The sequence below is a fragment of the Piliocolobus tephrosceles genome, chromosome 7 (assembly GCF_002776525.5).
Source record: "Piliocolobus tephrosceles isolate RC106 chromosome 7, ASM277652v3, whole genome shotgun sequence".
NCBI lineage: Eukaryota > Metazoa > Chordata > Mammalia > Primates > Cercopithecidae > Piliocolobus > Piliocolobus tephrosceles.
Genome location: NC_045440.1, coordinates 19,483,642 through 19,627,820, shown reverse-complemented (window position 1 = coordinate 19,627,820; position 144,179 = coordinate 19,483,642).

Here is a 144,179-nt window from a genome sequence, read left to right as displayed (position 1 = left end):
GAAATGCGAGTCTAAAATCAAAGGCACTTGGGAAGCAGATTCAGCAGGATGTGGTGACCAAGGGGTTGTGGCAGTTGTCCAAAGCTGGTTAGCCCTGATCATGAGCCATGCTGCAAACTCCCGTGAGGAGGAGAGAGTGATTGAGACCAGCTGCAGGAAGAGGTCAAGGAGAACTAACCTAGAGAGAGGCTGGCCCCAGTGGCCCAATTCACTAGATTCACAGAGACAGAGCAAACTTATGCCTGGCCCCTTGATATCTGAGGCCCCTTGATATCTGAGGCCCCTTGATATCTGAGGGGTCTTGTCTGAGATGGCAGGGTGAGACACAGGGTTTGAGCTTCTAGGGGATCCCAGGGAGGGGGTGATGACATCAGGACCCCAGCCTAATTCAGGGTTCCAGGCCTGACTTCAGTACTAGTGTAGAGCCCAGGATGTAGCCCATTGTTCAGACTGTCCCCAATTTCTGTTATTCAGGAAGGAGACTTGTCCACCTACTGCTTCTAAATGCACCCAAAGGCCAAGTTCACCCTAAAACCACCCAAACCACCTAGGTTTGTAGCCACAGAAAAATTCTACAGCCCGCATATAGGCAGAAGAGGGTCTCCCTCCCCCAAATGTCTTTGCAATGGCCTCTTTTTTGTTTGGGATACTGAGCTGAGCCTATCTTTGGAGTCACTGGTCATGTTGGGGTCATCTGGGCAGAACTGAAATGGAAAGGACTGACAGCAGACTGGCATAGGGCAAGAAGGAAGTGAGGGGGAGTGACTTTCCCTAGGACAGTTCTTGAATGGCAGAATTGGAACCATAGTCAACAACTTTTAACTTCTATTCTCATGTCTCTGTGTAATAGAACTATGGTCCTGGAGAATTTTCTTGTTTCCTCTTAGATCTTAGACCCCTGGGCCAGCAGTGGTTGCGCTGCCTGTACTTAATGTCAGACCCATGGCTGAAGCATATTTGCAGGTGGCCTTTGGTTTTTATGACTAGTTCCCAGAATGCTGGGCAAACTGAGTATGGAGTAGAGTAGTGGTTCTGGGAAAATATTCTGGAGCCAGACTGCCTGGGTTCAAATCCTATTACTGCCACCTACTAGCTATGTGTCCTTGGGCGAGTGATTGAGCTTGCCCGTACTTAAGTTTCGTCTTCTGTTAAGTGGGTAGAGTAAGCAGACATCCTCAGCATTTTGGTTAACACCTGTTTTCTTAGTATAATTATTGATGGTGTTCCCTTTTCCTCTCAAAAATGTATTGTTTTGGATGAAACATCATATGGTCACTCTAAATACAGGGTGAGAAGAGTACGTTCTGAGGTTATAAAAATTAAATATGTGAAAACTCTTAGTTTAGTGTTTGTTAATATATGTATAGGCATCTATTTATTATTAATGATACATTGGATATTGCATTAATTTTCCTAAGGCAATCATAGCAAATTAGTATGAATTAGGTTGGTGCAAAAAAAATTTAATGGCAAAAACTGTAATTACTTTTGGACCAACCTAATACAAACTAGAAGGCTTAAAACAACAGGAATGTATTCTCTTACAGTTCTGGAGGCTACAAGATGGAATCACAGTGTCAGGAAGGTTGCACTCCGTACAAAGACTCTACAGAAGAGTCTTCTAGCTTCTGCTGGCAGCTGCTGACCCCTGGCAATCCTTGGTTTGTGATAGCATCACTTTAATCTCAGTCCCTGCCTCCACTTGGCTTTTTTCCCTGTGTGTGTTTGTCTAAATGTTCCTCTCCTTATAAGGACACCAGTCATGGGATTAGTGGTTTCTCCTAATCCAGGATGACATCATTTTAAGTTGATTATGTCTCAAAGACCTTATTTCTACTTTTTTTTTTTTTTCCGAGATGGAGTCTCGTTCTGTTGCCAGGCTGGAGTGCAGTGGCACGATCTTGGCTCACTGCAACCTCCGACTCCCTGGTTCAAGCGATTTTCCTGCCTCGGCCTCCCGAGTAGCTGGGATTACAGGCATGCACCACCATGCCCAGCTAATTTTTGTACTTTTAGTAGAGACAGGGTTTCACCGTGTTGGTCAGGATGGTCTCAATTTCCTGACCTTGTAGTCTGCCCACCTCGGCCTCCCAAAGCGCTGGGATTACAGGCACGAGCCACTGCGCCCGGCCAACCTTATTTCTAAATAAGGCACATTTACAGGTTCCAAGTGGACACGAATTTTTAGGGAAATGTTATTTCAGTACACATAGATAATATATCTCATCTCTCAATTACATTTTGAGCTATTTGACTTTTATATTTAGCATGAAACTTGGTGTAGCATAGTAGGTAGTTGATGTTTGATAGATACAGTGTCGCAAAATGGTGGCCTTTGTGGGTTTATTGTGGAGGCAACAGCTGAGGGAAGGGAATTAGGGAAAACAGAGAAGCAGAAAAAAATATTTCTTCATATCTCTCCTGTGGCTCAGCAGAGAATCTAGTTTCTAGGAGGTGTCAATCTCATCACTTGCCTCACCCTTTGGCTAATCTTTAAAAAAAGTAAAAAGGAAAAAGCCTTCAAATCATTCTTAAAAAAAATTTCAACAATGCAAATCAACAACCACACACACAAAACCCAACAAAAAGACCCCTCAGCACATCAAGAAGATACTGATACCAAAAGCTGAAATAGCTTTTCCATAATGCAATGAAATATATTAAATTCAATAGACATCAAAGGAACTTCGGGAGCAATTGCTGAATTTCCGAAGTAAACAGGGCTTTCAAAAGAAACAAAAACAGCACTGGGATCTTGGGGGTGGGAATGCATTTTGAGGGGGCAAAGCATGGAATCCCCAGGCTCTTGATCAAAGGGTGAATTCTTTAAAAAGTAGTAATAAATGAAGACTTGAAAACTGTTTTTGATCCAAACTGCCCCAGGTATGGGTACTGACTGCAAATGACAAATCCATTTCCAAATAAAGGAGGCCAACAATTCTGTCTTCAGCCTTACATTTTGTAGGTTATTCAAAGGAAGGAAATAATTCCAGACAAAAGGGATCCAGATAAGTAAAATGCAGCCTCGTGAGGGCTGCAAAGCAGCAGAGGGCCTTTGTGTCTGGAATAGTTTAATGACAATTCTGGCATCCTCAATCTCGGAGACACTAACATTTTAAAATTGAAAGGTGGGGTGTGTGCGTGTGTGTGTGTGTGTGCATGTACTCATGTGTGTGCATACCTACTTGTGTGACTGGGTGTCTGGCAGAACAGACAGAGAGGTGCCCCCACTGGCAGAAAAGCTACAGCCCATATACTGTTCTATGGGATTCATTCCACCTTGTTAGGGACACTGAGTGGGTTTATGATGGAGTTCTCTGAAATCATCAGAGTATAGAATCCTGCAGGCTGGGGATCGCTGAACCTCCCTCTTAGGGTTCAGATGTACAAAATAGAGGTCGAAAAAGATAAAAAGTGACTTGTCCAATATTACATAGATTCATTAAATGGCATTCTTTTCCCAAAAGGTTACATTTGGAATTCAACCCCTTCCCTACTTATAGAGCTATTTGAGGAATAAGGGGATTTTCCTCAAGCAATGGTATATATCCAAGTCTCCCAGCATAATGGTTCCAAACCCTGCCTCATTATTAGAATCACCTGGGTGTTTTTAAAAACACAGATTCCTATTAAACATAAAGTTGCTCCGAACATTCATGAGCAGGCGTTTGTGTGCACAGGTGCTTTCATTTCTCTTGGGTAACCACCTAAAAATGCAGTGGCCAGTTCATATGATAGGTGCATGTTTACCTTTTTTGAGAGACTGTTGAACTGTTTTCCAAAGTGGCTGTGTCGTTTTATATTCCCAGCAGCAGTGGATGAGCATTCCAGTAGCTCCACATCCTCACCAACACTTGCAATGGTTGGTCTTTTAAAATTTTAGTCTTACACTTGTGGAGGGGATAGCTCATTGAAGTTTTAATCTGAATTTCTCCAGTGATGAATGGTGTTAAGCATCTTTTCATGTGATTATTTGCCACTGGTAAATCTTTTTGACTGAAGTGTTTGTTCAAGAATTTTCCGGATTTTTAGATTTTTTCCCTTATTATTAAGGTTTAAGAGTTTGAATGTGGATGTTCCTAGAAGCCTTATTTGGAATAGCCTCACATTGGAAACAACACAGATACTCACTCACAACTGAATGGCATATCCTTGGGATAGAATCTACTCAGCAATAGAAGGGGACATGAATACATGTGAGAACACACATGAATCTCAAGATAATTATGCTGACCAACAGAAGCCACATACTGCATGATTCCATATTCTATGTAACTATAGAAACGCATGTGGTATGATTCTATATTCTATATAAAAATGTAAACTAACTTACAGTGACATAAAGATCAGTGGTGGCCTGATGGTGTGGGAGATCCTGGGGCTGTGGGGGAGGAGAAGGACTACAAAGGGCCTTGATGACACTTTTGGGGTGATGGAGATATTTATGATCTTGGTTATGGTGATGGTTTTACCAGTGTATATGTATGTAAAGACATCAAATTTTTCCCTTTGAACATGTGTAGCTGGGCATAAAAAAAAAAAAAAAGATCTAGATTTGAATTTGACGGAAAATCAAAACCAAAACCACATAACCTCTCTGCATCTTAGTTTTCTGCATCTGTGCAAATGGAGTCATAACCTGAAATATCTTCCCAGTACTCTTGTGAGGCTTAAGCTAAGTAAGCAAATGGAAGTGCCTGGCCCAGAGTAGGTCTTGGTAAGTGGATATGCATTTAATTCGCATTTTCACAAGAATCCTCAAAAGAGAAGTTGTGGGCTCTGGGAGAACACCCCAGATGGGGCTCTGGAGCATGTGTGTGCACACACACGTGTCCAGGTGAGGCTGACTCTGACTAGCCAAGGTTTAGCGTGAAAGTCCCTGAAGACTTTGGGAAGTGAGATTAGCATTGCTAACATCCACATTTACTTCCTACATTCCCCGCCAAAAGGCCTTAAGAAAAAACACCAGCTCCCATGTGGGATTTCAGTGATTAATGTTTATCTCATTCTGCATCAGGGCTCCAGGCTGGAAGCCCGGGCTCCTTTCTGCCAGCCTTTATCATATTGTTACCTGGTTAACCAGCTTAGATCTTGCGGCCAAAACTGAAGGGAGGCAGCCCAAGTGGGCGTCTTTCTTTACTTCCCTGCCTCTTCTTCCTCCTTTGTAAGCTCTGTGGCTCGCTGCTCCATTGTCCGATGAGTTACAAAGGCTCTCCAGGTGCACAGCGAGCAGGAGTGTGACACGCGGGCACGCACACATGCGCTCGCACACATGCTCTGCTTCCAGCCGGGGCCAGGGTGATGAATTGTGGCATTTGAAAGTCTCCTTATCGCAGTGGTGCACATGGGCTGGGATGTGTGTGCCTGTGTGAGTGTCGGAAGGAAGCAGTGGGGAGCCTGGAATAAGAAAATAGAATTCCTGGCTCCCCTTGTCCCTGCCTCTTTGTCTAGATGAAATTTCAGATGTTGCTGGGTGTCTTGTCAGCAAGTCTTTTGCAAAATAAATGGAGGTAATATTTTTTAAAAAGCTGATTTGTTCAGTATTTAGCCCACCGAAAGAATGTACACAAACGTGAATGAAGACCTGCTCCCTCGTGTTGATGTGATGCCAAGAAGGAAGAAAGTAACCCTTTACTGAGTGCCTACTGTGTGCTAAGTTCTTCGTGGACATATGCTGGCATGAGTCTTGGCACCTTCTGTAGGAGGCAGTTACTAAATAAATGCCACCAGGCCTAAAGTGTGTTAAAAATTGGAGAGTTGCCTCTGTCCTCCTGTCTATCACAGATGGCCTGGTGTCAAGAAATGCACCTCCACCTATGAGGTGCTGGGTATCGTGGGCAGGAAACTGAAAAGCCATATCTTGAATTTAGAGAACACTGGGGCTTCCACGGCAAATCAAAGCACTTCTTTCCGTCTTTTTTTTTTTGGTTTTTAAATTATTTACTGTCTTCATTAAAGACACACTCTGCTTATTATTAGGCTGCAGGCGATACTAACAGAATTAAAAGAAACTAAAAAACTGCAGGCAATTAAATAACTAAGTCCTTTTGTCCTGGAAACAACTCTGAAAAAAAGGATCCATCATTTCTCCAAAGAGTAGGGCAGGGAACTGACGATTTTCCCCTCCTCCCCACCACTTGCCACCCACTTTTCTGTCTCTTTTTCGGGGAGTTGTGAATGAAGAGCATTAGTTCTTCTGGAACTTTCCATTCATGTTTCACATACTGCCGTACTGTCTTCCCAACTCACCCCAGTGACGACTGTACTGGGGAGGTCCAATGCATTTACTTCTTGTCAAAAGTGTTACCACCAGAGTGAGCGATTCTATAGGAAGCTTGAGGATGCTTTCCAGATAAGGGATCTTAGGCATGAACCATCACAGGCGGAGATAATTAATACACATTCAGTGCTTTATCCCTTACTCCATTTCTACCCCCATTGGTTCTTACAGTTTTTCTGTAACACATGTAGGTGTATTTGCCCCATTTTACAGATAAGAGAACCGCAGCTCATTTTGAGACATTTAAAAAAATGTGCTGAAGGTCGAACAGTAGTGAAACCAGAACCTTGATCTCAGGTCTTCTGACTGCTATACTCTTTTCTCAGTGCCTAGAGCAGCATATCTTCTGAGTCAGAACTCCAGGTATATGATTTGAGAAGACTGAGTATTATAATATTTGCATCAGAATCATTCTGGGAAATTAAAGGGTCCAGTCTTTGTAATTGCACAATATTGCTGGCGTGGATCCACCAAATGTGAGCCTTAGAACCTCGAGAATAAGAGATGAGGGCAGGACAAGCTCTGAGTTGACCTGCAGAGGGGTTGCGGAGGATACAAGTTCTTGAGACTTACGCCTCCTAAGACCTTTGCACCGTCCAAGCAAATGCTTGGACTATTTTCTCTCTGTGGTCACCAGATGGTCTCCAATGTGGACAAAGCCTGTAGGACTTAAAATAACAACAGTTTTAGATTTGGTTGCCCATTCACATGTGTGATTTGCTGTTAGCTACCTATTTTAAAGTTGTTGATGGTTACTGTTTTGCCTTGGGCAGCCTTGCCCCCAGTGACTGGCTGTCTTCCAGGGGACTGGCAGCCAAGGCAAAGGAAGAAAAAGGATTAAAAATTGAATCTCCCCTTTCCTATCTATTGACAAAGTCAATGCTATCTTCCCAGTTCATTGGGGTAATTGTCTTTGGTTCTTTAAGAAAGGCAATTTCATTAATTTTTTTTTTTTTTTGAGATAGGGTCTTGCTCTGTTGTCTAGGCTAGAGTGCAATGGCTTGATCATAGCTCACTGCAGCCTCATGGGAAGCTGGGACCACTGGCATGCACCACCACACCCAAGTAATTTTGATTTGTTTGTAGAGACAGGGTCTTGCTATGTTGCCCAGGGTGGTCTCAAAATTCTGGGCTCAGGCAATCCTCTTGCCTTGCCTCCCAAAGTGCTAGGATTATAAGCATGAGCCACTGTGTCCAGACAATTTCATTAATATTTAATGATAGCAATAGTATCAATAATATGAACAGAATCCTTTCCAAATGCATAGAGCTTGGGAGTTTGTAGAGCTCCCACTGAACAGCCACAGGCACCTCAACTTTAAGTTGTTCAACGTGAGCTGTTTTCTTTGCTGTTCCCTTCTGTCAGTGTTCCCTGACTCAGTATTGTCACCATCCCACATCCTGATGTTCAAGCCAGAAACCCTGGAATCACCTCAAATCCCATACCACTCTCCACATCCAGGCAATCTTCCAACAAAATCAGTTCTTTCTCCAGTTTTTTTTTGATTTACCTATGTTTCCCCATTTGCAATACCAATGCTTTATTCCAGGCCACTGTGGTGAATCTTGGTGGGAGAAAAGGCTCAGTGTTTCCCCATGGAAACTGAAAAGTCTAGACATGTATTCCTAGGACCCTGGGCAATTGGATATTCCCATTTGGGACTTAGAATTTGGAATAAGAGCTGCAAAGAAATGGGAACAGTTTGGAATTGACTGCAGTGGCTGCAGCAGCAGCGTCTTCATTCGCACAGTGAGGCAGGGGGCAGCCATAGGCTGGATAATATTCTAGCCAGCCGTGGTGTTGGCAACATCCTAAACCACCTGTCCCGTTGGGCAGCTGAAGCTGGGGTCTGGCCTCCTTACCTCCTTGGGTGCTGCCCATTTGCCTTGTCAATTCTGTGAGATGTCTAGCAGCTTTACAATGATTGCTTTTGTTTGATTTAACTGTGTTAGTTCCTGTTGATTGCAATCAAGGACCCTGACTAGGATGAGGTTCTGCATAGTAGGCCTCTATGCTATGCAAGACATTTCCTAGGATGCTGTATGGACAAAATCGAAGAACGTGCAGCCTCAGGGCCCTATGAACTCATGGGAGCATTTTAGAATTGTCTGGAATGTAGTTGGGCAAGGCTGATGTAGACTTTCCACTAATATGGTCTCACCTCCTTCAGGCTACTTAGAATCTGAGGAAAACTCAAAGGTAAAAGCATTTAAGGCACGTAGCGCAGAAGGAATTTTACTTGCAGAGAAAGTTTTTAAAGTATTGGGCACCAAATAAAAATTGCTATAAATATTTACAGGGAAAAGACAAAGCACAAGATTTTCGAGGTTATCAAGCTGACAGTCTGTTCTTGGTGGACAAACAACAATTTTCTCATACAAGTATCATGTTTCCCAAGATTATGACGAGTCTTCAGCTTTCAGCTTTGAAAATTCAGGGCACAGCTGTTCTTGTTAGGGAGTCGGTAATTTACAAGAAAGCTCAAGGTTTCCTTTATTTTTGAAACTAGAGCTAGACAGGGAGGCTCTGGGGCTTTTGTTCTTATGTTTGCTTGTAGAGTTGATGCTGGTTATGCGTGATAGTTCTGTTTTACAAAGTTGCCATGAACACTGAATTAGCCAATACTGACCCCACCGTTCCCAGGGGGAATACAGGGTTAGGTTCCTGACAACCTCTGATCATAACATTTTCATCAGTCAATCAATACAGGACCTTGTTTTATGTGTTTCTGTTTAGAGATACCATATTTAATTTGCATCATTGATTCATTAACATTGAATCGTGGCCAACACTATTATTCATAGCTGATTAAAGCCTATCTAACACACATGTTTTCTTTATAAGACACATCACAGCCTTCTTGTGCTTGGGAACTCTAGACAGTTATTCAGCACTACACTTGGGGACCATTTTAAATAGTGAGATCACCAACAAAGAGCAAGAAAATACAAAAGAAGTGGCACAATGGACCATGAAGAGGACACTTGTTTGCAGTATGGGAGCTGAAGCAAGAAGGCAGAGTGTTTGTTACCTTGTTGGAACTCCTCTGGGAACATGCATGTCAGCAACTCCAATTTTTTGCCACTCTGTGGATGTCCAAGTAGTGTGTTGAGCATTGGTTTTAGGATTATGAATCAATTCTAGGGTGTACAGAGTTGGTGAATAATGAAGACCAACTGTATGCATGCGTGCATGTATGCTATACATATGTATTTTGGCTTATCTGAGGGTACAAAGAACTTTCTATATCCCTTTATTGTGAGTTGAAAAAAGTAAAAATTAGTTCAGACTAGATGAGATGTGTATACTACTCTGTAGTGGCTGAAGGTCAAGGTGTCAATTTTGTTTCCATGTCAAGTCTCCTTAGACCCTACACATGAAAAAACAGCTATGCCTCTAGGGCAGTGGTTCTCAAAGTGGGGTCTAGGAGCTCTTGGTCTCCAAAACTCTTTCAGCTGGTCAATGAGGTCAAAACTATTTCAATAGTACTGAGATGTTACTTGACTTTTCCACTCTTGTTCTCTTATGAGTGCAGAGTGGGGATTTCCAGGGAATTCGGGACATATGATGATGCCATTGCTCTGCTAAACCAAAGTTTATCCCATCAATGTAAACGTGCAATTGAAGACCTCAATAATCTGTCTTGAGAACAGAATAATTTGTACTCCCTGCTGGAGGTTGGGGAAAGTCCTCTAGGGATCACTTATAAGATGGGTCTGTCCCTTGCTCACTCTTGGATGTGTCCAGACCTCCCCCTATTTGCCCACTCTGACTCCCGGGATTATGCAAGCTTTGCTCCTTGACCTCTGACCCCTCTGCATCGTGGGACCTCATGGTCCCTTGACCCCTGTTGGGACATGTATCCTGCTGGTTTGTTGCCTTTGGTTCTCTTCTCAGGCCTGGCTGCCATGGCTGTGGACACAGATAGCTGCCACTCCCAAAAGTCCTCTCCAGCTTCTGACATGTGGGTTGTCCAGGCCCCTCCCTGGTGGTGGCCACCTCGGGGTGCTGCTGCTTCCACAGACTTTTCACTAATTAGGCTGTGCTCTTTCCTCCCCCAACTCTTCCCTTGAACTCCCTCTTCCTATTTCCTCTTCTGTCTCTTCTTGTTCTCACTTGGTTTTATCCAAATAGGCAGCCCAGTGGATTTGTATCAATAAGAAGCAATCAGGGACAGCCTAATACTTGCAATCAATAGATAATTGCATCAGGGTGATTCCATTACCTCAGGCCTCCATGCACTGATTACCGCTGAGGCCTTGCCATTCCAGTAGCTGTATCTTGGCTGTGCTGCAGCTTTGGTGGAGGAGTGGGTAGGGGGCTGCTAGGTTGAGCCCTGGGGTACCTACCCCAGTCCTAGGCAGTTGTGGGGCCCATCAGGGTCCAGGATCAGGGTCAGGCACCAGGAAATCGGACACAGGAATGAAAGTCTGACGGGCTGACGAATGAGTCCAGAGGCAGCCTGGAGGCAGGCAGCAGGATCAATGGGGGTAGAGCCCTGAGAAGCACATTCTGGAGTGGCCTTCTTAGACAGAGGCAACTACCTTCATGGCCCTCATACCACTTTAGCTGATATTTAATTTGTATTGTGCTTTTCAGTGCAGACAGCACTTTCTCATACAGGACCTCACCCCAACCCTATGGGCTAAGTGTGACCATCCCTACTGTAACAGGCGAGAAAGTGGGATCCCAGAGGGGAGGCTGAGCTAAGGGCTCACCGTTACTCAACTTCCAAGCGGAGGAGCCACAACTCAAACTCGATATTGAATTTAAAGTTCTAATCCACAGTTGAGTTCAAGGTTTGGTGTGCTTTTTCTAACAGACCCAGAAAAACAAACCAACCCCACTGCCTTGGTACAGTACTTCTACACATATTGTTTCAGCTGTCCTATGAGAAGGGCAGTGTAGTATATTATAGTCATTTGACAGATAAGCAGAGTGAGGTTCGGATTAGGGTGACCAGTTGTCCTGGCTTGCCTGGGCCTAAGGGAGCGCTCCTGGAATTTTCAGTGCTGACCAGGAAAGTCCCGGGATGAGTGGCCACCTTAGTTCTGGTAAAGCTATGCTGACTTATTATAATGGCTGCTGATAGATTCCTTTCTCACAGCACTAAACTACTCCGGGTAACTGCCTGTGCACCCATTTTACCTCTTGTCTTTAAGACTAATATAATAACAAAAACAACAGCTATGATTTAGTGAGTGCTGATGGGGCACCATGGCATGTTACATAGTTGGTAATAATAGCCAGCACATTCTTAGCACATACTGTGTGCCAACCACTCTTCTAAGCACTTTACAAACATTAACTTGTTTAATCCTTTTTTTTGTTGTTTTTGAGATGGAGTCTCACTCTGTTTCTCAGGCTGGAGTGCAGTGGTGTGATCTCGGCTCACTGAAACCTCCACCTCCTGAGTTCAAGTGATTCTCCTGCCTCAGCCTCTCAAGTAGCTGGGATTACAGGCACTTGCCACCACGCCCAGGTAATTTTTTTTTTTTTTCTTTTTAGTAGAGACAGGGTTTCGCCTTTTTGGCCAGACTGGTTTTGAACTCCTGACCTCAAGTGATCCACCCACCTTGGCCTCCCAAAGTACTAGGATTACAGGTATGAACCTCACACCCAGCCCGATTTAATCCTTTTACAGAGGAGAGAACAGAAACAGAGAGAGGTTGAGTATTTTGTCCAAGATCATGCAGCCAGTGAGGGATGAAAACAGGACTCGAAGGTGGCCATCTGGCTTCTGAATACCCCCTCGTAACTGCTTGCCTCTGTAATCTTGGTCAAACGCTTAGACAACAGCAAATATTACCACTGTAATCTTTATGGAAAATAAAACTGAGGCAGAGAGTAAGCTCTTGTTAAATGAATGAATGAGTGAATGAATGAATGGGGAGTCCTATAACTTTCCTGAGATCACAAAGTGAATGACGCCTATTCCCCTGTATACAATGGGACACTAATCAGTAAAAGAAAGAAAATAATAGAGATGAAAGTCAAAAGCAGTGTGTTTTGGAGAATAAGCTTGACATAAAAGACAGCATTCTCTTTCATCGGAGTCCTTATTTATGAAGTTCAAGACTGGATCAAATCTATAGTGATAATTGTTCTTGCCTATGGAAGGTGGGGGTTGACTAAAAGGGGTCCCAAGGGAAATTTCTGGGGTGATGGAGATGTTCTATGTCTTTTTGTTTTGTTTTTTTTTTTTATTATATTTTAAGTTCTGGGATACATGTGCAGAATGTGTAGGTTTGTTACATAGGTATACGTGTGCCATGGTGTTTTGCTGCACCCATCAACCCATCATCTATATTAGGTACTTCTCCTACCGCTATCCCTCCCCTAGCCCCCAACCCGCTGACAGGCTCCAATGTGTGATGTTCCCCTCCCTGTGCCCATACGTTCTCATTGTTCAATTTCCACTTATGAGTAAGAACATGCAGTGTTTGGTTTTCTGTTTTTGTGTTAGTTTGCTGAGAATGAGGGTTTCCAGCTTCATCCAGGTCCCTGCAAAGGACATGAACTCATTCTTTTTTATGGTTGCATAGTATTCCATGGTGTATATCTGCCACATTTTCTTTATCAAGTCTATCATTGATGGACATTTGAGTTGGTTCCAAGTCTTTGCTATTGTGAATAGTGCTGCAATAAACATATGTGTTCATGTGTCTTTTTAGTAGAATGATTTACAATCCTTTGAGTATATACCCAGTAATGGGATCAGTGGGTCAAATGGTATTTTTAGGTTTATATTCTTGAGGAATCGCCACACTATCTTCCACAATGGTTGAACTAATTTACACTCCCACCAACAGTGTAAAAGTGTTCCTCTTTCTCCACATCCTCTCCAGCATCTATTATTTCCTGACTTTTTAATGATCACCATTTTAACTGGCATGAGATGGTATCTCATTGTGGTTTTGATTTGCATTTCTCTAATCACCAGTGATGATGAGCTTTTTTAAATATGTTTGTTGGCTGCATAAATGTCTTCTTTTGAGAGTGTCTATTCATATCCTCCGCCCACTTTTTGATGGGGTGGTTTTTTTTTCTTATAAATTTAAGTTCCTTATAGATTCTGGATATTAGCCCTTTGTCAGATGGATAGATTGCAAAAATTTTCTCCCATTCTGTAGGTTGCCTGTTCACTCTGATGATAGCTTCTTTTGCTATGCAGAAGCTCTTTAGTTTGATTAGATCCCATTTGTCAATTTTGGCTTTTGTTACAATTGCTTTTGGTGTTTTAGTCATGAAGTTTTTGCCCAAGCCTATTTCCTGAAGGGTATTGCCTAGGTTTTCTTCTAGGGTATTTATGATTTTAGGTGTTACATTTAAATCTTTAATCTATCTTGAGTTAATTTTTGTATAAGGTGTAAGGAAGGAGTCCAGTTTCAGTTTTCTGCATATGGCTAGCTAGTTTTCACAGCACAAATTATTAAATAGGGAATCCTTTCCCCATTGCTTGTTTTTGTCAGGTTCGTCAAAGATCAGATGGTTGTAGATGTATGGTGTTATTTCTGAGGCCTCTGTTCTGTTCCATTGGTCTATATATCTGTTTTGATACCAGTATCATGCTGTTTTGCTTATTGTAGCCTTCCGGTATGGTTTGAAGTCAGGTAGCATGATGCCTCCAACTTTGTTCTTTTTGCTTAGGATTGTCTTGGCTGTACAGGCTCTTTTTTGGTTCCATATGAAATTTAAAGTAGCTTTTTCTTAATTCTGTGAAGAAAGTCAATGGTAGCTTAATGGGAATAGCATTGAATATATAAATTACTTTGGGCAGTACAGCCATTTTCATGATACTGATTGTTCCTATCCATGAGCATGGAATGTTTCTCCATTTTTTTGTGTCCTGTCTTGTTTCCTTGAGCAGTAGTTTGTAGTTCTCCTTGAAGAGGTCCTTCGCATCTCTTGTAAGTTTGATTCCTAGATATTTTATTCTCTTTGTAGCAATTGTGAATAGGAGTTCGCTCATGGTTTGGCTCTCCATTATTGGTGTATAGGAATGCTTGTGATTTTTGCACATTGATTTTGTATCCTGAGACTTTGCTTAAGTTCCTTATCAGCTTAAGGAATTTTTGGGCTGATACAATGGGGTTTTCTAAATATACAATTATGTTACCTGCAAACAGAGATAATTTGACTTTCTCTCTTCCTATTTGAATATGCGTTATTTCTTTCTCTTGCCTGATTGCCCTGGACAGAACTTCCAATACTATGTTGAATAGAAGTGGTGAGAGAAGGCATCTTTGTCTTGTGCCAGTTTTCAAAGGGAATGCTTCCAGATTTTGCCCATTCAGTATGATATTGGCTGTGGGTTTGTCATAAATAACTCTTATTATTTTGAGATACGTTCTATCAATACCTAGTTTATTGAGTGTTTTTATTATGAAGCGGTGTTGAGTTTTGTCAAAGGCCTTTTATGCATCTATTGTGATAATCATGTGGTTTTTGCCATTGGTCCTGTTTATGTGATGGATTACGTTTATTGATTTGAGTATATTGAACCAGCCCTGCATCCCAGGGATGAAGCCGACTTGATCATGGTGGATAAGTTTTTTAATGTGCTGCTGCATTCAGTTTGCCAGTATTCTACTGAGGATTTTCGCATTGATGTTCATCAGGGATATTGGCCTGAAATTTTTTTTGTTGTTGTTTTGTCTCTGCCAGGTTTGGTATCACGATGATGCTGGCCTCATAAAGTGAATTAGGGAGGAGTTCCTCTTTTTTTGTTCGGAATAGTTTTAGAAAGAATGGTACCAGCTCCTCTTTGTACCTCTGGTAGAATTTGGCTGTGAATGCAGTTGGTCCAGGGCTTTTTTTCGTTGGTAGGCTATTAATTACTTCCTCAATTTCAGAACTTATTATTTGTCTATTCAGAGATTCCACTTCTTCCTGGTTTAGTCTTTGGAGGATGTTATGTGTCCAGGAATTTATCCATTTCTTCTAGATTTTCTATATTTGCATAGAGATGTTTATAGTATTCTCTGATGGTAGTTTGTATTTCTGTGGGATCAGTGGTGATATCCCCTTTATCATTTTTTATTGTGTCTATTTGATTATTCTCTCTTTTCTTTATTAGTCAGGCTAATGGTCTATCTATATTGTTAATCTTTTCAAAAAATGAACTCTTGAATTCACTGATTTTTCTGAAGGGTTTTTTGTGTCTCTATTTCCTTCATTTCTGGTCTGATCTTAGTTATTTCTTGTCTTCTGCTAGCTTTTAAATTTGTTTGCTCTTGCTTCTCTAGTTCTTTTAATTGTGATGTCAAGGTGTTAATTTGAGACCTTTTCTGCTGTCTCATGTGGGCATTTAGTGCTATAAATTTCCTTCTAAACACTGCTTTAGCTGTGTCCCAGAGATTCTGGTAAATAGTATATTTGTTCTCATTGGTTTCAAAAAAGTTATTTATTTCTGCCATAATTTTCTTATTTACCCAGTAGTCATTCAGGAGCAGGTTGTTCAGTTTCCATGTAGTTGTGTGGTTTTGAGTGAGTTTCTTAATCCTGAGTTCTAATTTGATTGCACTGTGGTCTGAGAGACTGTTATGATTTCCGTTCTGTTGCATTTGCTGAGGAGTGTTTTACTTCCAATTATGTGGTCAATTTTAGAATAAGTGCTATGTGGTGCTGAGAAGAATGTATATTCTGTTGATTTGGGGTGGAGAGTTCTGTAGCTGTCTATTAGGTCCACATGGTCCAGAGCTGAGTTCAAGTCCTGAATATCCTTGTTAATTTTCTGTCTTGTTGATCTGTCTAATATTGACAGTGGAGTTTTAAAGTCTCCCACTATAATTGTGTGGGAGTCTAAGTCTCTTTGTAGGTCTCTAAGGACTTGCTTTATGAATTTGCGTGCTCTTGTATTGGGTGCATATATATTTAGGATAGTTAGCTCTTCTAGTTGCATTGATCCCTTTACCATTACGTAATGCTCTTCTTTGTCTTTTTTTTTTTTATCTTTATTGGTTTAAAGTTTGTTTTATCAGAGACTAGGATTGCAACCCTGGTTTGTTGTTGTTGTTGTTTTGCTTTCTATTTGCTTGATAAATCCTCCTCTATCCCTATTTTGAGGCTTTGTGTGTCTTTGCACATGAGATGGGTCTCCTGAATACAGCACACTGAGGGGTCTTGACTCTTTATCCAATTTGCCAGTCTGTATCTTTTCATTGGGGCATTTAGCCCATTTACATTTAAGCTTATTATAGTTATGTGTGAATTTAATCCTGTCATTATAATGTTAGCTGGTTATTTTGCCTGTTAGTTGATACAGTTTCTTTATAGTGTCTATGGTCTTTACATTTTGGGATGTTTTTGCAGTGGCTGGTACCGGTTGTTCATTTCCATATTTAGTGCTTCCTTCAGGAGCTTTTGTAAGGCAGGCCTGGTGGTGACAAAATCTTAAGCATTTGCTTGTATGTAAAGGATTTTATTTCTCCTTTACTTATGAAGCTTACTTTGGCTGGATATGAAATTGAAAATTCTTTTATTTAAGAATGTTGAATATTGGCCCCTACCCTCTTCTGGCTTGTAGGGTTTCTGCAGAGAGATCTGCTGTTAGTCTGACGGGCTTCCCTTGTCAGTAACCTGAGCTTTCTCTCTGGACTCTGTCCGAGTCCTTAACAGTTTTTCCTTCTTTTCAACCTTGGTGGAGCTGATAATTATGTGTCTTGGGGCTGCTCTTCTTGGGGAGTATCTTTGTGGTGGTCTCTGTATTTCCTGAATTTGAATGTTGGCCTGTCTTGCTAGGTGGGGGAAGTTCTTCTGGATAATATCCTGAAGTATGTTTTCCAACTTGGTTCCATTCTCCCTGTCACTTTCAGGTACACCAATCAAATGTAGGTTTGGTCTTTTCCCATAGTCCCATATGAAAGTTCCTTTTCATGCTTTTTCTCTAACCTTGCTTTCACGCTTTATATCATTAAGTTGATCTTCAATCTCTGATATCCTTTCTTCCACTTGATTGATTCAGCCATTGATACTTGTGTATGTTGCATGGAAGTTCTTGTGCTGTGTTTTTCAGTTCCATCAGGTCATTTATGTTCTTCTCTAAACTGGTTATTCTAGTTAGCATTTTCTTTAACCTTTTATCAAGGTTCTTAGCTTCCTTGCATTGGGTTAGAACATGCTCCTTTAGCTTGGAGGAGTTTGTTATTACCCACTTTCTGAAGCCTACTTCTGTGAATTCATCAAACTCATTCTCCATCCAGTTTTGTTTTCTTGCTGTTGAGGAGTTGTGATCCTTTGGAGGGAAGAGGCGTTCTTGTTTTTGGAATTTTCAGCCTTTTTGCATGGATTTTTCCTCATCTTCATGGATTTATTTACTTTTGGTCTTTGATGTTGATGACCTTTGGATGAGGTTTTTGCATGGTCATCCTTTTTGTTGATGTTGATGCTATTGCTTTTTGTTTGTTACTTTTCCTTCTAACAGTCATGCCCCTCTTCTGCACGTCTGTTGGAGTTTGCTGGAGGTCCACTCCAGACCCTGTTTGACTGGGTATCACCAGTGGAGCATACAGAACAGCAAAGATTGCTGCCTGCTCCTTCCTCTGGAAGCTTCATCCCAGAGGAGCATCTGCCAGATGCCAGCCAGAGCTCCCTGCTGTGAGATGTTTCCCAGTCAGGAGGCATGGGCTTAAGGGACCCACTTGAGGAGGCTGTCTGTCCCATAGCAGAACTCAAGCACTGTGCTGGGAGATCCACTGCTCTCTTCAGAGCCGGCAGGCAGGGAAGTTTAAATCTGCTGAAGCTGAGCCCACAGGTGCTCTTTCTCTCAGATGCTCTTTCCCAGGGAGATGGGAGTTTTATCTATAAGCCCCTGCTGGGGCTGCTGCCTTCCTTTCAGAGATGCCCTGCCCAGAGTGGAGGAATCTACAGAGGCAGTCTGGTTACAGAGACTTTGTGGTGCTATGGTGGGCTCCACCCGGTCCGAACTTCCTGGCAGCCATGTTTACACTGTGAGGGGAAAACCGCCTACTCAAGCCTCAGTAATGGCAGATGCCCCTCACCCCACCAAACTCGAGTGTCCCAGATTGACTTCAGTCTGCTGTGCTGGCAGTGAGAATTTCAAGCCAGTGGGTCTTAGCTTGCTGGGCTCTGTGGGGCTGGGATCCACTGAGCTAGACCACTTGGCTTCCTGGCTTCAGGCCTCTTTTCAGGGGAGTGAATGGTTCTGTCTCACTGGCATTCCGGGCATCACTGGAATATGAAAAAAAAAAAAAAAATACTCCTGCAGCTAGCTCAGTGTCTGCCCAAATGGCCGCCCAGTTTTGTAGTTGAAACCTAGGGTCCTGGTTGTGTGGGCACCTCAGGGAATCTCCTGATCTGTGGGTTGTGGAGACCATGGGAAAAGTGTAGTATCTGGGCTGGATAGCACCGTCCCTCATGGCACAGTCCCTTGCGGCTTCCGTTGGCTAGGGGAGGGAGTTCTTCAACCCCTTGAGCTTCCCAGGTGAGGTGATGCCCCACCCTGCTTCTGCTCACCCTCTGTGGGCTGCACTCACTGTCTAACCAGTCCCAATCAGATGAACCAGGTACCTCCAGGTACCAATGCCTTCTGCATTGGTCTCACTGGGAGCTGCAGACTGGAGCTGTTCCTATTCAGCCATCTTGCCAGGAATATGGAGATGTTCTGTCTTGACTGGGCTGTTAGTCACATGGCTGTATCTATTTAGCAAAGCTTGTTGAATTGTATCTTTTAAGAACTATTCATCTTATATGTAAACTTTACCTCCAAAATGTATAAAGCACAAAAGGATAGATGAAATAGAAGAGACATGATTCTCAAGTAGAGGTGTCTGTCCCCAAAGCCTGACTTCTGCCTACTGTTTGGATGGAAAGCACCTCTGTGTCCAGCTAGTCACAGGTGGTGGCTAGGTGAGCTGCGAGCATTAGGCAAATGTTCACAGGTAGGGGAGCCATCGAAGCGGGAGCCAGTTGAGCTGGTTCACCTGAGCCCCTGACCTGGTCCATGCTGAACTAGCCCCACAAGTGAGGATGAATTAGATGCAGCTACCACCTAGAGCAGTTTTCAGTCTGGGGATGCTGTCAATACAAGAGAAGTGGACCACAGGGAACAGCTTCAGTTGATACAGGACTCCAGTCCTTGAATAAGGTATGAGGTGGGGTGCATAACCCACAAAGGAAAAAGGGGATCCTAGTTTCGGAGGAACAGGGGTCCTAGGGACATCAGAAATACAGAGTCCTAGCTGGAGGGAATAAGGATGGAATTCAACTATTGCATGCAGAGTAGAAGGTAGGAATGTGGTTTCCAGTGGAAGCCAGAAGAATAGGAACCACACTTGGGCCCACAGTGAGAGCTGGGTTGTCGGAAAGTCTGACTTCAGCTGAGTCTCCAGAGCACAGAGCCAGCATGGTGTAGTGTGGTCCTATTGCCTGCTAGTGTGTGACCTTGGGCTGGTTACTCAACGTCTCTGCTCCTCAGTGTCCTCCAGTGGAAATAATGGCAGTGCATACCTCAGCACGGTGTTCTGAGGATTAATTTATTTTATATGTCAAGCAGTTAGACCAGTGTCAGCCTCACGGTTGTTGTTATGTTATCACAAGTGTTGTTAAGTTAAGACCCTTTAACTGACACTAACTGAAGACCTAGTTGACTGCTAGCCCTGGTCAGGGGTCCATTTGTGGGTTAAGTAGCTCCAAAGGTGAGCTGTGGGGGTTGCAGATGCAACAGGACTTGGTGGGCATTAATAATAAAAAAAAGAACAAATATGGCTATCCCATTTCATGGGATAATATATCAAGGCCTAGGGAGGTTAACACTGGTCTGAGATGGCACAGCTAGTTAGTGGAAGACCTGGGGCTACCTGTCAGTTCTTCTGCTCCCTGTCAGAGCTTCTCCCGTCAGCTCAGAAACTGCCATCCTCCCCAGCCCTTTGGACTCATTAACTGGCCCTGTGCAGGGGTGACCTTGATCAGGAACAAGGGCTGCCCGTCTGATCTTCAGTTTGTATTGTGTAGAGCATCTTGCCTGGGACTTTACTGGTGGTTTGGCGACATCCTCATTACTTTCTGGCTTGTGTTTATGTCAGAGGCACCTGTCACCATGTCACCTTGGCGCCTTGATCACATATTTAGCTGTCGGATCCACAAGCTCAGGGGCTGACAGTCTGCCATTCTTACAGAACACAGCATTCTTCGCGGTGGGTCTCTGATCCTGACCCCAATCTTTCCTTTGTTCTTTGTGTTTCTATACCTGGAAGTGTCGGTATCTGCAGCAAGTCCCACCCCTTTTCCCCCTGCCCTCTCTCCCCTAGAAAGAAAGATGGATAAGACCCAGGAGAGAGATCTCTGGCTATAACTATGGTGGGAAGGGACAGGGAGCCTCAGCCCTGGGAAGCTAGACAAGGCAGATGTGTGTGGAGTGGTGGTAGCTGCAGCTGCTGTCTGCAGTGGGGTCTTAGAGTTGGCAGCAGCTGTGGCCAGCAGTGACTAGGAGAAGGGCTGGGGTTGCAGGCCAGCGGTGGTTGGCCAAGCTTCCCACATGCTCTAGCTGGGAGGGTACTTGGGAGGTGTCTCTGAGTGACCTTCCTAATATTTGCAACAGGAGGAATTTCAGAGTCCTTGATTCCTTCTTCCAAGCAAGAAAAAAAAAAAAAAAAAAAAAAGGGGGCTTATTCTGATCATTTCACTTAGGCAGACATGGTACAGTTGTTGGTTTATTTCCTAAACTCATTCACTCGTTCACTCCTTCATTTATTCAACAACGTCTTAATAAAGCAGCTATTTGTTTCGCATCCAGGAACCAGAAGAAAATTAATTTTTGGTTTTACCTGGAAAGTTAAAATGGAGACAGAAAAGTATTAAGTGTGGGGAGTAAACCCAGATTTTAATAAGATTAAATTCTCCTTGTAAGTCTACTTCTTGATACATGATCAATAAAATGCAGGACAACCATGTGTGGTGCTGCTACAGGAGCACCCAGTGAAGGTCGCCTTTGGCTCCCAGAGATGTGCACTGTTGGCCAAGGGAGCTATGCCACTCCTCTCTGCTGAACTTGCAGGAGGACACTCTTGGGGGAAAATCAGCTTGGATCCTGAGAAAGTCTCTTGGTTACCTTCTGAGACTCTGGGAACCTTCCATCTCAATGGTCTGGGGGCCCTGGAAGTTGGGTAGATGCTGCACACATACCTGCAGCTGTACCTAAGAAGAGGCTTCTACAAATGCTCAAGTGTTGACTGGCTGATGTCTAGCCTTTAAGCAGCGCAGCATTTGTGCTTCTGTCCAGGATACCAGTGCATGCTATGGCATGACTGGTGTCAGAATATTCTCGATCTCTCTAAGCCTGGGCTACATGCTGCTCTGCTGAGTACTGATCAGACATGAAAGGGTGAGCCTTACCATTTGGTATGTGTGTCGAAGCTCTCTGCAACCCTACTCAACCCCAAAATGTGCAAGGCCCAGGGCAAACCACATGTTCTGCCTGTCAGCCACCACTGGTATAGATGCTGTATGTCATGTTTGGAAATGAATTAACAGAAGGGAAATAGTGTTATCAAGGATCCAAGAAAAAAAAATAGCAAGAGAAATAGAAACAGTAAGGAGGAAAATGGGTTGAGGTGAAAGCAGATTGAGAAGAAGATGGCTGAAATGTGAATAAAATTGAAGGATCCCTAAATGCAATGGAATAAATAAAATTCATATGACAGGTAGTAAAGCAGGAGTTAACACTGCTAACACTCCAATTATTGATGAGAAGAACGAATTTTTCTTATATTCAGAGGGGAAAAAATAAAGAGATGAAAGTGATGGGAAGATAACAGGAATGGCGAAGGAAGAAGGAGATACAATCTAGGAATCATAGGTATTGCTGAGGAATAATCCAGAACAATTTGTACAGAAAGAACAAAGTCAAAATTGAAGAAAATGTATATTGCAAAATGACCTAAATATGCAGGCAAAATAAATTTAAAGGGAACAGCATCAACACACATCCTGGCTAAATTTTTGAATTGCAAAGATGGAAAAAAATAGAAACAAATAGTTTGAATATGCAGTTACAAAGATTAAAATTAAAATATCTTCCAGCTTTTCTGCAAATACAGGACAATAGGGTAATTCTGTGGCCCAGACAGGGCTTTGTATTCATCAAACCATTTCCTTTTCTGTCTGGGAACATAGGAAGACAACATTTCCCAGCCCCCTGGCATATAAATGGCCCTGTAACTAGTCTGTCTGATGACCTGTGGGTAGAAGCCGCCTATGCCCCTTCTGGCCTGGCCCCTAAAATCTGCTATGAGATCTAGTGTTCTCCTCCTTTCTTCCTTTCGTTTTCTCTGTTCATTGATCAACCAGATGCCGAAGGCAGAGCAGAAGACCAGGTAAAAATGAAAAGAACCTGAGTTCCTAAATCTTGTCACAGAAGGCTGCCTCTGTTCTCCAAAATGGACTTTGACAAGTGTTAAGCCACTGCGATTCCGAGGTTGTTTGTTATAGCATTTAGCTTGCCTTCCTATAAAGAGTTACAGACTTTGAGGGAAAATAATCATGATTCAAGTATTTTTAAAATTTAGTCAAGCTATCAACACAAGAGAAACACAATTTCGGAAGCATAAGAGTTCAGAATATAAAACAGTTCTATTTCCTTCCTGAGAAAAAGTACTGGAATATATTCCAGTTAATAGAGACATATAAGGAATAAAGAATTTAAGCACAAGGAAGTTACCAAAGAAAAAGCTTGGGGCTGGGCACAGTGGCTCACGCCTGTAATCCCAGCACTTTGGGAGGCTGAGGCAGGCAGATCACTTGAGGTCAGGAGTTCGAGACTAGGCTGACCAATGTGGGGACACCCCATCTCTACTAAATATACAAAAATTAGCCAGGTGTAGTGATGCGTGCCTGTAAGTCCAGCTACTCCAGAGGCTGAGACAAGAGAATCGCTTGAACCCAGGAGATGGAGGTTGCCAAGAGCCCAGATCATACTGCTGTACTCCAGCCTGGGTGACAGTGTGAGATTCTGTCTCAAACACCAAACAAACAAACAAACAAAAGGTAAGCATTGAGATCAGTTAAATATGGAGTAAAATCTAAATACTTCTTGTTAAAATAGCTACAAAGTAAAATGGAAAGTAAAAAGTCATTCTCAAAAGTGAAACAAACAAACAAACAAAACAAACAAACAAAAAACCCAAACACATTTTATTCCAGGAATGGGGTGAAAGAGGATTTAAAAGCATTAAAAGCATACTAGTTTCTTCATTTTACAGGGAGAAGTTAATAGATACTGTTTATTTTTAACATTGGTTATTAGAAAAATAAAGTTCAAGAATTATTTTCTAAAACTCAAAAGAACCACTAAGAGTTTAAAATGTTTTCTACCATCCAGGCTGTAAGAGGGAAAAAAACATGAAGAAAATAACTTATGTTATCTCTACTAAATAGAAATTTTAAAAAGAAAGAAGATTACAAGGTAAAAACAAGTCAAGAAAATTGGAAAATTTGAGGAAGTTCCAGTGGCAGAAATACTGAAATGAAGTGACAGTATTAAGTCTAGATGTAAAATTTGTGACAAAAAACTAAAAGGGTCAACCCTTCCATTGAAATGCAGAGACTCTTAGATTAGGTCAAATAATAAATGTCAACTATATGCCATTTACAAGATAGAAATCTAATCTACAATGATCGACAGAAAACGATAAAAAAAAAAAGCTGGGTGAAAAGTATCAGGAAAAGACATACAAAATGTAGTAGTGACAATATTAATATAACAACAATAGAATTTGAAGCACAGAGAGAGTTATGTAATATTGATGAAACAAAAATCCAGAATAAAAATGTAGCAGTCATAAATGAAACAGTAGATGATGTCAAATAATTGAATATTAAAATATTTAAAGAGAAATCATTATAAAAATATAAGGAGAAATTTTTTTTCTCAGAACATAGCAGATGAAGTGGGCAAAAAAATGAAGGTGTGGGGTATGTGGACAGAGCAATTAGTAGCTTTTGTCTAATAAAATGGATAACAAAGTTTAACTCTATGAAGATATCATAAACCTTCCTTTCCACTGTTCTTAGAACAGTGAAAAAATTTAAAAGTTTAGTAAGTACTAAAAATCAGTGTTTATGTAGAACATATTCACTGACCACCAATATAGCATAGATAAAAGTAAAGAAGTTTTAAATAAGGCAGATCTGAGATCTTAGAAACTAAAAACTTCTCAGCTTAATTGTTAGGTCAAAGAAGAAATGTAGACTATTTGTAAAGTGACAACAATAAGAATAGTTTATATAAAAGCTTATGGGATAAAGTAAAAGCTATGCAAAAGGGCAAATTCATAGGCTAACTGCTTGTATGATTACAATAAAATGAAATAATTACAATATTTTAATAAGCAACAAAGAAACTGAACATAAAGGGAAAAAAACAGGAGAGCTAATTCTTGAATTCGAATAGCAGCAGAAAGACCTAGAAAGTCTAACAGAAAAAAGGAAAAAACAAATACATTAGGTTGTTACAACAGTAATTGTGGGTTTTGCCATTAAAAGTAATGGTAATTATATGCAATTGTAAAAATACAACAATAAAAATACAAAATATTTAATACAATTATAATACAAATAATATTTAATACAAAAATAGAATGATACAAACCTTAGATATTAGAAAGTGAACATAGCTGCAGATACTGAAAATATAGCATGTTTCATGATATTGACATATAATATTCTAAAGTTTAAAAAAATTTTGGTCACAGGTAAACAAATGTTGATCACAGGACATAATTTTATAGCAAGATATTAATCACCAAAATTGACTTAAAAATAGAAAACTCATATTATTTGAAGAAATTTTAAGAAAAAAATTGCTGAAGAATTACCTTCCAAAATATGCTCTTGACTTCTTATAATTCACATGATTAAATTTCAAGAAACATGTAATTTTTACGGAGAAATTAATAATTTCTAATCACATATAAAAGTGGAAAACTTTCAAAATTATTTTATGAACCCAACATAATCGTATCATAAAACAAAAGTAAATAATGGTTTAATTTCTTTTATGAAATGAGAATAAAAATCCTTAAATGCCATCCATTGCTATTAAGGAAAGAATAGTATACCACATGCAGTTAGGCATTTCTCAAGAAAGTAAGAGCCACTTCATGTTATGAATTCTATGAATACAGTCCAGGAATAAGTAGGCAGAGAAAATTTTAGTTGATGCCTCAGTGACATTTGATAAAATGCCATTTGTTCATAGAATGTCTTGGTAAAAGTTTAATAAAAATTGATATGATAGTTTATCACAAATGAAAAGTTCAATCTTACATGTGATGATGAAATACAAAAGGAATTATCATTAGAGTTGGAAGAGTATAAGGATATCACTGTCATCTAACAATGTTGTATACATTCTAGCTACACAACAATAAAGAATGGATTAAAATGGACTGTGATATAGCTATATAATGAAATACTATGCAGCAGTGGTTTTCACCTGAAGTGACTGTGAGGTAATTGTGTCCTCCATGAGAGATTTGGCAATGTCTAGAGACATTTTTGGTTGTAAAGATGAGGGTACTATAGGCATCTGGTGCATAGAGGGCAGGGATAATGCAGGGTACATTACAACGCCCAGGACCATCTGCCATAATGAGAGATATCTACCAGTGGGTACTCTTGAACAGTCATTAGCATCTGAGATTCAACCTGTGCAATATTGAGCTTGCACTATATGACAGGTACCACACTAAATATGTAATTTAATCTTATTTAATCCTCACAAACCCTCTGTAAATCAAGTACTATCATTATACTCTCCTCACATACTAAGTCATTGAGACATGGCGAGATCTCTATAACTTGTTCAAGGTCAGATAGATATGAATGATAGGGACAGCTTTGAATCCAGGCATTCTGGCTTCTTTCTTTTTCTTTTTCCACTGTGCTAGCTTGCTGACGTTAAGTGACCAAAGCAGGATTCAAAATTACGCATGCACATCATGATTCATCCCAATTTTGTAAAACACGATACATATTTAAATAAAAGTAAATATATCTTGGTTTTTAGTAGTAATCTTTCATGATGGGACTTCTAACGTGTTTTAATGAACATGAATTATTTTGTAATCAGATAAAACAAAAATCCAGTAAGTCATATAAAAGGATCAATGGAGCCAAATGTCTTTTGATATTCTCTTATAAAAATTCAAAGCCTAAATTGAGAGTCATGCTTCCTCTGCATTTATATGCATCAGAAAAAAAAAAGTCACCATTCAAGAACATGCACTAGAATCCCTTAGGGTGCAGAAATCCTGACTAAAACTGGTTGGTTTAAACAGAGGAATGAGTTGGTTCATGTGACTGAAACGTCTTGGAGAAAGGGCTGTGCTAGCTTCAGGCAAGGCTTGATCTTGCAGTATAAAATGTTTGACCCAGACCCAGTTTCTCTGTCTCTCTCTGCAGTGCTTGACTTTGCTTCCTTAGTGCTAGCTCTACTGTGAGTAGGCTGTCTCCTCTCTCTCTCATATATCCAGCAGGAAAAACAAGTCTCTTGTCCAGCATCCTTTGCAACCATCTAGGTGTTCGCTCTGACTGGACCACCTTACATCACATGAATGTATTGATTGGCCTGGCCTTGGTTTTGGGTCTCACTTCTGGAACTAGGGGTGAACTCATCTTCCTTGGTGTCCTGTCATTCCCTAAATAGAAGATGGGGACTATTCACAAATGGAGCAATTTACACTTATTGGGGAAATGAATGCGGAAAATTGAACCAACCCAGGCCCACTAATTTACACTTATTGGGGAAATGAATGGTGAAAATTGAACCAACCCAGGCCCACTACTTTAAGGGATGAGGGGAATAGGGTTCAATTTTATTAAATATCCACTTTGGTACATTTATTATCTAATAACAGACAACACGTACACTGTGTTAAGAGTAAGAAGAGGTCACTGAAGGATGGAGTTATAAGGGAAGTTTCCCTGGTAGGGATGGGACTAGAGGAAACTCTTCAGGGACAGATCAGAGTTGGATTGGCAGGCAGGGGAGGGCTGTGTCTGGGTGTGTAAGTGTAGCACAGCAAGACTAGGTGGTGTGTAGGAGAAGTGATTGCCTGGGACCCGGAACAGCCACAGCAAGGAGCTGCAGTGTGAGGAAAGGGCTTAGCCTGAGAAGGCTGTCTGTCTAAATCTTGCTGCTGCAACCCCTTACCTCTAACTGGAGGAGAATACTCACGGAAGCCTTTGTGTGAGGGGTGTTCATATGCTAGTTGTTAATATTTTATATTGCAAGCTCCTTTTTTTTTTTCCAGCCTCATTTTCCACATCTGTCAAATGGACAAAATAGCATAACCACAGGATTGGCATGTTGATTAGATAAGATTGTCTCTTAGGGTCTGCTGTAAGCTGTCATTAGGAGACACATATAGAAAAGGGGTTTTGGAATGAGCCCAGGACTAGATGCAGAGTGTGATAGGGAAGTGGGGCACACTCATGTTTAAAAGTGATAGGAATCCCTGGGTCCCCTCTTATTCCCAGATGTACCACCCTGCCTTCCTGGGACCTCGAAGACCTCCCTGTTTCCCTATGACACAGCTGACTCATGTGGCTGTGAGGGTGGGGCTGGCAAGGGAAGACAGAGGCTCCTGATGGCAGGGGAGCCCAGAGAGCTTCCCTGGGAGGAGGGGCTGGGAGCGGCTGCATTCTGAGAAGGGGCAGGAGTGCCCAGGGAGGAGACAGAATGACTTCTTGGGCTGAGTCTGCCAGAGACCATAAAAACCTCAATGTATGAAATTAGCTTGATTCTGTAAAATAGTTACATCAAGGCGGCTGTCAGGAAATCAATAGCATGCTGTAATTATGTCCATAAACATGCTGAAGAAGCAGGAGAGGTCAGTGGCAAAGGAAGGGGGTGGCCACTGCAAAGCCTTCAGAGACATGAGTCATGAAGCTGTGGGTAGTGGAGCCAGCTCCTCTGTTCTGCTACCGATTAATCCAGGGAGAAGGAAATTCAATTTGCAAACATTAATTGAGCATTTACTTTAGTCCAGGCGCTGGGGGCAGCAGTGGGCTAGGTATTGGGTTAGTGGGCCAACCCTCTTAATCCAAATCGTACTTCACAAATATGCCAAGTGGGAAGTTACTGGAATTGACACAGGGTTAGTAAATATAGACCTTTTGGCGAACAAGAAGAGAGGAATTGGCCCACCCTTCTTCATTTGGATTTACAAATACAGCTGATTCTGCTCTGAGGATGGGGCTTGCAATTCAAGTGACTGATATCTAACCCATGAGCACTCAAAAGCTCTTCCTTTAAAATTCTAATACTATACACTTTGGAGAAGGAGGATGGAAACTCACAATTTCTGAACACTCAACAGTTCTGTGCTTTACCTGTATTGTATCGTCTTCTCAAAAATATGAGCTGGGAATTTGAATCTCCCATTTCACAGATCAAAAAACTGAGGCTCAGTATGAAGAGGCGATATTTTCAACATTATACTGATAGTAAGTGGAAATTTATGTATGATTCATACTTTAGTCTGAATTGCTTTAATTGTCACAGTGGTGATTTGGACAAGCTCCTGGCTGATACTGATTTTGCTCAGAAAATAACAATGTTGGAAGTAGAGTTGTTTGTATGTTGGCTGGGACTGGAGAGAGAAGGAAGAGGGTAAATTTGAGCTGGGGAAATAGGGGAGAAGGGCAGACAGTTCTGAATGAGCCTTGGGTGAACTGACTGGAGAGGGGGCAGGAATTGTGGCAGGGGGAGGAGAGGAGGTAATCAAGAAGGGGTGCACTGGTACCATTGCCCTCCAGCCCGGGGCAGGGCAAGGGGCTCAAGACATCCACATCCAGTGTCTGGCTTGGACTAGCCGTGCCTGGCAAGACTTTTCTCTCACCCATGTGATGGCTCCCTAGAGTATTCTCGACGAGACTTCTTTTCCAGAATTTCTCAGGAAATGCATGTGTTTTTCCAAATCGTGAGAAAAATCAGTTGAGAAACTGGGTACATGGTGAAAAGCAGTATAGGTCTCCTTCAAGAATGATTGAAGCTTAACAGTCAACATAAAGATGTTACTGCTTTGAAAGAATCTACCGAGCTAAAGTAGAAACTCCTGACCACAGGAGTTAAAGCTCAAGGTCCAAATTTCCAGGACCTGGACAGGAGCAGGTGGGAGAGTAGCAGTCAGTCTAGCCAGGTGCTTGGAGTCTTTGATGTGAGAAGGGTGAGTTCATTGCCCTGTCTGCTGCCAGTGGTGAGTGCTTATTGTGGAGAAAATAAATATTAGTAAGATGATACACATGGATAACTTTATACAAATTCTGTGGGTGGTGTTTCAGGAAATAATATGTTTTGGAAGTGAAATAAGTCATTACATTGGCAATTTCAGCATGTGATTCTGTGTGGTGCTGTTAGGAGCGCTTGCTAGGAGATCTAAAAGTTATTTTATTTCATTACTACCCCAAAATGTTTATGGCTTGAATATTTGCTGTAAGTTACATTACAGTTATTTGCAAATACTTTAACAGAAATGCAAAGAGAAGATTTGGATGTTGTGGGAATACTACACCATTAAAGCGGCAACTGATTTAAAAACCTAAATTAGCAGAAGCAGTAATGAATTTGAAGACAAAACCAAAGTCAGATCAAGCAGACAAAATGCTTTAGCCATTAAAAAAGGAATTGAGCTTCTGTAAAGCACCATGGACCTTAATGCCAGCTTGAAGTTGCTTTTGGACACAATCTTAGCAATTTGAAAAACGTCAGTGCAAAATGAAAGAAATTTTCTGTCCAGAATATTTGTCACAGATACAAAAAGATCAAAATTTTTAGGTAGGGCAATTATTGCATTGTGTGTTTTAATATTTCATTTTTGAGAATTTAAACGAGCATTTCAATATTAAATATTGTGCTGTGATTTTTTAATTTTTAAGTGACTTTTATTTGGCATTCATTTTTTCTGCTAATATTCCCTTCGCTTCTTTTAATGTTTTTGATCATCAAACATCTCTATCGGGGAGAGATCAATTTTACATATTGAAGTTTATGCTCTTGAATTATATTGAATTATATAATCTTGAAGTATATACTTATTGCAGTGTACGATCTTGTCATAAAATATTTTTATAATAACAATAAACCATTTATGATGATAAAAAACATTTATGATGTTTTTAATAAAAACTTCTGCGATAACCTGAAAATGATTCGCTGTTTATTATATTCACTCATTATTATTTAAAAACACACAGATGAAGTGTTATGAAAAATAGGGAATAACTTGTGAATGGGGGGGCGCCCAAGAATTACCACGAATTTTGATGTCTTGTTTATAAATTGTGCAGATGACTGTCTGTTGGGAACTAGGAAATACTACTCAGGAGGCTCAGGGCACCTACACCTGTAATATTTCCCTCTTCTGCTGCTGGCCGTGCCTCAAACCACCCATCGCCACTGCAATATCAGAAAAGCAGACAGGCAAAGGGGAGGACTGGGCAAAGTATGAGATGCAATTTGGTACTGCCGGTGAAAGTATTTATCATTAAAAAGAGCAGTTCTGACAGCGGCGTTTAGAACTGGGTCAGCCTCAGAGGTCTGGCTTCATCTGGCCTGAGAGTTGCTGAGTTTCCTGTAGTCAATGTGTGTACCTGATTCAGTTTCTCAACTTCACAGCCCCACCTGGGGTACCCTGGGGTCGGTCAGTCCTAGGCTGTCATGCTGGGTGGAGTGACATTTCTGTGGCCCCTTCCTCCTGCCAGTTTTGCCTTGCCCTGGCATCTGAACATCCTCCCAACCCCTTTTTGAAATGGGTTCCTATTCTCTGGATCCCCGGCCTAGCTTAGCATCCAGTTCTTGGTGCTTTATTTGTTTTGTGGTCTTTTAGAAACATAATCAGAACTTGGTGGGATTAATTACAACAAGACCTTTTTTTTTTTTTTAAACCAAATACCTAATAGGATTAATAACAGCTGATAAAGGAACATAGGCCTTAATAGCTGATAGTGTTACAACACTTAACAATTATGCTCCTATAAAGCTGATAATAGCTTCACTGCTACTGGGGGCGGGGAAGTATGTGGTGTCAGCTCCTCAATGGGGCCTCTAGAAGAATCTAAACCTGGGGATAAGTGGCAGAAGATGTTAGTCACCCATTCAGGTGCTATTCCACCTTCCTCCCACTAATGGAACCTAGATCTTATTCCAGAAATGAGGGCTTCACGGAGCCCTGCCTTTTTCAGGGGAAGAAAGCCGATCAGATGAAACCAGTCAGTGCAATCCCATTTCGTTGGCCAGGACAGATCAGGGGTGAGTTGGTGGCCCTACTGTAGCTAATGATAAGTAAAAGGAAGTTTACTGGGGGGGGGATGTCCAAAACTATCTTCATTGGTCTCGTAAAATGGGGATATACTTTGTTTTCCTTCTGATTCAGCTATGTGAGGAGGAAATGCCTGGAGTACCCACTGTAGCCATTGTGTGTCCAAGAGGGGAGCTGTCAGCTTGCCAAGATGCAGAGCAGAAAATTGGGAAGAACTTGAGGTCTGGGTGACCTCTTTGTATGACTTTATTGACAGCCTGGAGCTACTCCATCTCTTCATAGAGACTTCTGTGTTTCAGATAGCGTTGAACACTTCTGCCTGTCTCTTGCACTCGGCAGTGAAAAGCATCTCAGATATAGATAGCCTTTGCCCTACCTTGAGGTGAGTTTTGTGGTATAACATGTGGAAGGACTTTTGAAAAGCTAAAAAGTCTGTAAGTCGAGGCTGTTTATCTTTATTCCTTCCTACAAACACACACATAATACCAAATGGTGCAACTTGATGCCTTGAGACTGGTTAGACAGGGAAATATTGGGAGGCAGGAGATCTTCGCAAGGTCTCTCAATCCACACCCCGTAGCTGGCTGGCTGCTTTGACATCCTATGAGGCTGACTCAACTCTCATTGGAAAGAGTGCAGCAAGAGGAGGTAGCTCACGATCGTTGCCAGACCTGGCTTTAGGTTTATCTCTGCAAATAATTTGCCATGAGACCCCAGACAAGTTAAGCAACCTCTCTGAGCCACAGATGCCTCTCTTAGAACCTGGAGGTTATAGCCTATGTCTCTCTCAGGATCCTTTCCAGGATCAAATGAACAAGCATGTAGTTTTCAAACTACAAGCCTGGAAAGTGATGGTGATGTTCATGATAATAGTGATAAAGATGACTTTGCTCCATCTGGCCGTCAGTATAATTCTAAAAATAATGAAAATTGGAGAGAGCAGCCAGTGGACAGAAAAGGGTCACAGAACAGGTGGGAAATCTGTGAACCCGGAAGTCTGAAACCTACCAGGAGGTCAACTTCCATGTAGGTGAGAGGGGTGTTCAGAGAAATGTGGGTTGCCATCTCCTTAATGCAGACACCATGAGCCTCCTGGGAGTGGATCTGTGCCTCCCTTACTCTGTTCTGACACATTTAGAAGAGTTTCCATTCAAATGGACTTTTTCTATTTCTGAGCCTCACTTTCCTGGGGCTGCCTGTGTGCCCTGTGCAGCCAACCATGAGCTCCAGCAGTGTTTTCTTTTACTGCATTTCTGAGAACACCCAGACGTGGCAATTCTGTTCTTACAAATGTACCTCTTTCCACAAAATTAATGAGTTTCTTTACGGACATAAATCAACATCTTGTAAATCGAGTCATATCATAAGTGTGGCAAGAGAGCTGTTTAACTGTAGGAATCCTGTGAGGACTTTTTAGGTATATCAGCTGAGTGGGTGAAGAATAAAGGTTTGAGTCTGGCTGAATCTGATCCTCCATTAGAGTGTGCTGTCTATCCAGAACCTTCTCCTCTATTTCAGCTTTGTGATCCTTCCCTCACCATCCCTATGCCTATTCTATGCATAGGCACACTGGTTCTTTATCATGTGGGATGTGGTCACATTCCAGCCTGGTGAACTCTTATTTAAACATCAAGGTTCATTCCAATTGTCCCCTTCCTTTAACTGGCCCTTGCTTTCCCTGCAGCTTTACTTGACTATTCCATTATTAATAAATTGTTTGGTTTATCTTGATACCCAGATAATTTTAAGTGTGTCTTCACCATAGCATTTACCATGTTTGCAGACGTATTTGTTCACTTGTCTGTCTCCCTCCGTCAGAGTATGAGTTTCCAAAGGGTGGAGACCGTGTCTTAAATATCTTTGTTATCTCCTGCACTGGCACAATGCCGTGAATACAGAAAAAGTAATCAATAAACATTTGTTGAATTAAATTAAATTTGTAAATTAGACTTGCTTAAGGGAGAGCACACCTACATTCATTTCACAAAAGAATTCTTGGCCATATAAATTATTTTCTAAAGAATCTCTTGAAAGGGTGAGCCCCCTGGTGTATGTGCAATAAGATGCAATTTCAAATAGGCCAAGTTCCCATCGTGTGTTGCAGGAGCACATTTCCTGCTTAAAGTGGGGCGCCCACATTCACATCCTCAACCTGCAATCAACACCTTATTCACCAGTGACATTGATAGTTCATAGAATGATAGTTTTTTTTTTCTTCAATCTCTGAGGAAAATCCCTGGGGACATCCAGGGTACTGCCTGAGCTTCTGAAACGACCCTGCAGTTAGCTGAAGACAAAGGGGAGATGGCATGAAGGCTGTTTCTCTCAGGGAGGAACACACATCTAGGTTCCCATCTCCCACCAGCCTTCATAATAGTCCATTTCAGTTCCACCCAGGAATCGCCCATCTGTTATCACCCATTAAAGGTGTTTGTAAGGAACTGCAAAATATTGAAGCTGATGCTTTTTGGCACCAAAATTGCTATTAATATTGATATCCTTGTAATGCCAATGTCATACTAATCGTGCTTCTTGCAGGCTCCTTCAATGTTGTCCTCTTCTCCACTTTTATGTTTTCTAGTCTTGCCCTGCAGCTTATTTTTAAGGATTTAGAGAAGTTATTGATCACACAATAAAAGGGAGCAAGAAATCAAACCTGGCCTTTACATGGCTCTAATACGGTGTGTGCTGGAATGGGCATTCTTTAAATGCTATGGGATCGCTTCCTTCTTTGAGCAGGATGGGCACGGTGGATCTTCAATCACTCATTTACCCCTGGAAATGTCTTGAATGCCATCTGTCTCTCAGGTAGCATGGAAGGTACTGAAGCTCCAGAAGGGAAGAGTCAGGGTCCTGCCCTCAGATGGTCATAGTCTGGCAGGAGACACAGACTCAGGAAATAGCTCAGCAGTGAGAGGTACTTCGAGAGGATGCTGTCTTGGTCCGTTTGTGTTGCTATAAAAGAATACTTGAGGCTGGGTAATTGCTAAGGGAAAGAGGTTTATTTGGTTCATGATCTTGCAGGCTGTACAAGATGCATGGCTCCAGCATCTGCTTCTGGTGGGGGCTTCAGACTGCTTCCACTCAAGGTAGAAGGTGAAGGGGTGCCGGTGTGTGCAGAGATCACATGGCGAGAGAGGAAGCAAGAAGGAACGAGAAGGGGAGTGCAAGGATCTTTTTAACAATCAGCCCTTTTGACAACCAATGATAGAGCTGAACTCACTTCCCCAGCCCCCTCCTGCCTCAGGGAGCGCATTAATCTATTAATGAGGGATCCACTCTTATGACCTGAACACCTACCATTAGGGCCCATGTCTAACACTGAGGATCAAATTTCAACATGGGATTTGGAGGGGGCAAACCATATAGATGTAAAAGAAGCATCATCAAGGCCACCTCTCCTGGCCTGATACAGGAGGAAAGCCTCCCTGGAGTTGCTGACAGCAGAGATGGGTCTTGCTTTAAGCTGAATTTTGTTCCCCCTCATGTTTCTATGTTGGAGTAGCTGGGATTATAGGTGTGTGCCACCATGCCCAGCTAATTTTTTTTTTGTATTTTTAGTAGAGATGCGATAGCATGCAATTTGGATACCTCCGGTACCTTGGATGTGACTGTATTTGAGGACAGGGTCTTTAAAGGATGACTAAGTTAAAATGTGGCCACTGTGCTGGGCCCTAATGCAATAGGACTGGTGTCTTTATAAGAAGAGGAGAGCAGGACAGGGACATGCACAGAGGGGTGACCATGGAAGACACATCTACACCCCAGGGGGAGAGGGTTCAGATAACAACAACCGTGCCAACACCCTGAGCTGGACTTCCAGCCTCCTGAATTGTGAGAAAATAAATTGATGTTGGCCGGGCGTGGTGGCTCACGCCTGTAATCCCAGCACTTTGGGAGGCCGAGGTGAGTGGATCACAAGGTCAGGAGATCGAGACCATCCTGGCTAACACAGTGAAACCCCGTCTCTACTAAAAAATACAAAAAATTAGCCGGGTGAGGTGGCGGGCGCCTGTAGTCCCAGCTGCTCGGGAGGCTGAGGCAGGAGAATGGCGTGAACCCAGGAGGTAGAGCTTGCAGTGAGCCGAGATCGCGCCACTGCACTCCAGCCTGGGCGACTGAGTGAGTCTCCGTCTCAAAAAATAATAAATAAATAAATAAATAAATAAATAAATAAATAAATAAATAAATAAATTGATGTCATTGAAGCCCCCAGTCCATGGTACTTTGTTATGGCAGCCTCAGTAGACTAATCTAGGCCTTAAGGCAGACCCAAGTGGAGAACATCCACTAGGCTGTCCAGATCCTGGGATGATTTGGGAGTTAGAACACATGGAAAGTATCTGGAACTCTTCAGGTGAATGTGATTGCACAGGGAGAGCGTATTAAGTGAGAAGAGGAGATGGGAACATGAACACGTCTTGAGAATAGGACTTCCCAGTCTTCTTTCTCTTTGTAAAACCCAGCCAAAAGTACAAAAACAAAGTCAAGGCTGGGCACGGTGGCTCACGCCTGTCATCCCAGCACTCAGGGAGGCCGAGGCGGGTGGATCACTTGAGGTCAGGAGTTCAAGATTAGCCTGGCCAACATGGTGAAATCCCATCTCTACTAAAAAATTAGCTGGGTGTGGTGGCACACACCTATAATCCCAGCTACTTGGGAGGCTGAGGCAGGAGAATTGCTTGAACCCGGGAGGCAGGGTTTGCAGTGAGCTGAGATTGTGTCGCTGCACTCCAGCCTGTGTGACAGAGCAAGACTCCATCTCAAAACAAAAACAAACAAACAAACAAAAAACAAAGTCAAAAACTACTTTTAGAAGAAAAGTGTTGTGATAGTTCCAATTATTTGTGAGTGGCTTTGTGTTTATAAAGTACTTCCCTGTGTTTATCACATTCACCCTACACTTGGTATACACAGAGATGTATTATTTATCACTCACATTTTATGAATGAGGAAACTTAAATTCAGAGGAGGCCCTTTGAGGCCCAAGTCCTCCTCACTGCAAAACTGTCTGCAGGAACACTTTCTGGTTGGGGGCCAGCAAGGGGCTAGGCTTGTATGCATCAAATGACAGTGGAAGGAGCTACCTCTCCCCACACTCTGCTGCCTCCGGCTTCCCCATTCAGGGTGTGTGTCCCCTGACCTCCTGTAGGAACCTGAGCCTTTATTTTGCATAGAAGTGTTTAAGGGCTGACTTGCTCCCTTGTTTCATGCGAGGGTGAGATTTTGTTTAGTTTTCTTTATTTTTGTAGACAACAGTCTCACTCTGTCACCCAGGTTAGAGTGCAGTGGTGTGATCATAGGTCTCTGCAGCCTTGAACTCCTGAGCTCAGCTGATCCTCCCATCTCAGCCTCCTGAGTAGCTGGGACTACAGGCATGTGCCACCATGCCTGGCTATTTTTTTTTTTTTTTTTTAGACATTAGGGTCTTTCTATGTTGCCAAGTTTGATCTTAAACTCCTGGGATCAAGCAATCCTCCTGCCTCAGCCTCCCAAAATGCTGGGGCTATTGTTTTCTTACTGTTTTCTTTGTTCCAGCAGGTTTTTCTTTTTTCCAGATGCCCCATTTTAAGCTCTGACATTCCTCAAATGTGCCCTACGTCCTCCCCAGCTTGGCTTTGGTCTTCTGCTCCTGGACATCCCGACCTTTACTGACCACCATCTAAGCAGGTCTGAGCCCTGTTCCACTGTGCTTTGCTTGAGCTGTTCTCCCAGGCTCCAGCCAAAGCCAGTGGAGTCTTCCTCTGCTCAACCTTTGCTTACTTGAGAAAGGGAAGGGGGAGGCACAGAGCAAAAGAAAAACCTCTGCAGCTTCAAGTTCAGACCCATGTCTCCAGCCACAGAGCTGCTGCTGGTATTCCTCCTGAGCGTCCTGAAGGCAAATGTAACTTGCTTCCTTGAAAATAAATTTTCTTGATAGACTACCCAGTCTAGCCTACATGAGGAATTCTCCCTCTAGTCTAGGGGAAAAAACCAGTGAATGTGTCCCTATTCCTTGAGAAATAATAACCTTGACCTTGTTTTGCTAAAGGCACATTCTCCTTTTATCCTGGCCTGGATATCACCACAAAATGTTCTTGCATTAACCCTGGGGATGAATGGTACCATGTGGGAGATTTTCTCTGACCCTCAGATTTCTCTCCTGATAGTGGAAGAGATTTATAGGTCCTCCCAACCAACTCTCCAAGGGGGGCTTATCCAAAAACCCACTTCTCTCAATGAGCCTTGCAATGAACACTCTAGATGGGGCAGGGCTCAGATATCCCCTTCATTTCACAAATGAGGGATCCCAGGCCTGGCCTGGGGAGGAAAACATGGCTGGCACTGCACTGGCTTTTCCGATGCAGTGACTGGCTGGGAGAGGCAGGGGTCAAGGTCAAAGCAGGAGCTAGATGTGCAGCCCTGACTCTCCAGCCAGCCTGTCCTACCGAGCACACTCTGAGTCCTTCCTTAGGGCTTGCATGGGAGTCTCCTGGCCCCCCTGCCAGGCCTCCAGCTGCCACCTGCATGTCTAAGACCCAGGCACCACCTCAGGGGCTCAGTGAGCATTCTCTTTGATCCAGGATTGTCCGCCCTCCTGGTTCTCCCTCCTGGTTCCTCTGGGAACAGCCCTGTCTGGCCAGCCCAGCTGGAGTCCTTTTCATGTCCTGCAGCCCCTCAGGATGAAGAGTTTACATTGGTGTCTGGCTTCTTACTTCTCAGTGTCACATGGGGGAGCAGGGCTGGACCTTCTCCCTCCAACAGGCAAATGGGGAAACAGAGATGCACAGGCTCTTGGTTTGTAAGGTCACAGCTTGCACCTTGGATACATTCGCATGTTCTCTCACTTATACCTCGAGGTCTCTTACCTAGGAACTGTGTGGTGTGGCCAACCTGAGCCCTACACCCCAGCACTTACAGCTGTACATGTCCCCAGCTCCTCCAGCTGGGCAGCTTCTCCTTGTTTCTTGGTGGCTCGGGGGCAGTTTCTGCTGAGCAGATGGCAGTCAGCACCCCCTCATCTCCGCTCTCTCTTCCCTGCTGGGGAGATGAGGCTGCGATTCTCCTTCTAGCTGTTGTACTCAACTCTCTGCTGTCCCAGTTTGATGGGCGGGTGGAAGACATTTTCCAGTTGGTGCCATCGGTGCGGGTGCTCAGCGAGCAGCTGCGGGTTTGATTTGCAGCCTTCTCCACAGGCTGCCTGAGAGGGCCTCTCCCCTTCTCCTGCCCTTTGGGGAAGGCTTGAGCCTGTGTGTCACTGTGTCTCCAGGCCTGTGTGTGTGGCCAGACTCTTCGCTTTGATCCCACTTCAGACTTCAGCTTTATTATTTTTCCAAGCACAGTGATTATCCCCCTAATCATGCCAGGAAATGAAAAGCCACAGCCGCTTTCAGCTCAGTGGCCCTGTAGATCTCTGTTGTATTATGAATGTGAAAGTTGATTGAACCAGGGAAACAATTTGAAAGCAGAATTTCCAGAGCGACCTTGATAAGAGGAAGCCTCGTCCAAGGTCTAGGGCAGCTCAGGCTGGCTTTGAGTGAGGAGCCACGATGGATGAGGGATTGTAGCATCTTGGCCCTGCCTAGCCTCTGCAGGTCTGAGTGGCACAGAATGCCCCAGCCAGACCAACTTCAAGACTCTGCCAGCCCAGCTCTGGGTGCACAGAAGAGGAAACAGGCTGATGCTACAAAGACCAGCCCCAGAGTTCCGACCTCTGCAGCTTAAGGGGCTCCCTGCTTTGGCTCCAGCCTTCTCCCTCACCTGCCTGGTGATTGACATTTCTCCATAGCTGCTTTCCTCCCTCCTCAGGGTGGGGACTTCCTCTTATTCCCATGTGTGTCCTGGATACCTGGTCTCTAGCACAACACAGGGACACGTTTGGTGAACAGATGTCACCATTATAAGTCCAATAACGATGATGAGGCGGAGAATGCGTGAATGACATTGACTATGTTCTGGATGTTTTAAATATCACTATGAATTTAATCTTCATAATCAATTTTATGGGAACTCAGGTTTGTTTTTTCTCTAGCCCCTCCTTTTCTAAAGTCTAGTGATACCTCAACTCTATCTCAATCAAGATCTAATTGCAGGGCAAATAAGGGATCTTGAATTTGCAGCAACAATCTCTGCCTGGGATTGAGCGCCGATTTCCCTTCTTTTCTTGTCTCCCCTTCCTCTCTGTTCCAACTTCCCTTCCTTCCCCTCCCCTTGCATATCCAGCCTGTCTCTCTGGTTTGCCTCCGTTCCTGATCCCCTAACAGCGGGTACCATCTCAAGAACTCCAGCAATTCCTCCGCCTCCGTGAGCCCCCAAGCCCGTGCGCACTGCTCCATGGCTTCTCTGCTCTGTCTCCCACCAGGAATACCTTTAATTTCATCATTTACCTCCTGCCTTCCCAAATGAATGTCATGAATATTGTTTCCGTTGATAGCCTGCTCATTGAAAAAGGTGTATTTGCTATTCTGTGGGCTGGAGATGTCATGACCCAGGTGCACATAAAGAAAACAGCTTCTAAAATAAACATCATGAAGGCTATCCTTCCTCCCCAAGGCACTGGGGCTTCCAGGCAGCAATGGATGTGCACACCTCCCTGAGGGGCAAGGAGCAGGCCTTGAAGCAACCGTCAGGTTCACCGGGGACAGTCTAGAAGAGCCCACATAACCAGGCTTCCTCAAGGTGTCTTCCCAACTATACAGCAGATGCTTATTCAACAAACATGTGTTGAGCCTGCATTGTATACAAGGCTCTCTAGAGCCAACAGAAAAGAAAGTCCTAACCCTTAGGGAGCTGAGGATGTGTCTGGGAGAACAGGGAACAGGATGATAGCTCTGACCTGCCAGGTGCTGGTCTGACCGCTTTATAGAGAGTCATTCACTGAGTCCTTGTAACAACCTAGCAGCTGGGTAAGCTTAGTATCATCCTTCCCATTGTACAGATGAAAAGACAGGTCCAGCAAGGGTAAGCAAATTCCCCAAGGTTGCAAAGCCATTAAATGGCAGAGCCAGAACCAAAATCTAGCCAGTGTGAAGCTAACTCTAACTACACTATGCTTGCTAGGTTATCCTGCCCCTGTGTGTGCTGCCATGTGATGCTGGAGAAATGCTAGCACCTGGGGGCATTGGAGGACCAAACGCATATAAGGTTCAGTGGGAGTTCCTAAGAAAAGAGCTCTTCTGGGCTTGGGGAGGGCAGAGGAGGCTTCCTGGAGAAGGTGGCACTGGATCTTTACGGAGGAGCAGGATTCAGAATGGTGGAGGAGAGGGGTAAGGGGAGGCAGGAAGAAGAAAATATCAGGACATGGTTTCAGAGACAGCATGCGATGGCGTGTGTGTGTGTGTGTGTGCTTGCCTGTGTGCTGCCTGCTGGAGGTACCAGGGAAGGACAGGGATGCCATCCATCCAGCATGTCTACTGGCATTTTATTGGTTGGAGGTCTGGGATGTGTAGACTCTTATTTGGGGAATCAGAGCTGGGCATGCTGGGGCAGAGAGACTGGGGGGCAGCAATTCCCCTTCGGCCCCACTGCAGACTTGTGTGTTTCTGCTTCCCCCCTCCCCCGCTGCCTTTCTAAGTGTAAGCTGCTTGCCTGGTGCAGACTGCCATTCTCAGCTTTCTTCAGCTGTCACGGTATTAAGTGTAAAACAACAACATATATTTATTTAATGTTATTTACAAACTAGAATGTTCAGCAGGAAAACAAATTGAGATTTCTGGGCAAAGAGGCAGCGTCTGATGTTGGAGTGAGATTTCTCTCGATTCTGATTCACTCGCTCTGTGGCTGCGGATGCCTTTGGAGGAGCCCAGAGGGGCTCTGCCTGGGGCAGGAGGGAAGCCTGCGAGGGACAGAGGGTGGCGGATGGGGACAGAGGTGGGTGGTGATGACTTCAGTGTGGCCTTTGCAGGATCCAACCACCTGGGTCAGGGACATACCATAGGTCCAGTTAGCAAACAGGGATGAACACTGGTGATGGCCCTGCTGGCGGGTCTGGAATGCACCATCCACTCTGCAGTACGTGTGTGTGTGTGCGCGCCTGCTCTTTGGTGTCTGCTCTTGCCATTTTTTCCTGAGGGATTCTGACCTCCCTTCTTCAGTGTGTTTGAAGCAGAATTCTCATTTTCCAAGTCTCGTTTGGTAGCTGTGGCCCCTTTCCCTGAGACAGGCCATTTCCCATTTTGTTGATACAAAATCATGTTACTGAAATCCCAGAATCACGGTATCCATCTCCCCCATTCAGCAATTGCTTATTTGTCCTGGGTTCCAAGTTCTCTTTGAGGGACGATGAGCCATGACGTTGACCTCTACTCACGTTCCCCCCTCCAAGGCCTCTTATCACCCAGGACTGGGCTCCCGACCTCTGCTTATCTGCTTAGCAAATCTAGAACTCTGTGGAGTTCCTGGAAGAGAAGCCCTTTGTTTCCTCTTGGAATTGAAGCAGAAAGAATGGACAGGCTTCAGCAACCACATAGCCCCCCTGAAGGAAGACTGGGCATGACCCCAAGACCATAATTCCCAAACCTGAACATGAGGAGGAGCAGGGTCCCGGTGCTGCCGCCCAAGCCTCCGGATGCATCTGGTGTGAAGTTAGTCAATCCTCAGAACTCTCCATTGGGCGAGGTGATAGGTTCTATTTTTCTTTCTATCATGGTTTGTCACTTGCATCTGTGAAAGAGTTCTGAAGGCTGCAGTGCTGACCACTGCTAGGCGAATTGGACAGCAGAGTGGGGAGGAGGAAGGTGGCATAAAAGGTGGCCTGGAAGACAGGCCAGCTTGAGGCTGCTAAGGGGGAGGGCAGCCCCATGCCTGGACCCCTCACTATACTGTTTGTGATTTAGAGAAGGGGAGAGGAGAAAGCTGGTGTGAACTCAATTCCTCGTTTTATGTCTATGAAAGTTGAAGTCCCGGGAGGAGCATGATTGATTCAGGACCACATAGCGAGTTGGTGGTGTATTCTTTTTTCTAACCTGATGGTTCCAGGGTACAGAGCTGTTGAGTCGGGAAACCCTCTGATACGGGCATTTTTCTTGGAAGAAGCAGGCAGTAGGGAGGGAGACAGTGCTGGGGGTGGGATTGGGACAGTGGTTGGAGCCTGGAAAAGGAGGACTCAACATCTTCCAGGATCCTACATCAAAAGGTGCCCCTGCAGAGATTTCCTTTTAAAGCCAGCCACTACCACCTCTATTTTTATCTTATCACATTACTGCTGCCCCATCAGGAGGTGGTCCCCTCTTCCTGGCCACTCATCCTTCTCTCGGAGCTGAGAGGAAAGGGGCTTCCTTAGCGGCTGGGCATGAGGGTGGCCCTGGCTGTGACTTTGGGAGGAAATTGGCTGTGGGTTGGTAGCCAGGGAGGGCAGTGCCAGGCATGAAAGGCTCATCAGAGAGGGACCAGCTTGCACAAACTGAACGGCAATACCAAGCTTTGCTGAGATCAATACCAGGGTCATTCTCTCAGCATCACTCCCTAAGGAAGGCCGTTTCCTCCATCCAAGGTCTACATTGTCTCTGATCCTCTGAAGAAAATGATCAAAGATATAAATACATATACATATGCCTCCCCTACATACACACAGACATGCAAGCCACACAGACATGCATACATATACACACATGCATGTGCACACATGCACACAGACACATGCACACATACATGCATATACATATACACACACATATGCACCTCTGCATGTATATACACATATGCACACACGCATGCATGCACATACACATATGCACATGCATGCATATATATATACAGATACATGCATATACACAAACCCACACACAGGCATATACACACATGTATACAGAGGAAGGTGGGAAAACTCAACTTGAGGGCTGCCTTTTCTCTTCCCTCTCCCTCTAGGGAGCCCTCTCACAGGAATGTGTTACTGAGAGCCCCAGGGACCTGCTCAGCCAGGGCTCTGCCATGTGTACAGGAGGTTGGCAATTCATTCCTCCTGATGTTTCCAAACCTCTCGTCTTCAGTGTTTAGTGAAATGTTTTCTGCTTTGCAGACAGGAGGAATGAGTCCATGTTTCTGAAAGACACGAGGAAGTTGAGGGGCACCGTGTGGCTCTGCTACTCTTGCACCTTGGCCAAGTCACTGTCCTTCTCCAGGCCTTGGGTTTCTTATCAACAAACACTGGCTCTGCTGTGCTCGATCGATCTTTAAGTTTCTTGGCTTTGACTTCCTAGTCTCTTCTCTTGGTACTGAGTTGATTTTCACAGCCGGGCTCCTCCTGGCGGCTCTCCTGGTTGGCTGGCCAGCCTCAGCACTGCTGTAGGAATGCCCTCCCCAGAGGTCTCAGGTGCATGGGGACTGGTAGCTGAGTGCTGACAGCTGCTCAGGGCACACCTGACAGGACTCTGCCAAAGGAAGAGTCCTTCAGGCCTGAGCCATGACCATGCAGGCTGAGGGTCCCTGGAGGGGAGTGGGTAGAGGGACTGCCTGGAGTCTCTGAGATGGACACAGCAGAAGCAGCTGCCTCTGGGGTGGGGGATTGTGAGTGATCATGTGTGTTGATGAAGGTGAGGGGCGGAGAGTATCCAACTTCATTGCATCTGATTCTGAATCTTGCATAAATAAAATTCAGAATATTTCAAGTTAATATTGTAAATTGTCACATACAAGAGTTGTCAGATCTGAACTTCCTTTTGCAACAACAGTAACATGTGAGTATGTACATGGTTTTAATCTCCTCTTTCAAAAAGTTATTCACTCCTAAAAGTGGAGGCCAAGTTGCTGATAAATTGCTGACTCCTTCGACACGAATATTGTTCAATTATTCACAGATGTGTTTGGCCTGACAAAAGCCTCTGCTTCAGCACATTCCACGGGTAACCGAAGGCATTCTTGCTAATGTAGAATCAGCTATCATTAGCACAGACTTTCCGCAGCTTTCAACCACTCCAGCGTCGTCTTTCTTCACTCTATCATTTTCTCTTATGATTTAATTAGTGTGAGGCTGGAATCCTGGGCTCTTAATTTACCCAGGAAGTTGAACCAACTGAATTCTGACACCTGCTGAATTTCCCAAGCGGGGCTGTCTGCTCTGTTCTTCACCCGCTAAGCGACAGGGTGGGACATTGGCTTTGAAGGTCCCCTACACCCAGCCTTTGGGGCGAGCAGCTTGGCCGTGGCGGGATTCAGGATTTGGAACATAGGCTGCTTGCCCTAGGGTGTGGGCTTCAGTCCTTCAATTTCCAATCGGACTGATCTAAGGGACAGTTTTCTACCACCTGGAAGGTCCATCCATCTCCACTCTCCTAGCCTGGGTTGTCCAGTGATCTCATGTCTAAAGAGGGGCAGGTGCCTTCGAGACCACCAAGAGCAATGGTTTTCAAGCTTTCTGTTGCTGGCAGTGGAACACTTTTCAAATGCAGTCTTGTGCAGGATGCCACTCGTCCATGAGAAATGTGCAAAGCCACTCTGGTGGAAACGAGCAGAGCCACATGCTCCCTTTTCTCCCCAGACACCCAAGACCCTCTCAGGAATCCCATCCTGAAATCCCTCATCAATCAAAGTGCAACTGAGAGAGGCTGTGACTTGGCCAAGGTCAGACAGTAGCCACTGTCAGAGCTGCACCAGGATGCAAGCAGTTCGAGAGACTTCTCAATATTCTGTTCACTCTGCCTCTTCTTCCCCAGGTTTTCCCAAATGCCACCTTCTTCATTAAGCCTTTCTCAATACCTACAACTTGTTCTGCTCATTTTTTATTCAACAAGTATTTATTGAGCTATATGCTGGGCACTGTTTTATGTGCAGAAGCAGCAGCAGAAAACAAATCAGGTGAATATCTTTGCTCTTATGAAGCTTATATTCTAATGGAGAGAGAGAGACAATAAAGAAATGAATAATTAGTTTATTTAGTGTATTAGGTTAAGTGTTTGCTGAAAAAGCAAGTCAGGGAAAGGAATGCTAGGGAGAGGGGCTTGTAATTTGAAATAGGTGTTCTCTTATGTAACATCATATACATTTCTGTTACATTAGGATTAGAGACTAGTTCTGTTTAGAAATAACTCCAAGAACAGTTTTTATGTTTTATTTTCACATTGGAAATCAGTCAGATTTGCTTCAGCTGCAAAGATTGTGTTTATATAAAATTAAATGAGCCCTGGCAGTGAGCTTCACTTTTTTTTTAAAATGGGAAATGGGTTAAAGAGGAGAGGAGTAATATATCGCCAAAGAGATAATGGGACCAAATCACTCAGGACCAAACAGGTCATTGCACTTGGCGTTGCACTTGGGTGAATAGGGAAGCTACTGGATTGTTCTGAACCAAGGGATCACATAATCTGACTTGGGTTTTTTTGTTTTTCTTTTTTTAATTTTTTTATTTTTCAGATGGAGTCTTGCTCTGTTGCCAGGCTGGAGTGCAGTGGCGCGATCTCGGTTCACTGCAACCTTCAACTCCTTGGTTCAAGTGATTCTCCTGCCTCAGCCTCCTGAGTGGCTGGCATTACAGGCATGTGCCACCAAGCCCAGCTAATTTTAGTATTTTTAGTAGAGGTGGGGTTTCACCATGTTGACCAGGCTGCTCTCTATCTCCTGACCTCGTGATTCACCTGCCTCAGCCTCCCAAAGTGCTGGGATTACAGGCGTAAGCCACCGTGCCAGGCCCTGACTTGGGTTTTAAAGGGATTCCATCTACTATCATGTTGAAAATTATAGGGGTGCAAGGGTGGAGGCAGGGAGACTAGTGAGGACATGGTGGCTGTTATCTAAGTGAGAGATGATCATAATATACGCCTGTGTGGTAGTGAAGGTGGTGAGGAGTGTTTGTATTCTGAATTTATTTTGAGGTTAGAGTCAACAAAATCATCTAAAGGACTGGTTGTGAGGTGAGCGAGCAAAAGAACAGTCAAGGATGATTATAATGGTTTTAGCCTGAGAAAAGAGAAAGATGTCATGACCCGAGATGGGGAAGACTAACAAAGGAGCAGGTTTAGGATCAGAGACTCAGTTTTGGAAAAGTGAACTTTAGGTATTTGTTAGATGTGACGTGAAGATTTTGTTCAGCAGTGAAGCTTCCAACCTTTTAACCCCCAAACATTATCATAATTTCCCAGAGGTACTTAATCATATTCTATGCAGGCTTACAATTATGTATGCACATGTCTGACTATTGTTAGGACAATATAAGCATCCCGGGGTCAGGGACCTTGTTCATCCTCGTGTCCTCCAGTGCTTTAGCACAGGGCTGGGCAGATGGTTTGTGCTTAATAAATGCTTGTTGTCATGAATTCCACAAACATTTTGGAAAAGTTAAAGAGTTAGAAGAGCAGTATGATATGGCTTAATATCCCCCAGATTCTTTTCTTCTGAACATTGATTCCTTGAGATGTTCAATTATGAAACAGATCTCGTAGTTGAATACATTTGGGAAATCCTCTATTCTATACCCCTCTGTTTGAGCATCACATATCACAGTTCTTCCACACTAAAAGGGATTCAAAGAATCTTCCCAAATGTACTTTACTCTGTCCCCCTCAACGTCTCCCAATCATATCTGACCACTTAACTTTTCTTCAAATGATGCTATGATACCTTCTGTAACTAGGGTTCTATATGAACACACCATGTTGGGTGACAAAAGTGTTGAGTTCTCTTAGGAGACAGAAAGAGTGCTGGCATTAGGAATCTGAAGACACAATCTCAAACACCCACAATGTGATATTGGATAAATATCGTCAGCTGTCTGGGTTCAGTTTCCCCATCTAAGGGAATGAAACTCGTTGATTTCTGTGGCTATGGCTCTAATGCGAAACATGCACATTTTATACATGCCTTTTATTTATGGTTCTCCCGGTGGCAGGGCTGGACTTTAGGACGTTAGTTAAGACACTGTGGTTTTTATTTAGTATCCTATCTGTTTCTTCATACTGCTCACCCAAATTGTCCTCTGAGTGTTCCTAGGGAAACTCCTGTTATCCTCTAGCCAACTAACCTCTCAATAGCCAACACTGATATATGTCTCTCTCTTTAATTTCTATCCCTACCACTTTCCCTCTCTAGATAATGGGTTAGTCTCCAGAGCTCTCCTGCCTTCCCCTTGTTTCCCCCAACCCTACCTTTTCCAGTCTGGCCAAATGACAGTTAGCCAGTGTCTGCTGGGTTATCAGGACACAATGGCTTATATATTGCTCTTCCCTGGCAACCCCAATTTTAGCAGGCCCCTCTGCAGATTAGTGCCTGGGTTCAAAGAAGTATGTGTCTGATGGTAAGAATCTCAAGATTATGAGGCAGCTCTTACACGAGTGTGTCTTGAAATCTTTCATACCACACTAGAAAGAATATTAACTTCTTCGTTAACGCATAGGAGTCTTCTTGGTATGTTCAGAAATCTCTCAAATGAAGTCTATGGAGGACAAGAACAGATAAAAAAAAGTTCAGATGAACCCCCCTCCATTAAGTACAGCTAACCTATACATGTGGGATTTAAAATATGAGTCTTTTAGAAGTGTGGCTAAGCTGGGGCAAAGTAAGTGATTTCCACAGAGGCTGGCATTTGTCCTTTGTGTCTTAAGTGTGCACATATAGGACCTAAGAGAAAAGGGCTATAATCTAAACATAGTGAAAATACCCATGCATAAAGCTGGGGCCCTTCAGTGAGCGACCTGAAAAAGTTACCCATTCTACAGAGGGAGACAATGAGAAAACATGACTGTTGGCTCTGGGTAGAACAGAGTAAAAGAATGTTTCTCCTCCGACAATTTTTATCCACAAGCCTTTCCTCATGCTTTCATGCATATTTGGTGGTCTGAATTTGTTACATGTGTGACCTGAAAAATTATGTGCTGAAAATTTAGTTTTCAGTTTGGTAATGTCCCTGGATATTTTGAAAAAACAAATATAAACACTCTCTGGAGGAAAACTCTAACCACAGGCCTGGAAAACTCCCACAGATAAAGATCCTAGGAACATAAGCTCACAATGAGAAATTGATAAATACATGAGGACACAAACCACCATTAGTGAGAGTCAGCAGAAACAAGCAACTGTATAATCAGAACCACAACTGCAGACCTGGGAAGTAGCAGAAAGAGAATTCAATGCAAAGATGTTTAATTCATTTGAAGGAGTAAAAGAAGGGATTAAAATCCGTCAAGAGATTATTACAAATTGATCAGGCAGGATTGAAAAGTAGCCAAATAGAACTTCTAAAAATAAGAAATCATTACAAATGAAGTTAAAATCTAGCAGACAGTTGAAGACAAGATTAGTGAAGTGAAGGACAGATCTGAAAGAGACCTGCAAAAGATGTTGAGAGTCATGGATGGTAGAATGAGAGAGTCCAGGATCTCTATCATTGGAATAGAAAAAGGAGATAAAAAGAGAGGAGAAAAGAGGCTACTCTGAGATATATAATGATTGAGAATTTTTCTAATTTGATAAAAGACACCAAAGCCTACATTGAGTAAATCCACACCCAGATACACCACGGTGAAACTACAGGACATCAAAGACAGAGCTCTTAAAGACAGCCAGGAACAAAAGACAAATTACCCTAAAGGAAAGAAAATTCGGTTGTGATAACTTCTCAATACCAACAATCAAATTCTGAACTTAGGAAAATGAGATTTTCACACTTTAGAGAGAATATGACTGTCAACATAATGAGATATAGGAGGCAGGACTCTCCTCCAGAGGTGGGGCTTGGACACTGGACCAAATTAAGGACTAGCTAAAATGGGTCCAGGGCTGAAGTAGCTTTCCATAAGACATGCCCACCAGTATTCTGTGTCAGTTTACCATTGCCATGGCAACACCTAGAAGTTACCATGGCACCCCACCTGTTTCCATGGCAATGACCATGGCAACCCAAAAGTTGTGACCCTTTTCCTAGAAATTTATTCATAAACTGACCCTTAATTTGCATTTAATTAAAAGTGGGTGTAAATATGAGTGCAGACCTGAGTCTGAGCTGCTACTCTGGGCATACCGCCTGTGGGGAGCCCCGGTCCACAAGGAGCAGTCCCTCTGCTGCTGCTGTGCACTGCCGCTTCAATGAAAGTTTCTGTCTAACACCACTGGCTCACCCTTGAATTCTTTCTTGTGTGAAGCCAAGAACCCTCCCAGGCTAAGTCCCAATTTGGGGGCTTACATGTCCTGCATCAATAGGATCCTATATCAAATGAAACTCCTTTCATGAACGAGGACAACAAAAAAAAATTTCAGACAACCAGGCACAGGGAGCATTTTTCGACAGCAGCCTTCTCTAAAGGAACAGCCAAAGATTTTTAATTTAGGAAGAAGGAAAAATGATTTCAAAAGGAGGGTCTAAAATACTAGTTAGATGGGTGAGCAAAGGAAATAATAAATGGGTAAATTGAAACAAACATTGACTGTATCAAACAATATTAGTATACCTAATTTGTGGAGTAAAATAGAACCACACTCTTGGACACTTACAAATAAGTCAGGATGGGAGTGGTTGAATTTAAAGCATTCTATGATCCCTTGTTTTTTTGAGAGAAGAGTAAAGATAATTTATGTAGCAGACAGTCCTGCCCTCTTTCTCGTCAGTTGCAGCTGTGGTAGATAGTGATGTGTGACCCTGAATTCATGCTGAAAGCATCCAACCTGGACGCACCACACTCTTTTCCTTTTGATGCTGAAAAGCTTCTCCAAAGCCACGGGAGACCAATAGACCCTTGTGCAAATGCAGAATAGAGGTTTGGGGGATTATTGACCCTGTGGGAACCCCCAATTAATGAGGAATGGGAAGTGATAGATAACTGCTTGTACTTCGAGATGGATAATTCTAGAAATCATTTGTTCAGGTGGGAAATTCTAGAAGCCATTTTTCATGTTTCTCAGAAAACCTGGCAGAATTCTGTCATGGCAGAATACCTACCATTGCTCATAGTAGCGACCTTGCTAATGACCCTTGCTAAGGGTTTTTCCGCTTCTTCCCACCATTCTCTCCCTCCTTTGCTTTTTTGGTTGCCTGCCAAATATATTATCTGCCTTCAAGCCCTTGTATTAGATTCTGTTAATCAGGGAGCCCAAACTATGACAATTAACTTTTCACTTTAATAACTGTTAAACTTAAGCATAAAAATAAAGTGAATACCTTCCAAAACTAGTATAAGAAAAACTGTAATGGAAGGAGGACTAAATTAATCTAAAAGAAGGAAATGTTTTTTAAAAGTTGAAAATAAGATGGTAGAAGTAAACTCAAATGTATGAGAAATTGAAGGCCATATGAAAGGGCCAAATGCCACCTTCAAAGATAAATAGTGCCAAACTGGATTTAAAAAGCCTAACGAAACAGAAATCCAGATATATGCTATTTACAAAATATATATCAAAATCCTAGAATAGAGAAAGGTTGAAATTAAAGGATAGGAAAAAATCATAAGTGGATAAAGGCTAAAGGAAAGCTAGTATAGTATATAAATCTCATATATAACAGCCTTTAAGGTCAAAATTATTTTTAGAGATAAAAAGCTCACTACAAATTAATAGTTGCAATACATACCAATTCTAAATTTGAATGTATCTAACAATATAGCTTCAAAATATATAAGACAAAAACTGATGCAGCTATAAGGACAAATTGACAAATTTACAGCCTAAGTGGGAGATTTTAGCATCTTGCTCTCAGTGACTGACCCAGTGATTTTTTTGATCTAGTCAAGCAGATAGACAGTGGCAGAGAAGATCTGAAAAACACATTTAACAAGTTTGATTTAAGAAATGTATACAGAACACACACAAACAATTGAAGAATACATATTCTTTTCAAGTGCACATAGAACATTTATAATAATTGATCAAGTACGAGGCTCCTGCATTTTAATGAATATAGTCTTATAAACCACATTCTTAGGCAACAACAAAATTATGTTATAAATGACTAAAAATGAAGAAAATATAAGAGAAGTAAAAGAAGATTTATAGTGAATATGTAATAAAAACATCACTGTGAAAATTTTATAAATCAAATCTTGTGAGGGTTCAGCTTAATTGGTACCTACAAATAAAATTATGGCTTTAAATGCTTATATTGTAAAGAAGAGGGGCTGAAAAGAAGTGAGTTAAGCATCTTACCTTAAACAGTGGAAAATAATAATAGAAAATACTCAAGGAAAGAAGTTAGGAAGTAGTAAAGTCAAGGTCAGAAATACAACAGAGTCAATAAAAGGGAGCAATAGATAAAACTTGCTTCTTTGAAAATCCTAATGAAATTGGCACCTGTCTGCAAGACTGATAAGGATATAATGAGAAAAAAACAAGTAAACAGAATTTAGAATGAAAGAGACATAACTATGCACTGAGGCAACAGAGATTAAAAAGTAATTAAAGAAAATAAAGGCTCAAATAATAACTTAAAAATTCAGACATTATGAGTGCATTCTTAGGAAAATAAAAATCCCTAAAATTGAATAAGAAATGATTTTATAGCCTTTAAGGTACTGATTCAATATTTTAAAACATCTCTTCAAAGAAGATACCAGGTACAAAGAGTTCTATGTATTAGGTAAGCTTTTAGGGAACAAAGAATTCCAAACTTATATAATATTTCAGAAAGTCAAAAAGAGGCCAGCATATCTTCAAAATGAAAATTTAACAAAGTCAGTACAAGAAAGGGAAGTTACAGGGCAATTTAACAGTTTATTATTGATTAAACATCTGAAACAAAATATTAGCAAATTGGATGTAAAGTTGAAGATAACATACTATGACCAAGTTCATATGATTACAGGAATATAACATTAGTCCAACGTTTAATAGATAAATATTATTTGTCACATTAGCTAATTAAAGAATCACTTTTTCATGATAAAAATTTTTAGCAAACTCAAAATAGAAGAAGAAATTTTCTTAGCCTGATACACTGTATCCACCTGAAATCTATAGCCAAAATTTTATTCAGTGGTTAATATAAAATTATCTGCATTTAAAGTTAGGAACAAGAAAGGATTCTTGCCACTATTATTTGTATTCAGCAATATACTGGCAGTATTAGCCAATGCAATAAGACAAGAAAAAGAAAATCAAATATACAAGAAGTGGAGTGGATGAAGCCATATTATTAGCAGATAATCTGCTAAAATGCTCAAAATAATGTACAACACTCCTTAGAATTAATAAGATAATCTAACCAGTTTTCAGGTTTTGATGAATACAAATGTCAGTTGTCTGTGTGTACTGACACATGTATAAATCAGTTACATGCATAAATGCAATTAAAAATGTTATTTATGGGAGGAAAATAAAATATAATGTATCTAGAGATGATAAAAGCAAAGACTTATATAGTACTTACTATGGGCTATGCACTATTCAAAACACTTTATATATGAATAAAATAGTTTAGAATAGTACATGGCCCATGATAAGTGCTATATAAAGTCTTTGATTTTATTATCCTAGATATATTTTGTTTTATAACTACATTATATTTTTGATTTATATGTTTTCTTTTGTGTTTGTGTGTATATATAGTATATATTACGTATATATTTATATATAACGTATAAATATACAAAAATCCATGCATCCTTATAATGACCGTATGAGGTAAGTACTATTAATTAGTTCCACTTACAGCTGAGGAAACCGAGACCCAAAGAGATCACGTAAATTGTTCCATGTTTCACAGTTAATAAATTGCAGAATAGGAATTTAAACCAGCATCTGTTTCTAGAATATGTGTTCTTAACTGCTCTTCTATAATTTTCTTTTTGGAGAAAATTATACCACTTTATTGAAAGACATCCAAAAGGTCTGAAAAAAATAGAGACATACCATGACTGTAAATAAGATGATTTGATATTATAAAAATAACAATTCTTCCAAAATTGGTATGCACAGAATGCAGTTGCCATGAAAATCCTGACAGAATTTTCATGGAACCTGATAAGCTAATTTCAAAATTTATATGGATAAGCCAAAGGTCAAGAAGAGCCAATGCATTCCTGAAAAATAAGAACAAGAGGGGAGAGGGATAGTTGCCTTATCAGATAACAGCATAAAATGTTAATGGTCCAGAAATAGAGTGAGGCATTGGCACAGGGATAGAAAAATAGACCAATGGAACACAATCAAGAGCTTCTAAATCGACCCATGCATATGTGGAAACTGATAGGTGACAGTATATCAGTGGGGAAAAGATAGGCTCTTCAGAATGTGATATTAGTTATCCAGACTTAAAAAATATGAAAATAGATCTCTACTGTATTCCATACACAAAAATTAATTCCAGATGGATAAAGGTCTTAAAGATCAAAGATAAAAGTTTAAGATTTTTAGAAGAAAATGTGAAAGAATATCTTGAAGACCTTAGGGTAGTTATTTCTTAAACATGCCACACACACATACACACATATACACACACACACACACAAACCCTAACAATAAATAAAAAGATTGCAAAATCAGAGTAAATTAAAATTAATAACACCTAGCTATTATATGACATCAGAGACTAGAAAGACAAGCCACAGACTGATTTGACTTGAGAAGAGATCTGCAACACATATAACTGGCACTGGCACAGTGATTCACACATAACTTAGAGAAATTCCTGCAATTATGCATCAGGAGAAAGATACAACAATATTATCACCAGCACTCTTCTTAATACTAGAAAGCTGGATGCAACAGCAAGATAGAGAAATACATTTTTTTGGTGTAGTCATACAAAGGAATACTACACCGTGACACAAGGAGTATATACTTCTGCAAATACTTCCCAGGTTCCATAGTATAGTTTTGAGATTTCTTCACATTGAGCACTCAGCTGAATAGGAAGCTGAATACAGCCAAGTGCTGAATATGAAGGAATCTCAAAACTATACTATCAAACCTGGGAAGTATTTGCAGAAGAATAAATAGGGTACAATTCCATTTATATGAAGTCAGGAAAAACTAAACAGAATTTCATTTAGGAATTATAGACATACCTCATAAAACTATAAAGGAAAGCAAGGGTAATGTCAAATATAATTCAAAATAGTAGTAGTAAAAATATAATTCAAAATAGTAGTTTGAATAAATATAATTCAAAACAAGTGTCCCTCCCCCCAGTTGGCACTCATGGGGTTTAGAAGACAATGGCTATGTTCTCTTTCTTCATCTGCATAATGATACAGGTTGTTTTATTACATTGTTTTGTTAGTTTCATTCTTTAAACCTTACAGGTATTTTATATGCATTACTTTGTGTATATGATATAGTTCCCATTGAACAAAAGAGAAAAAAGGGTCTATGGAGAGACTTTCTCCCTTGGCCTTTCCCAAGTGCTTCTGAAAACTTTCAGAAAGGAGAAGAGAAAAAGCACATCACAAATAAGGATGCAAGGCAACTGACAAACCCTGGACAAGAAAGTATGGAGTGTACCTTTCAAAAACTAGACACTGGCCCAAGCAGAGGAAGTGTGCCTAAAGCTGACACATGCCACCTTAGGCTATGAACAGGATGCAGACTTCCCCAAAGACAAGTACTTCCATGTAAAAGACCATGGTAATGATATTTTGGTTAAAACCATGAGAACAAGGGGTGTGACCTGGCCCCAGGAGAGGTGCAAATGTCGCTGGAGAGCAGAATGTGTGACCGCAGAGAGAGAATGCAGTGGGGAGCAGAAGGAGACCCAAGAAGGCAGGCCATTTCTATTACCAAGTTCTTGAGGTCTGGTCGCCTCTCCCAGGGTGATCGCCTGAGACATAGTGGGCTGGAAGAGGGACAGAAGGCAGCACAGAAAGCGCAGACTCCTGTTTCCAGCCAGAACATCCATCCTGCAGCTGCTGGTGTGTTGGGTGCGATGGTTCCCTTCTCCAGAGAATATCCCACAACATGATGAGCTACCTCCTCCAGAAATGTGTCATAGGTTACATCCCTGTCCCTGGGCATGGGATGGGGGCTCCAGCTCATGTCTGGCTAATAAGGGAAACTCATGGGCAATTCTGTAATATTATGAATATTACAGAGCTCCTCCAGAGCTCCCTGAAGGATCAGTCTGAGGCAAGACTTCAGCTGGAACTTCATCTTTGCTTAGCTTCTTCCTCTGCTGTAGCCAATATCCCTCAGTCCCTTACAAGTTCCTTGAGTAAGAATTCCTTTCCAGGGCTTTGCTTTTAGGGAACTAAATGGGTCTACTAAGCACCTAAAGTTGAGGGTGAACATGATCCCAGGGAAGAAGAAATTCCAGATTAGGGAGAAGAAATCTTGCACAGTATGCCCAAAAATGTACTGAGAGGATTCCAACTCCTTTCCTTACCTCCTCTGACATTACTCTTTGGCACATAAAGAACTTCATTCACATATAACGTTATTTTATAAAATGAAACAAATATAGGATCTTTGCATACAAGTGGTAAATAAAGTGGTGAGATAGAGAAGAGAGGTGAGTTAAAAGGAAATGAAAAATGTACATGACAAGGGGAAGGAACCAGAAACTACAGAAAAACTTCAGATAAATAAATGTTAAGTTGAACCATACGAAGTTGTCCATATGTGACCATTTCTGACTCAAAAAATACAATTTCATATGGCCCAATTTGACTATTTTTCCAAATTCTTACAGATATTACATATGATATAATTGCTCTTAAAAAGAGCTCAAAAAGAAATAGATGGGTCAAAGAAAAAATAACAAAGAAGCAGCATGTAAGTTAGGAGAACTCCTGAAGAAAATGGAAGATGAAGCAAAAACATTACAGAGACGAAAACCACATTAAAGGCCATAAAACTAGAATGAAAACTGAAAACAATGGCACAGTGGCTTGAAGAAATCATGCAAAACAAAATGGAAAAGTGCAATGATATAGTCATGATTACAGATAAGGTCATAGAAACTGTCATATGTGGTCACATTTCCACTAACAGGTTCTGCGGGGAAAGTTGTGTGCAGTGGGCTTGGTGCAGTGCTCTTGGAGCTACTCCTATGGAAGAGAGGAAGGCAGAAATGGGCAGAGGGAAAGCTCACCTGTGGTGTGGCGGCGACTGAGGTCTTAGCAATCCCACGTGGAGCTCTGGAGCTGGAGAGCTCTTCCAAATTGTTCTGAATTGAGGAAGGAGGGCCAAGCCTTTGTTTTTCCTTATTACTCCAGACCCTTATTGGTAATAGGCTGGTCTCTGAGTGAGGAAGTTTCTTGAAGCTAAAGGTGATTTCCACTGAGGGACACAGCTTGGAGCCCTTAGCAGCCCTTTGAGCCTTCTAGCAGCTGGGAGCTGAGTAACTTGGCCTAGCAGAGGGAAGCTGGAGGGACAACACAATATCCACTCAAGCCACCCCTCACACTGCTCATATACACTTGCTTCTTGGGGTAAGTTCACTCCACCCAGAAATAGCTTCTTCAGAACTTTCTTTCGCCTTACTTCCAGAGATCTTGCTTCTATGGGGTCATATGGCCTAAGTAGCAAGAGCTGCTGGTGCTGCAGTCTTCACCTGCTGCAGAGCCCTTGCCTGCTCCAGGCACCACTGAGAGCTTATAGGCTTCTGTGTCACCCAACAAATAGGTTGCACATGCAGTTGCTTGAACCCAAGGAGGCCCACAAACAGGTTGTACTTTTTTCTTAGGAGCATTATGAAATGCAATCATGTGTCCTTCACTTTTGAGGGCATCAGACATGTCTCAAATCCCTGGCTATAAAAACCTTACTGATCTATCTGGTCCCTGAATCTTAGAAGGGTTTATCTTACTGAGGCCTCCATTGTACTTGCCTCAGCTTGCTTTTTCTCTATAGTCAGTAGGATGGACCTCTTGGAGGTTCTGGCAGTTATGTGATTTGATTTTTTGGTCTGGCTGATGGGAGGGGAGTTGGGGTAGATCCTGAGAGGAATAAGTATTAGAAGGCACCAGACTCACTGGAGGCTCTTGCCTGATCTTTAAGCAAGGGAGATTCACTGTCTTCTAACAGAATGGGCCACTTTGCATGCCTAGCAAGTTCTGGGGAAGCTGGGTGTTAAAGATATTCAAATGTAAATATTCATATCCCTCATCCCAAGTCTCAGGGTCCCAAACCTTCCCAAGGAGAGTCCTGACTTTGGCATAAAAGACTTGCTGGACTGGGGATTCGACTTCCTCTGCATCTTTTCTGAGCTCCCAAGCCCAGTTCTCTACTCTGTTTGCCCAGCAACTGCAGTACATTAGGGGTTTCTTAAACCCTGCTAAGGAGACCCTCTGGCTTTCACTTTTTTTCTTGAATTGGTGATGAATCTCACTAAGCGTCTTGATGCTGCTCTTGTAGGGATCATGGAGAAAGTTCCTCTTTGCCCTCTGAAGTGTCACTGAAAAATCAGCTCACAAAAGGCAGATTAATTGGAGAAAAGGCATACAATTTATTTAATGTGTACATACAGGAACTTTCAGAATGAAGACCCAAACATTGTAGGAGAAATTGTCCATTTTTATGTCTAGGTTCAACAAGTATGGACAATCGTGTAGAAATATGGTTAGACAAACAGGGCATGATCTAATTCAATTAAAGTGGGTGGGGAAACCCAGCAAGGCCTGTGTGTCTAGATCCTTCCTGGTGTCTCTGAGCAGCATTGCTCCCTTCTGGGTATGGGGCAGGACCCTCTCTGGAAAGGGGGTCTTGGGACCTAAAGCCAAACAAGGTAGGTCAGATCATTTCTTTATGATCAGTTTTTATACAGAAAGGCAGGGGGAAGGTTAAAGTAATATTTTAGGTTTTGTGACTGGCGTTGGGGAAAAGGGGTCCTGGTTTCTATGACCCACCTTGGGAAGGAGGAACTCTAGTTTCTGTAGTTAGCCTTGGGGCAGAATGGGACTGAAAGACAGGAGGGCAGGAGGTCAGAGAAACACTTTAGCTTTTGAGGCCGATTTGCAGTCCTTCATTTTGGGATGTTGTTTTCTGAGCCCCAACACTCTTCAACATGTCAACTGCACTCACAATAGTCACTTCCTTCCATTATCTTTATGGTTTTGCTGCTTATCTCATACCCTTGTGCTCCATCTTGTAGAATAGGCGAGTAGCCAGCCATGAGCAGGAGGGGGAGCCCCTGAGAAAAGGGAGGAAGATCTCACACCCCAAGACCACCCAAACCTGCATACTGAGTATGAGCAGGGAGGAGGGGAAATACCTAGGCAGGAGGAAGCGCCTTTTAAGATGCCCCCATCATCATATGCTCTGCAGTCAAACTGTCAGAATATAGCTAGCTACATGCTGATAAGGAAGGGAGGAGGGTAAAGAAGAAATTCCTAAGAAATACAAAGGCACAATAAGAAATACATAGGCACAACTGCTACATGACTTTCCTAGGGTGGCCGCAATGAGCAATGCAGTCATTAGGTGGAATTCCTATTCAACACTGGCCACACATACATATGCCCTGACAGCAAAAATCCAAAATCCCACGAGCCCGGATGGGAACTAGGTGGGTAAAAAGGTGGAATTTAAGGCAGGAGCAGGAAAACTAGACAAAGATAAAAGGTGGAGGCTGGCTGTGGTGGCTCACGCCTGTAATCCCAGAACTTCAGGAGGCTAAGGTGGGAGGATCACCTGAGGTCAAGAGCTCGAGACCAACTTGACCACCATGGTGAAACCCCGTCTCTACTAAAAATACAAAATTAGCCGGGCATAGTGGTGCAGGAGGTGGTGCTACTCAGGAGGCTGAGGCAGGAGAATTGCTTGAGACCCGGGAGGCGGAGGTTGCAGTGAGCCAAGATTGCGCCTCTAAACTCCAGCCTGGGCAACCAGAGCAAAACTCCGTCTCAAAAAAAAAAAAAAAAAAAAAGGGTGGAGACTTAAGACAGAAGCAGGAACTTCAAGAAAAAATCCAAGATCATAAAAACCTAATGCAGAACTCTCATGGCTGCTGCTGGCGCATTCTCTTTCAGGAGCCCCCTCTGCCTTATCTTTCAGGATACACTGTCCCTTTAAATAAACACTGCTACTGCTGCTCCCAGCCATGTCACCTCTTGGAATGTGCTCTTACCTCCTTAATAAACCTTTGCTTACATTACTAATTAGTTTCTTGGCCAAATTCTTTCTGCCAAGTAAGACAGAGGATTCCCACACTTCTGAGTAATACTTCTCCTAGTATCATTTTTTTGTGTAATTCATTAAACCAGTAGAAGGAGCCACTGTGTATTAAATCATGTTATAACATGTCACTATTGTTATCTTCTGAACCTAAAGAATGACTTAATTTTATCATATTGGGCTCAACCCATTATTCTAACCCGACCAGGTCTTGAATCTTAGTTTCTCTTTATCTATCTATCTATCTATCTATCTATCTATCTATCTATCTATCTATCTATTTTTGTTGAAACTGGGTCTTTTTTTTTTTTTTTTTTTGAGACGGAGTCTCGCTCTGTTGCCCAGGCTGGAGTGCAGTGGCCGGATCTTAGCTCATTGCAAGCTCTGCCTCCCGGGTTCACACCATTCTCCTGCCTCAGTCTCCTGAGTAGCTGGGACTACAGGCACCCGCCACCTCGTCCAGCTAGTTTTTTTGTATTTTTTAGTAGAGATGGAGTTTCACCATGTTAGCCAGGATGGTCTCCATCTCCTGACCTCGTGGTCCACCCGTCTCGGCCTCCCAAAGTGCTGGGATTACAGGCTTGAGCCACCGCGCCCGGTCTTTTGTTGAAACTGGGTCTTACTCTGTCACCCAGGCTGGAGTGCAGTGGTGTGATTTCACTTATTGCAACCTCCACCTTCCATGCTCAAGCAATCCTCTTGCCTCAGCCTTTGGAGTAGCTGGGACTACAGGCAAGTACCACCACATCTGACTGGTTTTAAAATTTTTTTTATTTTGTAGGGACAGGGTTTTACCATGTTGCCCAGGCTGGTCTTAAACTCCTGGACTCAAGAGATCTATCCACCTCAGCTTCCCAAAGTACTGGGATTACAGGTATGAGCTGTGGTGCCTGGCTGAATCTTGATTTCTTATTCACTGTATTATCTTCCCAGTTCTGTATTGTCTGCAAATTTGAGAGACTTACCATCCATGTCTTTATTGAATTTATTGATAAAAATATTGAACAGAATTGGGCCAGTGTTGATAAAAATGTTGGACAAGGAAGGGGTAGAAACAGATTCTTGAGGCATACCTCATTAGTCTCGCTAATTCAACAAATATTTATTGAATACCTAATCCCTGCTGGGCAACCTGCCTTACACGTTGGGAATATGATGGTGAACAAGAAATGTTTCATGACCATGAGCTTCTTATGCCCTTCACACAGGTTTCATCCATTAATTTATTTACTTTTTTGTGCTAGGTTATTTGCCTAAACTATAAATACACTAAAATGTACTACGCTCTAGCCTTGATGATTTCAGAAATTTTAACTTAGTGGATCAGTAAAGATCTTAATAATGATTCTAGAAATTTTAATTTAGTGGATCAGTAAAAAATCAATAAAAATAAAAAGAATGAGGGGGGTCATACAAACAGGAGTTCTTTTTTCAATTGGTAATTTTGCAAAGAAGAATGTTGTTTTAAAATACTCTCTGCCATAATATCATCATTTTAGAAAGCAAAAGGTATGATGCTTACCCTCATGGGGTTTGTAATCTCATGAAAGCCAGACCTTAAGCAAAGAAAGAAAGGAATGAATAGAAAGAACATGTCGTGATACTCATTATGAAGGAAATCAAGTGGTGCAGAGTGGGGAATAATGGAGGTGGTTAGGAAAGGCCTTTTGAAGAGGTGACATTTTAGCTGGTGTACGGAGGAATGTGAAGAAGCCAGTCATGAGGAAGGTCTGGGATAGAGCACCCCAGGCAGAGAGAAAAACAGGTACGATGATACCTGGTGGAGTGGGGGCTGGTGGCTTGCTGCTGGAGAGCTGAAAGGAGACTAGTTGCTAGTGGAGCTGGAGCATTGTGACTGAGGAGGTGGGTCCTGAGCTGGGGCTGGAGAGTGTGCAGAAACAGTCAGGATACGTTGTGAGCACCAAGCAGGACTCTCCGCATGCTGTCTGGCAGGAGCCAAGCTGCCTCATTTTCTAAATGATTTCAGGAAAAGATGCATCCTGGAAATCCATTGACATGAACGAGCAGCTTCAGTTTTTCAGTAGTTCCCTCCTTTGTTGACAAATTCTCCTTCTCCCTTTCATCTTTCTGAATGGTTTACAAAAATGCCCTGATACCTCTCATTCTTTAGAAACCCTCATTTAGTCCCTTGTCCCTTTCCAGTTAACATTTCATTTCTATGCTTCCCTTTAGGGCCAAACTCCTCTCAAAAATCTTCTACAAATTTTGGGGCTCAAAATATGATACCCCGACCAGGTGTGGTTGCTCATGCCTGTAATCCCAGCATGCAGGGAGGCAGAGGCGGGTGGATCACTTGAGGTCAGGAGTTCGAGACCAGCCTGGCCAACATGATAAAACCCCATCTCTACTACAAATACAAAAAGTTACCTGGTGGGTGTGGTGGCTTGCACCTGTAATCCCAGCTACTTGGGAGGCTGAGGCAGGAGAATCACTGGAACCTGGGAGGTGGAGGTTGCAGTGAGCTGAGATCATGCCACTGCACTCCAGCTTGGGTGACAGAGCAAGACTCCATCTCAAACAAAATGAAACAAACAACAACAAAAAATGATAGCTGAAAATATGGCACCTTGGCATTTGAGAAAACCACAGAAGCAAGAAGGTACTCGGAGGTTCTCCTGCCATTCTCCCCTGAAACATGGCCATAAGGGAATTCTCTGACCTACCTCATCTGAAAGTAGTTCATGAGACTCTCATTCTAATGGGGTCATACCCTATACTCAGAGGCCAAGAAGAACCTAAACTAACAGGTCTTGCTGAGTTCCCCCCAGGTTATTACCATTAGGTTATATCCCCTTCTTTTTCTTCCACAACTATTTACTTCATTCATCAGACTTAAAATAAACATAGAGTTTTCCCTGGGACTTTGAGTCTTCATTCCTGAAGACTCATTTGTCATGTAAAACTTTGGTTAAATACATTTATTATGCTTTTCTCTTGTTAATCTGTCTTTTGTTGTAGGGATGTCAGCCATGAAGGTTGTGATGGGTGAGGAAAATATATTACGTTTTCTACCCTACAATACACTACTCCTGTTTTTCCTCCTCTATTCACTTCACACCCACCCACCTAAAGTTGGTTCTGGCTCCCAGTGCTGAAATTGTTGCTGTCAAGGTGTCTGACATCTGAATTCTAAAATGTGCTGCTCACTTCTCTGTCCCACTTTTTCTGAGTCTTACTGGTATTACATGTGGTTACCAGGACTTGCTCCTGTCTTGACTTTAACAAATCCTCACACTCTGGGATTTCCTCTTATTTCATGAGGTCAGTCTTCTATTCTCTCTCTCTCTCTCTCTCTCTGTCTCTCTCTCTCTCTCTCTCAGTCTTACTCGTTCACTCTCTCTTCTCTTCTGAGCTATGTTGACATTCCCAGGGTCTCAATACTGGTCTTGACTTTCATCTCTCTATACTCTCCTCAATCCATGGTTTTAAATACCATCTAAACAATGCATGTTCCAAAATTCGTATCTCTACCTGCAACCCCTCTTTTAGAGTCCATGTTGATACCTCCTACAGCCAACTTAACATCTCCATTTGGATGTCTTACAGATAATCTCAAACTTCACATTGCCAAAGGGGAACCCATTCTGTTCTCTCCTAAAATGATGTCTTCATTCTCCCTGTCTATGTAAATGGAACCCCCGTAGGACACCATGATGCCCAGATATCTGGCTTTGAGAGTGGCTCCAGTGAGATATCTCGGTATTATGTTTGAGTTCTTCCTCCACATAATGCCCCACATTCAATCTATTAGTAACTCATATTATTTCTACTTCCTAAATATGTAGAATTCATTTCCTGCTCCCCATTCCCAGCATGAACTCTCTTGCCCAGCCACTTTCTCTCATCTGGGCTAATTCAACAGCCTTCCAACTGGATCTTCTGCTTTGACTCATCCTTATACACCCCTTCCCATACAGCAAGCAAAGCAGGAGTTTCAAAGCATAAATTGGATTGTGTTACTTTCTTGCTCACAACCTTTCAATGGTTTCCCTTTACACTATGAATAAAATCCAAACTCCTTATTGTAACTTAGCAAACCCTACACAATGGACTTTAGCCAACCTCTGGGTCAAGCAAAGAGCTCAGGCAAGCCAGAATTCATGGGCAGAAGTTCTGCAGCTGTGCCATGTAGTACTTCAGTCTATCAGGATCCTAGGTTGTGCAAAGGAGAGGGATGCCACCCTCTACCTCTCTTCTTTTTTATTGGCTTTTGTAAAATGTAGTCCTGTTGGAGCCTGGATACTAGGTGCTCACGGAAGTCACGTACTCCTGTTGGGAAAGCCAGCAGGGCAGAGTTGATTGCACCTGGAGGCCCTAGAGGGAGACAGGGTCATTCATAGCCTTCCCTCTAGATGACACACAGTCATCAGTCCCTACCAGAAGCTTGGCCCTCAAGAGGAGCATAGAAATGAAATGTTAACTGGAGAGGGACAAAGGACAAAATGAGGGTTTTTAAAGAATGGGAGATGTCGGGGCATTTTTGTAAATCATTTGGAAAGAATAAGGGCAGCATGTGTGCATATGTAACAAATCTGCACATTGTGCATATGTACCCTAGAACATAAATTATAATAATTAAAAAAAAAAAAAGAGAATAAGGGCAGAAGGAGAATTTGACAGTGAGGGAGACAATTACTGAAAAATTGAAGTTGGTGGTTCATGTCAATGGATTTCCAGAATGTATCTTTTCCTGAAATGATTTAGAAAATTAAGCAACTTATGCCTTTATTTTTGATTCTTTAAATACATTACTAGAGGTCCAATACACCCAATGGCAAGTTCTTTCAGTGCTCTGTGATGAAATTGGCCTGAGTCTAAACCTAGAACTCATTGAGAACATCTGGGGATGCCTTTATTACCCCACCCCCTGACCAGTGTCTTCTGACTGATGTTTACTCTGTCTTTCCAAGAAAGACCGAGGAAAAGAGTGACTGAGTGGCAGTGCTCATCTGTAGCCTTTCGTTGACATTGCACTGTCTGCCGCAAGCAGTTTGTTCTTTCCCCGTTAGCACATATGTATCTGGGTAGCCATTTGCATTGTCCTTTCCAACGTCACCATAGCTCATTATTAGCTGTGACTTCTAGAGCCTGCTCTTTTTGGTATATACTCCCCTGGCATTTCTCCCTGGTGATGTGTCCATCTGTAGTGAATATTCTGGCTGATTTTGCAAAGTCTCTTAAATCCTGGAAGATTCTTCTACTGTGATTATATAAAACAGCTTTTGCCAGTGATAGATGTAGGGATGACCATACGTTATGGACTGTGTGTGTGTGTCCACCTTAAATTCACATGTTGAAATATTCACTTCCAGTGGAACGTATGGGAGGAGTTGGGGGTTTGAGAGGTAATTAGTCATGAGGGTGGAGCCCTCATGATGAGATTAGTGCCCTTATAGGAAGAGACAGAAGAGAGCTTGCTTTCTTTCTCTTTGCTCTCCGCCTCCATGTGAGGACACAGCAAGAAGGCAGCTATTTGCAAACAAAGAAGCAGGCCCTCCCTGGACACTGGATCTGCCGGCACCTTGACCTTGGACTTCCCAGCCACCAGAACTATCAGAAATAAATTGTTGTATAAGCCACCCAAGCTATGGTACACAGTTATAGTAGCTCAAACTGACAGAGACCCCATTGTCCAATTTTGTGAAGCCTGAGGATGAAGCCAACACACAGGAAAGGGCAAGAGCAAGGGAGTCACAGAGAAATGGATCTTGTGCTCTCTCCACCCATGCCTGGAGCCCACCTGCCTGATGAACTTCTAGGCTGTCATACCTTTCCTTCCTTTTAAGTTAATTTGAGTGGGTGTCTTCTATGCTTTTCAGCTGAAGTCATCCTTTCTCTCATCCCTTCCTTCTGCTCCCTTTCCCCGTCATTTTGAAATCAATGTTCATCAAAGAGCTCCCTGTACAGACACTTTGGGTTTTCCTTAGATGTCTCCATGTCTTTTTAATTAGCATCCACTAAACTTGCATTCTGAGAATTTCTTTTTTAGGGCTTCCCAATGTTTCTTTCGGTATTCCGGTGTTATAGAAAGTGACACCAATATTCAGATAGTCTGACTGCTATTCCCATAGGCCACTGGCATGTGTTTAGAAGCACTGTTTTGAAATGTAGGTTGCTTCTTCTCGGAGTGCTCATTGCATTGGCTGCAATATCAAACCTGTTGTGCTATGAGACATCATGATTTTGAGTTTGGAGATACGATCGCTGTTTTTTTACAGTCTATCCGTGGCACCAGGTGTGTGTGACTATTTTGAAGCCTGCTTTTCAAAAGCGACGTGTCTGACTCTATCTAATGTTCCTTTCATTCACAATAGCAACCTCCAGCATGACAAGGCCCTTTCTCCCAAGGTTCCTGTCATTTCTACTTCACCAATTTGTTCTTCCCTGTTGGTCGGAATTAAGTCCAGAGTAGCAGCTCCTTTCTTACATCCTTTTCTTTCCAACGACAAAATCGTCAGCACTGTGAGTCAGGTAGCTCAACTGGGACAGACCCGAGGGATCTATTTGTGGTAATTCACATGCCTGCAAGTAAGGAGTTTGATGTGAGCTTCAGATCAGCAAAGAAATTGGATTTATTTTGGACACTGTATCAGGAGGAAAAGGATCTGAGCTGTGGGAGAAATTGAGGTGATTGAATAGATCAGACCAAGGCTAAAGGCTGCACTCCTTTCCTTCAAGAAATGAAACACTGGCTCGAGGAGGCATTGTGTCTGCTTTAGAAAGACACTGTAAAGTGTTGACAGACCCAGGGAAAGATGCAGACCATTTGGCGCTGGGCTGGCCAGTGTCAGCCTGAGATGGTGCTATGGTGGCAGTGGGCATTGCTGGCCACTTCCCCGGAGCTTGTTGCAGGGAGCCAGGTGGGTCTGTTGGCAGGAGACTGGTGGCAGAGGTGAAAGCACTAGTCAGTGGCAGATGGCAGGAGGGCTGGAGCACAACAGAGGTTTCTGTACAACTGTTGATAAGCAAGATAGAGGGGTTGGTTTCAGGGTCAGCAAGCTCTGGGGTAGAGTTCCCCCATTTCACTCCCAGCTGTGATCAAGGATAAGTTATGCAACCCTTTTGCATGTCAACATCCTCCTCTGTAAGGTGTGGACAATAACACCTGCTCTCTGGGGTGGAGATAATTTAATTTTAAGATATGGAACGCACTTAATACAGAACTCGTACAGAGTAAGGACTCGAAAGGGGAGTGGCACAGGGCAAAGAGGAGGAGACTCCATCCGGGATGAGAAAATTACTGGGCAGCTCTATTAAAAGCAGGAAAATGAGGCTGGGCACAGTGGCTCACACCTGTAATCCCAGCACTTTGGGAGGCTGAGGCAGGTGGATCACAAGGTCAGGAGATCGATACAATCCTGGCCAACATGGTGAAACCCCCGACTCTACTAAAAATACAAAAATCAGCCAGGTGTGGTGGCAGGCACCTGTAATCCCAGCTGCTTGGGAGGCTGAGGCAGGAGAATTGCTTGAACTCGGGAGGCAGAGGCTGCAGTGAGCTTAGATCATGTTACCGCACTCCAGCCTGGCGACACAGCTAGACTCCGTTTCAAAACAAAAAACAAAAAACAGGGAAATGAACGCAGGGGAGATGTTGCCCAGGGAGGAAAAACCAGGTAGGGATGGGAGGAGGGTGTTTAAAGGGAATTGAGGGCAAGTGATAGCATCAGAAATAAGGCAGAAGGGATGCTGGGCATAGAGACAGGCAGTGAGAAGCTCCATGGTGTGCAACAAGTGCCTCCTCCGTGTAGGCACCGTGCCTGTCATGAAGCATGAAAGAGACAGTAGAACAAGGAACACTTCACTGGTTAGCTATATGTATCTTATTGTAAAGAGGACATGCAGAAACAGGAGAAAGGGTAGAAATGAAAATCCAACTTCATTACACAAAGTGATATGACTGGCCTAAGCTGACATTCCCAAGGTCTCAATATGCGTCTTGACTTTCATCTCTCTATATTCTCCTGTACCTGCCCTTGGAAGGAAAAGGTCCTGAGAGGTCTTGAGTCTATGCATCGCTGACAACTCGTGAACCTCATGCAGTGGAGCAAGTAGAAGACTGAGCAGCTTTGAGGACCGGGATTCCTATCACTATGAGGTTTTCTCACATGCATATTGAACTAAAGGAATTTTGCTAAAAGCTCTCAGGGGAAGACAGTGTACATAATGCAATGCAGCTTATTCCAGTAGCCATTCCACAGAAGGAGCATATGTCCAGAGTGAGTCTAAGACGGGAGACACCAACTGCTGTTTCCTGGTTGTGCTCAGGTTTTTCTCCTCATCCTCTCATAGTGTGAGCCTTTCTTTGTTTGCAGGTGATTCTAGGGTATAAAGACACAGTCCTGTAAAGTTGTAGTTTACATGGAAACACTTGGTCCCCACTGCATGCTATGGATTGAATGTTTATGTTCCTCCCAAATTCATATGGTGAAAGTTTAATTCCTAATGCGAGAGTATTTGGAGGTGGGGCCTTGGGAGGTGATGAGGGTTAGATGAGGTTATGAATGTAGGGCCACCCTGATGGGACTGGTGGCCTTATAAGGAGCTGAAGGGACAAGAGTCCTCTTTCTGCCATGTGAGAGCAAGGAAAAGAAGATGTCCCTCTGCAAGCCAGGAAGAGGGCAACTCACCAGGAATTGAATCAGTCAGCACCTTGACCTTGGAGTACTCAGCCTCAGAAACTATAAAGAATAAATTTCTGTTGTTTAAGCCACTGGGTCTAGAGTATTTTTTTAATAGCAGCCTGAGCTAAGACATTGTATGTCATGATGAATTGCTGTATATTGTAAAATTAGAAATATGAGAGAGTATAGAGGACCCCCTAATACAATTTAAAGAATAAGGAGGAGGAGGAGAAGGAAGAGAAGGACGGGGAGGAAGAGAAGAAGGTAGAACATAATGTTTCCATCCAGATTAAGAAACAGGCTAGTGGCTGTACCTTAAAGCTCACTATGTCCCCCTTCCCCAGTCACATTCCCTCTGTTCCTCCTGAGGCAACTACTAGATGACTTTTCTGATATCATCCCTCTGCTTTTCTTTACAGTTTCCCCACCTATTCACATATCACTAAATATAGTGTTGAGTGTTGTGTGGTTTTGTCTGGTTTATAAACAGAATCATGCTGCACGCATTCTTTTTTGTGACCAGCTTCTTGGCTCTACATTGGGTTTGTGGCTTTAACCAGCTCATTTGATGGCAGCGTGCTGTGCCATTGCATGACTGTACTATCATTCACACATCAACTCTACTATTGACAAGCATTTGTGTGCTTTGCAATTTGTATCACAGTGGATAATGCTAGTGTGAGCATTCTTTACATGTCTCCTGGTTTACCTGTATATGAGTTTATTTAGGATTCCACTTAGGAGTGGTATTTCTGGGATATAGGATATGTGCCTGTTCAAGTTACTAGGCAATGCCAACTGTTAATTGCTGACCTAACTTATACTCTTATTGGCAAAATATGAGAATTTTCATTGCTTGACATTCTCACCTCTTCACCATCATTGTTGCCATTTTATATATGTGTAATATTTTATATGTAACACAAATTGTATATGTATTCCATTTGTGCTTATATAATGCTATACACAGCTGCATTTTCCAAACCCTGCATAATGTATTTTGTAGAAAATGTAAGGAATTTGCAAGGGTAATATTGTCCATATTCAATATCCTTTTTCACTTTTGGCTTTAGAATATATCTCCCACATAAAAATGTAGCTCTTCTGTTTTGGGAAATTACATTTTTGTTAGGTCAAGGAGAATTTCTGAGAGAGAAGACCCCAAGAGTTTCATTGAAGTACACTTCTGCCTTCTTTTGGTCCATGATCAGTACATCCCACACACACTGAATTTACTGTGTTGAATGGGTTTTCCCAGTTGGGAAGACACAACTTGTCCTCATGAGAAGTTATAGAACCTTGGAGCCCAGAACTTGTCTTTGTTGAGGCCTGAAAGGACTGCTGGTGTTGGTGATGACTGGCAGTGAGTGACTTAATAAAGGATCTGGGGCCACAGGAACCATACAGACTGAGAGTCTAGTAACTGCATAGAGCATGTGCCACTTGGTGTTCTGCAATTGAATTACATGGTGATGTAGAGTGTGTGTTAGTATAGAGGTGTTTTTATTTAGTTGGCGGTGAATCAGAGAAGAATTATGAGCATGAAGAGAAAAAAACACATTTCTTATAGTCAACCAGAGTTGACACTGTAGCATATGTATACCTATATTTTTAGATTTCTTAAAATTTTTTTCTTTTTTGCTTCATGAACAGTATTAAAAACAAAAACCATATGATCATCTCAATAGACATAGAAAAAGCATTCAACAAAATCCAACATTCCTTCATGACAAAAATCTTCAACAAACTAGGCATAGAAGGGACTTACCTCAAAAGAATAAAAGCCATATATGACAAACCCACAGTTACCATGATACTGAATAGGCAAAAGCTAGAAACATTCCCCCTAAGAACTGGAACAAGACAAGGACTCTCACCCTTCCTATTCAACATATGGAAGTGCTAGTTAGAGAGATTAGGCAAGAGAAAGAAGTAAAAGTCATCACATCCAAATAGGAAAAGAGAAAGTCTAATTATTTCTCTTTGTTCCTCATAGGATTCTATACCTAGTGAACCCTAAAGATTCTGCCCAAAACTTCTAGACCGAATAAATGACTTCAGCAAAGTCTCAGGGTACAAAATCAATGTACAAAAGTCATTAACATTTCTACACACCAATAACATTCCAGCTGAGAGCCAAATCAAGAATGCAATCCTGCATACATCCCCAAATACCTAGGAATATACCTAACCAAGGAATATAACCAACCTAACCTACACCGCCAAAATAGCTGCACATACCCAGAAAATATCTGGAGACATACCTAACCAAGGAGGGGAAAGATCTCTATGAACACTGCTGAAAAAAATTAGAGATGACACAGACAAATGGAAAAGCCTTCCATACTCATGGATTGGAAGAATCAATATTGTTAAAATGTCTATACCGCCCAAAGCAATCTACAGATTGAACACAATTCCTATCATATTACCAATGTCATTTTTCATAGAATTAGAAAGAACTACTCTAAAATTCATATGGAACCAAAAAAGAACCGGAATAGCCAAGACAATTCTAAGCAAAAAGAACAAAGCCAGAAGTATCACATTCCCAGACTTCAAACTATGCTATGAAGTTATGTAATCAAAAAAGCATAGTACTGCTACAAAAATAGACACACAGACCAAAGGATTAGAATAGAGACCCCTGAAATAAGGTCACACACCTACAGCCAACTACTCTTCAACAAAGTAGACACAAACAATAGGGAAAGGATAGCTCATCCAGTTAATGGTGCTGGGAAAACTGGGTAACCATATGCAGAAGGATTAAACTGGACCCCCACCTTTCACCATCTATAAAAGTTAAGATGGATTACAGACTTAAATGTAAGATGTCAAACCATAATGATTCTAGAAGAAAACCTAGGAAATACTCTTCTAGACACTGGCACAGGCAAAGAATTTATGACGAAGACCCCAAAAGTAAAAGCAACAAAATTAAAAAATACACGAATGGCACTTAAACTAATGAGCTTCTGCACAGCAAAAGAAACTATCAACAGAGTAAACAGCCACCTTACAGAATGGGAGAAAATATTTGAAAACTAGACAACCAGACAAAGGAGTAATATCCAGAATCTATAAAAAACTTAAACAAATCAACAAGAAAAACAACTCTATTAAAAAGTGGGCAAAGGGCATGAGCAGGCACTTCTCAAAAGCAGACATACAAGCAGGCAAAAAACATGCAAAAATGCTCAGCATCACTAATCAGTGAGATGCAAATCAAAACCACAATGAGATACCATCTCACACTAGTCAGAATGACTATCACTAAAAAGTCAAAAAATAGCATGCTGGCAAGGGACAGGGAAAAGGGGAAATTTATATGATGTTGGTGAAAATGTGAATTAGTTCAACCCCTATGGAAAGCAGTTTGGAGATTTCTCAAAGAACTAAAAATAGAATTACCATTCGACTCAGCAATCCCATTACTGGGTATAGACACAAAGGAAAATAAATTGTTCTACCAAAAACATGCCTGCACTCACATGTTTATCACAGAAGTATTTATAATAGCAAAGACATGGAATCAACCCAGGTGTCTGTTAACAGTGGACTAGATAAAGAAAATGTGGTACATATACATATGGAATACTATGTAACCATAAAAAGAACAAAATTAGGCCTTTTGCACCAGCATGGATGCAGCTGGAGATGATTATCTTAATTGACTTAATGCAGAAAGAGAAAACCAAATACTACATGCTCTCACTTAAAAATGGGAGCTAAATATTAGGTACCCATGGAAACAAATATAGGAACAGTAAGCACTAGTGATTCCAAAAGAGAGAGGGTGGAAGGTGGGCAATGGTTGAAAAACTACTTACGGGATACTATATAGGTTCACTAGTTGGACAACTGGATTATTAGCAGCCCAAACCTCAGCATCACGCAATATATCCGTGTAACAAACCTGCACACATACCCCTTGAGTCTAACATTACAAAGAATACTTTGTGTGTTTTAATAGCAGAAGCTTTAATATAAAGTATAATAGGAAATTAGGATATATAAACTGTTAGAGTTATTACTTTATTAGATAAAATGGAAAGAGCTTCAATATTTACTTATTATAAAGCCAGACAACAAGAACAGTTACAAAAATCTACATGAATACACAACTGCAAATGGTAACAAATTCCTTTATTTTGTTTTTAAATATTTTTACATTGACTTTATTTTTTAGAGCAGTTTTAGGTTCACAGACAAATGGAATGGAAATTACAGAGTTTCTGTATATCCCCTGCACATCCCCCCAACAACCTCCCCGACTAGCAACATCCCCTCAGAGTGCTGCATTTATTACAACTGAAGATCCTACATTGACAGCTCATTATCACCCAAAGTCCAAAGTTTACATTCGGGTTCACTCTTGCTGTTATGCATTTTATGGGTTTTGACAAATATATAATGACATGTACTTCCATTGTAGTGTCATTCAGAGTAGCTTCACGGCCCTAAAAATCCTCTGTGCTCTGCCTATTCATCCCTCCTTCCCCACTGATTCCTACCTTTATTTTTCCGGAATATCTCTAGAGACTTAGAAAGTGGTAAATAAAAAATTGTTATATCAAAGTTAAATGTTAACAATACATAACAGCATTTGCATTTTCAGAAATAAAAAAATAAAAATTCCATCAAGAAGTTGAAAAGGCAAGCCATAGACTGGGAGAAAATAGTCATAACACACATATCTGACAAATGCCTGGTGTACAGATACTTTTTTAAAAAGGGCTCTAATTCCTCAAGAGTTAAAAGACAAGCCTCTGATAAACGGGCAAAAGACTTGAAGGATACTTCACAAAAGGAGGTATGGAAATGTTCAATAAGCATAGAAAAAGGTGCTTGATAAAACAAACCCCACAAACCCCACATGAGGTGCCTCTTGGTACCTAGGAGAATAGATGACACTGCCAACACCAAGTGCTAGCAAGGGTTTGGACTGACTTTAACATTCAGACTTTTTTGATGGGCGTATTCCAACTTCTCTGGAAAACTGCTTGGGAGTTTCGTACAAGGTTAGGCATTTACCTCTCGTATGACCTAGCAATTCTGTTTCTAGGTATTTACCTGAGGGAAATGAAAATATAAGTTTGGAAAAAGACTTATATGAGAATATAGTAGTTTTAGTTCCAAGAACCCGAACTGGAGACAACCCATATATTTATCTACAGGTGAAGGGATAAAGAAAATATGAAATATTCATATCATGGGATATTACTGAACAATAAAATGAATGTACCTGGGAAAATTCACGGGTTCATCAGGGTGGGCGGGAGGCAGGACTAGATTGCAGCTCTGACTCGGATGGACAGAACAGTGTGCAGAGGCTCATACCATGAATTTTAGCTCCAGAATGACTGTAAGAACAAACCAGGAATCCCAACAGGACCAGAGACCCTCTGAAGGAAGCAGACTGCTCCTGCAGGACCCAGGAGATGCCCCAAGGGCTCAGCCATGGCAAGACCTGCCAAGGAGAGTCTGAGCTCAGACACGCCTAGCTCTGCCCCCACCTGATGGGCCTTCCCTATCCACCCTGGTAGCTGAATAAAAAGGGCATATGCTCTTGGGAGTTCTAGGGCCCCTACCACTGCTGACTCCTCTACATAATCCCACAGCTGATGCTCTCTGGAAAGCACCACTTCCCCGCAGAAGGCCAACCAGCACAAAAATAGAACACTAAACCACCAAAGCTAAGAACCCTCACAGAATGCATTTCACCCCCCTGCCACCTCCAGCTGAACAGGTGCTGGTAACAACAGCTGAGAGACCCATAGACAGTTCACATAACAGGATTCTGTACAGACAACCCCCAGTACCAGCCTGGAACTGGGTAGACTTGCTGAGTGGCTAGACCCAGAAGAGAGGTAAAAATCACCCCAGTTTGGCTCACAGGAAGCCACATCCATAGGAAAAGGGGGAAAATACCATGTCAAGGGAACACCCCATGCAACAAAAGAATCTGAACAACAGTCTTTAGCCCTAGACCTTCCCTTTGACAGAGGCTACCCGAATGAGAAGGAACCAGAAAACCAACTCTAGTAATATGACAAAACACCCCCCAAAAATCACACTGGCTCACCAGCAATGAATCCAAATGAAGACGAAATCCCTGATTTACCTGAAAAAGAATTCAGGAGATTAGTTATTAAGCTAATCAGGGAGGCACCAGAGAAAAGCGAAGGCCAATGCAAGGAAATCCAAAAAATGATACAAGAAGTGAAGGGAGAAATACTCAAGGAAATAGATAGCATAAAAAAAAATCAAAACTTCAGGAAACATTGGACACATTTATAGAAATGTGAAATGCTCTGGAAAGTCTCAGCAATAGAATTGAACAAGTAGAAGAAAGAAATTTGGAGCTTGAAGACAAAGTCTTTGAATTAACCCCATCCAACAAAGACAAAGAAAAAAGAATAAAAAAGTATGAACAAAGCCTCCAAGAAGTCTGGGATTATGTTAAATGACCAAACCTAAAAATAATTGGTGTTCCTGAGGAAGAAGAGAAATCTAAATATTTGGAAAACATATCTGGGGGAATAATTGAGGAAAATTTCCCCAGCCTGGCTAGATACCTAGACATTCAAATACAAGCACAAAGAAACCTGGGAAATACATGGCAAAAGGATCATCACCTAGGCACACTGTCATCAGGTTATCTAAAGTTAAGATGAAGGAAAGAATCTTAAGAGCTGTGAGACAGAAGCACAAGGTAACCTATAAAGGAAAACCTATGAGATTAACAGAAGACTTCTCAGCAGAAATCCTACAAGCTAGAAGGGATTGGGGCCCTAGCTTCAGCTTCCTCAAACAAAACAATTATCAGCCTAGAATTTTGTATCCAGCAGAACTAAGCATCATATATGAAGGAAAGACACTGTCTTTTTCAGACAAACAAATGCTTAGAGAGTTTGCCACTACCAAGCCACCACTGTAAGAACTGCTAAAAGGAGCTCTAAATTTTGAAACAAATCCTGGAAACACATCAAAACAGTGCTTCTTTAAGGCATAAATCACATGGGACTTATAAAACAAACATAGAATTTGAAAAACAACATCAAAAAAACACGGTACGGGGCACCAAATAGCATGATGAATGCAACAGTACCTCACATCTTAATACTAACATTGAATGTAAATGGCCTAAATGTCCCACTTAAAAGATGCAGAATTGCAGAAAGGATAAGAACTCACCAACCAACTATCTGCTGCCTTCAGGAGACTCACCTAACACATAAGGACTCACATAAACTTAAAGGATTGGAAAAAGGCATTTCATGCAAATGGACACCAAAAGTGAGGAGTAGCAGCTATTCTTATATCAGGCAAAACAAACTTTAAAGCAATGGCAGTTAAATGAGATGAAGAGGAACATTATGTAACGGTAAAAGGCCCTGTCCAACAGAAAAATACCATTATCCTAAACGTATGCGCCTAACACTGGAGCTCCCAAATTTATAAAACAATTACTAATAGATCTAAGAAATGAGATAGACAGCAGCACAATAATAATAGGGGACTTCAGTGCTCCCCTGACAGTACTTACTAGACAGGCCATCAAGGCAAGAAGTCAACAAAGAAACAATGGATTTAAACTATACCTTTGAACAAATGGACTTAACGGATATATACAGAACATTTCACCCAACAACCACACAATATACATTCTATTCTATAGTACATGAAACTTTCTCCAAGATAGACCATAGGATAGGCCATAAAACAAGCCTCAATATATTTAAGAAAACTGAAATTATATCAAGCACTGTCTCAGACCATGGTGGAATAAAACTGGAAATCAATTCCAAAAGGAATGTTCAAAACCATGTAAGTACATGGAAATTAAATAACCTGCATCTGAATAAGCATTGGGTGAAAAACAAAATCAAGATGGAAATTAAAAAATTATTCGAATTGAATGACAATAATGACACAACCTATCAAAACCTCTTGGATACAGCAAATGTGGTGTGAAGAGGAAAATTCATAGCCCTGAATGGCTACATCAAAAAGACTGAAAGAGCACAAACTGACGTTCTAAGGTCACAACTCAAGGAACTAGAGAAACAAGAACAAACCAAATCCAAACCCAGCAGAAGAAAGGAAATAACCAAGATCAGAGGAGAACTAAATGAAATTGAAACAAACAAACAAAAAAATACAAAAGATAAATGAAACAAAAATCTGGTTCTTTGAAAAGATAAATAAAACTGATAGACCATTAACAAGATTAACCAAAAAAGGAGAAAATCCAGATAATGTCATTAAGAAACTGAAAGAGAAATATTACAACTGGCACCACTGAAATACAAAATATTATTCAAGGCTACCATGAACTTCTTTATGCACATAAACTAGAAAACCTAGAAGAGATGGATAAATTCCTGGAAAAATACAACCCTCCTAGCTTAAATCCGGAAGAACCAGATACCATGAACAGACCAATAACAAGCAGCGAGATTGAAATGGTAATTAAAAAATTATCAACGAAAAGAGTCCAGGACCAGATGGATTCACAGCAGAATTCTACCAGTCATTCAAAGAATTGGTACCAATCCTTTTGACACTATTCCACAATATAAAGAAAGAGGGATTCCTCCTTAATTCATTCTGTGAAGCCAGCATCACCCTAATACCAAAACCAGGAAAGGACATAAGTAAAAAAGAAAACTACAGACCGATATCCCTGATGAACATAGATGCTGAAATCCTTAACAAAATACTAGCTAACTGAATCCAACAACATATCGAAAAGATAATCCAGCATGATCAAGTGGGTTTCATACCAGAGATGCAGGGATGGTTTAACATACACAAGTCAATAAAGATGATACACTACATAAACAGAATGATACAATGGACTTTGGGGACTTGGAGGGAAGAGTGGGAGGGGGGTGAGGGATAAAAGTCTACAAATTTGGTGCAGTGTACACTGCTCAGGTGATGGGTGTACCAAAATTTCACAAATCACCACTAAAGAACTTACTCATGTAACCAAATACCACCTGTACCCCAGTAACCTATGGAAAAAAAAAAAAAAAGCGAATGCACCTGGGACCTGGGATCTCTGAGTGAAAGCAGACAGGCGCAGAAGACTACATATTGTATGATTCCACCTACATGAAGTTCAAGAACAGAATGCACCTAATCTGTAGAAGTAGAAATCAGGCATAGGGCATGAGGATTGGTTGGAAGAGGACATGAGGCAACTTTCCTGGGTAACAGAAATGTTCTTTACTTAATTTGGTTTTTGTTTACACAGGTGTGTACACATTTGCCAAAACTCATCCATTATGTAGTGAAGGTCTATGCATTTCATTGTATGCAAATTTCTCAATAGAAATGACTCAATGTCAGTTAAGAATCATCCATAAATTATCACAAGCACTTCAACTATCATTGTATGATGTTACCTTAATGCTGCGAGTCACTTTTCACTAGTTGTTGCATGAAGCTTATGCCAAGAAAGAAGATGCCCCAGCATAGAGCCTGAGCCTTGCCTGGCATTGAACAGCTTGGAGGAACACACTTAGAGTAATGTTTTCTGAAACAGCCTGTTTCTTCACACAAAGAAACATGTGAAGATCTAAGTTAAAAACCAAAAAACCTACATGAAGAATGCTCCAGTGAAAAACAATGTTCCTAATCAGTGATTCCTGTACCAGAAGTTTGGATATTTGTCAGATGGCAGAAATTATTCTAAGTTCTGAAAAAAGACGATTTAACCTGGTGTCACAAGTTTACATAGTGGTCTTGGTGGTCTTCTAGGTGCTAAGATGTGTTATGCTACACGTTTTCATGCTTGTGCTGTTTTGTACTGTGCTTTAAAAAATTTTAGTATCTATTTATAATACGAATCAAATGTTTGCAAAGCCCCTGAAGTACCTACCAGGTTGAAAACCACTGGTCTAGCTACACTAACTCTGTATTGGAGGCCAGAATGCCGCCTTCTGTTTATGCTAAATAACTTTGTTAATGGCTGTGCTTAAGTGTTAACAGTTTAGTGGTAATGGGTAAGCTGGCAGTCTGGGAGACTAAATGACTCTGGTTAAAAAATTGATAATGGCTCCTCCTGGGCAGAAGCAAAGGACAGATAAATAAGGAGAGGCTATAAACTGTCCATTGAACTGAAATCAGATGATGTGGGTCAGAAGCATTATTTCAACCCATTTTGGCTGTGTGAGTCTTGGTGAGCCATTCACGTTACCTAGGCCTCAGTTTCTTCTTGTGTCCTGCCCCCCTCGGTGGGCTAGAATGGTGCTTCTTCAATGTTGTTACAGGTATACATCACTGAGATATCTTGTTATAATACAGGTGATGACCCAGGAGGACTGAAGGAGGCTGGACACTGCGTTTCCAATAAGCCCCTGGGTGATGCTGATGCTGCAGGTCTGAGGACCACACTCTCCAGGGGCTGGCAGACTCATACTACTGCTTTCTGAGAGGGCCTCTCAGTGATGCAATTTAGATTAAGGGTGGAGAGAAGGTGAGATTTGAGAGGAAACATGGATCCGTAAACGCTGTGCTGGCCAATGTGGTAGCCACTAGCCCCATGTGGCTAATTAAGTTTACATAAAATGAAATTAGAAATTCAGTTCCTCAGTGGAAATAGCCACATTTTAAGTGCTCCATTGCCACATAAGGTGAATATTGGCTAATGGATTATATTGGTCAACACAAAATAGAAACATTTCCTTCATCACAGACAGTTCCATTGTGTAGCACTGCTTCGGGATATTCAAGAGAGCAAAACTTGTCCCAGGAGCAGGCCAGAACCTGGGAACTGGACAGTGTTCCAGAATGAGGCATCGCTCGAGCAGATGATCACTGAGCTGGATGAAGCAGGACACTGCATCTATAGGTAATGCTGGTAAAGGTCCATCTGGGGTTAATGTTGCTTCAAACATTTGGACCTGGAGTCTATTCTTACTGCTGCTCTGCTCAGGTGGCCTATGGGTTGGGTTTCTGACCTCACACACACCATTAGCCTCTTCCAGTTACTGCACATTTAGCACATGTGGTTGCAGTAGACCGAAGTTGGTGGATCTCCAGACCACTCAGAGCTGGGAGGAACGCCATTTCGGTGCTTTCCAAACCATCTTCTAGGGAGACTGCACCATCCTGGTTGTGGGCTCCTTCTGTTTCAACACAGGTCAGTTTCACTTTTGTCTATTTCATATATTAGTTTCCTCAAAAACTTCCCTCTCGAAAAAATTGGTCCCACTCTTAGCAAAATTTCACATCCACTGATGCTAGTTCAGCCAACTCACTTTATAAACAATGAAACTGAAGATCAGAGAGGTGGAGCGCCTGACCTTTCCAAGGTCATATGGCCAATTAGTGAGCAAACTGAGATGGGAAGTCGAGTCTCCTGACCTGGGCTGTGTTCCTTCCACCAGGTCACTGTTAATTATCTTCTGGGGCTGTGTATCTGGCCACTCCAGCTGGGCTCTTGGCTCCTGGAGAGAAGGATGAGGCCTGAAGCATTTTTAGGACTACTCCTGGTCCATGCCTGGCTCTAGTTCGCTGTGGAGAAGTAGTACCATCTAGTTAATTGCAGGTTATGGTAGCTTCCTGGGAGCTGAGGTGCTGGGAGAAGTTCAGAGGCAGAACACGTGGATGCTTCAAAACTTCCACATCTGTAACTTGGAGGTGATGCTCTCAGGACAACTGGCTTTTCAGGTGCCTGTGACTTGCCATCACCAAGGACCACTGAAAGGTCATCAGAAGGTATTCACTGTTCCTTTTTCCCCAGGGTCTGGTGCTCTGTCCCAGAACTGGCCTGGAAGGTCAGGTCTGTGCTCCCTGGGCTGGAATGTGGCTAATTTCTAGCTTCCATTCAGAGCTAAGTGCTTTTCCATTGTCTGCCTCATTAACTATACAATGATGATTGCTGGCTCCCCAGCTGGCTGTCTTCCTCCTTTTTTGTTTTTATAGTAGATCTTTATTGAGCTTCTATCTGTCCCTCCGGTAACACTTCATCTTGATATTCACACATGCTAACCATATGCCAAGGAATAGAAGTTTCTGAGCCTCTCCTAAATAGTGCTGGTGAGGCATTGGACCCAGTTAGGCCACTGGATGCTGATTGTTAGAGGATGATGTGAGAAACAAAGCTCTGACAATCCAGTGTTCCTTTTACGTTGTATTCTGCCCCAGAGACCAGGAGCTGAATGTTTCAGACAGACAGAGCTTCTTACTTCACAAAAGGGTCCCATTTACCAGGCATATCTCATTTAGGTGAATTTGAAATTTATTCTAAATTTAGTGGTCTCTTTGTTTACTCCCAACACAATGATGATTTATTGGCATATACATAATGCAAGGGCTTCCATGAATCTGTAGGGCTGTTAGTACTGTGTATCTAAGGCCTTTCTCAGCAGATCTCTGTGCCTGTTCCCCACCAACCCCACGACTTCGTGCATATGCACACATCCAGTCCATTTTGGAGGCAGGCAAAGTGGTTCATGCAAATCGTCTGGCCATCCCCTGGTGAGTTGAAGAATTAGAGATAATGATGCAGAGGACTGGGGGATAGTGCCTACCTTTTCTTCTCTTTGGTTGGTTTGTTTTTCTTCTTTTGGAAGATTTATGATGGATACTACTGGTTGACTCACTTAAGGCCCATTTGACTTCCTTCTCCCTTGTCTTTCTGTCCTATAGACCCTAAAAAGCAAAATAAAGTACTTACATTTCTAGCTTCACTTGTCGTCAGCATGGCTATGAGACATCATTCTGGACCAGTCTGTTGGCAAATTCTGGGGAGAGCTTCCATTCCTGGATAAAAACACCAAGCCTTGTAAGAAGGAGGATTTCATTTTATACTTTTGACTTAATCTCCCTTTTTCCTGTTTGCAATATAGAAACAATATTTGAAGCTGTAGCAGCCTTTCTGTGACCATGAGGGTGAGAATGAAAGGTCCATGTTAAAGATGACAGAGCAGAAAGATAGAATGGAGCCTGGATCCCTGGTGGCAGTTTTGTGTAGCCATGCTAGGCAGCTGCACTGCAACCCTGAATTCTTTTTTTAATTTTTAATTTTTTAGTTTTTTGAGATGGAGTCTCACTCTGCCACCTAGGCTGGAGTGCTCTGGTGCAATTTTGTCTCACTGCAACCTCCGTCTCCCAGGTTCAAGTGATTCTCCTGCCTCAGCCTCCTGAGTAGCTGGGATTACAGGTGTGTACCACCATACCCAGCTAATTTTTGGATTTGTAGTACAGACAGGGTTTCACCATATCGGCCAGGCTTGTTGTGAACTCCTGACCTCAGGTGATCCGCCCACCTGGGCCTCTCAAAGTGCTGGGATTGGAGGCATAAGTCTCCACGCTTGGTGTGAATTCTTATTATGAGAGAGAAAAAAACAAAACAAAACAAAACAAAACAAAACCCTACCTCATTAGACCACTGTTTGTTGAGTTTTGGATTACTCTCAGTCACACACATTTCTAAATGATTCAGGAAACATGGCAGTTTTTGTTGTTGTTGTTGTTTTGGTTTTTTTTTACACTCCACTTTTCCTACAAAGAAATTTCTTGGTTAAGAAGCCATGTGGTTACCGAGAATAGCCCTAGATTAAAAGTCAGAATGTTAGGTTTCACTTCTGGATTTGTCATAAACCTGGATCCACAAGGCTATTAGAACTACCCACCCTGCAGGCCTTTTGGACAAATCATCTTCTGTATCTGTGCCTTCATCTGTAAAATGATGGTGTTGAATTTCTGGTTTCTCTAGGGTTATATGAAGTTTTCGCAGTCTTGTGGGAAAGGATAAACTGTGAAATGTTTTCGCTTTGTGCCTTTCCATCAGTGGTATTCAATATCTACTATTTAACCCTCTAATCCAGCAGATAATTAGAATATAAAATGAAGAGGAGGGTTATGTCAATAATACAATCCTATATAACAAACCGCCCCCCAAAACATAGTGGCTTATATTGAAACAACAACTGCTCATTATTTCTGTGGATTGGCAGGCTGGTCTGCTTATTATTTCTCTTGACTCTGTGGATTGGCTGGCTGGTCTGCTTATTATTTCTCTTGACTCTGTGGATTGATTGGCTAGTCTGCTTATTCTTTCTCGTGACTCTGTGGATTGGCTCGCTGGTCTGCTTATTATTTCTCTTGACTCTGTGGATTGATTGACCAGTCTGCTTATTCTTTCTCTTGGCTCTTTGGATTGGTTGGCTCATCTGCTGGCGTTGCCTGGACTCAAGTGGCTACATTCAACCTCCAAGAACCTTACTGTGACAGTGAAGCTTTCTTCAACTGTTTTGGTGTGGTCATTGGTTGAGGCTTCTTGTTTCTCCTCCAGATCCTCTCTCTACCTTGTCTGTCCATCATGATAGCTTGTACTTCCTTACATGAGGATTTGGGGTTCTAAGAGGCTGAAATAGAAGCTGCGGGACTTTTTAAGTCCTGGGCCTAGATGTTCCAGAATGTCACTTCCACCATGTTTCCTCCACAAGACCCCTAAAGCCTCACCTAGTCATATTATTGGGGTTGATGTACTCAATGTTGTGTTCTGCCTCAAGTCCAGAGGTTGACAAAGTCCCTTGCATGTTGCTGTTTCCATGGGTCTACTGCTGATTAAGAGACCTGAAAATTTAGAAGACAAGTTATCTGCCACCACACCCCCAATATACAATGTACCCAAGGCAATGGAGAGGAAGAAAGGGTCTTCAAAATAGACAGACATTCGCAGACAAAAGGAGGGAGACTGGGAGACACACACTGGCTCATAGAAAAGCTGAAATTGGCTGGGCACAGTGGTTCATGCCTGTAATCCCAGCACTTTGGGAGGCCGAGGTGGGCAGATCATGAGGTCAAGAGATTGAGACTAGCCTGGCCAACATGGTGAAACTCTGCCTCTACTAAAAATACAAAAATTAGCTGGGCATGGTAGCAAGTGCCTGTAGTCCCAGCTACTCTGGAGGTTGGGGCAGGAGAATCCCTTGAACCCAGGAGATGGAGCTTGTAGTAGGCTGAGCCATTGCACTCCAGCCTGGCAACAGAGCAAGACTCCGTCTCAAAAAAAAAAAAAAAAAAAAAAACCCCCCCCCCCCCCCCCCAAAAAAAAAAACACAAAGGCCGAAATCTAGCCAAGCACCTGTAACCAGTTTTCCAATTCCAGAGGCATGGGTTTTCCTTAATTAGGTGCTGCCTTGGAGTGGTTTCCTCCTCCATTGATCTTAGCTCCTGTTTTTAATCTTCCACATTTGTGGCTCTGTCCTTTGAACTCTTGGTCTAGACTCAAGATGCCTTTCCTTTTCTGTAAGAAGTGCCTGCGTTTTTAGCTGAGATTTTACTATCTGCTTCCTGCCTCGGTTGAGTTGGGATGGGGTAAAGGCCTCTTTTCATTCTGATCTGTCACTGTCCCCTTTTAGTAAGAAGTGAAATACCTCCTTTAAAAACTCTGTGAGTATTTGATGGATGAGATTATTGTCCGCATCATTAGATGCATGCCACACCCAACACTTCTTATGGGGCAGGCTTCACTCTATCTTGGCCTGTTAAGTCACGGGACTGACAGGATTCTTAGAAAGGCTTTTGTCATGCTGAAAGTGTCTATTATGCATTGTCTTAAATCTTTTTGAGTTCCTAATCCGTGGTGTTATGACCATACTCTTGACCTTTATTCTGAGGCCATTTCTTACTTTGGGAATCTTTTGCTGGCTGGAGAGACTATCCTGGCTTCTCTTTATATTCTGTAGGTTCTTCTTGAAGGCTGAAGGCAGTTTCTGATTTAGTTCATCTCTGTTTTCATGTATTTTGTGCAACTAAGAGAAGTCCAATGGCACTTTCTACATTTCTACATCTCTTTAGCCAGATTCACGAGTTCATTAGGTGTCATTAGGTACTTTCCATAGTGCCACGGTCCATAGTGTTCATATTACATAGAATGTAATGTATATGCCAAACATCCTGCTTCTATATAATATGAATCACTCTTTTTCTAGTCTCCAGAAATTGGTACCTGAAAGTGGGTTGCTATAACAGAAGTCAAAATATCTGACTGACAGAGCTGTTAGGACAGCAGGGAGATGGTTAGTAGAGTCTGGAGGAAAGTAAAGGATTTGGTACTGAAGACCACCATCTCTCACCATTGTTTCTTGGCCATGTAGGGGACACAGAACTGGTCTTTTTAGCTCACATGTTCTGGGTCCACTGCCCCTGAGGAATTGTGCCCAAGGATCCTCATCCACATCTGGATCTGATGATGAAATTCTGAATTTCAAGCAGATACTTTAAGAGGACTAGTATTTTGAGGGCAGAGGTACATGTGCATAATTGTGGTTAGAGCGTAGCCAGTGACAGATTGTTTGCAAAGATGGCCACAAAAATCCTTTTCATTGTATATTCTCTCTTGCAATGTAACTTGGTTATTCTTACCATCAAGAGATGGAATCTATTTCCCCATCTTGAGTCTAAGCTGGCCTTGTATCTTGCTTTGACCAACAGAGTGGAGTGGAAGAGATCTTGCAACATTTCCTGCCCTGCTGATATCCTACCTTGGGCCTTAGACCCAAGAGAAGAAGTATGACTACCCTACTGTTCACAAGCAAAGATATGGAATCAACCTAAGTGTCCATCAATGGATAATTGGATAAAGAAAATGTAGCATAGATGTATACAATGGAATACTATTCAGCTGTAAAAAAGACTGAAATCACATCTTTTACAAAAACATGGATAAAACTGGAGGCCATTATCTTTAAGTGAAATAACTAAGAAACAGAAAGTCAAATACCACATGTTCTCACTTACAAGTAGGAGCTAAATAATGTGTACCCATGGACATAGAGTGTGGAATGATGGACATTGGAGACTTGGAAGGGTGGAGGTGGATGGGAGGGGTTGAGGGATGAGAAATTATTTAATAGGTACAATGTACATTATTTGGGTGACGGTTACACTAAAAACCCAGACTTCACCACTGGGTAATATATCCAGGTAACAAAACTGCATTTGTACCCCTTACATTTATACAACTAATAAAGAAAGAAGTATGGCTACTCTTCTAGAGAAATAACATGGAGAGGTCCTGAACGGCAGCAGTGTCAACCACCACGCATGTGCCAACAACACAGGGAGGAGAATGCCCAGCTGAGAGCCCAGCCAGTCCACGGACTCATAAGAAAGAGCAAATGATTGTTGCTATAACCTGTTAAGTTTTGGAGTGGTTTGCTATGCAGCAATAGACAAACAATACCAGGACAGTGGCCTTGTGTTCTGCTTCTCAGATGCTCAGTCCCTTGAGTGCTTGTGAAGACAGCAGTTCTGTTTTTGCAAGACCCAAGTTACCTGGAAGCCCAGAAATTATCTTCCTGAACCTTTGGAGTGGAGCCCAGCAGGTGTTTAATGGCTCTCCCTGGAGTCGTCTGTTGCCTCCCTGCCCAGCAGCCTGTTCCCCATGGACTCCAGAGTGTGTAGTGAGAATAGTCACAACAGCTGTTGTGAACAGCTGCAGGACAGAAAGGCACCGGGAGGGTAATTACTTAGAAGCTGGAGGGATGCTGAGGACCGAGGCTGCACCCTGCATCCATACGTCATGTCTAGGAGGGACTAGATGGGCACTGGATAGGCCTCTCTCCTCAGGGAATTCTCTCCTACTCATTGTTGCAGTGGCAGGCAGGTGCTTCCCTTTCCTTGAATGAGCCCTGTGTTTTTCTGTCTCCATGTTCCCCTGCCCCTGGAATTCCCCACCTGCCTTGTCTACCAGAAGATATCCTACTTCATTTTAAAGACTCATTCACACATCTTCTCTGTAATGCTTTTTTTAACCTGCCTGAGCAGAGTCAATCGATCGTGGTGCTGCTCCCACAGAGTACTCCTTAGAACACAATCAGCTCTTACCATGGTCTGACTTGTCTGCTGGGTGCTTTACTAGTTAGGGTTAGAGTGAAATGAGTGTAACAGAAAGTTCTAAAACAATAGCATCTTAAACAAGGTAAAATTCTTCTTGTATATAGGAAGTCTGGAGGTAGTGACTCTGGGGCTGGTCAGTGCCCCACGATGTCTGGGCCCATTGTCTGTTCTATGCTCTACTGCGGACAGGTCCCATTCTAAAGGTAACCTCCAGGTCTAAGGTGGCTACTAGAGGTCCAGCCTTCATGTCCACATTCCAGCCTGCTGGAAGAAGGAAGGTTTACAAATGGCATATTCTTTCCCTGTAAACATATTCATTAAAAATTGCAGACACCTCTTCTGCTGATGCCTTGGGCTACAGCTGCAGGTGAAGCTAGAAAATATAGCCTTTAATCCCAGCTCAAGTTGAGAGTTGTGTTTCTAAGAAAGAGAGAGATGATTAATATAAGTGGGGCAATTATTTGGTTTTGTCAAAAATCATCTTCCTCATTAAAATGACGTTTTCGAGGCCAGAAAACACACCTCCTTCATCCATGTTTTCCCCAGATGACCAGCCCCATGCCTGACACATAGTAGACATTCACTGAACAATGACCTAACAAATCTGCTTGCCGATTTGAGGCCAGTACCTCTGGGAGAGCAAAACAATTCATTATTAGAAACCCAGTAGAAATTTGTTTCTAGTCTCTGAGTTCTGTTTCTTTTTGACCTTTCCATGTCTGTTCTCTCCCTTGCTCCTGGATCCCCAGGTCCTCATGCCATTATTATCAACCCATCTCACAAACTCTCCACCCAGCTACTCAGAAGCTGGAGCCAGGGAGGCCGGGAGGTGCTGTGTTGCTCTCATTGGTTGAGGAGGTAATGGGGGTGAGTTTTGTATTTGAATTGGAGAGCAGGGAACTGGGTTGTAGTTTCAGTTTAGCCGCTGGGTAAGACCATGACTCTGGTAAACCGTGTTGATTATCTTTACCTTGATTTCTTCATCTGTAAAATAACAGAGATATACACTGCCTCCACACTAGAGGTTTAGAACACACAATAGCATATTAAAGACCACATCTATTTTATATGTGTATGTGTGTATGTGTGTGTGTGTGTGTGTGTATGTATAAAATAAAGTTGCAAGGTGTTACTATATGTGCTTTTGGAACAAGCAAGCAAGCAAACAAACCACACATAAAGATTCCTTGCAGCCTCCTCCACTGCAACTGGTTTCCCAAATAGGTATTATTGGGTTGAAAGGGGTAGGAAGAATCTTGATCTCTGCCTTCTTCCTCTTCTCTCTGTTTTCTTTCCTGGGCTGCCTGAACCTAGAAGCCCTCCTCAGCCCTGAGGTGTTACTCCTAGTCATTTCCACTGGTGGGCCGGGACTGGCAGGGTGATGGATATTGCTGTTGTTGCCTGGACTGAGATGGGAGTGGCTAGCCCTGGAAGCCTCCACGCCATTGATTTTCTTGAAGCTCAGTAGCTTGGCAGATGTGAACCAAAGGTGGCCTGCAGGGCCCTAGGGATAGACTGCCCCAGTTATCTACCCTTTGAATGTTTTTAGGCACTGCTTGGCCTTTGAAGTATTTACGGTGTCATAAAAGTTTGGAGAATGGAGGAGGAAAATAAATGGACCAGTGAGGTCTCTGGAGAGTGTCTCAAGACCATGCAGGCAGATGGGATGGGCTGGCTCTCCATAACCCCTTTGCTCTTCACTCCCACTTCCTTGGGGCGGGGTGGGAGGGGGCGCTGGCAGAGTGGGAGAGAAAGGATTCCTTCTAGAAAGCCAGGGAGTGTCAGACATGGTCCCACGAGCACCACTCCAGGCTCTCCAGCAGGCATGACAATGGGAGCCTTTACCAAACCTTGACTCTGCCACTGGGAGACATAGGCAGGAAAGCTCACCTCCCTTCACCCGCGATCCTGATCAGTATGTTCCAAGAGAAGGAAGAGGCAGTGAAGAGAAAACAAGGATCGGGGGTAAGAAGAAGGCAGGTGTGAAGTTATCACACCTCCTGGAGGTGAGATGCAGACTTTGCTAAGAGGGTCTCAGCCACCAAAGCAAAGAGGAGAACACAAGAAATGATTACTTACAATGTCCACATGAGAGATCAAAAGCCTCCTCCCATCCTACTTGCTGAAGTGAGCACAGTGTTTTCTGCTATGAAATGGGTTCTTCTGAAGGGCTGTGATATGCTTAGACTCATTGCTTTTATGCATAGGACAGGTGAGACCTCCTGGTTGGTTTCTCTAAGGGCATAATGCAAACATACAATTCCAATAAAAAATAATGTAGAGAGCAAAGTAAGACAATTTTAACCTGGAACAGTGATAAAGCACTTTGTGACTCTCCTTTTTTTTTTCCCAGACCCTTTTGCTAGGGTATTTATCCCTTATTGGTCCTGGAAAGTCCACACTGGGTTCTTAAAGCTGAACAGAAGCAAGAAATATTCCTGATCTAAAAGGAGAGACCATGAGGCCAGGCTCAGTGGCTCATGCCTGAAATCCTAGCACTTACTGAGGCAGAGTTGGAAGGATAGTTTGAGCCTAGGAGTTTGAGACCTGCCTGGGCAATATAGCGAGAACCCGTTCTCTACAAAAAGGGGGAAAAAAAAAAAGACAAAAAACAATAATAAGTGAGACCAAAATGAGAGATTTGGTTTTCTTAGGAGCTGGCAGAGGGAAATAAAGGACTGCAAAGATTTCCATTTCTGTGTTGCCTAAGTGTTGGACTAAATAGGGAGGAGGATGCTCTGTGAGCTCTAGTCCTTTGTCCCCTTCCCAACCCCTTCATTTGTTCCAACTGTAGCTGCCTCCTTGGGGTCCTTATCAGGATGAAAACTGGGTAGAAGGCCTTGGGCAGAGGCTGGGGAGAAGCTTCTCTGCCCAGGCTGGCTCATCCCTGGGGCAGGAGACCCTGGGCTGCCATGAAGCTCAATCCCTGGTCCCACTGAGAGGTGGCAGAATTGAAGCCTGAACATGCTGCCGGAGCAGATGTGGGCTCTGGAATGTCCTTGAAATGTGAAATTGTGAGTATAAAGGGAGCTTAGGGACCAGCAGGCTCCATCGAGAGGAGTTAATTATGAGGCCAGTTCCACTAGATGAAACAAAGAGACCACGCTGCATAAACTGTTCCCTGCCAGTTCTGGAGCTTAATAGCCCTGCTCACTCCCTGGCCCTGGCCCTGCTCTACTGTGGGTTGGCAGGGGTGGGCTACAGGGATAGGGGAGAGGGAAGATCAAAGCCAGGGTTCTGAAGAAGAAATATCCAGCGGGTAGCTCCTTGAGGGTCAGCCAGATGCCAAGGCAGAACTGGGAGGGCTTAAAGAATGGGATTAGGAGGATGGGTTATCTGCACTGGAAGGGAACCAGGACAGGAAGGGCAGCTGGGAAAGGGAGGAGAAAAAAGAGCAAAAAGATGTGGGGAACAGGCAGGGATGGCTAACAGAGAAGAGAAAATGGACCTGGGAAGAAGGAGGAAAACTAGGGGGTAAATTCTGCACACATCTATTTTTTTGTAGGGAACCCTAAATATATAACTGAGAAAAATGCCAGAAAACAGTAATGTTTTAGAAATATCCTTGGACCTGCCATCTAACCTCTTAAGAGAACTGAAAGAGGTTAAGAGAAGGTGCTGGGTGGCTCAGAGGCCCTCTCATCCTAAAATAGATTGGTAGCAGTGGATACTGCAGCCCCAATGACAGAAGTCGGCTGTTGGGATCTGCCTGTGGCTGGCAGGCAGGTCCCAGGCCAGGGGCTATGGCCACTGTGTGTCTCCCCAGTCTGTCCTGCAGAGGGGCAGCACGTCTTCAAAGGAGCCCTGGGCAGGGAGTCAGGCAGCAACATAGAAGGAGACTGAGCAAATCATTGAGCTCTCTGTGCCTCAGTTTCCCAACAATAACATGGGGACTATAATGACTCTCTTACCTACCTCTTCAGATTTCTGCAAAGACCAAATGGGACAGTTGCCTCCCCTCCTTTCCCCTTCCCTTCCCTCCCCTCCCCGCCTTCCCTCCCCTCCCCTCTCTTCCTTCCCTTCCTTCCTTCTTTCCTTCCTTCCTTCCCTCCCTACCTCCCTGTCCGTTCCTCTCTCCCTCCCTCTCTCCCTTCATCAATTGCACAAATCTTTACTGAAAACTCATTTGTACCAGGCTCCATGCTGAGTGCTAGAGCTACAAAGTGACTAAGACAGCGTTCTTATTTTCAAGAAGCTCAGTCTCACAGGGGTGTTACTTATATGGCCAGATATTAAGGTCCCGTGAGATAGGTGTTAAAACCACAACATGCATAAGGCTTTGTGGTTATCTCTGCTGGGGTCGAAGTCAGCTCTTTCTGCATGGCTTGTAAGTGTTCATGCCCTGGATCTAGCATCAATATCTGCCTCAGGAACCTCTTTCACTTCATGTTCCAGCTTCACCAAACTGCCTGTGCTTCCCTGAGAACAGGTGGGCTGATACCTGTTCAAGGTTCAAGGTTTATGATACCACATAAACCTTGGTTTATGTGGCTTTCTAAGCTTGAAATGCCCATTTTCTTAACTTGTCCTGTTTCGCACTTCCAGATGTGGCTTGTATGTCTTCTCTAGAGAGAGCCCTGTACTCCCCTCCCCACTTGCTGCCCCAGGCTCATTAGGCACCTCTCACGTTGTTCAGAAACTGTCTTTCTTTCACTACTCTTTCACTTATTACTATAGATACAGGTAGAACAGGGCCCCTGTCTTACTCATGCTTGTTTCTCAGTGAACAATGATTAGTCCAGTAAGTGTTTAATGAAAGCTGATTGAACTGAATGGCACGGCTCTGACATCACAGGGGAAAGGCAAACCGAGGAGCCAGAGGAGCCACCCAGGAGCTGGGTCTTGATGTATGAATAGGAGTTTAAGGAGAAGAAAACAGAGGGAAGGGCATCCTCGTCGGAAAATGTGTGCACAAAGGCCAGAGGTGTGAGACTAGGTGGCTTGGGTAGGAATGTGAGTTGTGTGGGCTGGAAGACAGGCAGTTACAAAGTTAAAGGTTATAATAGTTAATTTTATGTGCCAACCTGGCTGGCCCATGGGGTGCCCAGATGTTTGGTCAGGCATTATTCTGGGTGTGTCTATGAGGGTGTTTCTGGACAATGTTAACAGATGAATCGTAGATGAAGGAAAGCAGATTGGCCTCCCTCATATGGATGGAGCTCACTCCATCAGTTGAAGGCCTGAATGGAACAAAAGGCTGAATAAGCAGCCAGGCATGGTGGCTCACACCTGTAATCCCAGCCCTTTGGGAGGCCAAGGCCTCCTTGATCACTTAAGATCAGGAGTTCTAGACCAGCCTGGCCAACATGGTGAAACCTCATCTCTACTAAAAATAAAAAAAATTAGCCAGGCATGGTGGTCTGCACCTGTAATCCCAGCTACTTGGGAAAATAAGGCAGGAGAATTGCTTGAACCCAGGAGGTGGAGTTTGCAGTGAGCTGAGATTTTGCCACTGCACTCTAGCCTGGGCAACAGAGCGAGACTCCATTTAAAATAATAGTAAATAAATAAAATTTAAAAAGGCTGAGTAAGAGGGAACTCTTCCTGCCTGCCTGTTGAGCTGGAGCATTGGTCTTTTCCTTCCTCTGGACTTGAACTGAAACACCAGCTCTTCTTGAATGTTGAGCTTGCTGCCTATTGCACTGGAACTTACACCATCAGCTCTCCTGGGTCTCCAGCTTGCTGGCTGCAGAGCTTGGGACTTGTCAGCCTCCATAATCATTGAGCCAATTCTTTATAATATATCTAGATATGTATATCCTGTTGGTTCTGTTTCTCTGGAGAACCCTAATACTAAGGGGGCATTCTAGAAGGCTTGTGAGCCCACTAAGGTGATGGAAAAGCACAGGTGGTTTTAAACTGGGGAGGGCATGATGGGGCCTGTGTTTGCACATCTTCGGGTCCAGTGGAAGGAGGTCTGGAGAGCCTTCATCAGCTGCCCTGACATCCAGGACTTTCTTGTCCCGGTGACTATCGCCCTGTGCCTGCCTCATGGGTGGGTCTGAGATCTTGGTGCTGCCTTCCATGGGTCTGGGGGCTCCGGGTCATTCCTCTCCTCTCTGGGGTACCCTGACCTGTGTTTGACTCAAGGTTGGCTCCAGCTGGACTCTGGTGATCCCTTAATGTGTTGGAACTGTAAGCCAGGATATAAACCCTCTCTGGCAGGAGGAGAAGCCTGTGCCTTGCAGCCTGATGTTTTGTGGTTCCTGTGCTCTCTTTGGCTGTTTTCCTGTAATATTTAGTAAAGTATTCTTGGATATTCCATCCACCTCAGCTGTTCTAAGAGGAGCCAAGGGAAGATGTGCATATATGTTTAGATGAGCGCTTTGAAAGTGAGTTGCAGTCCTGAGGGTGCAAGGTGTGAACAGCAGGTCCTGAGGGGTGAGCAGTATGTTCTGAATGCAAGAACCTTGAGGGAAGGAGAAGCTGTGGAAAAACAAGCCAGAGCTGATGCCACAACCACTTGCTCCAGCCTGCTTTACCCATTCGGAGGCTGTCCTATCTGAGACAAAATCTTGGGAAGCTCTGTTTTATCTTAATGGGAGTCCTTTTACAGTCTTGCGTCTGGCAAAGCCATATTCTTGGAAAGACAAACATAATTTCCCTTGGACTTTGGAGTTAGTCCTAGGTTTGAATTTTGGCACTGCCACGGCATAGCTGTGTGCCCAGGGAATCTCCTGGGGTCTCGGCCTCATTTTCTTTACCTGTGAAATGGAGACAATCATGCTCGCCTCACAGCTGATTGTGAGGCTCATTGAATGAGGTACAGATGTTGAAGCTGCACCATGTAGGATGTGCTCCCCAATATGTTATGCACCCATTTTCCAAGTCCAGAGGAAAGCCCTCTAGATAAAATGCACCATCCTTGCCTAGGACCCCCTGAAGAATTCATTTATTTCTTCATTTATTCTGAAAATGTGTGCTTCCTTCCCCATAATGGAATCTGCACTAATGACTGTGGCATTCCAGGCCTGGGGGCCCTCTGTGAAGCCTGCAGCCAGTTAAGGCCAGTGGGAAAAGAATGAGCATTCAAATTCGTTTTTAGGAAATGACTGAGTGCCTGTATGTCCCAGACAGACTACTGCCAACGCAGAAGCATGACTCTTTAAATTATTTGACTTCCTGTCCACAAATGGAAGGGTTCCGGAGAGAGGCCAGAAAATGGTGCTGGGGAAGAGGAAGCATATTCAGGTCCAGACCATGTTGGTGACCAGTTTTTCCTTTTCTTCTAGGATGTGTGATTGTGATACCTCTGAGTATTTAACCCAATGGATGATTGTGTTTACCATTTGATATGGTTTGGCTGTTTCCTCACCCATATCTCATCTTGAATTATAGCTCTCAAAATTCCCACACATTGTGGGAGGGACCTGGTGGGAGATAATTGAGTCATGGGGACGATTTCCCCTATACTGCTCTCGTGGTAGTGATGTCTCATGAGGGCTGATGGTTTTATAAGGGGTTTCCCCTTTTGCTTGGCTCTCATTCTCTGTCTTGCCTACTGCCAGGATTGTGAGGCCTCCCCAGCTGTGTGGAACTGAGAGTCCATTAAACCTCCTTTTCTTTATAAATTACCCAGTCTGGGGTATGTCTTTATCAGCAGCATGAAAATGGATTAACACATCATTCATTCCATTCATTCTTCATTCATTCATCACCCTCTATTCAGAGGTGAATACTATGGCTCCAGCTCTTAAGGCCCTCAGTGTAGTTTGGAGAAGGGGAATAGATGAGTGCTTCAGAACTTGTTGAGCTGTGTGATGACTAGTGTGATTGAGACATGTGCCAGCCAGGGTTTTTGGAACACGGAGAAGGATGCCCAAAGAAATGACTTGTGACCTGAGTCTTCAAGGACAAGCAGGAATTTTCCAATGCAATAAGAATTGCATGGGGGTATTAGCTGGGTGTGGTGGCAGGTACCTGTACTCCCAGCTACTCAGGAGGCTGAGGCAGGAGAATGGCGTGAACCCAGGAGGTGGAGCTTGTAGTGAGCCGAGATCGCGCCACTGCACTCCAACCTGGGCGGCAGAGCAAGACTCCATCTCAAAAAAAAAAAAAAAAAAAAAAAAAAAGGATTGCACGGCGGTGTGGAGGGTGTTCTCAAAATAGAGATAATCTTATGCAAAAGCTTGGAGGCATGAAGGCATGAGAAATTGTACCATGTTCAAAGGATTGGAAATAGTTCAGACTGACTGGAGGGCAGGGGAAGAGAAGGACTGTGTATGTGTGGGGTGTGTGCTTGGGTGAGGGCAGGTGGGACCTGGGGTGGCAGTTGGGTGCAGAAAGCCCATAAGCGTGGGATTTGAGGCTAGAGAGGTAGAATTCAGATGACCCCAGGGGAGTTTAACTTTATTCTGGGGGAAATTAGAGCTTCAGATGAATTTGAGCAGGGAAGTAATGAGGCCACGTTTCTTTATTGATTATTTTTTTCTGTCCAGTAATATAGATATTCAAAGAGCCATAATAGGAATGTTCCTTGCTTTTGTGGAGTTTGAGGTTTGATTGAAACAGCATGTATACTCCATGCCCTTCTCCCTCCGCTCTGTGGGTCTGTTTACCCATTCGCAGTATGAATATACAGCTAGGGTTTCTCTAGGCCTTGAACCCCAGCCTGTGGTGCTGAGGCCATGATACCTGTTGGATTTTTCCTGTGCCTCGCCAGGGTATTGGACCCAGAGCCCCATCCTTGTCACTGGTTGGAGATTGGCTATGGATGGCCATGCCCCTCCCCAAACAGTAGCCAAGGGGCCCCCCAATTTTTTTGGTAGAGAGGGGTTCTCAATCTGTTGCTCAGGCTAGAGTGCAGTGGTACGATCACAGCTCACTGCAATCTCAAACTCCTAGGCTCAGGCAATTCTCCTGCCTCAGCCTCCTGAGTAGTTGGGACTACAGGCATGTGCTTCCACACTCGGTTAATTTTAAAATTGTTTTGTACAGACAGGGTCTTGCTATGTTGCCCAAGCTGGTCTTGAACTCCTGGCCTAAAGGGATCCTCCTACCTCAATGTCCCAAAGTGCTGGATTGCAGGCATGAGCCTCTGTGCTCACCACCCCTGACCCTTAGTATTGGCCCCTGCTGGGCCCACCTGTTGTCAGTTGCCTAAATGACCTCCAGCCAGGTGTGCAGGGCCATCTAGGGAGTCCTAATTAGTCTCCAACGTCCCTCCTATTTCTCAGGATCAATCTGGGACTCCTGTCCCTTCGGGGAGCTGTCTGGAGCCTGACAAACTTCCTGCTCAAGTCATCCCTTCTTCTCCAGCACATAATTACTGACAGACTAGACTAGGTGACCTTCGGCAGTCCATTAAGCTTGTGAGAAAAGTTAAGTGAGGGAAAACAGAGATACAAGGATTGTCACAAACTGGTAGGTAAAGAAGAGCCAGAAGGGTGAAGGAGTTTAGAGGTAGGGAAGAGTGTTAGTTGGCTGAGGGGACCAGCCACTTCCTTTAAAACCTGCAGCCAAATATCTCCCCAGAAGCCCTCCTCTCCGTGTATATCAAAGTGCATCACTTTGATTTCTTCCAGGGGGTTGCAGTAGGTCCTCCTCTGCGTTTTCAAACCAGCTGTTGAAGGCAGAAGACTTTTTGGAGAAGGTCAGGAAGTTGTTCTCCACCTTGCGGAAATGACTCTGAGCCTCCAGCAGCTTCTTCTGGGTTTAGAGAATAAACTCGTGTCTATGTGAATAGGGACAGTTAGCATTTGCCAACAGGTGTCTGTCTACTTTCTCTTCCTTAAAAAGAGAAAAAAAAGGGCTAGGCATGGTGGCTTACACCTGTAATCCCATCACTTTGGGAGGCCGAGGTGGGTGGATCATGAGGTCAGGAGATCGAGACCATCCTGGCTAACACAGTGAAACCCCGTCTCTAGTAAAAATAAAAAAAAATTAGCCACGCGTGGTGGCAGGCGCCTGTAGTCCCAGCTACTTGGGAGGCTGAGGCAGGAGAACGGCGTGAACCTGGGAGGCAGAGCTTGCAGTGAGCCAAGATTGCACCGCAGCACTCCAGCCTGGGCAACAGAGTGAGACTCTGTCTCAAAAAACAAAAAGGGAGAGAGAGAGAGAAAGAAACTGTAATAAATGAGGTTATAGAAGCTCAGTAAGGGATGGGTTTGAGATGTTTGGGTGGGTTAAGTGGGCATTTTGGCAATATGCCTTCTTTGGCATGTTTAATTGTGATGTTTAACGGACAGCCTTGCAGTTTAAGATGACACTTTAGAAATAAATTCTCTCCCAATGATGACTTGAGCCCTGCCACTCAGTGGGAGAATCAGCAGAACTTAGAGGGTCTTATTTGGAACTGACATTCTCTATGGTAATTTTGTTCCTGTTTATTTTTAAATTTTCTTTTTACTTCACTGGAGAGGAAAGATGACGTTCAGTTACGTTAAAAGGATACAAGTTGCTTTTTTACTATGAAACTAAATGTGAACACACACGTGTATGGGTGTACATGTGTGGGTGCACACACACACACACACACACACACACACACTGCTCCCTTGCTGTGTGCATTCTTCCTGCTGGATTCCAGTACACGCTCTGCTCCCTGCCCACGTCTGTCTGTGTTACAGGGCATTTCCTGGCTCGTTGCTGCTTGGTGCCCTGGATTCAACCACCCTCCACCTGCTCAGGCAGGTGGTAGGGCACAGGGTTGGGGTAAGAGCTTCTTCCCAGCCTCCCCAGTGGTACCAGTTCCCTCATCCTAGGACTTGCCTGTGATGTATCTGAATCTCCCACCACTGTAGGGTCCTTCAGAGTGTGCACTGTCTTTTGGTCACAGTTGCGTCTCCTGTGCCTGACACAACATGAGTGCTTTGTGCTTGTTGGATAAAGCCGTGGGAAAGTTGCTGGAGACAGGGGTTCATCTTCTGAGGACCGAGGTTTGTCTTGAGTCATTTCTTCTGTGGAAGGGACAGAGAGAACTGAATCTACCTAAAGCAAAATCGTGAGGCAAGTATTTTGTCTTCAGTGATGGTCCTCAGCCCCCTATTTGGGTGGGTTTTACCTTTCATCTACCTCTGCTTCCATATGTGGCTTTAGGTGTATCCCTACCTGTTGAGTTATCCAACCAGACATACAATTTATAAAAACACTCACACAAGAAAGGGCCTTACTTAAGCCGAGGGGTGAATGAGGTTTTCGTTTTGTTTTGTTTTTGTTTAAGACAGGGTTTCACTCTGTTGCCCAGGCTGCAGTGCAGTGACATGATCAGGACTCACTGTAGCCTTGACCTCCTGGGTTCAAGCCATCCTCCCACCTCAGCCTCCCAAATGGCTGGGACTATAAGTGTGTACCACCATGTCTAGCTAATTAAAAAATGTTTTCTTTTTTTGTGGAGTCTGGGTCTCATCTATGTTGCCCAGACTGGTCTTGAACTCCTGAATGATCCTTCCGCCTTGGCCTCCCAATAAATTTGTAGTATCACCTTGTAATCCCTCCCCATGTCTGGGAGGAGGCTGGTCAGGGCAGAACTGTGGACACTGGGCTGTGAGATCTTTAAGAGCAGGTACCCCAGCCCCTGCCTCAGCGCTGTGCACAGGCTGGAGAAGTAGAAGGTATTCTAAGAAAGTTTCTGAATGAATGAATGGAGGGTTCCCTACTCCCTCCTGTATTTTAACTTCTGCCAAAATGGAGTTAATTTTACCTGTCAGAATGTAAATTCTTGAGATTCTTAGCAGTTTTGAATGATATTTTCCTTGTCCTGGCATTGAAAAAAGGTGATCTATCCAATACCAGTGGGGCTACTCACAGTTCTCTTCGAAAGCCCTGCATGGGATAAATGATGCTAATGTATGCATATTTACAGGCAACTAACTCCGTACCCTAGTGAGCTACATAGCCTTGTGAGTTCAAAGCTAACCTTACAACAATAGGAACAGAATTTTAATTGAAAAAGGTAATGTAGGCATCTGGCAGACGTGGTTTGTTTACGGGAGAGTCTATTACGGAGTCACTGAAATGACTGTGTAGCTGTTCTAACAGATTCTTATTTAAATGAGATTTCACTTTTCTTTTCTTTCTTTTTTTTAAATAAAGGGAAAATTGCCCGTGTTTGTAATGTTTTTCAATGAACTGAGATTTCTTTTTCCTTTTAAAAAAATTATAATTGATTTATTTAGTAAGGCAATATTGCCTAACGTTCGCAGGCTGATTCGAGTAAATTATTCACCAGCATTTTGCTTTTTTGGGTTTTAGTGACACGCCAGCCTGTGCCTGCCTGGAGCTCCATCAGCTCCCTTCTCATCACCGAAGTGCAGGGACACGGTGCAATCTCTGCAAACAACATGGATCGAAAGCCAGGGGACATTACTCTTTTTTTTTTTTTTTTTTTTTTTGAGGCGGAGTCTCACTCTGTCGCCCAGACTGGAGTGCAGTGGCCGGATCTCAGCTCACTGCAAGCTCCGCCTCCTGGGTTTAAGCCATTCTCCTGCCTCAGCCTCCCGAGTAGCTGGGACTACAGGCGCCCGCCACCTCGCCCAGCTAGTTTTTGTATTTTTAGTAGAGACGGGGTTTCACCGTGATAGCCAGGATGGTCTCGATCCCCTGACCTCGTGATCCGCCCGTCTCGGCCTCCCAAAGTGCTGGGATTACAGGCTTGAGCCACCGCGCCCGGCCAGGTTATTAATAAGGACACTTGATGGATCCCATCTCTAATTGGGGGTGGGAACAGGGGAGTCAGAAGGTGGCTGCTAGTGCATAGGTTGCTTGTTATTCTCCTGGGGTTATCTTCCTTGCAATCAGGTGCACTATGCAGTCAGGCCCGTCAAATGCATACACAAAGGAGAGAATACTGATTTATTTAGGTGGATAAAATCATTTCTCCAGGTCCTGCTTGTCTGATTCAGAATATAGATTCAAGCTGATTGCAGAAGTTGGAAGCCTCTGAAAAATGCCAAAATCTAACATATATTAGCCATATTAGCCCAAGAGTGAAGGTTGCCGTAAGTACCAGCTCATCAATGCCAAGGGCAGATTGGGCTCTTTGGGGCCTTGTGGTCTCTCCCCTGCCTCCAGTCCTCTCAGCAATGTCAGAGGGGCCACGCAAGACTGAAGAAACCCACCATCTGGGGCATGGGCGGCCTGCCTGCCCTTGGCCTAAGGATCTCTAGGAGCAGTCCTCTCTGGCCTCTTGCAGTGAGTACAGAACATCTTGGGCAGCCACGGGCTCTCAGGAGCACAGCCTGGGGGAGTGCTCTGTGCCACCCAGTGGAGAGAAGCAGCAGCCCACTTGGAGTTTGCCCTCACGTCGCCTGGCATTTCAAGGTGGCTGTGACTTCTGGTTTATTCCCGGGTGAACAGAAAAGGACGCCTTCTCTCCTCATCGAAGAAAATGTTGAGTCCTTTCGGGACTCTCTGGCAGAATGCCCACTCCAGAACAGCTGCCAATCGCTAGCACAACCCCAAGATCAGCCTGTTCCCCACGGGGCCCTTTTATTATTATTTTTAAATATTAATAGAACTAATTAAATATAGAGGTGTGCTCCAGCCCTAATCTGTGGTTTCTCATCTTTCCTCCCCTCCCTCCTCCTTCCCGCTGTGCCCGAGTGTGTATTGTCAAAGTGTCAAGTGAGGAGGGAAAGAGAAAACCAGGCCAGATAACACAGAATTGGTATGCTGGGCGAAGGCTGCGGACACAAGGGACTTCTTTTAATCCAGTCCATTAATCAATTTCTCCGTAGAAATTGAATTAACTGTCTTTCATCAACATCACATCCCAGGACTTGAAAACACACCGTACGCATACAGGAATGTAAATGCAGCAGGCGTGCTTCCCTTCCCATGCAGGTGAACCTGCGGGGCTCTTGTTCTTCTGGTCCAGAGCATGGAGAGGGGGAAGGATCTGAAAGTTAAATGGGTCTGGCCTTGGCCTTGGACAGGTCTGCCTTGAACCTGGGATCCAGGGGAGGCACGGAAGCAACCTGCTGTTTTGTTTTTCTTGCTCACAACCACTTAGAAAGACTTCCTGCTCCCATCTCTCCTTTAACCCAAACACATTTGCCATTGAATATCAGTCTCACTGTCGTAATTTTTCTTTGGCCTTGAGTTGCACAAAAAACCATCAGCCTGTTCCCCGCTGTACCCACAGCTGAGTCCTTCATCCCCGCCGAGACAGGGCTCTTTCACCGGACCAGCGGACTCTAGCCTGCATGGAGAATATATCAGTGCAGGTATGAAAGGCTCTCTCTCAGCCTTTGGGAGAAAAATTTGGACATTTCCATTTATTTATTTATTTGACACATAAAAATTGCATATGTTTATGGTGTATAAACTGATGGTTTGAAATATGCATACATTGTGGAATGGCTAAATCAAGCTAATTATCATATGCACTGCCTCATGTATGTATTTGTAATGACATTTAAATCTACTCTTTCAGCGATTTTCAAATATACAATATGTTGTTATTGACTACAGTCATTGTGTGGTATAACAGATCTCTTGAACTTCTCCTAAATGAAATTTTGTGCCGTTTGATCATCATCTTCCCAAGCCCCTGGTAACCACCATTCTCTTTGCTCTATGAATTACTGTTTTTAAGATTTCATATGTAAGTGACTTCATAGGGTATTTGGCTTATTTTACAGACATTTCCATATGTGTATAGAGATGCAGCCGCAGAGGGAGGTTACCCACAGGAGGTGCTCCATGGAGATTTGTGCAAAGCAGGTGCACTCTGCACTGCTTACCAACGTGTTTGAGTCCAGTGAGTCAGAATACTCACACACAGTACGTTACATGAAATGAGTTTATTACATATAGACAGGCAGCAAGGGACAACAGAAGTTTAGAATTCATCATGAGCTGGTCCCCCAAGGCTTAAGAGAAAGCTGCCTGGGGCAGATGGAGTCTCAGCGGTGTGTGCCCCACCTGAAGAGTAGCCTGTCCTCAGTTTTACACCCTGGGGCCCCATGTGCCACTGGACTAAAGTGTTGAAGGACATCTTGTTCTGCAGGGAGATGGGAACTGGAACAGAGTCTGAACTGTTCTGTCCAGTTCCCTCTTATTTCAGGATTCTGTTCTGTTTAGCAATCCCAGAACATTCTACACTTACTCTTGAAAAATGCAGGCAAGAAAGAGTAGAGAACTGGGTCGGTCTAAGGCCATCTGGAGAACTGTCTTGCAATTTGAGTATTTCATTCATTGGATCAACTAACTAATAGACATTTATTGGCTTCCTGCATGGCAGGTCAAGGATCTTTGCTATGTCCCAAGGACACAAAGAGTTAAAAAAACAAAACAAAACAAAAAAACCCGATGCAGTCATTGCCCTTGAGAAACTGATCATCTGCTGGGGGAAAACTGGTAGAAGAAGAATTCATAACACACCAAATATATATTCCAAGTTTTCAGTTAATGTGGTGGGGAAGGAGAACAAAGAGGAAGAAGTGAATATTTGGCTTGATGGGGAAAGGGAAACAAACCATTTGCTACAAGGAGAGGGGGAATGGAAAGAGATTCCAAAAGAATGAATGTTGCCCACTCTCTCATTCCATTCTCTACACAACAATTGGATTAAAATACGATGTCATTTCCATGCTTACAATCCCAGCGATGTTTCCTTTCCCCCAGAATAACACAAAACATTTTTTTTAAAACCAGGGAGACCTCTCTGGCTATCCCTAGTACCTGCTGTGTGATGGTCACTCCAGTGAAGGTTGGTGTGGGTACATACACCAAGCTGAGTCCAGCCTTGAAGGCTACACACCTGCTGTTCCCTCCACCTGGAATACTTCCCCCTCAATCCCCTGCCCCTGTCCCTGCCATTGTCTGACCAAATCTCAAATTCTGTTCATCCTTTGGACATCTATGGGGAAAATTGCCCTGGCCTCCCAGGTGGGTTAGGCCCCCCAGTACATGTCTGCACAGCAGCCTGGACTTCTTTTCTCTGAAATCATTGCAGTTGTAATTAGTATTTAACAGTCACATTTCTCTCCAGACTTTAGTTGCCAAGAAAGAGAAGACTGTATCTGTTTTGGTCACTCGTTGGCATCAGGGCCCGGCCCATCGTTGATGCTTAATAAGTGCTCCATAAATATTTGCTGGATGAGTGGGCGAAAGGCCCATACTTAAAGAGGCTTGCCTGGAGGAAATGGTGACTGTGGCTAGCAAGTGGTTTGCTTTGGGCAGGGACAAGCAGCCCTGTGATGTGAGATTGGGCGAGATTGCATGTCAGGCTAAGGCGTTTGGACTTTATCCTGTAGGCAGAAGGAGCCACGGAAGGCTTATAAGCAAGAGAGTGACTTAACCTGATTTGTGTTTTAGAAACACAACTCTAGGGCAATTGATTCCAGAGTTAACTATCCTGAGTCGGCTCTGATTTGATTTCCCAGGTTCTCACTTTCCCAGTTAAGATAAGTGAGGGGAAACAAGACTTGGTTTCTGGGGTGGCCAGGCTCATCACTTGACAGGGCATGTCGTCTTCTGCCTGTAATTCCCCCCTACCCTCACTCTGCTCAAACCCCTTAGTGGCTCCTCATTCCTCATAGTTTGATTTTGAGGCACACTCGGAATAGGGTCCCTGCGGCTCTGTCTCATGAGCTGTGTTCCCTCCAGCCTTCGTTTCTTTGCTTGAGACCCCCTTCTGCCTGGAGAGCCCTTCCTACCATCTTTGTCTTTCTTAATACTGCCTGTCCTTCTTGGTCCAATTCAAGAATTTTTGAATGAATTGTCTTTAATGAAATAAAGGTAAAAAAACAAAACACAAAATAGATGACCCCAATAGGGCCAGCTAAGAATGGGGAGGATGGGGACGTGCTCTTCTGCCTCACACCCTCCCCCATGTCCCTCCCCCGGGGGCAGGCTCTAGCACACTGTGTATGCTCCGGTATTCCCCGGAATCTTGCATCACTGCCCCAAATGCTTGGTCCTATGCTATCTCCCTCCCTGTTGGTCTGAGTAACATGCTGTTACTTTCATCCATAGAGCTCATAGTCCAGTGAGAAAGAGAGACACATGAACACAATCTCCACTACGGGGTGGAGAGAAAAAGGGGACAAGGTGGGGGTGTCAGATGTGGCTGGATGGGGAAGTCACCAGCCACAGGCTGCCAAACTGGAATAGACCCCAATGTGGAATAGTCTCTGGCTTTGAAGAAGGAAAATGAAGTTAATTCCTGGACTTGGTTTTTGAGACAGTGTCTCACTCTGTTACCCAGGCTGAAGTAGAGTGGTGCAATCGTGGCTCACTGCAATTTCTGCCTCCTGGGTTCAAGCGATTCTCCAGTCTCAGCCCCCTGAGTAGCTGGGATTGCAGGTGTGTGCCACCCCTCTCGGTTAATTTTTGTATTTTTTTGTAGAGATGGGGTTTCTTCATGTTGCTCAGGCTAGTCTCGAGCTCCTGAGTTCAAAGCGATCCACCAGCCTTGGCCTCCCAAAGTGCTGGGATTATGAGTTTCAGCCTCCACACCCGGCCTCCCTGGGTTCTTTAATTCCTCTCTGAGCCTTGTTGGTGAACTGGGAAGAACAACATCTGCTTGCAGGCTCAGTGTGAGATCTGAATGAGACACAGGGGCACAGTACCTGGGTGAGGGGCTCCCCAGCAAGGGGTGCCATCCATCTGCAGATGTGTGCCTTCCTTTAAGTCCCGGGAGGTCAAGGTGGAGGAGCTGGCACAACGGAGTTGATGTGTGAATGTTTGATGAATGAATGAATGAGAGGATGAAGAGAGAAGAGAGTGGCAGTTGTTCGCACTATGGGACCCCGCATGGGACCTGCTGCCTCAGAGCGGGCACTGTGGGGGAGGGAATGAGTCCGCAGTTCTGTGCTCTGTAGGGACAGAATGCTCCCACAACAGGGAACCGGAGAAAGACAGTAATGGACCCAAACTGACGTGGCTTAAATTAACTGATGCTTCTTGGGCATTTGGGCTCATCCATTTGAAATAAATTCAAAACTTACGAGTTTATTTATTTCATTTGGTTAGAAACCAAGACAATGGAGGGTGGAAGATACCAATTTCCCTAGAAATATAACTTTTTCTCCCCCTTTCCTTTTTTCTTTTTTAAAAACCCTGGGCAACTGACCTAGTTTTTTATTCCCTTTGAACTCCACTGAGGCAGATCCTCTTCAAAGCAGGGTTGTAACATTCAGGTTCTTTGCTTTATGTGGGTCAGAGTGACTCTTGGAGTTACTAAAAAGGAAGACGAGCTACGAACGCCATCTTTTAAAGCTGCCTGAGTGCCCACAGCTCTTTTGGAGTTTTTTCTCCTGGCTTCCTCCCTAGCCCTAAGCACTTAAGTCACGGCAGTTAGCAGGAAAAGTGTGGCAAAGGGAATGTTTCCTATTTGGTTTTCTCCTAAATGACTTTGAGAAGGGAGCTGGGGGAAACAAAGCCTTGCATGGTGTCTTTACGTTGCTGGAGTCTCATGTTGGGGTGCAGTAGGGGAGTGGCCTCTCTTCCACACAGCATGGGAACATCTGACCAAGAATCAGGGGACCTGTTCTTGAATGGTGTAATCTTGGATAAGTCACAAACTTCTTTGTGTTTCTTCATCTGAAAAGATCCCCTTCAGCTCTTTGCTCCTCTGATAGCACTGCAATTTTGATGTGAGTTGAAGGTGGAAGAGAATCTTGCAAGGAACTCTAAAAATAGATACACCCTCCCTCCTCTCAAATAACACTAATGTTTCCTTGCTGTGCCATCCTTGCGGAGCAGGGCTGGGTGAAGATACAAGGATCTTCTCCCTGTGTGATTTGAGCGATTCTTGATGGCGAGTCTGCTCCCAAATCTCTCCTGGACTGACATGCCTCTAGCTTGAAATTTCACCATTAGAAAGTCATTCCTTTGAGTAGGACATGACTGAATTCAAGAGTTTTAGGTTAAAAGGAATGCAGGGGATTGTGTTTCTTTGAGGAGGAGTTTAGTTTATCAGACCCCCTTTCCAAAGAGACAGCTGGCTGAGGACATGGCAAATCAGATAGATACATTCTGAAGCATGCTAGTGGGGCAGGCAGGCTTAGGTGATATTCTAGGCAAGTCCCCTCTTCCTGCAAATGAGCAACATGGGCCAGCATTCCAATTGTGCTGAGGCATGGGTGCCCTGTTTGCATTTCGCTAGTAGGAAGGTACCTCAGTGTTCAACTTCAGGCCCTTTCTCCCCCTGGTCCCCACTTTCACCCCCATTTCCAGGGTTCAACACTCACTCAGAACCTTGGTGAGCCCCAGAGCCCAGTCTAGTCAAGGTGTGTGCCTCACCCCAGCCCCCAGTATGCAGACCTGTCCCCAGCTCCCTCATGCAAGCGCAGAGGTGCTTCAGTTAGTGCTGGCAGCCAGGGCCCAGGTGTGCACCCTCTGTTTCTTAATGCAAGGTTCTCAGAGATGGCTATTACACATTTTAACAAATAACAGGAACACCGAGGCAGGGACTTTTATCGCAATATGAACACTGTAATTTCAACCTTTTAGGGCAACCAATCTATGGAATCAAATCCAATAGGGAGGATGCAGAGTTGAGTTTCAGCCGTGAGCCTCTGTTGCCTGGGAAGAGGAATGTCCTGCAAAAACTTGGTCTGAGAGCGAGGATACCGCCCACCCCAGGGCTCAGTGCTGTTAGAAACACAAATGGCAATTCCTGGAGCTGATTCACTGGACAGAGCCCTGAAAGGTGAGCTCTGTTTCACACATTCAATTACATATGAATATGACTGATTGCTTTCTATGGGCCCAGCCTTGTAAAGTGATGGGGAAATCTCTTCTACCACCAACATTAATATCATCTCTACAGTGACTAATACTGGCTAATACCATTGCTAGGTACCATACTAAGTACTTTGCACAGATTTGTGTAATTCAGAGTTGAGGCCAACTCTATGCTGTCGGTTCTATCATTAGTCCATTTTTACATATTAAAAAAACAAAGACTGAGAGAGGCTCCCTTGCCTGAGGGTAGCAGATTAAAAGTGGGAGAACAAGGGTCTTGTATTCGGAGAACCTGAGTCCAGAGCCAGTGTTGACTACTATTCCTCTCCACAGTCTCTCTGTAAAGATGAATAGCACTGTCTGGTGGTGTTTAGTTTTCTGGGGGGATGGGGGAGAAAGAACATAAATAATTAAAACACATGGTAAATACCATCCTAGAGGTTGTACTGAGTTCTCTGAGAGCATTCATTCATTCATTTAAGCACTTCTTGAAAGTAACAGGCTGCATACTGGAGATATAGTGGTTGTGGGAGTGAGCCCAAAGAATTTAAAGACTCAGTCCTGACTTTGTAGAGATTATCGTGCAAGCATGGAAGACAGAATCATGAAAGACTCATGCAAATAAATGTAAATTTATGAAAGAAATTATGCAAATGAGAGAATCATGCAAATAAAATAATGAAAGAATCATGCAAATAAGGGTAAATTTAGTGGGGGTGAGTAACTCCCTTCCCAATGGGCTCAAATAAAGCTTCAAAGAGGAGGATACATTTGCTCTGGTCCCAAGCATGGGATGAATTTGCCAGGTGGGGAGAGTATTGCAGATGGAGGAGAGAGAAAGCACAGGCAAGGCTCTGAGGTGTGGGGGAGAGGAAGGTATTTAAGGAATGACGACAATTCTAGCAGGCGTGGCTGGAGCATGAAGCATGTGGAGGGGAGAGGCGAGACAGTTAGGTTGGGATCAGCTTGTAAAGGGCCTTGTTTTCCAGGTAAGGAGCCATGAGAATGCCATCACATAGAGCTGGAGGCAGGTCCACATAGAGCTTGGGGTGGAGGATGGGCATGGGCCAAGGAAGGGGCACTCGGTGTTTGATATGATTGCCCACCCAATCCAGATGTAGGATGGGAAGGAGGAAGTTCCACATTTACCTCTTCAAATTACCCTTGGGCTCAATTGAGAAGGATCCTTTTGTGCTCAACTCCAAGATGGGAGGTAGTACAAGGGTAAGTGTGGGCTTGTAGCTGGCAGCAGCTTTAGACATCCAGTTCAACCCCCTTCTTTAACAGAAGAGGAAACTGAGGCCTAGAAAGGGAGAGGGGAGTAATTTTACCAGAACAAGGGACAGTGATTAGGCTTCAGCCCATGTTTCTTAGTGGTCAGCCCATTGTTTCTTTTAATTAATTAGCTAATGCAACACTTCCTGAACACCTACCATCTTCCTTGCACATTCAATACGGGCTTATCTAGAGTTAGGAATTTCTTAATGAGTGGAGTAGGTCCTAGGTCAGAGGGAAACTTAAGGTGGGCAAAAAAGAAGCTCCAGGTTTGTATTTCTCATTTTCAGGGCATCTACACTTGTGCGCCTTGCCCAGCACCTCAAAACTCAACATCCCCAAATCAGACTCATGATCCTGATCCTCAAACTTCACCTGCTTCCTCATTTTCTATTTCTATGAAAGGAACCACATTTCCAAGTATCCAGTCTATAAATCTCAAGAAATAGCACATAGAACATGACACTGGACACTCATTGAGTAAAGAATGAAAACAGATGGTGATTCTAAGAATGGAAATGTTGGATATGGTTGGGTAAAGTCAGTGTGGCCACAGGAGGAAAGGAGACTGAGGTCTGGAAGGGAGACGTTTCTCCTACTCACAGGTTTTACATAGGAGGGGAGGAGGGTCACCCTGTGTCCTGCAGAGCCACAGCGGTAGCACCAGGTTTGGGCCAGTTGGCAGAAGATGGAGCAAGGGGAAAACCTGACCCATAGCCTTTGGGGTTTCCATGGAGAAGGCAAGGCAGGGAAAAGTAAACAAAATCGGTGAGTTTGAATAGTTATGGTGGGCTTTTGGTTATAAGGACAGTCTCAAGTTGCCTAGTACCTGGCCATGGGATGATTTAGGACAGAAGAGATATTAGCTTGGTGTGTGAGCCTTAGACAGAAAGGTATTTGGGGCTATAGACTCAGGATTGGTAGGTTTGCATATGAAAACCTCCTGGGGGCTAAGCATTTTGTTATCTCTAAGAATTGGCTAGCCCTGGGAGGGGCAGTCTTCTAACCAGTACATTTTTTAAGATGTTAAAACATCATAAAATGCAAGAAAAAAAGTCCCACAACTAATACAATGCTTTTTCCCCCTTTTCGCTTATTCCGCACAACCAGGTACTAGGTAATCTTATCTGTTCTGCCGTAATACTCTCTGGTGCTGACATTCCCTTGGAGAGCTCCCCAATCCCTCCATCCCTCCAAACCTCCATCCCTCCAGTGTTAATGGTTGTATCCAAAAGAGGTCTGGCCAGATGGAGACGGCTTGGGTTGCATTAGTTCTAACCTGGCTCTTTAAGGTGTTGTATATCATCTTCTCTGTGATTGCCTCTCTGCTGTCAGGTAATTTTCTCCCTTCAATGTTTCTTAGCCATCTTTAAGAATCCAGCGACAAGACCCCACTGGAAGTTCTGGTTATTTGGTGTCCTCTACACCCTGACCCCACTGACTGCCCTTCCAGGTTTCTCTCTTGCACTCCCTTTTCTCAAACAGCACTTACTGCTAGGCCCACCACCTCGAGGGGCTTCTGCTGTGGCACCTGGCTGTTCAAGTGTGATCGCTACTACAAAGCCTGGTTTACATTCACACAGCTTATCCCAATCCCTTAAGCAGAAATTAATAACCTTATTCCCTGCACCCCTATGGTGCTATTGGTTTGTGATGATTCAATTTGTCTTATATTTTGTGATAATTTCATTGGGATGCAGCAAAGGCAGTGTGATATAGGCTGGGCAGACAGGCCCACTCATCTCTGCTCCTAGTGCCCCTTCCATCCTGGGGGCCAGTTGTCTAGGCCAGTGCTATAAGCCTGAATCAGGATCCCAGTGGACACTAGTCTTTTCTCCTCTTTTGGATGCCATTTCACCCTTTATCCCATGCACAGGGTCAAAGTGATGCTTCAAGCAGCTCTAGGACTCACACACCTATGGGGCTATACTGAGGCCCTGTGGCTGCACTCCAGAAGAGCATTCTGTGGGGTGTATCTCTTTCACTGGCAGGCATGACATTTCTTTCTTAAGTGTGCATGAGATTGGGTTGCAGGAATAGTGCTGATATGCTGAATGCAGATGACTCTCGCCTGCGTCAGGCCGAGGACGAATTTGGGGCTCTAATCTGCCTTGGGTCCATCAGCAACCCTTGGGGCTGAGCCTCATGCACAGACTCTTGCCCAAGTATGTTCTGCCTGCAGTGTCACCTCCAGTCTACAGCACCCTAAGGTGATGGCGATAGTGGCAGGGGTCTTTTACATTGCATAGCCCTGCTGCTGGCATCTGAGGTGGTCCCTCATCCCCTCTGTGCCATCTATCAGGCAGTTCTGATACAAAGTAGACTTGCATTTGTGACCATCATCAGGGAAGCACTGTGACAGCTTTGAGAGGTATTGCAAAGTTGAGGGCAATACCTCTCAAGGGCAGTGTGTTGAGGGCAGCATGTGGACAATGAAGAGTCCCATGCAATGATGTAATTGGCATGAAATACATGATTCCAGGGAACAGCAGAAGCAAGAAAACCTTTGTGGTTTCTGGGCAAATAGGTTTCGAGGAGCTACAGCATTGTAAGTAAATAACAACATTGCTATCTTTTCATTTTTTTTTTTTTTTTTTCTAGACAGAGTCTCACTCTGTCATCCAGGTTGGAGTACAGTGGGGTAATCTTAGCTCACTACAACCTCCGCCTTGCAGGCTCAAGTGATTCTTGTGCCTCAGCCCCCCGAGTAGCCGGGATCACAGGCATGTGCCACCATGCCTGGATAATTTTTGAGTTTTTCAGTAGAGATGGAGTTTCTCCATGTTGGCCAGGCTGGTCTTGAACTCCTGGCCTCAAGTGATCCGCCTGCCTTGGCCTCCCAAAGTGCTGGGATTACAGGTGTGAGCCACTGTGCCCAGCTTTCTATCTTTGTCCTAAGGTGGGAGACGGAAAGTTAGCCAGGAATGGCACATTTGTTAAAGAACACGAGGAAATGGTTTCTGGGCCTGAGAAGGAAGAGATGCTGCCTGTACTCTACAAAGAATCTTCAGGCACACCAATTGGTCAATAAAGATACATCTCTTATTTAAAACCAGGAATTGACAAACTTCAGCCTGTGCCCACCATGGGCCAAGCATGGCCATCCCATTCGTTCACATATTTTCTGTGGCAGCTTTCTGTGCTATAATAGCAGAATTGAGTGGTGATGACAGAGACTATATGATTTGCAAGTCTGGAAAATAAATGTTTATTATCTAGCCCTTAAGAAAATGTATGCTGACCTCTGTTCTAAATCTTCATCCATAAATCACGACAGCTTACACGGATCCATAGATTATTTTTTTAACTTCTTCTTTTGAAACAACTTCAAACACAATTTGTGTGTGTGTGTATGTGTTTGTGTGTATATGTATGTATAGTACTAACAATTCTCACATATTCTGCACCCGGAAACCCGTTTCATGTTTTTCCAATTGACCCAATAATGTCCTTTATAGCAGAAGGATCCAGTCTCAGGTAATGAGGTCTGCCGTGTCTCTCTAGAATCCTTCAATCTGGAACCATCTATCTATCAGTCCCTCCTTGACTTTCAAGACCCTGACTTTTATTTTTAACTTTTTATTTTTATGGGTTGACAGGGAGTTGCAAGAAGAGTCCAGAGAGGTCCCATGCACCCTTTGCCCAGTTACCCTAATAATCCTGTATTAGGATTTTCCAGAGAAACTGAACCAATAGGGTGTGTGTGTGTGTATGTGTGTATGTGTGTATGTATATATATAGAGAGAGAGATTTATTATAAGGAATTGGCTCACATGATTATGGAGACTGGCGAGTTCAAAATCTACAATGTGAGCTGGAGACCCAGGAGAGCCAATGTTGCAGATGAAATCCAAAGGCAGTGTACTGGAGGATTCCATCTTACTTGGGGAGGCTGGTCTTTTGGTCCTATTCAGGCTTTCAACTGATTGGATGAGACCCACCCACATTATGGAGAGCAATCTGTTTACTCGAAATTTACCCATTTAAATGTTAATCTCATCCCTAAACACTCTCCAAGCTGACACATACATCCACTATCACACCCTTTATGATAACCACTTACATCAATACAGTATAATATCAATCAGGAAATTGACATTGGATCCATGGATTTTATAGCCCATTTTAAAATTAAGATTTCTTTATATAGACAGGACTCTACCAAAAAACATTTGCCCAGGGTTGCCCTGCTTGTGGTTTCCAACCTTTGCTCCAGGGAATTGTAGAGGTTCGATAAAAGCAATTCCCAGCTGCTCCTGAAGTATAGGAGAAGTCAGTGGGTGGTTTCCGGGCCCCCTCCCTGCTCTTAGCAGAGCTGTTGCTCTTTTGTCTTTGTGGCTGATTGAGTTTCACTTGGAGGAAAGGTCTCATTGCTAAAACAGTTTGGATTTCTGTGGCTCTTGGCCATTTTTAGGGCACCCCTGATATATGCTTCTTGCCAAAATTTTATCTAGACTGCTTCTTGTCCTCCCCACTGGCTCCAAGCACGTCCTTCAGCCTCTTGACTTTGATGCCTTCCCTGACCTCCCACCAGGTTTGATTTTTCTCACACATGCTTTTGGCATCTCAGGCCTCGGCTACCTTCACATTCCCCCATCTCCTTCCTCCTCTGACCTCCAGGTTCCCTAATATCTCAGGTAAGATCTTGCTTTCCTTCCCTTGCCATAGAGAGTCCCATTTCCTACTTTTGCTACTGGTCACCCTACTTGAGAAATGGGCAGTAGGTGAAACGCCCTTTCTCCTTCTTCTTCTTCTTTTTTTTTTCTTTTAGACAAAGTCTCCCTCTTTCGCCCAGCCTGGAGTGCAGTGGAGCGATCTTGGCTCACTGCAACTTCCGCCTCCTGATTCTCCTGCCTCAGCCTCCGGAGTAGCTGGGATTATAGCATGCCCCACCACACCTGGTTAGTTTTGGTATTTTTGATAGAGACGGGGTTTTGCCGTATTGACCAGGCTAGTCTCCAACTCCTAACCTCAGGTGATCCACCCATCCCAGCCTCCTAAAGTGCTGGATTATAGGCATGAACCACCGTGCCCGGCCTACCCTTTCTTCTTTATCAAAATTTACTTCTTCATAAAAATTATCTCTAAAACACATCAGGTATGATTACATGTCACAAGACCACAACCATAGTGGGATATTTGAATAAACTGTTTTTAGTCTTTGATCAAGTAGATTAAACGACAAATAAGATTACAGAAGATTTCAGTGATTTATAAATAATTTTGATTTTTTGATAGATATTAAATTTTTAAAATCATACTCTTGCTAAATATATTATTTTATTTGTTTTTATCATCTACAATGCCAAAATTTGCTAACTTCTAGCTTTTACAGCTGACATTCAGTTTTTAATTAGAATATTGGGTACCTTAAAACTTGAAAATAACTTTACATTTCTAATTATTTAAGGTTTACACCAAATAAAAACCGTTGACCTCCCTAAACAACTTGAGGCTTATTGTTTCCTTTTCCTTTCTCTCTTTCTGCTTTTTGTTTCTTTATTTGTTTTATTTCGTCAAGTTTATAACCACACCTAAAGCAAATTATTTGGACCATTCTACTTAGTTTCAATGTTTATCACCAGGCTTTTCGAGGTCCCCCATCTTCCTACAACTCTTCTATTCTTGATTCCAGTGTTCTAGAGAATGTTTTAAGAAGTTTTTCAGAAAGAGAACTCAAGTATACTTTCTAAACTTAGAGTGTTTAAAAACTGATTTTCTGTTGTCATTATGTATAAAATAATTGGGTCACATCCTTTTCCCATAATGCCGGGCTATTTTTTCCTTTCTATTTAGAGATTGTTATCAAGTCTATCATTTAAAACACTGATTGATTTTCTACAGTGTTGAATCCAATGTGGAACATAATTTAGCTGTTATGTTTCTTCATGAAATTTCTACTTATTTTGCCTAAAATTGGCAAAGTCCTCTCACATTTTTATTGCACACGTGAAACATATTTTCTATACTTTCTTCTGTTCCCTACAGTGAATAAGACAGATGCTTTTCTGAGAACTGAGCACTTCGCTCTCCTAAGCTGCAGAATATTTTTGAAGGTTTTATATTTACTCAATGATTCACTTAACAAATGTGTTGAACAGTACATGTCAGGCACTGTTCTAGGCACTTAGGGACATAGTGGTTAATAAAAAAAAGACAAAAATCTTTGCCTTTCATAGAATGTACACCCCAATCACCCAATGAAGATTGACATTAAACAAAATTAAATAAAGTACACAGAATGTTAAATAGTGATGAATGCTAAGGAGAAACATAAGGCAGAAAGAGCAGTAGGCTAAGTGTTGGGGGGGTTAACATTTTAGGTAGAGTGGCCAAAGAAGCAGATGAGATTGAATAAAGATATGAAAGAAGTGAGGGAAGAATTCATCAGCTATTTGGGGAAAGAGATCTAAAAGAGAGGCAGCAGTTGATAGTGCAAAAACCTTGAGGCAAGAACCTGCCTGGCATGTTCTAAGAACAGCAAGGATACAGTGGGCTAGAGAAGAACGAGCAAAGGAGAGAGTGGTCGGAAATGAGGTGAGTGACACACCAGGGGCAGATCCTGTAAGATCTTGAATTCCATGTGAAGACATCAGGTTTTACTCTGAGAGTGGTGCGAAAGTTGGAGGAGAGATATGACATCATATTTTGATAATTCACTTTGGCTAGTGTGTTGAGTTTAGTGGGGAAGGACAGAAACTGAGAAACCAGTTAGGATGCTATCGTAATAATCTAGGAGACATTTGGTGGCTTGGACAGAGGATTAGCAGTAGGGGCTGTGAGAAATGGTCAGACTTTAGCTATATTTTGAAGACAGAAAAGGATTCTGAGAGATCGAATTGGTCTGTGACATAAAGAGTGAGTTAATACTGAACCCAGGGTTTTTGGACTGAGCATCTGAAAGGGTGGAGTTCCATTAACTGGGATGGAGGACAGGTGCAGCAGGCTTGGTGGGCAGGAATCTGGAGCTCCAGTTTGGTCATGTTGAGTTTGAGATTCCCACTGGACCCCCAGGTGGGATGATGAGTAGGCAATTTGATATATGAACCTGGAATTTGAGTGAAAGGCTTGGGCTGAGATGACATTTGGGAGTCATCAGCTGATGGATGGTAGCTAAAGCCAAGAGAACAAATGAGATCAGCAAGTGAGAGTGAGGCATCCCCGTGTAGATGGGCCATGGAGAAGAGACTGACAAGCAAAGGAGACCGAGAAGGAGTGGCGGAGAGACAGGGAGAAAACCGGGCAACTGTGCTATTGCAGAAGCCAAGGAAGAAAGAATTTACATGAGGAGGGTGATCAGCTGTACTAGTGCTGCAGATTGGGTCAAATAAGGAACAACTGAGAATTCACCACTGGATTTAGCAACATGGAGGTCACTGAGGTCAGAGGAGAGCAACTCTGAGGAGTGATGGGAGCAGAAGTCTGATTGGTGTGAGTTTGGGAGAGGACTGGAGGGAATTGGAGACACAGATGGGCCTACCCTTTGAAGGTCTTTTGCTATAAAAGGAAAAAGATAAAAGGGTGGCACTGAGAGTAGAAGCTAGGGCAAGAGAGGGTTTTCTTAGTGGAATAAATAACTTGTGTTTGTATCCTCTATTAGTTTTCTATGGCTGGGTAACAAATCACTCAAACTTACTGGCTTAGAACAATATGAACGTATCATTATTATTATGATTTAACTTTTATTTTTATTTTTTATTATACTTTAAGTTCTAGGGTACATGTGCACAACATGTAGGTTTGTTACATAGGTATACATGTTCCATGTTGGTTTGCTGCACCCATTAACTTGTCATTTACATTAGGTATTTCTCTTAATGCTATCTCTACCCCAGACCCCGCCCCCCGACAGACCCTGGTGTGTGATGTTCCCCACCCTGTGTCCATGTGTTCTTATTGTTCAACTCCCACCTATAAGTGAGAACATGCTTTGTTTGGTTTTCCGTCCTTTTGATAGTTTTCTTAGAATGATGGTTTCCAGCTTCATCCATATTCCTGCAAAGGACATTAACTCATCCTTTTTTATGGCCATGTAGTATGCCATGGAGTGTATTATTTTATGGCTTCTTTGGGTCAGTGGTTCAGAGATGGCGCAACTGGATGCCTCTGGCCGAAGGTTTCTCATGAGGCTACAATCAAGATGTTGACTGGGCTGAGTCCCTTTGTGGAGCAGGGAGTCTTCTTCCAGGTTCACATGGTTGTTGGCTGAGCTCAGTTTCTTGCAGCTGTAGGAATGAGGTCCCTGTTTCCTTGCTGGCTGTCAGCGTGGGGCCACTCTCAGCTCTGAGCTGCCACTCATAATTTTCAGGTCCTGATAGCATCTGGCAGCTCATGCCAAGGTCAGCTGGAGACTTCTTGGCTCAGTCAAGGTCTTAGCCCTCTTCTGAAGGGCTTTCTTCTGATTATACCAGACCCACCCAGGCTAATCTCCCTTTTGAGGAACTTGAAGACAACTGAAGAGGGAACTGAATCACATCTGTGAGATGCTCTCACCTTTGCCATGTAAGAAAATATAGTCCAGGGAGTTTCACTACAGCCCTTTTGTCATATTTTCTGGGCTAGAGTCAAGTCATAGATTCTGCCTGCACTCAAGGGGCGGGAGCTGCACAAGTAGGTGACTCACTGGGGGTCACCGTTGGGGGTGTCCAACAAATGTGCCTGTAGTAAGAGATCAGTAGAGAGGAAAAAAAGTGATGATACAGGGCAGAAGAGGGCAGAATGCTGGGGCAGTGTCCTTCAGTGGGTGAGAGGGGATAGAAGTGAGTGCACACACAAGTGGAGACATGGAGCTGAGCTCGGAGGACAGCCAGGCAGTGCACAACAATGGAAATCAAGGCAGGGAGATTGAATGTCTACAGCTGTGTGTGTGATAGTGGAGCTTGGGGAACGCCTCTCTTCTTGCTATTTCAGTGTCCTCTGTGAGATAAGGTGGGAGGGTGATAAGGGACTGAGAGTGAGGATGGAAAGAAGGCTACAGGTTTGCTTGAACATATGCTCGTATTTCTTTATTTCTTTTTTTTTTTTTTTTTTTTTTTGAGATGGAGTCTTGCTTTGTTGCTCAGGCTGGAGTGCAATGGTAAGATCTTGACTCACTGCATCCTCTGCCTCCCGGGTTCAAGTGATTCTCCTGTCTCCGTCTCCTGAGTAGCTGGGATTACAGGCACCCGCCATCATGCCCGGCTAATTTTTGCATTTTTGTGGAGACAGGGTTTCACTATGTTGGCCAGCCTGGTTTTGAACTCCTGATCTCAGGTGATCCACCCACCTTGGCCTCCCAAAGTGCTGGGATTCAGGCATGAGTAACCGTGCCTGGCCTAATATATGCTCATATTTCTTATCAAATAGCTGATCTGTCTATATTTATTATAATGTATTTTGGCATCCTTTTTATTTGCTGTCTAATCTTTATGGAGAGAGAAAAGAGAACCTGAAGACTTGGTGTCAGGGATACATTTGAGATGAATGGACAGGCTGGAGCTGTCATAGGGTGCTTAGATGCCAGGCTGAATCACTTCACGTAAGGACTAGATGAGCCATTCAGGTCTTGACCCAAAGGAAAATCAAAATCTCAACGAAAATGCACATAGAGACAGAAGCCACTGGCTCAGGATTGAGGAGGGGCGGGGCTGGCCGTCTAATCACTATGGCTGGTGGCACTCATGTGTTGAGGACACACTTAACAAGTGATTCAGAATCTGGAGCTGCAAGGCTAATAGATATTGCATATTCAGTATTTTCATTTATGGCTCATAAATGCAGGGCTTGTCCTGCCTTAAAAACTACACAGAATACCTGTATCACAACGCATTTTCCCCACAAAATTTCCCAGGTAATTAGTTTTATGGAGTATTGCCATTTGGCACATCTTTACCCCCTTTCCAAGTACTCCTGGGGATAGCTAAACTACTGGAAGAGAAATCTCACCACACAGCTATATTTAGAATTTAAATGAACATAAAACAGTCTGTAGTAGGAATATCAAGCATTCCATGTAGAGTCTGTACAGAGAAACAGAATGTGCAGACAGTTCCCAGTTTAGAAATCCATTCATCTCACCCATAGTCATTGATAATCTCTCTACAGCATCCCCAGGGTAGCACATGAAACCTTGGGAGAGGCTTGTTTCTCTGGCTAGGCTGCTCACCTTCCTGGTTTTTCTAGAATTCCTTGTTTCCATCGACTCTCATCTCTTCTGTTTCTAGATTTATTCTAGGCACATCCTCACCACATCTTCCCCAGCCCCAATCATGGAGGTAGCAGGAGCACCCTCTCCGAACTACATCTCTTCCCTCTGCAGGGGCCCTGGCCTGGCCTACCCCTGCTGAGCAGTGTTCACTTTCCATCATTAGTAAATCCACGGGTTATGCAGCCCATGGGTCTACAGTCAGTGTGTTCTGTACTGGAGCCTGAAACATTGCTGCACTCATTTTGTGATGGGGAAGAAGGGTGTAACTTGTTTTTCTGGTAGCTGCTGTTTTGTTCCTCCCTTTCTCTATAGCTTTCTACTGCTTAATAGCTGGAAAGGAGGATATTGAATATTCCCAGTATAAATAAATGATGAGTGTTTGAGATGATGGAAATGCTAAACTACCCTCATCTGATCACTATACATTGTATGTATAGAAATATTGTGAACTCCATAAATATGTACAATTTTTATGTATCAATTAGAAAATAAAACTTAATAAACGTGATTTTTGGATCCTATTGTAGACTAGGAACGCTCATTGCTAGGGAGGCTTTGTGTCACCCCATGTAAGAAGAGTGTCCCTTTGGGCTGGCCAAGCTGGAGGACACCCTGTGTGACACTGTACACACAGCTGGCGGGTCACAAAGTTCTGACAGCAGTTTCCAATAAGGATCTGCTCCCCTAACTCTAAATTCGTGGGGCTGGGACTGAAACCACCCCCGAAGGATTGACAAGAATTGCATGCCAGGTTCTGGACAGAAACACAGTTATAATTAAGTATTCATCAGGTTGCGTTTTGATCCACTTCCTTGTTGCTAAAAGTCACTAGATATTGACCATGTGCATCCCCATTGTTCCTCTAGACAGGATCTCTGGCATTAGAATCATAAGCTTTTTGTTTAAAGATACCTTACAATGTTTCTTGTACCTGAATTTCAGCAACTAGTTTGGAGACCCTCACAGAGGAATGGGACTTGCATGAGAATGCGGCTTCTTCACCATCCCATGACTTCACTCTGCACTCTTAGACCAATCAACGATCTCCAAACCTTGGCTCACTCCAAAACCCTTAGAGGGCCTAACTCCAAGTTCCTCCCATCTGCTTGTTTGGTGATGCTATAGTTAAACCTCCTTCTCTGCTGAAACTCATGGCCTCGGCGTATTGGCTTGTTATGTGCATTGGGCAATGAACCTACTACGGTTATAGGGCCTGCTCTAAAGGTATCATGGTAGAATTTCCCCAAAGAAAACTGACCTTCTTTAGTCAGCTGAGGGTTATGTGAGTGGCCCTATTGGTTTTGCAAAGGCTGGTAGGCCTCTATCACCCTCTGAATTGTAGGGTCTTTGGTAATTTGATCTATTCCTTGCCTGGCAAAGGAGGTTTGATTTACAAGAGGAGCTCCAGGGTCCAGGGGGAGGAGAAAAATTGGTCTCTCCTAATCTCTTCTCCCTGGGATTTGGATGAATAGAGCACTTTAGGGCGTGTTAAAGGGTGCAGGAAGGGCCACAAATACCTTGAAAATGAAACAAATTTAAGGCAAAGGGGTGCCGAGTCTGGTGACCTAGGACCACCATGGGAAGGAAGGATGTTTTGATGCAGCAGGTGACCGATGGCAGGAGTCTCTCTTGGACACAACTTACCCACATAATGATTGATTTATTCAATAAATATTTATGGGCTATACCATACACTGGTCTGGGCTTTGGGTATACATTGATGGATAAAACCTGTATGGTCTCTATCTTTGGAGCATTGACAACATGGTTGTGTTCAGAGAACAGTTGCTGAGCATAAGTGCTGAGTCTGGGATGCCCGCTGTGAAAGGAGAATGAATCTTGGGATCCCTCAATCACTAAGCCAAAGGGAAAAGTCAAGTTGGGAACAGCATCAGGCAAACGTGTCTCCCATTTTATTCCTAAACGAGATAGCTACAAAGATTAAAAAATGCTACATACCTCCCTCTCAATTTGCCCACTAGGAAATTCCTCATGAGCCTCCACATCTTTACCCTAAAAACGTTCTGTTGAATTTTACCCTGACAATGTAAATTGATAGCTTATCCTCACAGGTGTGGGACAAAGGACAGAACCCTAAGTCATCCCTCTGCTCACCTGAGACAAATGCATATCTGATTGCTTCCTCCGATGCAAAAACACAGATTCACTGAGGCAGACTAAGTCATAAGTAACTATTCCTCTGCCCCCGCAACATGTAAATTGTGTATCCAGTGAAAAGCAGATCAATGACTCAGAAGAATGCAACTGTTTGTCTCTTATCTACCCATACTTTTAAAAAAATTTTATCCTGTATGCCCAATGCCACTCTTTCCTCTTTAAATATTGAAGTTCTCAAAATCACCTTTGGAGAAAAACAGAGACCTGCCTCCTGGGCATGTGTACTTAACCTGGGCTAAATAAACTTTCTAAATTGATTGAGACCCATCTCAGATACTTTTGATTTATACTGCCTAGGGCTCCCCTGCCACCCTAGAGGGGTCGAGATTCTCACATCAATGGTCACACATTTTGTATGCTGTGTTGTACTAGTCTTGAAGGAACTGGAAGGGGATAACCATAAGCAATCAAGGAGCATAAGGCATGAGATGTGGGTCGTTGTTCTGAGGGCAGTAAGATGAGCTGAGTGTGAACAGGTTGCTGGGCTGTGGGATGGAGACTGGCTTGAAGAGGTGGCAGGGTGGGTGTGGGGAGCCCCTGGGAGACTATGCAGCGGCCCAGGCCGGTGGTCTTTATGTTGTGTGATTATGAACTCCAACAACGGAAGGACCTTGAGCTGGTGCTTCCCAAGTGTATATTTTACAACTGATTTCCAAAAAGTATACTAATCTATTATAAGCCTTATTTTATATATATATAAAAAATATACAATAGAAATGTATATTTAGCCTGGGTAGAGTGTTTCATGCCTATAATTCCAATGCTTTGGGAGGCTCAAGTAGGAGGATGACTTGAGGCCAGGAGTTCAAGAACAGTCTGGGAAAGATAGTAACAGCCCTCCTCTACAAGAAATGAAAAAAAATAGCTGGGAGTAGTGGCACATGCCTGTAGTCCTAGCTACTTGGGAGGCTGAACTGGAAGAATTGCTTGAGCCCAGGAGTTTAAGGCTTAAAGCTGCAGTGTGCTATGATCACACCATTGCATTCAAGCCTGGGGAAAGAAAAGTTATCTATATATCTATTACACATATAAAATATACATAAAGAATATAAAATCAACAATATTGATTTAAGATAAAATATTACTTAAAATATTTTTGTTTTATCTTATTTGTTAATGCCTCAAAAATGTGACTGAATATGCTTCACAATGTTTATTGTATCTTGGTATATGACTTTGTGACTAAACAATTCAAGCATCAATTTTTAAGTACAGTTTATTTCAAGATTTAGTTTTCTTAGCTGTCCATTGCTGGAAATTGCAAAGATATGCAGATACAAAGGCAAGAAATACTTCATTGGTTACACTTACTAAACCATGTTGAAAAGAAAGCCTTGTTTCTCATCTTTGTTTTTTTTTTTTTTTTTTTTTTTTGAGACAGGTCTTGCTTTCTTGCCCAGGCTGGAGTGCAGTGGTGCGATCTTCGTTCACTGCAACCTCTGCCTCCTGGTTTCACACAATTCTCCTGCCTCAGCTTCCCGAGTAGCTGGGATTATAGGCATGCACCACCATGCCTGGCTAATTTTTGTATTTTTAGTGGAGATAGGGTTTCACCATGTTGGTCAGGCTGGTCTCAAACTCCTGACTTCATGATCCGCCCATTTCAGCCTCCCAAAGTGTTGGGACTGCAGGCATGAACCACTGTGCCTGGCCTGTGTAGTACTTTTCTCTTCTTTTTTCTGTTGGTCAGTTGTTCTTTAGGGGTCAGAAGATGCTGCATTTTTTGTAATTTTAACAAACTGGTTAAAAAATTAAATACTTAATTTGAACGATTTTAGACAGGGTAGAATAGTCTATTTTCAACTTTTTAAATTGTGTCTCCATGAGAAATTTTAGAAGTAAATGATTTGTATCATTTTTGGCAACAGAATGTAACAATTTTAACATTTTCAGATACCCATTTCAAGATGCTCTCTCCTTAGCACAAGATTCCTTGAAAGGGATTCTTCACATTCATTCGTAAAACACAAACTTTTTTTCGTTTTATATTTTGAAGACAGGGTCTCACTGTCTCTCAGGCTGGAGTGCAGTGGCGCCATCATAGCTCACTGCAGCCTTGAACTCCTGGTCTCAGGCAACTCTCCTGCCTCAGTCTTCCAAGTAGCTGAGAATACAGGTGGGAGCTACCATGCCTGACTAATTTTTTAAAACTTTTTGTAAAGATTGGGTTCTGTTACATTGCCCAGGCTGATCTCAAACTCCCAGCCTCAAGTGATCCTCCTTCCTCAGCCTCCCAAAGTGCTGAGATTACAGGTATGAACCACCATACCTGGCCCTAAAAATGTTAAACTTTGAGGGAGATTGATTAAATATGTTTATGTTTTGAAACAATCTGTTGGGAAGCCTGTTATCGATAGCCACATGCTAGACCAGAACACCAGCAAATTGGGAGCACTTGGCTCTTTTTTTTAATAAAGGAAATGAACAATTTTAAGTTACAGCATATTATGCATTTGGGCAGGTGATCATCTCTGGGGGGTAAAAAGAGTTCAAAACGTTTTTATAGTCACTTCCTATCTTGTTAGAAGGGTTAGGAAGATTCTAGTACCATCTGAAAAACAGCATTGTGAGCTGAGCATAGAAAACCAACAGCTTGGTGAGAATGTAAATTGTACCCATTGTGGAAAACAGTATGGAGGTTTCTCAAAAGATTAAAATGAGAACTATCACATGATCCAGCAATTCCTCTACTGGGCATATATAGCCAAAGGAAAAGCCAAAATCTGTGTCTCGAAGAGATGTCTTCACTCCCTTAATCATTGCAGCATTATTTATAAGCCAAGCATTATTCATATGGCTAAGATAGAAAAATAGTTCAAATGTCCCTTGATAGATGAGTAGATAAAGCAATTGTTGTATATATGTGCCATTGAGTATTATTCAGCCTTAAAAAAGGAGGTCCTGACATTTTCAACAACACGGATGAACCCCTGGCCTATCACGAATACCATCCCAGAAATACTTTTTCTGCTGGGAAGGTGTCGGAAACCTGACAGCTGACTGGGAAATCAAAAGGTGATTGGAACTATGTGGTCATTCTTTGGGAGCAAGAGAGGGGGCAGAGAAGGGCAGGTAGCACAGATACATCCTGTGTCCTTGATAGGAGAATCTCTGTATGCTAGATATGGACACAGTGCCTGCTTGCCTCTTTTCTGTTGGTTGAAATTGAGTTTTTGTTAATTGGACACTGCCCACCTCTCCAGCCTGAGATTTTATCAGGTCCAACACCCCTTTTGTCCTTCCAGTGGGGATTTACCCACAGTTCTCAAATGTTCTGAGTCTCATTTGTTTGCTTGCATCATTCTCTCTCCTACACTGCCTCAAAGAGGCAACTCCCGTCTGTATTTCTCGCCTGCACGTCCCGCTGGCCAGGTGCTTCTCTGGTCTCCTGTGGCACCAAGAACAGGTCTTTATTACAACACTTATCAGCCTGTGTTGAAAAGTTGATTTTCCTGTCTGTCTGCTTGAAGAGACACTGAGTTTCTTGAGGAAATGGAATCTGTCTTATTCTGGATGTAGGTTCTGAATGAACGTTAGAATGAATGAAGGAACTGTGCTGGGTGCCAGGCAGGCACCGAGGTATATAGTTAGTGCTGAGCAGGGCAGTGTGGCTGTCAATGAGGAGTAGGGTGGTATCTCTGTGGGGCATCCCCAGAGCTTGCTGGCCAACCCCCTTTAAAGCAGGACTTCTGCTGGGACCTTTCTCCGGGAGAGGGACCCTTCTCTCATCCCTCAAGCCCCTCTTTGTCTTCTGACAGCCAACATAGGTACTGTTTGCTGCCAGATGTACAATCTCCTTTTAACCTTTCCCAAATGTCTGCACTTGACTCTCTATCATAGGTGCCTTAAGTGGTCTCCCTGCATTCAGTGCGACTAGATTGACAGAAGCTTTCCAAGCAATTGCATTTCTCTAAAATCTGAAGAACGCACTTTGGTAACAATTTTTATTCTAGCTGTGCATTTTCAAAGCTATTAACTGTACTTTGTCCTCGAAATGGGGCTGAGCCCTTGCTTGGGGGTCAGATGCTTCTTGTGGGTAAGTCCAGCTCTGGAATGGCAATGGGTCTCTCCCACTGCTGTCTGAGCTTGGGTGCACGCTTCCACCTCCAAGCTGGCCTGCCCATGCCTTGGCCTCCCTGGGGTGGGTGGTGGCACTGTCTCACAGGGAAATGCTCTCTTTAGGAGGCAGGGCTGCTCGGGAGCTGGACTTCGGTCAAGCGCACAGGGTGCTCTGGTCCTGGGAGATGCACACATTTCACAGAAAAGATCTAGTCTCCATCCCAGATGGCTCAAAAATCCGCTGTGTGGATAGGTAGCCGACGTGTTGGGGGAGGATTGAGAAAAACCAAATCCTGGGAGGAGGATAGAGGGAATGAGACAGGTGGACCCATCTAGAGAAGGCTGAATTATTGATCCTGATTCTGTTTCTACACTCTTGGCCCTATGACTTTGATGCCTCCCCACTCCCACTAATTGTGCAGTGAATTTCCCCCTTGACTTGGGGTAGCCTTGTGATTTGCTTCAGCTAGATCTGCAGCCTAAAGCAGAGATGCCCCCTTCCCATTGGCCAATCTATGGATTTGTGAGAAGAAAAATAATTGTTGCACTGGGTTTTGGGGTGGTTTGTTATACAGCTTTAACGAACTTACACAATGCCTCAGTGCAAGATTTTAAAAGGGGTAAGTTGTGTCCTTTCTACTCTTTCAGGAACTTTCTCCAAATTTCCTTTTACCCATAGGTAAGGACATACCTTTTTTGTAACAACAACAAAAACTGAATTAATTGCAGCACTATTTGTGGAACACTGGCAGTGTGCCAAGTTCTGTTATAGATAGTTGCATGTTTAATTTAATCTTCACAACAAGCCCTATAAGCCAGGTATGATTATCATCTCCATCTTACAGATGAGAAGCAAGAGGCCCAGAGAGTCATTTGCCCCAATTCACAATTCACAATTCACTAGGGCATGGTGCAGCAAGTATATGAACCCAGGCAGACTGGCTCCAGAGCCAATATTCTTGGCTACAACTGACTGCATCCTTCCTTCCTCTTCTCACATTTTCTTATCAGAAATCCAGAAAGGTGAGCTCAATCCTAAGGGAGCATCTGAGACAAATTTGGGAGAGCTTGTCTTTTAGCCCTGAGCTTTAGGGGTAGTTTAGGAGGTTTCCATTTGTTAAGCATTACTGAGCAAGCTGGAGAGTATGGGTTGCAAATGACACTGGCTGAAGCCAAGGCCAACATAGCATTCCAGTGTACTGCAGTGCTGACCACAACCGTTTTTGGGCTGGTAAGCTCCTTGGGCCACCCTGAAAGCATGGGACAGAACGTGGCTGTACCCTTCTCTGTCTGTGGCTATGTAGTGCAGGGGAACAGGCCTCTGAGTCCAAAGAGCTGCTTTCTAGCTCCAGGCCACAACAGCTATTTAGTCTTAGGGGAGCCAGATTTGTGTTAACAAGTGCTAGTACAGTGGTTGTAAACTGTGAAAATGTATAGATGTTAACAGAATTATGGTTGCTAAGATTCATAACTTGAAGACAGAGTTGCCACTCTAACCCTGGCTAGTCATTGTTTGGTTGATGTCTTGGGTAGCTAATGAAGTGCTAGAAGCTTGTTCTAAGCATCCTATAAAGCTTACTTCCATTCCTTCTACCTTCCTTCTTTTGTTTCTTCCTCCTTTCATCCTTTTCTTTCTTCCACCTCTCTTCCTCTCCACTTCTTTTCCTTTCCCATCCATCATTTATTCAACAGCATCTCTTAGTCTGGAGTTGCCAATTTCATAAGATAGGAATTGTAGAGTAGATGCAAAAACCAGTGCATTGCTGCTAAAACCATCTCAAGGTTGCTCCCCCTACCCCAACTCACGTACTGGTATCTGGTGGCCATAGCTTGCATTTCTTTTCCTTTGCGGAGACCAATTCAATAATGTGCCCAGTACCCAGTTTCCAAGTCAGAAACACAAGAAGTCCCTTTCCTCCCATCCCACCAAACTTGAGTAATAGGGGATGACGGTGGCAATATCCATCTCAAACTCAAATCCCAGCCTGGGAAAAGAAAGAATGCAAGAGAAGGACAGAAAGCATGTGACATGTGGAAGAAGAGGAAGAGTAAATTGCCCTGGACATGAAAGGAAGGAAATTGCATATATCGTAAGCGAATCTCATATAAATAAGGCAGACATGGCTGTTTTAATAGGCTCTGGAAAACTGAAAGGACCCACAGGGAGAAAGTACTGGTAACAAATGAGATGCAGATTTTGGAAGAGAAGCAGACAGTAGCTATTCCTAGTGGAATTGGGAAGATGGGGTGGTTTTTAATTAGGCTTATCCTGTAGAAGCCTGGCACGGGCTGAGCACAGGGCATCAGAGGGGCCATTCAAGCTCAGGGCACCTGAGTGAGAGTAATAAGATTTCAAGTGTAAATGGACCAGAGTCAGACCCTACCAGGGTCCGGCTAAGCCCCTTAAGCCTCACATGTAAGGACAGAAGCCGAGGTCAGATACTGATATTGTCTACCTACCTTTGGCTACCTACTTTTGGCTGCCTTTGGCTGAGGAGTTGCTAGAAGCAGAGAAGGGTGACAGGATTGGGGTAGAGATTTGAATTATAGGCTATGGGACATTATACAAACGCAAGTTGAGTGAATTAAGAGGTATGTGCCTGTTGGGTTTGGACAGATTCGTAGGGATGGACTCTGCTGGCAAGGGATTTTGTGAGTGGGCATTTCAGAAGGCCTCGACTTTTGACCCTAGGTATGGCCAGCAATGGCCCTGCAGGTTTAAAGCCCTCTGCTTTTGAGCACATCTGGGCATCGTTGTTGTAGTTCATCACAAGGGGGATATGGGAAGTGAAAAGATAAGGCTTGGATGTGTGCGAGCTGATGTCTTCTGTTGTTCATTTTGGAGCCAGCAATTATAGGGAAGATGGTCAGGAGAATGGAGGGGAAACAGTCCTTGACACAGAACATTTCTGAAGCAAATATGGCATAAGTGGGGATGGAGCAACAGGAGGCAAGGAGGATGGTGAGAAGGCACCTGTTTCCTGGGATGGGCAGGCTCTGGCCACAGCAGCAGGAGAGAAGCATGATAGCGCCATGGTTGAGAGCATGGACTAAGAGGCAGTTAGCCTGGGTGATAATCCTGGCTCTGCCACTGTGGCTGTGTGACCATGGGCAAGTCACCAAAATGTTCCCTGCCTTGGTTTCTCGACTTGTAAAATGAGGATTGGCATGAGAATTAAATGAGTCAATATTTACAAAATGCTTAGGAAACTGTCTGGTACATAACTGAACCTTGCATAGGGTCTGTTAAGTAAGACATAATCGTATAATTTAAAAAGAAAGCACAAAGAGCTCAGCCCTTGTAAGATGGTACAGGGGAAATGGAAAGACAAGCAGAGTCCTAGATGCCATGTGCAGAAAAGGCTGAACGGGGGAGTTGCTGATTCATTGAATGTGACTTACAGGGACGAGTGGTGAATATTCATAGCCTGGGAGCCCCTGGTGCTGGGATCACTGGGAGGATGGGAAAATGTTGCAGAAGCTGGCAGGAGCATCCTCTTCTGGGGGAGAGTGATGTAGGTGTGCGGGACCTGAGGAATTGGATGAGGCAGAGGGATACCCCAAAAAAGCTGTTACACAAGCTGCTGCATCCCAGGCAGGACAGTGGAAAACTACCAGATGTCACAATAAAGTCCCTGATGCAGTGAGTAAGCTGCAATGTTTTGAAGTTGTTTCTGTCATTTATGCCAAATTTTGAGCCAAAAGGAGAGAATAGATATGCTGAGGTCGGGAAGGCAAGAGGTGTGGTGGTCCCTCAGTGATCTTGTAAGTTCACAGATAAACATTGACCTAAAACCAACAACCAACCAGCCAGCCAGCCAATCAACCAACCAACCAGGTATTTATTTTAACAGCAACCAACCAACCAGCCAGCCAATCAACCAACCAGGTATCTATTTTAACAGCAACCAACCAACCAACAAACCCACCCACCAGGTGTTTTAATAGCAGGCCACTGGAGATGCAAGCTTGGGTTAAATTAGATATGAAGGTTTTCTCAGTGGTCACAGCTGTTTTCTCTGGAAATGAAAATCCAAACCTCGGAGCTTCTGCTTCCCTGAGCACACACTAGTCCCCTGGAAAAAATCTCTCCTTCTCTCTCTCTCTGGCTCTTCCACCTCTGCCTCCCCGTGCTTGTGAGGGCTCTGCAGCACCAGCAAAGAACACAAGCACCCTGAAGCCATGAAGGAGCGGTGGAGGAGAGCCACCCCTCCCTCCTAATGACTTTCTCTGCTTAGAAGCAGTTGTAAGGCAGCAGGGAATCGGCTTTTGAAAGCAAAGGCTCCCAACAGTGGATTTTGTTTTCTGTAAGTAAATTAATTGGACAGCCCTGTGTAAAGGGTGAGAAGAAGAGAAAGAAAATGAGCAGGAGAGAATTAGAGAGCCAGGTAGTGGAGGGGAGGTGGGGCAGGGCTGGTTGAAAGTAGGGTGAGCCATTCCAAGAATTATAATACGTTGATAGAAATAATCAAGTTAGCAATCATCCAAAGACTTTATCTATATTATCTGCTCATCGCCTTCTGGGCATCAGCCAGCTGTTACGAAGCTGTTGGAACCTCTTGCTCAGCCAGGGAACATGAGAATGAAGATGGAGAGTTTCCCCTTGGGGAACTCATCCCCACTGGGCCCTGTTAGGCTGTGAACTCATCTCCTGATGACACCACCTGGCATTTCCCCTTTTCTGCCCCCAGGAGTGCTGACACAGCAATTCACACACAATCACGACCCTTTCTGACTTAGCCTCAAGAAGTAGGGGTGGGAGGCTCTTAGATATCCTCTGGATAAAAGGCAAGCCACCCCCTTTCTTTCTGATGGGCTCGGGGAATACGGAAGTCTTCTGTTTTGCGAGCCAGGACAAAGATGAGGTGATTTTTTTGCTGTCGGAAAGTGGGTTTAGAATCATGGCCAGCGTCATTTATGGAATTTGTTTTGGCTGTATGTTCCTATCTATTCTGATTGGGAATGGCTTGGGGAATCTCTTTAAGCTTCAGGGAAGGTAGCTCAGCTTTCCCTGAATCCCAATGCATCTTCATGGTGAGGTACCACACCAGAAACACACCCAGGTTGGTGGGCACATCAGTGGACCTTCTGATACGGACAGCAAGACTGAAGATGGTTTTAGGATGTTTACAGGGGTCCAATAGACTTTGACTCTGACGTTGAAGACAGGAGTTTCTTCCAGCTTCCTTCCAAGGGAATAGTTCTGGTCTAGAGACAGGAAACCTTGAGGCCCTTTTGAGTCCATAATCCACCAACTTGCTGACCTTGAGGAAGCCACCCTGTGTTTATGGGTCTTAAGTTTCTTTCTCGTGAAAATGGGGGTTTGGTGATGATTCAAGGTCCCGGGGCTGGGCTTTGGATCTGTGAACCCCCTGAAACCAGATGTAACATTCTCTGTGTGCAATTGTATGTTCGTATATTTTCCTGGGGTAAAGGTCTATAACTTTCATTAAGACCTCAAGAGGAGGTCCTGGGAATAGGAATTTCCTTTCCCCTTGACATCTAAAAATCCTCTTAGAGTCTACAGCTCAGGCACAGAACCATCCAAGACAATATTTAGTCTCCTCTGCTGGGCTTTTAACTTACCTCTTCTAGTCCTATTATTACTTTGATACTTGTTGTTTTGTTTTCTTTTCCTTGTTATCTGGACCAATGCTTGTCTAGTCTTTCAATGACCAAAGAGTCCAATCTCTGTGTTCAGAGAGGATCTGACATGGATTTTCGTAACATTTGAGATGTGAAAATAGCTTGGGAAACACAGTTTAAGTGTCCAAATCTGTATTTCCAGTAAATTCTTGTGCTTATGGAAGTAGACTCTTAGAAATTGATTGTTGGGTTCCCCGGCTCTTGCTTTCTCTTTAATTCATATATAAATATTTTTCTCTTTCTGAAGGAACTTCCAGTCTCTTTAGACACATGGAAGAAGTTTGGGTAGCTTCATTCAGAGGGGAAGCATTTTCTGAAACCTCCACATCCTAGTTACCCAAGCTGCACGATATGCCTCTCCTTTCTCCAAGCATTATTAATAACAATTCCTTTGATTAAAATTTTTTTTAAAGTATTCAAGGCTCTTACTTGATTTCCTGACCACCATGTCAGGTAGTTATTGGATGAGGTGATGCCTATGAAAGCGCTTTGTCATGGGACAGGTGTAAGGCAGGCAGGTGAGAGAGGATTGTTTTACAACTGATGTCAGGAAAGCAGGGTAACTGCCTATACAGTAACCCGCAGTTACCTACCGGTTGGTTTAACATAGCAGCTAACCCCAGGGCTTTGGAAACAGGTCAGAGGCTAAATACTAGTCCTTTGCATAGCTGTCTTGTGTTGGGCACAGTGCTCAAACTCTCTGAGCCTCTTTTTCCTCATACATAAATGAAATGGTGACACTGATGCTTATATCCCAGGGATGACATGAAGATGAAAGGGCATTTTGACCCTAGAACCCAGAGTACAGTGCCTGGCACAGCCTGGCACATGGTGGTGGCCTGCAGCACTGTAGCCATTCTTATTTTGGCAAGGTTGCCACACCCACCTCCATCATGGAATTTTTGTATCGGCCTTTTGACTGTAAGTTATTGGAATATCCTGGAAAAGCAACAACAATAAAGAGAATCAGATATAAAAGGAAAAGTAGAGTTCTTCTATCCTACTCCCAAATCAACTTACAGATGAAAGTTTTGTAGCCCAGAGAAAGGAAGTCATTTTTCTCAAACACACAGCTATTTAGGCAGCAACAGGGTGATCAATTGCCCTGGCACTGAAGGGTTCCACAGGGTGCAAGACTTTAAAAGCTAAAACCTGGACAATCCTGGGCAAACCAACATAGGCTACTCAACATAGGCAGTGACAAAGTTAAGATTTTGTTCCCCAGATTTTCAGCCAGACCAGTAGTAGCCTTTTCAACCTATGAAACAAACGTTCTATACAAAGTCCATCTTCTCTCAGTGTTTACCATTTTCCACAGAAACTCTCCCACTGATATGTCTGGCCCCCACACTGTTCCAGAGCCCAGAGAAGATGAAAGCATTGTCCCCTACTCTCCATAGGGCTCACTTCCACCCACCCCCTGACGCTTATTAGGCTCGAAGTCCTAGGTGAGTCTTGGGGCTATTTAGGGCTGCTGCATGGACCAGGGCTGGAGTACAGGGGCTAGGTGAACTTGCATCTGTCTGCCATTAGCCGCATTGCCTCTGGGTGTGATGCTTAGGCCACATGGAGAAGAGGAAGAATAAGACATATTTGTGGGAGCCTGGGTTGATCATAGAGAGAATGGGACAAGTGACATCAGATCAAAAGCAAAGTTGGGAGATGGGTGAGAAAAAGAGTAAAGGATTGAGATTGGTGACATGAAGTTCTGTAAGTGACATGCCACAACTTCTCTTGGGATACATGTAAGCAACAAAGAACTCATCTCCAGAATATATAAAGAACTATAAGTTAGTGAGAAAAAGACAAATAATACATTAGAAAAATACACACCTTAGAAAAATAGAAGGCTTACAAAAGATATCCAAGTGGTCAGTAACACATGGAAAGGTATGAAACTTTAGTTGACAGTGACCTGCAAATTAAAACCACATACACTTACCAAAGCTATAAAATTGAAACATCAAGTGCTGGTAAGAACATAGAGCAACTGGGCCTCTCATACTCTGCTGGGAAGAGAATGAACTGGTACGACCACTTTGGAAAACTGCTTGGCAGGACCTACTAAAGCTGACTGCACACACGTATCCCATGAACTAGCAATGCTTCTCTATATGTGCACTCAAACAGAAGTGAATGCTTATGTGCACCAAGCCAGAGATAGTGTTCACAGTCTTATTATTCACAAGTGCTAGAAAGAACACAAAGATCTGTCAACAACATATGATGAATAAATAATTGTGATATAATTACATGGAATATGATATAACAATGAAAATGAATGATATCGCCATATCTACAAATGTGAATTAGACACAGAAAGGTACATATTATATATATGATTACGTTTATGTTAAATTCAAAAATAGGTTCAACTGATCACTGGTTTTAGAAATGAGGATGGTAATACCTTTCAGGGAGTGAGTGACCAAGTGAGAGCAGGAGCAGAGCTTCTTGAAATGTCCTTTGCCTGCATCTGGGTGGTGGTGCAAGTTTGCTTTATGAAAACTGATTGAGATGAGCCCTTCTGATTTGAATACTTTCCTGTATGCACATAGTTCTTTTTTTTTTTTTTTTTTTTTTGAGGCGGAGTCTCGCTCTGTCGCCCAGGCTGGAGTGCAGTGGCCAGATCTCAGCTCACTGCAAGCTCCCCCTCCCGGATTTACGCCATTCTCCTGCCTCAGCCTCCGGAGTAGCTGGGACTACAGGTGCCCGCCACCTCGCCCGGCTAGTTTTTGTATTTTTAGTAGAGACGAGGTTTCACCGTGCTAGCCAGGATGGTCTCGATCTCCTGACCTCGTGATCCGCCCGTCTCGGCCTCCCAAAGTGCTGGGATTACAGGCTTGAGCCACCGCGCCCAGCCTGCACATAGTTCTTTAAGGAACACATTTATTTTAACAATGAATGCATTGTTGCATCGAATGTGTTTCCTTCATGTTCTTAGTCACTGTGCAGCTCTGGGCAAAAAGTCTGGGCCTTAGTTTCTCCAGCACACTATCCTACTATTCAGAGTTGTTGTGCATCCCTTCCCCTTGGGTTCTACCCTCAGGTGGGTACCCTGTGCCAGCCACATTCCCTCTCTAGGATGAAGACTCCCATGGGCAATGGTGTTATTTTCTCCTTCCAGACATAGAACCCTTATTTTGTTTGTTTTGAGATGGAGTCTTGCTCTGTCACCCAGGCTGGAGTATAATGGCGCAATCTTGAGTCATTGTAACCTCTGCCTCCTGGGTTCAAGTCATTCTCCCACCTCAGCCTCCCAAGTAGCTGGGACTATAGGTGCACACCAATACGCCAGCTAATTTTTGCATTTTTAGTAGAGATGGGGTTTCACCATGCTGGCAAGGCTGGTCTCAAACTCCTGGCCTCCAGTGATCCACCTGCCTTGGCCTCCCTAATTGCTGGGATTATAGGCATGAGTCACTGCACCCGGCCAGATATAACACCCTCTTATTCCTCTCTAGAGAACCTACGGGGCAGAGGTTGCAGTGAGCCAAGATCGTGCCACCGCACTCCAGCCTGGGAGATGAGTGAGACTTCATCTCAAAAAAAAAAAATAAATGACATCTTTTTTGTTTATTCTGGGCCCCACACAGCACCAAGCCACCTGTTCTAGAACTTTAACAAATTGACTCCTGCCAATCTTTTCTTTTTCTGCAGCCTTTCACTTCATTTTCAGGCCACTTAGTCCATTTTCCCCCTCTTTTGTCCTTGGTTCTTAAGACAGCCCATTTGGGCTGAGCCCTATTTGGTGACAAGTTGTCAGAGCAGCTCAGGCCTTAGTTCTGTTGTATGATTTAAGCAAAGAAAAAAAAAAGAAAAAATTTGACTGGGGAAATTAGATGGAGGTGATTGCAGCTAAAGTGCCTTTTATTGAAGCTTTTGGAAAACGTAAATGTCATCAGTCTTGTCAAAGCCAGACATAGGAGAAAATAACAGGACTCAAGGCAGGCCAGCGTACATGCTGGGGCTCACAAACGTAGAATTAGCCTTCCTATTTGTTATTACTTTTTCCTTGTAGGTAGTGGGAGGGAAGGGGGAGGAGAGAAGAAGATGAACAGAAGGGGAGAGCAGGGTGCAGTGGGAACCTGGGTGCAAAATGTCGAACCTGAACAGTGGTGGTGATTTTTTTATTCCTCTAGAACATGGACAACATCCCTGTGATTTCTGAGCAACTGAGATGAGTGCAGCCAAGAGTTGAAAGCATCGGCCTTGGCCTGGAATTGGAGTTGTGGACAGTGGACTATAGGCTGGGATGGGAAGGGGGATGTGGTGCTGGGGCCCCTGTGTTGTCATCAGAACAGCTGCAGATTGACCAAGTGTCCCAGCGACGCTGGAGATGACCATCCAGGAAGGATCTGCCCATCATTCAAAGACCACTGCAAACCTACGACACCTGAGACCTGGGTGGACTATAAAGACCAGAGTGTGGCATGTTGCCAAGAATCTAGAACTAGGACTTTGAGGAAGGGCAGGTGTTAGCTGTGGATCTGTAATAGGAGGGAAATCTATACATGGAAATTGGTTGAAAGTTGAGTCTGAAACCAACAGATTAGTGAATGAGAAGAAAGGACAGATGACATGTGAGTTAACCAGGAATCTATGCAAAGACTGAGGTTGGGGCATATCAGATGTGACTCAGAGCAGACCCTTGGTGCAAAGGTCCCAACTGGTGATGGTCAGCTCTGGCAAGGGCAGGCAGGAGGCAGCAGGTGCCATACGTTAGGAGGTGGAAGTTTGGGGAAGGGAAATGTAGCCCCTTGGTTCTGGGCAAAGACAGAGTAAAGGAAATCAGATAGAGCCCAGTCCAGGTTATAGGGAACAAAGTATGACTTTAAAGAGCAAAATCTGGAGTCCAGTCTTGGAGGAGTAGAATGTTTGAGGTTAGAGTGGAGGTCCAGTGGTACTATTGCCTTAAAGAAGATCTCTGAGACTATAATCAAAGTGTCCTCACCTCTCTGAGGAAAATATTAACTCTCTGTTCCATAGAGGGTGAGACTCTGTTTGGGAGTTGAGTAACTCTAGCTCCTAAGCTTGGTAGCATGTGGGAAGCCAAACAGTTCATTATGTAAGAGCTGCGTCTGGTCAGTGCACTCTATCCAGAACATGCTGTGTTAAATCTCAGCAAGCCAGACAACAGAGAGCTTTGAATTCAGAAAAAGGAGGGATTATTTAAGGCTGATGTCATTTGTGAAGGTTTTCTGGAAGAGCTTGAACTCAGAGCCCAAGGTTTCCATCTCTTCACTAGTTCCTAAGAATTAACACCAGCCAGATGAGAATACCTGGAAGCACCCGCAACACTTCCCATCAGCACTAAATTATTCTAAGTAAATTCCCCTTTCAGCCCGGCACTGTGGCTCACACCTGTAACCCCAACACTTTGGGAGACTGAGGTAGGAGGCTTGAGTGAGGCCAGGAGCTTAAGACCAGCCTGGGCAACATAGACCCGTCTCTACACAATTCTTTAAAGAAATTAACAAACATTCCTCTTTCAAGGATTTGCTTCCCTTACTTGTGAAATGAGAGTTTGAACTAAAGAATATGTAGGATCACTTCCTCTACCTACCTGTCGTCATCATTGCTTGGCGTTAGTTGGTCCGAGCATGTCACATACCACCTTTTGTTATTCTTTGCTTAATTTCTGCTTCCCCAGACCTCTGAAGGCAGGAAATTTGTTGTTTTCATATCATATGCATAGCAGAGAAACTGTTAAAAAGGAGGCACTCAGTAACTGTTTATTGAATGAATGAATGAAGTGCAGCCAATATTCTTTGATACCTGCCAGTAGGTTTGAGACTGGAGGCCCTCAAGAGAGTCAAAATGCCGTCCCCGCCCCCAACCTCCTACCATTTCTTCCTCTTTGATGCCCAGTGGTATCTGAACAATCTTCCTCGGGGCAGATGATTTTTTAAGAAATGATTCCTCATTTCAAGCATGATAAATCCAGAGGCAGATAACCGGCAGCCCGAGTTAGGTGTCCACAGAGGGCAATTGGCTTCAGAAAGATAGCCTGGGTGACTTATATCCCGTTCCAGCAGCAGGGAGGAGCTGGAACCTGCAGTCCCTGGACAGCACCTGCGTTCCAGGATCAGGGATAATGTCTCTGGCAGTAAAGGCAACACCACCTGTGGTCACTGTGTGCTTCCCTGGCCTGACCGACCGGCAGTCTCCCAGGAAGAATCCTACACTTGAGAATCCACTGACTGCCAGCGCCCTGGACCGGGTCCCAGTGTGGACCTTTCTCACTGACTCCCAGCCCGGACTGGATTCCGGTGTGTCCTTCCTCACTGACTCGCAGCCCCGGACTGGATCCCAGTATGTCCTTCCTCACTGACTCGCAGCCCCGGACTGGATCCCGGCGTGTCCTTCCTCACTGACTCTCAGCTCCCCGACTAGTTTCTGGAGTTGTTGCAAATTTCCAGAAGCTTCCCTTTGGTGGCTCATAGTTCTGACTTGGAGAAACCCCAGTGTGTGAGGTTTCTTCCCAGCTGTTCTAAGTCCCTGCTCTCCCCCGGGCAAAGGCACTGAGGCCTTTTTTTCTTTCTTTTTGTTTTAAAACCCTCAGCCTCGAGGGCAGTGCTATGATCAGGGGATGGTCTGGGCTTCGGCCTCCAGAGCTGGTTCCCAGGTGATGGTGACAGTGACTCCCCTGGGTCTAGCTGATTCCCTTTCTCTGCATCTGCACAGACAAAGGAATCCTGGCCAGGGGGCCGGTTTTGTCAGGCCCTTTTTGCCAAAAAAAAAAAAAAAAAAAAAAAAAAAGACAAAAGAAATCTTAGGGTATACATGGCTTTTGGAGAGTCCCCTACCCCATCTCCACAGGCGGCGCCTGCAAAAGTCATCGTCCTTTGTAAGGCTACCATCGCAGAGGGTGAGAGGCAGGAACAGAAAGGGAGGCTGAGCCCCCAGCTTACCACTGTCTTTCTGCTTTGTTCTGTTCTTCCTTCCTTCTTATTCTCCACCCCTGCCTAGAGTCTCATTCCCCTGTCTTGTCTGTTTATTCCTTCAATGAGCATCTCAACTCCCCAGCCACCCACCTCCTCCACCACCATCTCTTCCAGCCCATCTCTTGCTAGTAGACGCCTTACTCCCAGCTCCCCCGACCCACCCTTGGCCCCATTCTTTGTACTCTGTACATTGACCACCCACTGGTAAACTCAAGCTTCCCTTAGGGTACCATCTCCCCATGCCCAACTGGCCATGCCCCTCAGGATAGAAGAAGTGACTGAGATGTTCTGATTGCATTCATGGACACTTCACCATGACTCCAAGGTCAGTTCCATTAGTTTCATTTTCCAGATGAGCAAACCGAGAGGGAGGCAGTCACTTTCCAAAGTCAACCCGGTTATAAACAAGAGTCTGGGTTCTATGTCAAGAATTTCCTGGCCTGAGTTTAATGCCCTTGCCATTATATAACAGCTTCCAAGGGCCAGGGAGATAATATGGCTGGGATGGTCATGAGCTTTCACTTAGAAAAAAAAAATGAAAGACTGTGCCTGAAGGAGCAATATCTGTCTGTGACTTAGTAATATATTATGAACATTCTCTCGCAGGCAGGGCCTTTTCTTGCCCACTGGGCATTCCCCTCAGGTGCAGCAGGGGATGAGGGGAGCAGAGGCCTCTACTACCCTACTTTACCTTGGCACAGTAGGGAGAACCAGCTGTTAGACAAGGGAGCGGGAATGACCTGGTCAGCAAGCACCTCAATCAGCGAATGCATTTTGGTTGTTGAATTCGTTAGTGCAGATTAATTGAAAATGAGTGGTAGGGCTGGGTAGAACAGCTTAATCACACAATTGGAAAAGCCAACCTCCTGGCCTGAGAGGTGCAGGCAGCTCCTGAGGCTGCAGTCTAAAACCCTGTTTTCTCCTCCTCAGTCTCCTCCTGAATTCATGAACCTAAAGTTTTGCCAGCCCAGCAGAATGGCTCTTCCTTTAATGCCTTTCTTCTTGACTGTTTGGCCACTTAAACCAGGCCCCCTTGAAAGTGAGCTCTGTCTCAGCCCAGCTTTCATTTCCGAAAGCCCATTTTAAGTGGCCTCTGTGCTTGCATGGCACTTAACACTTGCATTAATGACTTGTGTCATCACAGGCGCCCTGTCTTACAAGCAGCATGGCTTGGCCCATCTTGAGCATAGAATCAGAGATGTGGAAAGGTTACATGCTTACATCAGAAAGAACAAGGACATTAACACCCACCAAAACAGGTTTCAATCCCAGGTCTGTTGCCTACACACTGTGAGATCTTTCTTCTCGGAGCATCAATTATTAATCGTGAATGGAGATAATAATGTGTACCTTTAGAATGATCTTTGGGATTATGAGAAAGAAATAAGACAACAGATGTGAACTGTGAATTCTGTAGTCCTCCAATTGCCATATAATAGATATCAGCAAATGATTCTTCTCTTTCTCCTACCCCTTTTGGCCCAAACCAGGTTTGCAAATACGTTTAAATATTACACCTTCCAACTCAGGTTACATTCTCCCCCTCTTCTCTCTCCACTCCTTCCTGCTTTTTCCTGTCAATACATACAATTCAAATGCCTTAGGAACGTGGTGCCCAATTGTGACAGCTTGACTCCATGACTTTGTTATTTACGGTTAACTTTACCCTGTAATTTAAGAAATAGATTGATAGGAAATGGCAGCATTGTTCCAGGGTCCCATGGCCTCACATTGACAGAAATCCACATTCCGTGACATTAGATGCTAATTACTTTATGTGAGTTATCTCATTCCTGACTATGTTTTTTTTTTGGGAGGGAGGTGTATATTAATTTAAGCACTGCTTAATCTTCTATAATAGAAGAACACGGTGGCTTAATATAATACATCCTTATTTCTTGCAAAGGAAAAGTCCAGTCTGTGGGGACTGGGGTCAGGAGGTTCTTTTCCATGCATTAGGGACTTGGCTGATGAGGATCACTAAGTGTTAACACGTGGCTTCCAAGGTGGCCCGAGGTGTGGAAAAAAGATTGTCGAAAAGGGAAGAGAGGGAAAGAGGAATAACTTCGGCATTTCTTAAAATTTTTGTTTCATGTCCCATCCTGCATGAGTCATCCTTTCTTCTTCCTGTGGCTTTGGTCAAAACTCAGGAACGTGGCCATGCGCAACTGCAGGGGAAGCTGGGAAATGTAGTCTACTCCCAGAAAGAGGGGAAGGGGTTTGGTGAACAGCTAAGTCTCTGTCAAAGGTAGGTATTCGTATCCACATTTTACAGGTGTGAAAATGAGTGGGTACCAAAAGCAAACAGAAGGGCCCGTTTCTGAATTTGGGCACTTATTTCATTTCTTTTCAACCTTCTGAGAATTATGTTTCTAAATTTCCAAGTACACATCTGAAATAACATATTTTTACTAAATAATAAATCACATTCAGGCAAAAGTTAAATCAGAAAAAGTTAATTATAGTGATTCTTCTCAAGATAGAATATGTGTTGATAAACCAGTGAATGTAAGACCATAGACTTAGCATGGTACACCCGAACGATTCGTTTTTGCTTATTAGTAAGTCATTTTAAATGTTTTACTATTGAAAAACAACCTGAATATATACCTAGAGGAATCCAAAATTGATCTGAAATTTTAAGATTAAAAATGGGACTTCAAATAAAAAACATGCTTGCAGTAGGCACTGCCAGACCCTTGGACACCTAGGGGTTCAAGATCACTCCTTTTAGTTTTAGTGATGGGAAGGTTTGATATAGTTTAGATTTTTTTTTAAATGAAAAAAATTACGTGATATATTTATGTGTAATTTCTGACTAATCTTTACTGTAATTATTATAAATATCAACTTATGTTTTGGAACTCATACCAAACTTTATTTTGGTTGTTTACGTTCTACCCATTTCTGAACCTCAGCTTTGTGAGTTTGGGCTTCTAAAGACTCAAAGCATGTCTCAGCTGACAGTTTACCTCCTCCTTCAGGGATAGTCTGTTCCTTCCCCAAATCGAGGAATATTCTGTTTATTTCTCTGTCTCTCTTTTTTTTTTTTGAGATGGAGTCTTGCTTTGTCGCCCAGGCTGGAGTGCAATGGCACGATCTTGGCTCACTGCAACTTCCGCCTCCTGGGTTCAAGTGATTCTCCTGCCTCAGCCTCTTGAGTAGCTGGGATTACAGGCATGCACCACCATACCCGGCTAATTTTGTATATTTTAGTAGAGATGGGGTTTCTCCATGTTGGTCAGGCTGGTCTCGAACTTCTGACCTCTGGTGATCCGCCCACCTCGGCCTTCCAAAGTTCTGGGATTACAGGTGTGAACCACTGCGCCCAGCCTATCCTGTCTTATTTCTTTAGTTTGGAGCTACGTTCAGCTTTTTCTGAGTGAAAATCCTCTTTCTGCTCCACTGGGAATAATAAAACCTTGTATGCTTTTCTTACCGTATCAAAAGAACATCACCCCAACTCCTCGTATCTGCTTTCTATATTGAGTTAGCCAATTTAATCTGCATATAATGACTGAGGCTAATTAATAGTTTTCCCACAGCTGGTTCCCTCTAGAAACATTGAGCAACTGCCTTCTAGTAGAAGCTGCCCTAGAAAGAAGAGTTCAGCCTAGCAATATCTCTTTATAATAGAACAGCGCGTTTTCAAACTAACTGCCTTTATCACCAAAGGCGAGAATGGCTCAATGGTATGTGGATCAGCAAACATCTGGACGTGCGACTCAAAAGATGGTGGTGAAAGTCCCTTCCCATCTATTATTTATTTCTTTACTTCCTGCTTATTTATTTCATTCCATTTTACTTTTTCTTTTGCAACTTTTCCCTTACTCCTAAGTGACTTCACATCTGATAATATCTCCACCAAATTGCATTTTAATGTTTTTCCTATTTTTAAACTCTCTGTGGACCTTAGGTCTGCAGAATTGGATCAATCCTATCCTTAGTACATCACTCAGTTTCATCATGGGGATTTATTTAGTTATTTTTAATAATATAACAAGCACTCACAAAACCATCAATGCAAATAAAAGCAAATAAAAGCTCAGCCATTGGTAATAACCCCAATCTAACCATATGGGTACCTCCACCCCTTCACTTTTTCTGGTTTCTTCCATTTGAGGCAAGTCTTATCCTGAATTTTGTATCATGTTTTTGCTTTATTTTAAAAATGGCTTTATTTCACCTCTGTAGTCCTAGAAAGTCTATTTTGATTTTAGTTATTTTAGACTATAAAAATGATATGTAGATTTATGTAACCTTTTGGGGGCTAACTTTTCCCATTTAACATTAAATTGCTAAGATTTATCTCTATTTTCACAAATTATAGCTTATTCACTTCCTCTGTTTATAATATGTGATCATTTCACCCTTTTATACTTGGTTCATTCTTTCTCCCATTGATGAGCATTTGGGTAGTTTCAACTGTTTTTGCTAAGATGAACAGTGACAATTTGAACGTTTTTGTATCAATTTCCTATTGTATATGCTCATAAATTTCTTTCTTTCTTTTTTCCTTTTTGAGACGTGCTTTCACTCTTGTTCCCCAGGCTGGAGTGCAATGGTGCGATCTCAGCTCACCGCAACCTCTGCCTCCCAGGTTCGAGCGATTCTCCTGCCTCAGCCTCCCTAGTAGTTGGGATTACAGGCATGAGCCACCACGCCCGCCTAATTTTGTATTTTTAGTAGAGATAGGGTTTCTCCATGTTGGTCAGGCTGGTCTCGAACTCCTGACCTCAGGTGATCCGCCCACCTCAGCCTCCCAAAGTGCTGGGATTACAGGCATGAGCCACCGTGCCCGGCCCATCAATTTCTTTTGGGTATTTAATTAGGAGTGGAATTCCTGGGTTATAGGTTGTATAAATGATCAAATTTAGGAAATATTACCAAACTGTTGTTTAAAGTAGTTGCACTTTGAAAAACAACTGATGGACAACCATTTATGCAATTTATTGCATCAGTCTCAGTTGCAATGTGATCCTATGAATTCACGTCTTTTTTAATACTTGATTTTGCTAGACTTGTACATATTTTGCTAGTTAATTAACTATAAAATGATATCTCATAGTGGTCTTAGTATTCATTTCTATAATTAAATACATCTTGTGATTTTTAGCCATGCATTTCTTCTGTGAAATACCCATTTGTACATTTGTCTATTTTTCTAACTGATAATTTGTACTTTTTCTATTGATTTGAAAGAGTCTTATTTTCTATATATAATTGTTGGAGCTGAATAATAGAAATATCTTCTCCCAATTTGTAAATTTTTTTCAGTTTCCTTAAATAATATTTTGAATAATATATATATTTTAAGATGGATTCTCACTCTGTCACTCAGGCTGGAGTGGAGTGGTGTGATCTTGGCTCACTGCAACCTCTGCCTCCTGGGTTCAGGTGATTCTCCTGCCTCAGCCTCCCAAGTAGCTGGGATTATAGGCACCCACCACGATGCCAGGTTAATTTTTGTATTTTTAGTAGAGATGAGGTTTCACCATGTTGGCCAGGTTGATCTCAAACTCCTGACCTCAGGTGATCCACCCACTTTGGCTTCCCAAAGTGCTTGGATTATAGGCTTGAGCCACTGCGCCTGGCCTATTTTGTTTATTTTCTGTTCTAATCTATCAATTTCTCCATTTCTTTACTTCTATTAAAATATCTAATACAATTTAAAAATTATCCTTATAGAATCTTGCATGTCTTTTGTTAAATACAGTCTTAGCTATTCTCTGATACCATTGTCAATGGTGTTCTGTGTTTATATTTTCCAGTTGTTTCTTGATGCATTATTGATTGATGTTATTACATATCCAGACACTTTGCTAAATACTCCCATTCTTGTCATTTATCCGTAGATTCTTCCAGGTTGTCCACTTAAAAAATTACATCCTCTACAAATCCTTATGAGTCTAATTTCTTTCTTGATTTATTTTGCTGTCTACGATTTCCAGTACAAACTGTAATATGAGTGGGAATTGTAATTATTCTACAATCTACAAATACAGGATCATATTTTACCTAGATTTTAAAACACATATTCTTCATAAGATAAGAAAGTTTTTGTTTACTACTAATTTAATGATAATTTATTATGAGTGGATGTTGAGTTTTGTCAAATTATTTTCCTGTATTAACTAAAAAATTATATATGTATTCTTATTAATTTCTCAATGTAGTGAATTATATTTCTTAATTTTCAAAGTATTAAATCATTATTGCGCACCTGGGATAAAATCGGTTTGGTCAAAGTGTATTTTGTTTTAAATATGTTTTTAGGTTACTTGGACTTTTTAAATATTTTAAAAACTATTTGCATTCATATTAAAAATGGAATGACATGAAATTTTTGCTTTCTGGTTGTAGTATTTGGGCTATTCTAAACTCATAAATAAGCTGGGAAACATGCCCCCTTTTCTATTTTTTGCAAGTATTTGAAAAACTCAAAATTGTTTATTTCTTAAAAGTTTAGAAAAATATTAATAGTCAAATATTTTAATTGTGGGAAGATTTTAAGGCACAGTTTTAATTTATTTAATAGTTGTAAGGCTGTTTAATGTTTTAATGTCTTTTTGAGTTGTTCTAGTTTGTTACTTTTTTTATAAGAGTTTATTCACTTCATCTAAGTTTTCAAAATTACTGGCGAGCTGTTGTTGGTAGTTTGATTTTATTATGACTTACATTTTTTCCTAATTTTTTTTTATTGTGGCAAAGTACACATAACATAAAATTTACCATCTTAACCATTTTAAGTGTACAGCTTAGCAGTATTAAATACATTTATAATGCTGTGCAAACATTACCACCATCCATCTCCATAATTCTTTTCATCTTGTAAAACAGAAACTCTATACCCATGAAACAATAAGTCCCTATTCTCCTCTCCCTCAGCCACTGGCAACCACCATTATACTTTCTGTCTCTGTGATTTTGACTTTTTATAAGCATGTCATGTAAGTGGAATCATATAATATTGGTCTTTTTGTGACTGGCTTATTTCATTTAGCATAATGTCCTTGAGGTTCATCAATGTTGGAGCATATGTCAGAACTTCTTTCCTTTTTAAGGCTGAATAATTTATTGTATGTATATCCCACATTTTGTTTATGCTTTCATCTATTGATGGGCCTTGGGTTACTTCTGTGTTTTAGCTATTTTGGGTAGTGCTGCTATGAACATGGGCATGTCATTTAATCTCTTTATCTCAAGTACTTTTTTGCAGATTCTCCCGTTTTTCAGTCACAGTATTTTTCACTTGTGGTTTCTTTCATTTTCTTGTTAGTTTTCAGAGGCATCTCAAGTTTTTTGTTTTCGACAAATCAACTTTGGCTTTGCCGACATCCTGTGTTATATGTTTGTTTCCTATATTGTTAACTTCCATTAGTATTTTTATTATCTCTTCCATTTTATTTATTATTTTTGGCTTATTGTTTTGTTCATTGAAATAACAAACAATTAGCTCATTTATTTGAGGTGTCATTATTTTCCAACACAGGTGTTTACATCTTGAATTACTATTTTGGCTGTACCCTAAGGTTTTGATTATCATTATCATATGTTATCAATTGTTAATACATTATCAATTATTTTCATTGTCATTCAATTCTGAATCATCAAACATTTTATTATGAAACAGATGCAAAAATCCTCAACAAAATACTAGCAAACCAAATTCAACAACACATTGAAATGATCATTCACCATGATCAAAGGAGATTTATCCCTGGGATGTAAGCATACTTCAACATAGGCAAATCAGTAAATGTGATGCATCACATTAACAGAACAAAGGACAAATACCATGTGATCATCTCATTAGATGCAGAAAAGCACTTGAAAAAATCCAATGCCGTTTTATGACAAAAACTCTCAATAAATAATGTATAGAAGGAATGCAACTTAACACAATAAAAACCATGTGGGGTAGGTTCACAGCGAACATTGTACCCAATGGTGAAAAATTGAAACCTTTTCTTCTAAGTTCTGGAACAAGACAAACATTCCCACTCCTTCTTGCCACTTCTACTCAGCAAAGTATTGAAAGTCCTTGCCAAAGCAGTTAGTTAAGAGATAAAAGTAAAATGCATCTAAATAGGAAAGAAAGATGTGAAAGTGTCACTGTTTGTTGATACGGTCTTATGTATAGAAAACCCTAAAGATTCTACCCCAAAACCCCCAGAAAACTGACAGAACTAATAAACAGAACTAATAAACAAAGACAGTAAAATTGCAGGATTCAA